The following is a 121,896-nucleotide window of genomic DNA, read 5'->3' as shown; positions in this document are numbered from 1 at the left end:
CTATCATTTTTTTCAACGAAGGTGGTGACTTACTTTCAAATCCTAGATTCAGAAGACTCATATGTTCTCAAACACCTTTGTTGGTTGTTGTCTCCTATGATGCCCCCATTTGCAAGATCAATATCCTGGTTTCTTTAACTCTCATGATATAACTTCATCTATTGTTCAAAAATTTCTCCTCTGAGAATGGCACATTGAGTGGGACTTTTGTTCACCTCCTTATTCAGCAACCATATTTGTGACTATTTCATTCTTATAGGGGTAAAAACTCTTTTTAGCTCAGTTCCACTACATGTATTGTTTCGAGCTCATGATTTCTTTCTGAAACACTAAGTTAAGGCTAATGTATTGCATATCCCTTGATGTATTAGACCTATTTGATCGTTCTAAAGAGTTCCTTTCACCTTGGTTGCCTCTAACCAAACTTACAAACCCATTGACTTGATTCCACAATATCATATTATGATGTCGTTGAGCCATGATCAACATTGATTCGTGGCAATTGCCTATATTCCAAAACTCTCCCATGACTGATAAACTCAAGTCTTGACATGCTGAAACCATCATCCTTGATGTCCGGATCTAGTCAAGTTGAGCGGACAATTGAACTATCTTGTTTGACAACCTACTATGGAAATTGAGAGTTAATAAAGTATCATCTTGTTCTCATGACCTATGTTCTTTCAAGCTCCTTTCAGAAGTGAGTTTTCAAATTCGATGGGTTTATCTGAAACCATTGGGACCGCCTAGTTCTTTGAATTGACAAGATGAGTTCATTTGAACCTAGTTCTTTCTTTCAAAAATCAATTGTTGCAAATTGGTGATGAAAATTCACAACAGTCAAGTAAGAGACGTTATTCTTGTCCCTTTGGATGTTCTATAGTCCTTTCAATAAAAGAAATTTGCAGTCATGCTTCTTTTAAGTGACATCAGCACCTATCCAAGTTAAGACTGTTTGATTAATCATTGAGTTCTTAGTACAAGGCAATCACGAAGGGCATGAATGTTTGGACTTTTCGCACTTGTGTGCCGACGGTCACGAGCTGCTAAGGGATGGATCGTTACGCTATATACACAGAATATAGGCCAAAAAAAAAAGAGAAATGTAAAGGAATCTTATATATGTATAGACCTAATGACTTTTCATTTCACAAGACATATTTATCTAAGCGATTAATCGTTGGGGCACAAATAACAAGGTGAACTAGGAGAGCCACGAGGAAATGGAGATCAAGATCATTGTTAGGTAACGAAATCTAGTGAAAATATGAACACTCTCATAGATTACGTTTTAATGAACGGATGTCTTCGACAAGAGGAAAATCGTCTGAAATGAGGCGCAATAAAACCAACGAATGAAGGAACGATCGGGAAAATGAAAATGTACTTCAAATGAGAATAAGAAGCAACAACTTGCCCCAAAACCATCGCAGAATGGCGGTAGAGAAACCGACCTCAATAAGAAGGTTGAGTACCGACCTAAGGCCCATCCCTGCGCTAAGTGGTCAAGAAACCACCGTGGAAAGTGCATAGTTAGGACACATAGGTGCCTTAATTGTGGAAGAAGCGGACATTTCTCCAGGGAATGCTGTACAAGAATACTAGGACAGGAGGGAGGCAGGACTATTAGGGGCAGCGTCCGTAGTTGCGGGCACTTCGAGCTGAGCCGAGAAGAAAGATAGTCCTAATCACCATATCACCAGCGGCAGCTACGCCAGAGGTTTCCCACTCAGACTATAGTTACCGCACCGAGGCAGAAGCAGCCTAAGATTGAGCAGGGAACCAAGAGCAAGACAATTTAGCAAGTATGAGAACTCTCCTCAACATACCTATTGTCATTCTTTCATGTCAGCACCTTGCGTGGATACTTTAGAATTGCCTACTGATGAAATCAAACATAAGATGAGGGTGTTCTCACCCGTAGGAGGCCTTATAGACATCTCACGAACTTGCTCAAATGTAGAATTCACTATGGGAAACCTTAAGTTAGTGGCTCACAATTTACATGTAATGTTGATGTGGAACGTCGACATCATATTGGGAATGGATTAGTTAGCCGAGAACTACGCTACCATTCTTTGTAAGGAAAGGCGGATCTCTCTGCAATACCCAGGGAAAGAACCCACAATCTTTCACGGAATATCCGTGAGGCAACGGAAGTCCATAGTTTCTGCGCTACAAGCGGCCACTATGATAAGGAAAGGATGCCCTGCATACCTCGTTTATCTGAATGGAGAAGAGAAAGAGGACCGAAAGATTGAGGATGTAGCAGTGGTACGAAAAATTCTAGATGTCTTTCCTGACGCACTACCAGGATTGCCGCCAGACAGGCAATTAGAATTCACAATCGATCTCGAACCAGGATCGGCTCCAGTATCGAAGGCACCATAGAAAATGGTGCCTAAAGAGTTAGAAGAACTCAAAATATAGCTACAGGAATTACTAGACCTTGGCTTCATCCGACCCAGTGTGTCACCATGGGGCGCACCAGTGCTCTTCGTGAAGAAGAAGGACGGAACACTGAGAATGGGTACCAACTACCGAGAGTTGAACAAGCTGACGCTCAAGAACAAGTATCCTCTACCAAGGATTGATGACCTTTTTGACCAACTTCGAGGGGATGGTGTATTCTCGAAAATGGACCTGAGATCAGGCTATCACCAACTGAAATTCCGACATGACGATGTACCCAAGACAGCGTTCCGCACCAGATACGGCCATTACGAATTCACTGTAATGCCTTTCGGGCTCACAAATGCCCCGGCAGTGTTCATGGACTTAATGAACCGCGTGTTCCACCCATACTTGGACAAATTCGTCCTAGTCTTTATAGATGATGTACTCATCTACTCGAAGAACGAGCAGGAACACGAGGAACATCTGAGGACCACCTTAGAGACATTGAGAGCCGAGAAGCTCTATGCTAAGTTTAGCAAATGCAAGTTCTGGCTCAACGAGGTGAACCCTGCAAAAGTGGAAGCAGTACAACGTTGGCAGTCACTGACAACACCTAGTGAAATTCGAAGTTTCTTAGGTGTGGCTGGGTATTATCGACGGTTTATTGAAGGATTTTCTAAAATAGCCAGGCCACTGACTCAACAGCTCAAGAAAGGAGCTAAGGTCAATTGGGCGCCGGAGTGCGAAGCAAGCTTCCAACTATTAAAAGAAAAAGTTGACCACCGCACCAGTCCTAGCCGTGCCAGCACCAGGGGCAGGCTATGTAGTGTACACCGATGCATCAAAAATTGGACTCGGATGCGTATTGATGCAGGATGGCAAGGTGATTGCGTACGCGTCACGCCAACTCAGGCCGCACGAGCTAAACTACCCCACTCATGATCTAGAACTAGCAGCAGTGGTACATGCCTTGAATATTTGGAGACATCACCTCTACGGAGTTCGATGTGAGATCTTCACGGACCACAAGAGCCTTAAGTACTTCTTCGAGCATAAGGATTTGAATATGCGACAACGCAGATGGCTCGAATTAGTCAAAGATTATGACTGTGGCATAAATTACCACCCAGGCAAGGCAAATGTTGTGGCAGATGCTTTGAGCAGGAAGACTACACCCCAAGGGGCCACCTTCCTCACACAGAACGAGGAGCTTATACGGGAATTTGCTAAGATGCGACTGGAGGTAGTGAGAGCACCAGAGACGGTGGAAATAAGGATCGCCACTTTAGTGATTGAACCAGACTTAAGGGCCAGAATTGTTGAGGCTCAAAGGAGTGATGAAACATTAGAGAAAATTCGTCTTAAAGTGAGGACGGGAAAAGAGGTGAGCTACCGCGAAGAAGCGGATAACGCCCTCACTTTTGAAGGGAGATTATGTGTGCCCAATGACGAGGCTCTCAGAAATGAGATGATTTAGCTTGTATGAATCGTTATTGGTTTGATACCAATAATGGCAGTCGTTTCAGTATGTTAAGGATACATCTGTATCCGCGATTGAAATTTTGTGAATAATACATTTTTCTATATATCCTAGATCCTATTTCTATATACCCTAGAATAGAAAATAGAATTTCTAGGGTATATCAAAGTAAACACATATACACCCTATACTGCCCACCCAGGAGGTACGAAAATGTATCAAGATATGAAGAAGCAGTTTTGGTGGGATGGCATGAAGAGGAGCATAGCGTCGTTTGTAGAAAGGTGCTTAGCATGCCAACAAGTGAAGGCTCTACATCAACGACCCTATGGGAAATTGCAACCCCTAGAAATACCCAGAGTGGAAATGGGAGCACATTGCGATGGATTTCGTGACAGGATTGCCAAAGTCGCAACGAGGAAACACTGCTATTTGGGTGATTATAGATCGCCTCACCAAAAGTGTTCACTTTATACCAATTCGTATTACTTCCGAATCGGACAAGTTAGCTCAGATCTATGTACAAGAGATCATACGCTTACATGAAATACCGGTAACAATCACATCAAACCGTGATTCAAAATTTACTTCTAGATTTTGGATAAGCTTGCAACAAGAGCTGGGCACTAGATTGAATTTCAGTACTACATTCCATCCACAGACTGATGGGCAGTCTGAAAGAATGATCCAGACTTTGGAAGATATGCTGAGAGCCATAATGCTCGACCGTGGAGGAAACTGGGAACCAGTACTACCACTTATAGAGTTTGCTTACAGCAACAGACAACTACAAACATGACCCCATATGAAGCATTGTATGGGAAAGAAATGTATCAGTGAGAGAAAGATGCTCGAACCGGATTCTGTAGAGGAGATGATAGAGATCGTCCGTCAGATCCGAGAAAGAATCAAAGAAGCTCAAGATAAGCAAAAGTCTTACGCAAATGTTCGCAGAACCGACCTGCAGTCCAAGGCTAGAGAGAAAGTTTTCCTGAAAGTATCCCATAAAAAGGGATAACAAGGTTCGGTGTCAAAGGCAAACTAAGGCCGCGTTTCATCGGACCCTACGAAATTCTGTAAGAAGTAGGTCTCCTAGCATATGTTTTGGCGCTACCACCAAAATTCGAGAATGTGCTCAATACCTAACACGTAAGTTATCAAGAAGAAATGGTTTTATATCCATTTGAGAGTAAAAAGAAAAAAAAAATGAATACAAAAAAAAAAAAAAAAACAAAAAAAAAACAAAAAAAAAAACAAAAAAAATAAATAAAAATGAAATGAGGTTACTATAGATCTGAAAGTGCAAGAGCTGGGAAATAAATATTAGCAAAAGAAATGCCATGGTCATGAGGAATCTATTCGGGTTTTGAAGGACAAGACGAAGGAGCATAATTTTTAAAATGACATAAGCAAATTTCGGGACGAAATTTTTGTTAAGGAGGGTAGAATGTGACGCCCCGCAATCCTTTACTCGTTATATAAATTATTATCAAAAGAACGTCAATCATTTAATAAAAAGTTATTGGAGAACCCACGTTTTCAAATTTACTAGTTTGATTGGAGTTTTTTCTTTTCTTTTCAAAGTGGCAAAAGATGTGGCGTTTCACACGATGTACAAAGAAAAAAAAAAGAATATATATAGTTATTGAAATTGTATGAGATGGAATGTCATGTATTATTACATGGTTACACCAATGAACCGAGGCCTTAGAACTTTTACAAATGAAAGAATAAATATTTCTACACCTACTAAACAAGGAGGTAAACATACATAGAATATATTGTTGAATACATATGGGCATAGCAACTAAGTTACATGCCACTTCTAGCTGCATCTTCTGCAAAAGAAATCAGCGCTCCTCTCACTGAGCAGCAGCTGTATTCCTCACAAATGGATAACCTGCTATGTGAATACAATACAAATTAATTCTAGTCCTATGTTTTGCCAAGTAGGGGGGGATAGGCAATACTACTTTATAAACAAAAGACCTATGTCTTGCTAAATGAGCAAAGTCAGCTCTGCACTCCCTTCCACACCCCAACAGCTCCTGCATTACTCTATGTATACCTAGCACAATCAAACAAAAGGGAGTTATTACCCAAGTACTCGTACTCCAAATGCCACCAAAACAAATTAAGTTCAAAGCACACTAAGAAGCTGCAAATAGGGGATTCGCTGCACAATAGGATCAGCCCATTAATAATTCACGAGTACAACTGGTGTACTGCCCCACAAATAGCCAATCATTGTGAACAAAGAGCCAAAAATGCTGATTTGATTTCTGCTATATCTCAACAAATTGTAGCAACAACTTATATATATGTTTTCCCCTTCAATATTTGTTTCCCTTCACCACTCACCACTTCAAAATTTCTTTCTTTCTCCCCATAATTCACAACCGAGAGTAAGCGAGTGAGTAGAGGTCGTTATGCCTCTCAAAGACCATTAGATGCGGGTGTTTTTCCCAATCCACTAGCCACAAGGAATCAGGTAGCACATACTCACCTATATACCTCATTTTTTTCATCCACTTAGAACATCATAACATGATCATATGGGAAATAACCTTATCATGTATAGAACATAAAGCACAAGCATAACTTGTTCGCATAAAACTCAAAGCATAGTATGAAAATTTCCGAAAAGAACCATAATCTGTTCAACTCTAATACCATGAACCTTCAAAAAAAATCCAACTTTAAGCTAACTGTAAAAGGACTAAGAGAGAGAGGGTAGGAACTTAGCTATTGGGCGGCGAATCGGCGTGGCTCACAGGCAGAACCGCAGCTCGACGGAGGGAGCCGAACTAATCGACTCCTTTCTAGAGAACAGAGGAAGTCACGGAGGCAGTCGGAGCTCTGTGCGGAGGGAAGCGATGCCTTCTTCTCCCTTCCGACGGTGCAACACCAGCAACGGCTGGGCGTAGAGCCGGCTGCGCGGCAGCAGCGACATCGGCTCGTCGTCGGGCGGCTGGCGGCGGTGCTGTGTAGTAGCCGAGAGAATCGAGCGGACTCTCAGAAAACAGGGACGATCAGGCCGTCGGTGGCGCCTGCTGCGCTGACTTCAGGCCACTGGAGCCGTCGGTGGTGGAGGCGGCGCAAGGGAGGCGCCGACCGGAGCAGTGAACGGTGGACGGCGAGAGATGGGGTGTCGCGCCGCTGCTCCTCCTCCGAGCTAGGGTTTTTCTTCAATTTGGGGATTGAGTAGAGAGGAGAGACCGATGGGTTATGGGGTGTAATTGGGCCCCTCTTCCTTTAATTGTGTTGGGCCTCTTCCTTTAATTGTGTTGGGCCATTATCTCTTAACTTAATGTTTGGGCCACCAACAAATTAAAGTATGGACTAAGAATTTAATTAAATCATGGCTCTCCTACGTATGGACTTAAATAATAGTCTGCTAATTGTTTTTCCGAGGATAAGTCTAATTTTCCGGAATGTAGTATAAGTGCTCGAAGGATTAATTCTTTTAGAAATTTGATACGCTAACAAGGGATAGACCTCGAGCCCTTTTTTTTGTGCTTAAATAATGGCATAGGAGGTAACATCCTCTAGTTAAGCGAATGAATTTTTCTAAATTAATTAAATCTACTGATTTAATTAATATTCACGAAATCTAGAACTCTTCTAGAAAATTTAGAGAAAGAATAAATGATCACGCACTTAGGATGCATCCACATTTAAGCTTAATTAATTTATCAAAGTCTAATTAAATATTATGTCATTTACTAAAGGGGCGTCTACGAACGTCGTCTAAGGCCAAGTTAAGGAAATTACGGAAGGAGCTTTAGCTTTTGAGGTGGGCATTTCTTTCAAAATGTGAACTTGCCTTTTTCATGATTATGTGAAAATTATGCTACTTAAGTTTTGTCATGCCACTTTATGTTTTTATGGATTACCTATCTGCTTGGCTATGCCAATATATGTTAAATCGAATTCGGGTCCCAGTAGGGCCGCAAACCCTACTCGGACTAGTGTACACATAAGGGGACCGTGAGCTAACAAAAGGGGTTGGCCGGTCCAGTGACCGTCGTGGAATGTGGCCACATTCCCGGTTCACACATTGTTCAGATATGGTAGATCTATGTCATATGATTGCGCAATCAACTTTATGAAATGAAAAGGATTTTAGTGACACGGGCCTTTCAAGTTAAAACCCCGTGTTCACTCAACGGGCTGACAAAACTCTTTATGAAAATTATTTTGACAATGTGCCCACTGAGTATATCAAATACTCAGCCCTGCATGTTTCTTTTCTAATGTGCAGGTTGAACGTGGACGGGCAGACGACGGTGTTGGGAGTAAAATTTTAAATAAGTCTTTAGGTAGCCCAGAGTAGTGTGTCCTCATACATGCTACCCTGTCTTGGACATTTCCGCTGATATAAGATTTTGAAATAAGAATTTATGAACCCAGGAAGCACTCTGATGTTATGTTGACCTATTTCACCTTCGTCTGTGAGACTGTTATCCCAGTTTCATCTTACAAATCATGCTTACTCTATCCCTTTGATTCTGATATGTTATTTAAAGCAAGTATAGAGGCAGTCACTCCCACGTAGGAAGTTGTGGTCGTGACAGGAGTTTTAAGAAATGTAAGAAAAGTTAGTAGAATAATTTAGTGGATATAGGTCGCACTTATATTAGTTTTATAACAAAATATGAGTGGAATAAGTTGGTGAAATATGAGGTCTAAAATTGAAATAGGACTCTTATTGTGGAACAGATCGAAATGACAAAACATGACTCTTATTGTTGGACAGATGGAGTACATAAAAGTAAGACTCACATACTATCAACTTTTCAACTCATTTTTTTATTACAATTTTTAAAACTCGTGTCAGGTTAAATGATGACAAATTATTAGGACCGAAGAGAGTAATATTATGACTAAATTCCTTTTTTGGTCCTTAACATATGGCAAATTTTTTTATTTTGGTCCACTACATTATCTTTTGAATTATTTGGTCCTTAACAAATAAAAATCGGTCACATTTGGTCCGAAATTGACGGAGCTGTTAAAAATTAACGGTTAACGAATTTTAAATCAATTTTGACCGGATTAAGAGTTTTAATTATGTTTAATTAATGTCTAATAACTAATTAACCAAAATCTGAAAAATTACAAAATTTTAAGTAAGTAATAATAATAACTATTACAAAATTAAATTAAACATAAAATGATATAACAAAAGAAAATGAAATAGCGAAATCTCTCAATCTCTCTCAATCGCGAAATCGCGTTCATCTCCTAATCTCTCTCACTTTACACACCGACGAAATCTCCCAAACAACACCACAACAAAGAAACAAAATCCATACATCAAAACACTACGTAATTTCTCTATTGCCCTATTATTCTCCTCGATTGATGACAAAATCAAACTATAACTCTCACATTCGGTCTCCGGCAGCGGCATTGAAGAAGTCACGTCGTCTTCGTTGATTGGCTCACACCACTTGAAAAATTGACAATCTTTTCTCTCACAAACAAAGTATAGCTTCCCCCTTGTTGGTTTTCCATAGGTTTTGACGATTCGGAGTGAAGCCTGATTCTTGCAATGGCAAAATTCGTACTGAAATCGGAGGTCACGTCCACCGCCACTCCCACCGGTCTCTCTGTTGTAGTTCGAACGGTTCATGGTTGGCGAGTTTGGGTTACTTGATGTTCTTCCAAGAACTAGGGTTTTGTCTCCAAAAGAAACGATGAAGAAGATGAAAAAAGAACAATAAGAATGTAAACTTATTCTAGGGTTTTTAAATGATACATGCAATTCCTTTTAATAAAAATAATTTAAAAAAAAATTACTCTCTCCGTCCCCCATAATTTGTCACCATTTGACCCGGCACGGGTTTTAAGAAATGTAATAGAAAGTGGGTTGAAAAAGTTGGTGACATGTGGGTCCTATTTTTATATATTAGTTTTATAATAAAATGTGAGTGAGAATGAGTTAGTGGAATATGGGGTCCACTGCCAAAAATGGTAAAAGTGAAAGATGACAAATTTTTAGGGACAGACGAAAAAAGAAATAGGTGACAAATTTTCAGGGAGGGGGGAGTAGAATTTATTTGAAAAAGAAAAAAAATTCTAATTTTTAAAACTCTTAATCCGGTCAAAATTGATTTAAAATTCGTTGACCGTTAATTTTTAACAGCTCCATCCATTTTGGACCAAAAATGACCGATTTGTATTTGTTAAGAACCAAATAATTCAAAAGATAATATGATAGACCAAAATTAAAAAATCGTCCTATGTTATTGAAAAAAAAAAGACATTTACTCTGATATTATAGGTAGTCTCTATCATAAGTATTTTATAATTATTTAGTCTAAAATTGATCCTGGACCTAATTCCAGTGTTATGTATGGACTAGAATGAGTGATTCCTACTTTAAATAAAGATGGTTTAAATTAGACCAAAAATTGTTAATTAATACATTTGATTAAATTGTGTATTATAAATGAATTTTCTTCAGATTAACTAAAGATATTGAATCAAGCTAGCATAAATTTACTCTTAGCTTGTGCATATTAGGTTATAAATATTACTTCGTACTACTCCCTCCGTCTCCAATTAGGAGTCACACTTTGACTGGACACGGGTTTTAAGAAATGTAAAGAAAAGTTGGTTGGAAAAGTTAGTGGAATGCGAGATCCATTTTTTATATTGGTTTTATAATAAAATGTGAGTGAATTGAGTTAGTGGAATGTGAGACCTACTTACTATTTATGGTAAAAATGAAGTGTCACACTTAATTGGGGACGGACCGAAATGGAAAAGTGTGACTCTTAATCGGGGACGGATGGAGTATAATTTTGTCATTGCAATCATTTTTTCTACAAATGACTATTTTTCACCCAAATTAAGTAGGTGATGCAACAGATTATTTTAATATTTAATTAATATATCAAAATTACTAATATAATTTTGTTTTGGTTGTACAAAATTTGGTTATTTATTATTACTCTAATTGCAATTAGTGAACAATTGTAGTAACCAATGAAATTGTGACAAGCATCCGTGTGCCACTGTCATGTAGGTTATGCTTTCAACGTTTATACTTTAGCATGAAAGATGTGACAAGTCGAGTAATAATAATACACCCTCCGTGCTCAAAGGATGTGCGTTTTGCGTTCAACGTCAATTTTAATGTAAAATTAGTAAAATAAAAAAAAATTATAGAGAAAAAATAATTAAAGTATTATTATTTGTTGAGAATGAGTCTTGCCCTCAATAGTAATTTTATGAATATTATACCTTATATTAAATTTAAAAAGTGCATATTCTTGTAGGACGATGAAAAAGGAAAAAGTGTATATTTTTGTGGGACGGAGAGAGTAATGAAAAACTCAATCCCAAAAAATTAACCCTTTTATGCTGAATAGAAAATAAAGTAATTGGGGCATATTTATTGGAACATATGGTGTATATTTTTCATGAATATTGGAGCAATCAGATGTTAAACATTTCCTGTATGCAATCGATTTGAAACCAAAGAGAAAGTAATTAATTAAAGATTAAATTGCATCAGCGAGTAATAAAACTGTCGGACATCCTAATTTAAGACGATCAAAGGGAAGATTATGTAAAGGTTTAGGTGTAGTTGCCTTTTATTGTATATATACCCTTCGTCCCATTTGAGAAAAAATTCTATTGTCAAGGAAAACTAAGTTGTCAATCCCACTTGGTATGTCCTACCAATAAATTTTTAATAAATGAAAATACTATATATCTCCAATTCCAACTAGATATATAAATTATGGAAACAATCTATACATATATAAAAGGCGAGTTTTGGCCTTAATATTGAATATTTATTAGTTTTTGGGTTTAAATTTAAATATTTAAAATTTTTGGGCAAATCTAGATATTTGTAGTAAGTATAATGAATATAATGTGTAATGAATGTCATGAAATAATTTAGCCATACCAGTTACACATATTTAATTGGGTCACTGATTAAATCATAATGTGATACCTTTTGAAACGTTTTTCTTCTATAAACTATTTACACATTTTTAAAAAACTATAGCCAATTTCACTAAATAATGATTAATGATATGATTAATGATTTATGCGTTTTTTACAAAACCACTTAGCGTTTCCTAATTGATACTATTTGTATTAATTGTTAGGAGTATTGATTAACTATATAAATGAGGGATTTTTTTTTTTGAGGTATGATGGAATTTGAAAGGTTTAAAATATTGATGTTGTCTTTGGTTTGTATCTATAAATACATGTTCTTTAGTTGTGAAATTATCTTCTCAGTGTGGTTTTGTATTTTTTTTTTGTTTGCGTTTCTCGACGGCATATTGTATTAGGGAATGGAGTGGAGGGGTCGTAGACGAGGGACGGTTGACGATGTGGTGGCCTTTATATGTAGCATCATTTTTATGTCGGCGGACGCGTGCCCAATTTGCATTTTTTAGTTTAATCTTTTTCGATATTTTTATGATTATTAGTTTGGTTAATTGTATATTATATTTATTCTATGTTTGAGATTAAATGTGTAATATGTAAATAGTCGTAACCTACAAATGTTAATCTTATCTGCTAGAAGAATATTGATATTGACAACATTTACATGCATTGTTTTCTCTGCAGGTGTTTAGTCGAAAATAATACCAAGAGCAACACATTGGCAACCCGTAATGCTTCGCATATTTTCTAAGAAACATCATTGTTCCTGGTTTTCCAAGCAACAATTTACATGCTTATTTTTTTTCCAATTAATTATGTTTTCGTTCCGTTTCATTTTATTAATTACTATATTGTTTGTTTCTTAACATTTTTTAATTATATTTTTTTGTTTTTTCCATTCATTTTTATATATCAATTTTGATAAAACGTTTTTAATATTATATGAACTTATTGGTTTTTTTTTTCTTTTTAGTTATATTTTTCATTTCTTTCCATCCACTTTCATTCATTACTATATTTTTCTTTTTCAGATTGATGTTACCACCGTTTTCTTTATTTTTGTATTTTAATAATTATAATTATAATTTAGCAATAATTAGATTTTTAGTCTATCTATGTTACTTTATAGTTGATCCATATTAAAAAATTTATGTTGAAATTATAATTGCCTAATTTTTTTATACATATCTATAAGTAGGTTGAGCCATATGAAAGTATTGTTCCTAACTTCCTATTGGTAAATAGAATGTATAATTTAATTTTTCTTTAATTTTATTGAAAACTATACAAATTGTAGGACGAAACTAGCTATACATATTGATTATTGATTTTATGTATTGCAAATTGATTTTGTTACTTTTTAAAGTTATGGTATTTTATGGTAGTTTTAGGTGAGGCGGGGGACTTTGGAGATGAAAAACGAGTTATTTTACCTATGGGTTCTGTTGGAGAGTGACGAGTTGTGAAGAATTGAAGGTTTTACTTTATAATGATGAGGTTGTTTTTAATTTTAAAGTTAATGTAGTGTATAAAGAAGTTTTTAAAAATTATGAGTAATTATCCATTGTTTAAATTTTTATTGTGACAGCTTTTTATCTTCTTACTCCATGATTTAATGTTTAAAACATTATATTATGTGATTTGTTTCACTTTATTATGCTTCAATATAGATTTGTATAGATTTTTAATTCTCATATAACTAAAATTGTAACTCATATTGTTCATTGTTAATATTGATTCTAATTTTGTTTAATTAATTTAAAATTGAAAATTAATATTTTAAAATATTGTTCATTGTTAATATTGATTCTAATTTTGTTCAATTAATTTAAAATTGAAAATTAATATTTTAAAATATACTCCCTCTGTCCCGCTTTAGCAGTCCCATTGACTCTTCTCTATATTATTCTCTCTCTTAACTTACCATTTCTTCTCTTTAACTATTTTTTATCATTTTTACAAAAAGATGACAGAAAAGTCAATGGGACTGCTAAAGCGGGACGGAGGGAGTAATAATCTGTGCGTAGCACAGGTGCGACACTAGTTTAAATATAACCACACACTATTTCTAACTCATAGTAAAATTGCTAACTACAACTAAATGATATGCATTAGATCTTAAAATCAAAGGCTAAAATCATTCAACTCCGAATATCAATACAACGAACAAAAAATATCAATTAAGTTATTTATGTCAATTAACAACAAACAAAATAGTTATAACTAAATTTTAAAAAATATCTCAAAAATTTAAATATATATAACTATTTCATTTAAATTATTTGTTCACACAACATATATTAAAGTAAAGATAATTTTATAAGGATTCCAACGAGATCCTACATGCATATGTTTCAAAGTCAAAATTTGATTTTTTTTTTCGTATTTTTGGTGAAACAGGTTTATATCAATCCAACTTACATAATATGTCAACATAATGTTTGTACAATGTCAATATGAAATTGTATTGACATTTTAATGTCTTCGTGTTGATGTATTTCATACACAATATTGATATTGTCTTTTTAAACCCTAAAATGGATAATTGCTATTATCTTTTTAATATTAAAAAATAAAAAATAAAAATACACGTACAATTTTAGACCAAAGATTTTTAAAAACTCATAATCTTAAATTAGTTGTAGTTAGCAATTAAATGATGAATTAGCAATTAAATGATGAATTAGCAATGGATCATATGTCTTTAATGTATGATTGTCGATCACAATCACTTTTATTATACCAATAGTTTTACTTTTTAAAATTTTTAATTTAATGCTTTAGCAATCAACAACCATCTGTCGTATTTTTGTTTATAAAATTAATTTTTGGATCATCTTAATCTTATTAATTCTTTTTATAATTTAATATAATATATAATATTCATAAAATTACTTTGCAATGATAACATAAAACAAGAGCTACACTATATAATTATTAATATACTTAGTTTAATTTATAGTACATATATAATCATTCATATTATTATTTTAGTTTATAGATTTCACTACAAAACTGAAGTTATAATTACACTTTTATTTGTCTATATTATTTTTTATATATACTTATATATATTTGAGAAAAACAATAAATTCCTAAAATCTTAAAATAATTAATCATTTCTCTATATTTACGTGTAAGATGGTTAAAAATAATTGCTAAAGATGATTAATATTAAAATATAAAAATATTAAATATTTTTCCACTACTATACATGGAATGTACATAAACTTTTCATATAGTTTAATTGCGTGCGGTTATATTTAGATTGTTTCTATAGTTTATATATGTAACGGTCCGCCCTCCTAGGGTACAATAAATGCGGCTGCTGCTACTCAATCGGACTCTAAAAAAGTAAACATAGGCTAGGGTTTCATTTAAAGAGAGTTGATCAAGGTAATTAAAGGAAACATCAGAACATTTAAATCAACAACTTAACCTAGAAACTTAAATGAGAAAGAGAAAAGGGTATCTTAAATAACGATCAAAATCTCAAGAGTACGACATAATATCCAAGATGGAAATCACAAGAAAAGGGCTAAGGCCTCAAATCGAAGGCAAGATGCAAATATCCCAAAAACAAATCCTAAAGTGTATCAAAATTCAGCGGAAGACGACCAAGAGAAAGAATAGCTATGTATGAAGACACAACTACGCTTGAAGTTCATAACCACCATCTTAATTTATTTATCATGCTCAACACCTGCCACCGCTCGTCATCGTTCAACCTGCACATAAGGAAAACACATGCATGGCTGAGTATTTTGAAATACTCAGTGAGCTCATTGCCAAAACATTTTTAAGTTATGCCACCCTTACCAAGTGAACTCGAGTTTTAAGCAGTTATAAGAGAATATCACGAGTATCACAAAATATATTTTCCATAGACTGGCCAGTCAAAATAACTCCCCATTTTCTCATAAATTTCCACAATCACAATCATTCCATGGTGCGACGAAAGTGTGGCCACACTTTACGCCCACGAGACCGGCCGACTAGCAAGGACGGCTCCCGATCCCCTCTTGTACACAGCCTGGTAGGGTTTGCGGCACATACTCAGACCCGAATTCGTATAATCACATTCATAGCCCTATAGCCCAATGGAGCGAACTCACAAACTAGGCATCAGGCACACAACATCACAATAAAGCAAACATAGGCATGGCATAACAGTTAAACCACCCTTATAACACCAAACAATATTTTTGCAAGAAGTAAAAGAGTTTAAGAATAAAGCCCACCTCGACTGCTTAGATTTCAAGTAGTTTCGCTTTTCCGTTATCCGGCTTCGCAACCAAAGTTTCACCTTTGAATCACATAGGCACATATCACAAATTAGGTTCAACACTACTCTTACTCATGCATGTTTCAACACTTTTCCCTTTTCCCATCGATTTATCTTATCATTACTAATCAATCAAGATCATGTTTATCACACAAGAATATTTAGCCATCAAACACACACTACACAACACAACACACACACACATACACGACACACGCACACACGCCACACACACACGCCACACACACGCATGTAACATATTCCCACATCCCTTTTATCCCACTTTCACTCAACCAAGATGCATGAGGGTTCAAGAAGACCGATTAATCGGTTAGAAAGAAGAGGAATTGAGTAGAATCAAGAAGATGGATTTAAAAATACCTTAAGAGAAAAACGAACGGTAGAAATTAAGTATTAGACTTGGTTCTTCAAAATCCTCGGATCAAACTTCAATTCTTCACAAGGGATGGAGGATTATTGGAGTAAAGTAGAAGAAAATTGAGAGAGTAAGGAGAAGAGGGAGGAGGACGAAAATAAGGGGTGGGGCGAAAATTTGTGATGGCTAGGGTTAGGTTTTTGGCTCCTTATTTATAGAGTTCAATAAAATCTTTAGGTAAATAATAGAATATTTGGTAAGATCTTATTCTCCACAATCAAATAAATAAATATTGTGAAGTAGGGAAGAAGAATTAACAAAAATAGATTCTAGGGCAAAATCCTCTAGGTTTCGAAGATTAGGCTTCTAAAATAGCCAAGACTTTGTTTTGGTATATTTTACGGAGTAGAATAAAATATCACGGAGCAAAATAAAAATAATAATTCTCCCAATTTGGAGTAAAAAGTGGCGTCTCCTATGTCCTTTAAATAAGGCATGGATTTTTAAATATTGACTAAAATAAGATAAGGCAAGATCTCTTGAGGTATGGAAAGATTTGGTAGAATATTTAAATTCTAGGTATGGAAGGAAATCAAATAAGGGATTAACTAAAATAAAATAAATTCCTTCCTTCCCACAATAGGTGATTTTTTAAAATCACCATGGCAACAAGGGGCTCGATTTTTCCTCTTTAAAATAAGGGAATAATTGGGTCTTGGATTTAATTTGGATAAATATCCCAAGAATTAAATTAAATCCGGAAAAATAGAATTCTTTCTCCAAAAATTAAGGGGGGTTCGAAAATCATGAGAATTAGGTGGCTAGTATTTATGAAAATTTTCTCTAATATTCTCACTCATCCTTAAACAAATAATTCATCTCATAAATTAATAAGTCACATGCCACATCATTAAATAAGCAAGTTTGACTTTTCAAACTCCCAACGCGAACCCTAGGCTCAACTCGACCATATCATCACATGAAATAAATGCATTCTCGACTCCACGTCATCAATAATAAATCTTAGGGCTCTAAAATTAGGGTTCTAAATTCCGAGATGTTACAATATATCTAGTAGGAATTAGGGATATATATATATATATATATTTTTCTATTGGAATGTGATCAAATGAAAACTCTAAATATTGTACAAACTTAAAACTATAATTTGGATCATTGAAAAATGTCAACAGATATAAAAAAAACATTCAACGGTAGTCAATGATTGATGTTATGTTGATATTATGTTGATATCGTGCTGACATTAAAATCTTGAAATTTTAGACTGTGTTGTTACTGTTTTGAAACAGTGTTGAAGCTGTGTTGAGGAGTTTTGAGTTTGTACAATATAATAGTTTGCATTTTATCACTACCCTATTTCCATTTATCACATTTTTATTGATATGACATACCAAGTAGGATTGCCAATTTGGTATTCTTTGAATAGAGATTTTTTTTTTCCATTTTAAGTGGAGTACGTATTTCTATTCTAGCACAAGATTTTATGTAATATAATATTGTTTTGAGAGTTAAGTAGAGAGAATAAAGTATGAGAGAGAAAAAAATAGAGAGAGACTTTTTTATTTTTAGAAATGTGTCATTTAAAACAAGACGTTCCAAAAAAGTAAAATGATTCACTTATAAGAGCATCTCCAATGCTATATAGGCCAGCAATAGGCTAGCCATTCTCTCCCCTGCCACGTCAGCAGCACTAAAAAATCTACCTGCCACATCAGATTTAGGCCAGCCGCAATAAAAATAATTCAAAATATACTACATTTACATAATTAAAATTACGATTAAATTACGGAATTAAATTTACGACACATATACGGAAAAATTAATCCATTCCATTTTAAAAAAGTACAAAGATTTTTAAAAAAAGTACATGATTTTTTTTTTAAAAAAGGGGCTTCCACACACGAGCCCCGCCACTCTCTACTCCTCATCACCGTCGCCGTCGCCGCCGCCGCTGCCGTTGCCGCCACCCGTGGTATCTGAGCCCACGTCGGAACCCGCTAGCCGTGCCCTCGCGATTTCCAAATCAACCCGCATGTTCTCGAGCATCGAGTGAAGAAACATCTTCTCCGTGGGGTCAGTGGCGGTCCTCCAATCTTGGAAGACCTTGTACATCTGATCCCGCGTATGGTTACGCGAATGGAGAGTGTACTCGAGTGGGGTGGGTGGGAGGGCGGAGGACTGGACCTCGCGGGGCGATAGGGGGGATCCGCCCCTCGCAGCCCGTTGCGCCCGCTTCTGTCCAACCGGGCGGGGGCGACCAGCAAATGAAGGAGGGGATGGAAACTCCTCAGCATCCGGGGGGAGGTCGTGGGATCCGCCGCTGCTGCCGCTGTAGTCGCCGGTATAGTTCAACCTCTGCTTCTTCGGCCACCCAGCATCGCACCCCGCCCGGATCTTCTCGGAGTCCTTCAGCAACAAGAAGCACTCCCAGAAGGTGAACTCCTTATACTTCCCCGCCAAGGGGAACTGACTCTCGGCTATCCTCCGGGCGTCCTCCTCATTATGCCCACTACTGAGCTGACGGAGGGCGTTGGCGTACAAATTCGCAAAACGGCCCACCGCGGCCCTGATGCGCTCCCACCCCTTCCGGACCTCCTCCCCTCTGATGTCCTTCCCGTGCGGGCAGTGCCTCCTATAGGCAGCTCTGATCTTCGCCCACATGTTGACGACCCGCTGGTTGTTCGCAACCAGTGGATCGTCGCACACCTCCAACCACCCCCTGGCCACCCTGGCGTACTCATCCTCCGTCCACTTCCTCCGGCCAGGGGTGTCGTCAACAGCGGGCTGCGATGACTCGCCGACCGCCTTGGCCTTCCCCATCGTCTTCTTCTTCGGCGCGGCCCGCCTCGCTGGAACGGGAGTATCCGGATCCCCGAGATTGATCCCCATATCATGCAATGACAGAAGGTCATCGCCAGTGAACTGCGTCTCCACTGGGGTCGACGTGTGAGATGAAGCCGTAAAAAAATCAAGCGAGGGACGATATACCGTCCCCTCCCGGTGACCCCTGCATCCCCCCCTGCATCCCGGGATGCATACCGTGCTGCATCCCCCTGCATCCCTCCCTGCCACATCATCCCCATCATCTGCTGCAGCATCTAGGGCATACCCTCCCACCCGGGCGCTGACTGCCCGCCGCTACCCTGCCCCCCGCCCGGCATCCCCCACGGCATACCCCCCTGCATCCCCCCCGGCGCACCGGCCATCATCCCCATCAACTGCCCCCAAGGGACGTTAAACCCCGGGCCCATCTGCCCCCATCCAGATCCCACAGGTACCGTGGGAGTCTGAGATCCACTCGTCGCTGGACTGGACTCATTGATAATATGTTGTTTAACTATTCCAAAATTACAAAGTTCATATTTTCTAGGGACGAACTAATTAGGAAATACTCCCTCCGTGCACGAAAAATAGAGTATATTTGTCATTTTTTGTTATCCACGAAAAATAGAGCACATTTAAAAAAGAAAAGTTTTCAACAACTTCTCTCTTACTTTTTGTCCCTACTCTCTTACTAATAATATGAACTTCACATTTCGCTAACGCTGCTGCTCTCTTACTTTATCAATTCCATATTAAAATCTGTGTCATTCACAATGTGTTCTATTTTTGTGGATGGAGGGAATAGTTCATAATTTTTTTGAGATGGAAAAAGGATTTTTACTAATTCTAAATTCAATTTTTTTCTTTAATAGGTGTAGGTCCTGACGAGAACTCGAATATTACGTGTGGGAATCGTCGAGTCATCAATAGTTAGATGCATTCATGACATTGGGTAGACAAGAACCAACACATGAAGACAAGGACTTTGTTGGTTGAGGAGTCATTCCAAATGAAGGCGTGTTATTTGAATTGATTCGCTGTGATATGTTAACTTTGTCTTTAAAAAATTACTCTCTTCGTCCTATCTCAAGTGATTGACTATTTTTCGGCACGTATTTGAGGAAAATGATACTCCTCCCTTTCAGTGGCGAAGCCAAAATTTTATGTTAGGGGGCGACTCAATTTTATTTTACCCAAATAATACCCGTAAGTGTACGGGGTTATCGTAGCAAATAGTAAGCAAGAGTATATCGAATCCCACAGAAACAATTAAGTGTGAACCTAAGTACCACGAACAAATTTCAACTACTATCCAGACGATCAAGAATTTTGGGTTTGTGAAACTAACAACTACGCAAAGCATATAAATTCAGAGATTAAAATAAGCAATTAAACATGAGAACAAAGAAGCAAGTTGTACAAATTGATAAAGAAAGATGCAGAATTCAAGGATCCGATGCACAACTCATAGCCTAACCCAATTGAAACCGCTTTACCATTTAAAGTCTCCAGAATTGTTGAATCAATCACAATTCTAGATTAAACCCCCTCCCGATGTGAGAAATCCGTAGATTAGGTGTAATAATTGAAGTCCCCTTCTAATTCTTAGACCTAACTCCCAACACATTGGTTAGATAAAAGATTTCACTCGAAACATCAACTCTCCCGAGTTTTATTGAATTAAGGTGTGAATTATTCTTCTTTCAAGGTTAAATATTTCATCTCCCGCTTACTATAAGAAACCCTACACTTCCAATTGGTGATAAAGCAATTGTTAGGAAAAAGCACAAGAATAATTCAAACAATTGCAAGAGCAAGATAAAAACGAAGTCAATTGGTTTAAAACTATGAATCAATGCATCTTCACCAAGAATTCTACATAAAAGGTTTAGCTACTCATGTTCATGGTAGAAAACAAAAAGAAACTAAGAAAACAATGGAAATCATGATACGGAGTACAATTGGCGGAGGAATTGAAGCTTGAATCTTCAATCTTCTTCCAAGAGTGCTTCGGAGAGAGAGAGATAATGTGTGTTTTGGCGGCAGTAGAGAATGTGTCGAGATGCCCTAGCTCTTCCTTCTTATTCTCTCTTCTAAAAATTGCGTTTACATTTCAGAAAAACGCCAGATTGATGAACCCAGCCAAGTGGAATTAATCCACCGCAAAATCACCCGGTCGGGTGAAACTTACTGGAGATTACAATGCTTTAAAAGACTACCCGGTCGGGTGGAACTATTGAACTGGAAATTCACCCGGCCGGGTGTGATCTCTTCGATCCTTTCTGACCTCTCCGCGGCTTCTGAATGCCACCTAGCCGGGTGGCATTATTGCACTGAAAACTCACCCGGTCGGGTAGTGCTCTTTTTACCCCAATTTCGCCTACTTTTGCCTAAAACACTCAACGAACACGTGAACTCCAAAACATATAGTAATTGGCTGGAAATAACCATTTTGAGCACAAAAACTCAACAATAAAGCACATCAACATACCAATCACGACACTAAAATACGAGTTTGTCAGGGGTCCAACTTACTCTTCTTGGTTGTGAGATATTTTTTTCTTTCTTCGTCGCCAAAATTGATGCAACCTAAGTGGGGACTTCGAGAAAGATGGATAATATGTGTGAAATAACTTTAAAATTGAAATTACTAATACTCCCTCTGTCCATAGTCTTCTCTAAATTATTCTCTCTCTTACTTTATCATTTCTCCACTTTAACTATTCACTATCATTTTTACAAAACGAGTGCACAAAAGTAACCGGGACTGCTGAAGCGGGACGGAGGGAGTAATATATATAAGATACATTTATAGATCTCTTAGAATTCTATGGAGCAAAAACTAAGGATAAAACTAAATAAAAGGTACTTTGTGAGCTAAAACAAACAAAATATATAAAAAAAAAGCTGAACACTGTGGTTTATGGGATCCGAACACTGAATTTGATAGGAAAAAGGGCAAAGCAAAATCAACCATATGCACTAGGCATCGACATTTGTCATATTGATATAAGTATATAGTACTCCCTCCGTTTCTTCCTAGTTGAAGCAAAAGTTTTTGGCACAGAGTTTTAGAAGGGAATGTTGGGTATGTTAAATAAATAGATAAAAAAGTAAGAGAAAGGAAAAGGTAGAGATAATAAAGTATAAAGTGAATAAAGTAGATAGAATAAAGTAAGAGATAGTAAAGTAAGAAAGAGAAAAAAGTTATCATATATGGAAATGACTCAACTATGAAGGAACTTCCCGAAATGGAAAAATGACTCAACTATGAAGGAACGGATGGAGTATAATATAGTAAATACTGAAATTGGTGGGGGGACTATGGGCCCCCCAGCCCTCATGTTGCTTCGTCACTGCCTCCATTCTATTGTGGTGAAGTCATTTTGCTATTTTGGTACATTCCATAGTAGTGGAGTCAATTCTATTTGTAGTAAAAATCAACGCATTTCTTCACAATTATTTTTCTCTCTTACTTTGTTCTCTCTTTATCTTTCTACCTTTTAAATTTTCTACTTTTTAAATTTTCTACTTTATTCTTTCTTTACTTAATTCACTTAACATAATTTTACTTAAATCGTGTGTTAAAAAAATTTCTCCACTACTATGGAATGAAGGGAATAATAAATAGCTAAAGTGGAGAGAAAGTAAAGTAGAAGAGAGAATAATGTAGAAGAGAGCAATAGACTAATAATGGAAAATAAAAAGAAATCAATCACTTGAGCTGGGACGGGGAGAGCAAACTAAAAATGAACTTAAAATTATTCCAGTTTGTATCGTAATATCATTTCATTATTAGATGTACACTAATGAGTTAGTATTTCACTATGTTGTATCGTGATTAACTTTATCAAGCTAGAAAAAGGATCTATATATGACTGCATTACTTTTAGAACAACATAAAGAAAATACAGTCCAATTCTATCAATGCATTTAGGAAAAGAGCAAACTAAAAATGAACTTAAAATGTTTCAGTTTTTCTCAGTGTTTATGTGCCGAAAGGAATCGAGCACTCGGCTTAATTTGTGCTAGGAAAAAACTCGGTAATTGTGACAATAACTGATTATTAATGTGTTCGGTAACCTCTCGGTATCTTTTCCACGTTTTTGTGCCAAAAAGACCAAGCACTTTGACGATTGGTGCTAACAAATGCTAGCTAAGAATTCTAGTTTGAGTAGGTGCACGTTTAATCCGTATGAACACAACACATTGTCATATTATATTTATTTAGGCCTAATAGAAAGGCAACGTATTAAAACAGAATTTCCCAATGGGTCAAACATGTGATATGGGTTGCAAGTAAAGTGGGTTTTTCTTATGCAGTACGAATCCTGCGGATGCCTTAGTGTCAATTTCTTGTTGTGGTGGAGTTTCCCAATCAAAAAAGTAGAGAAGGTTGGCCAGCGCCACTTCCATGTTGGCCACTGCTAGAGACGCTCCCAAGCACACTCTTCTTCCCGATCCAAATGGAATGAATCCGAACTCTTGCCCTTTAAAATCAATGCTTTTGTTCAAGAACCGCTCAGGCATGAACTCATCTGCATTTTCCCAGTACTCGGGATCTCTACCAATGGCCCATATGTTTACCCACACAAACGTTTTTTCTCGAATCTCGTAGCCATCTATGACGCATGCCTTTATCGTCTCCTTTGGTACCAATGGTGCGGGTGGGTACAATCTCAGAGTCTCTTTCACCACTGCCTTTAGATATGGCATGTTTCCAATATCATCTTCATCTACTAACCTTTTGTCTCTCACTACGCTTCTAATCTCTTCTTGCACTTTTTTCATTGCATTCGGATTCTTTATTAGAGCTGTCATTGCCCAGGTTAGTGATGCTCCAGTTGTCTCCGTTCCACCAATTAATACATTCTACAAAATAGCATAATGTTAAGTACGAAATACTCTCTACGTCCTCAAAAATAGCCTTATTTTTATCATTTTAGTTTGTTTTATAAAATTAGTCAACTTTCTATTTTTGAAAATCTTTTAATCAATCATTACATTACTAACAAGGTGGGTTCCACTATCTATTAACACTATTTTGATACCTTTATTATTTCTCTCATGCTTTACCAGTTTCACATTAAAACTTGTGTCGTCCCAAAAAGACCTAGAGAACGGTAACGAAATAATAAAGAAATGAAAAGTTGTTACCATGAGTATTGCCTTGACATGATTCCAATCAATCTGAACCTCGGCGGAATGGTTTTCCCTGAGCTGAATGAGGCGATGAAGAATGTCATTGGTCATCGAATCCGGTCTATTTGGATGAAGATGCTCATCGATGAGTTGTTGATAAAACGAATCCATTTCCTCGAAAATCTTGTCCACTCTTTTTGCCGAGCCGAGGAGTTTATTAATGAAACCAAACATCACACAATCAGCCAAAAACGTTTCAGCTACGACCCTCCAAAACCGACTAAAAAGCCTCTCCAATTTTGTCCACGACCACGAATCCAATTTCTTCCCGAACGCAACGCGACAGAGAACGTTACAATTGAAGGACGACATAATCTCGCCTAGATTGATAGCCTCGCTCGAATAGGCCTTGCTTGAAACCTTAGAAATCATAGTAGAAACTTCATCTTGACGAATGGGGCGATAGGAGCGTAGTTTCTGGGGAGTGAAGAGGTGGTGAACCACCGTTTTCCTCATCTTCCTCCAATAATCGGAGTAGAATGAGGTGGCTATGTCGCTGTGGTCGTACGTTAGTCTCAGCGAAGCAGAGGTGTGCGGGCGCCCTGCGAAGGTCACGTCATTGTGTTTGAGAGCCTTCTTTGCTGCATCGGCCGACGAGATCACGACGACTGGCAATCGGCATAATTTCAGGTAGATGAGAGGGCCGTATTTGTATGATAGTTCTGTTAGCCAGATATGGGGCTTTATGATGTTGATTTGATGAATGTTACCAATGAAGGGAAGCCCTTTTGGGCCCGGGGGCCGACGAGGGGTTCGTCGGAGGTGTTTGTGGAGGAAAATGACGAGAACAGCAAGAGATGAGACGAGAAGAAGCATATCCATATTGGAAAATAGAATGAGAGGGTTAAGGTTACTTGACGGTTTTGAAATCCCTATATATATATAGACTAGGCATTGCTTCTTGTGTCTCAATAAATATAATAGAAAGTGTAATAGAAAGTGAGTTGAAAAAGTTGGTGTGATGTGGGTCCTACTTTTAAAGTATTAGTTTTATAATAAAATGTGTGTAGGAATGAGTTAATCGAATATGGGGTCCATTACAAAAATGGTAAAATGTGAAGTGTGTCAAATTTTCAGGGATAGACCAAAATAGTAAATTTTGTCAAAATTTGGGGGACGGAGGTAGTAACTAACAATTCCTTTTTAAACATATAATATCATGAAGATATAAAATTCACTTTTATAAATAAAAATACTGATATTATTTTTATAGTTACAACTATGACTCCAGACTCATTCTCCACGCTATCAATACTTCAATCACTTTTTCTTTCTACATCTCTCCTAATTTATCAATTTCGTATTAAAATTTGTGTCTTCTTCAAAGTCTTTAACTTTATGGGACGGAGAGTATTATATAAATAAAAATTTAATAATTATTAATATTGAATATAAATTTGAAGGTTATTTTTTTGTTTATTTATACTCCTTCCGTCTGAAAAGTGTGCAGACTATTTCCTTTTTAGTTCATCCTTGAAAAGTACTTCATCTGTCCCATTCGAAATGAAACGTTTTTCTTTTTGGTTTGTCCTATTAAAAATGAAACGTTTCTAAAAAAATGGAAACAACACTCTCTCTACCTTTTCTTCTTTCTTACTCTACTCTTTCTTCGTTAACCATACAAAACAATATTGCATAAAATCTCGTGCCAAAAATAAATGTTTTATATTTAATGAGACGGAGGAGCATCGACTTTCTAATTTTGGAAACTCCTTTATCTCTAATGGGATGGAACCAATTCTCCACTAACAATACTTTAATTACTTTTTCTTTCTATCTCTCTCGTAATTTACAAATTATGCAATAAAACTTGTGTTGAACCAAATGTTCATACTTTTCAGAGTATTTGTTACTCCAAATACTCTCTCCGTCCCATTGAGGATGATTCACTTTCCTTTTCTATTTGTCCCAACCAAAATATTGATCTATAACTAAAAATGGAAACACCTCTCTCTCTTACTTTACTCTCTCCACTCCACACACAAAATAAAGTTATATAAATTCTTGTGTCATCATTTTCCTTGGGACGGTGAGAGTAAAAAATAATCAATGTTATGTCAAATTAGATGTTATACAGACAAATCAATACACAATAGCTATATCTAGGTTCAATCCATCCATTGAGTTCTGGATCAGCCCTATTCAGATTTTAAGTTAATATAATTGTAATTTTTTCAGGATAGAAATATCAAACTCTAATCTTCCAAATTTAAGAAGTTATTCAGATCAGCCAGCATGTTACTGATTGCACTAACATTTAAACCAAAACTGATCGCAAACAATAACTCTACAGTGTGACCAAAGAATTCACGTTCTGTATAGTGTCGTTGAAATAAATTGAACTCCATATACAAAATTCAGTCTATGCTAGTAGGTCGGCTCAAGTTAGTATCACGAACAACCCAAGTTACGTTGTCATTAAAGAAGTGGTCTCACCGGTTGCGGAGCCAAGACTTTAATAATGGGGGCCCCAAATTTCGAATTGATAATTTTTCAGTTTTTTTGTGTTAATATTATTTAGAGGCAATGAGTCATAGCTGCATAGCAATAGGAGAGATCGTTGAAAGGAACATATAAATAGTAAAAATAACTAAAAGACAATAAAAACTATAAACACATGTGCAATGCAAATAAAGTCAATGTGAATTTATTTATTTTCTTAAATTGTGAAGATAATAAATATTAGTGTGTGAAATTCATTACATAAAACTACTATTTGCTAGAAATAAACAAAATTTATAAATGAAAATTAAAGATGGTAGTATTATAGTAGTATTTACATATTTATGGGATAATAAAATATTTGTTTTTACAGATATGTATAGATTAAAATTTCAAAATAAAATAAAAGATATTACTCCCTATACGTTATTTAACATATGTATGAAGTTCAAGAATAATTTTTAGTACTACTTAAATATATATGTATAATTTTAAATTTTGAAATGAAAGGAATAAATATAAATTTATGGAGTAATATATAACATAATAGGGGATTAGATGTAAAAAAAAATTTCAAAATAAAATAAAAGATATTACTCCCTATACGTTATTTAACGTATGTATGAAGTTCAAGAATAATTTTTAGTACTACTTAAATATATATGTATAATTTTAAATTTTGAAATGAAAGGAATAAATATAAATTTATGGAGTAATATATAACATAATAGGGGATTAGATGTAAAAAAAACGCATCAAAGCTGGCCCTAAAGAAGATCGAACACTACATCTCTCGGGTGGCAGACACACACATAAACCAACTAAGCTGCAGGCATATTTTATTATCTTTGTATACATATATTATATATAGGTAAAATCAAAATGGGTGAGGGGCCCATGGCCCCCCCTGGGCCCAGTGTGGCTCCGCCCCTGGGTCTCACTGAGATGGGTGCACTTTTTTATAGTCTTGTCATTTGTTGGCATAGAAAAAGAGCAAAATGAAAACATAGGAAGTTAGGAACTAAATTCATCCCAAATTATCCATACTAAATTTAAAATCATTTTCCAATAAATATATCAAATAATAATTCTACTCTAATAAATTACATCAAAGTATAAACCTAAAGAATATTCCCTCTTTACTTATTGTATACACATTTTCAAATATAATTATATATTTATCTAAATTGCATATTAATATTACAATACTTTATACCAATAATTTCTTATAAAAAATATAATAAGATTTTACTGTAAAAATATTTACACATAAAATATTTTATTTTAGGTGGTTGCAATTAGATAAATGGGATGGTCGTGGGCTGATCGACCATACCCATGTAGTTAAATTAGGCTACTTGACCAAACCAATATAATTACAATGAATAATAATTAGATTGTTGAATACTACTAGTATTTATTGATGGTGAGAGATTTAGAAGGGGCCGGCCGGGGAAATATAAACAAAGATGGTGTTTAAATAGACTTATTAATTTTTCTGGTGGATCACATGTGTTGGGATGGGGGTGCATCATCATTCATCAATATGCAGATATGCTTATATTTGAAACCAAATAAAGAGGAAAACTAAAACATACTACTATGTAAAATAATGTGAAAAAGAGAAGCCATCTGGATTGATAAATCCATTTAGAGCCCATTTAGAATGTCCAATTAAGTAAAAAAAATTGCTAGGGTTATTTTACCCTATTTTTCAGATGCTCGGCTTCAAAGAACTTCAACCCTTTTCCCATTTTTGTTTTGTTTTGTTCTGTTCAAAATCAATTGGCAGGATTGGGGACGAATAATACTACTTATGTCATGATGGTAGATATACTTATTCATGATGTGAGATACAAAAAAAATTAAGAACCCACTTATATAATAGAGTTCATCCACTAAAGTCTTGAGTAATGGTGTATGATCAGTAAGCTTATACTTTTTTAGAAAGAAAGTCTTTAAGAGACTCTATATAAATTTATATACAAAACCGATCTAGTTACGTTTCAGAAATTCTTCTTCGGGATCTCGGGCAAATGTTATCTTGCACACTTGCACTCCCTTCTTATGCTCATCTTCAAAGCACAACAAAAAGGGCTTGAATTCAATTTTTAAAAAAAATTTATGTTTGTGAATAATATAAATGCAAAATTATATTCCTTCCGTTCCACCTTAATAGACGTTTATTTTTTTACTTTACTCTCTCTTACTATACTCTTTTTCTTCTTTAACTATTCTCTATTAATGTGGAACGTACTACAAAAAAACGCGCGTTTACCTAGCACCGAAGTGCTAGGAATAACCCCAAAGTGCTAGGAAAAATAGAGGTTTCCGAGCACATTTTCGAGCACATAGGGTGCTAGTAATTTGCTCGCTCGGAATTATTTCCGAGCGCCTCTCCGAGCAAAACTCAAATTTTTCCGAGCACTCGAAACGTGCTAGGAAACTTGGTCAACTCCTCTGCTCTTCCTAGCACCAGTGTGTGCTCGAAATAATGCTCTCCTAGCACCAATGTGTGCTCGGAATAATGCTCTTCCTAGCACCAGTGTGTGCTCGAATAATGCGTCTCAGAATCCTACCATAGTTTAGTGCTCGGAGTAATGTGATTCAAGAAACAAAACCTAGCACAATTTGGTGCTTGGAATACTGCATTTCAAAACTCCTAGCACAATTTGGTGCTAGAATTGTACATTTCATTCATATTCACGAATTTCATTATTTTTTCATATTTTTTTTATTATTTCAGCTTCATTTTAATAGTTAATTCAATGAAATTAAAATGACATTAAACCAAAACTAGAAATAAAATAAACTAATTGAAAAGCCCAATGGATTACAAGAATTCAATTGTTTCACAAAGTTGATCAATTCAAAATGCAAGTCTAAATCTATATTTCACCAAAATTCTCAAAGTTGATCAATTCAAAATGCAAGTCTAAATCTATATTTAACCAAATTTTTCACTGAACAAGCTCCTCATCTCTTCTTTCATCTGCTCTTTCATCTGCTCCTTCATCATTTCCATATTCATATCATTCGCTTCCTTAATTTTTCTCTCTCTCTCATTCACCTCGGCATGCATTTTCTCCCGCTCTTCTTTAAGTCGTTCTTCAAGTCGTTGCTCGATCAGCTCGTCCATCTTGCTAGGATCGATGTCGGTCGAGCGTACAGATGCATATGCTGATGTAGCTGATGGGAAGTATAATTTTGTTGCACTTCCTGCCCCAGGAATCTGCTTTCTCTTCTTCACCTTCCCATGACGCTCCAAGAAAATGGCATCTAAATCCAGATTCTCAACCCCTTCGGCTCTTAATTCTTCTGCCCTTGTCCTAACATCATCCTTCCAACAAGCAAACACAAATTAGATACTACTATAAGCGCAGGTGAGCAAACAAACAGTTTCACAACAAACTAACAAGTTTCACAACAAACTGACAAGTTTCACTGCAAAACAGTTTCACAACAAACTGACAAGTTTCACAGCAAGTTCCACAAACATTCTGTACACTTATGTATAATGTTCAACAAGACAAGATAATTCAAGGATGCTACGCAAATGGTAATTCTACGGCATAACCAAGTCCAAGGTAATCTTCAGTATTCGTGTTTGCTACGCAGATGGTAATTCTACATCCTAACCAAGTCCAAGATCATCTTCAGTATTAGTGTTTGCTACGCAAATGGTAATTCTATGTCATAACAAGTCCAAGGTAATTTTCTGAGTCCTACATCATAACCAAATCTGAGGTTGTAGCGTCTAAAGGAATTAGTTACCGGAGAGCCTAATATAATCATAACCATATTGGATTGCTGAATTACCCACATTCAAGGCAGAATTCTATGTGTCATGAATAAGTCTTATGATTCTGGCATGAGAATCACACGATGAATAAGTCTTATGATTCTGCCATTTTCAAGGATGCTTTCCCTAAAGCTACTACTAAACAATAGGATAAATGCTAACTCAGAATACCTATTATCATGTAGTTCTAAGAAATTAATCCAAGTCAGAATGTACTGATTATATCTTTCCCTTTCTTTATCATATACTTTTACTCTTTACTCTTTGTAGCTTGATAATTGTGAGATCATACATCTTCTAATGCAGTGGGGTTTTGACGGTATGAACTAACCAAAACAATCCACTAAAAAGTTGGAAAAACAATGAGGAAAGCAGAACATTGCCATGGAATGGAGGCCATCTAAGGTTATTAATACCACTAGCATGCATATAAAAGGAAGAGAAGCTAAAACCTGCATTTATACACTAAGTAGGCTGGTTTCAAGCATATGCACATTACTGAATCATCTGATCTTTTACTGTCAAATTAGTCAAATTAAGATTAAACTTACACAAATCTGTGTTGCGCGTTCAGAAACCAGGCCTTGTGAATCTTTTGTTTTGAATGTGTGAGTCCTACCAAAGATATCTACAAATGGAGGCATTATCCCGTCATTTTTCTCTGTCTGCAAAACTTTAAAAAGGATTAAAAATATAATCAAAAAAGGAAAGAAATCAAACTAGAACAATATAAATTTTACCATTATTTCAACTGTCTCTTCAAATGGAATACAACCATTACAATGTGTTCCAAAGGCCTTCGCACGCCCTTGTCTACGATTTCTCGAGCACCTCTCAGAAACCTTAATATTCTCAGGAAGCTGCCAGGCATCGGTGTATGTCGTCCACTGGGCATCCGTGAAATAGGCCGGTTTCTTCATTGTCTTTCTTTTATAACCAATGTAATCACCGTACCTAGCTTTGCACTGACTGTGAAAAGCTTTCTTGCATTCCACTTGATCATAAGCTTCGCAGTTGGCATCTTTCTGCAAAATAATAAAGTATTAAATAATTTATGATAACTGAGTTATAAATATAAAATGCACAATTTGACCTCAAATTCTTTCCAATAATGGTTAATATATTCCTCCGAAAGCTTTGCCTGGCTGTATCCTCCCGGATCAACTATGTGCTTGAAAGCCTTATTGCATATGTTGGCTACTACACCAGTCGGACGCAATCTGTATATTAATATACAATTAGTAACTTAAAAAATAATATAATGAATGCATAAAATTAAATGAGCACGTACGTTCCATCCCTAAGTTGTACATATATCCGGCCTCTTGCGTCCCTCTTATATCCATCTTTTTTTGACTTTTTAGCATTTTTAGTGGCTGCATCTCTACCTTCTACTTCAACGTTAGCAGCGGTTGAATACTCCTCGTCACTATTCTCGTCCACCAACTCTAAAGAACCAAGTGGCCGTGAGTCATCGGAGTATGTAGTTGAGCGTCCCAATGATGACCCTCTCATTTCTACAATTATATAACTACCACAAACAAGGCAGAAAGGAGCATGTGATTAGTACTTTTCAGTAGGCATGAAGAAAGAAAAACAATATTGTAATATTGGAAAAGGAATTGACACATCAGACAATGCAGCAAAATCCCACCAAAAACACACAACCTCAATACCTCATGACATAGATCAAAAACCACAGCAATAACTACATTTCACACGGAATCGACCAAATTCACAAAAACCACAGCAATAACTACAGTTTCACACAAGCTAATAAATGTAACATAGAAAAAATTCACAAAGACAGTAAAGTGATGTGTCAAGTGAAGCTACATTACATCAAGCTTCAAAAAAATCATGATGACAATGCAGAAAGGAGCATGTATCTCATTGTCTTTCAGAAGAAATAACTATGCTTTTTGACATTTATGTAAGTTATTAGACTTGTGCTTATATATATGAAGTGGGAAAATTAGTACATTAAGTCTAAGAGATTTCCAGAATACCAGTGAATAATCTGAAAACACCGGATTTCTTTGGCCCTGAAAACACCAGATTTCTTTGAGAGATGCAGTCCATGATCAATAATTATGGGCCTAGCTCTTTGTTGTCTGCAAACAAGACATAAAACTGAATTATATAAGGAGAAATGAACAGTCAAGGAAAATGATATCAGAAAATGAAACTCAGTTAGCTCTTTGGAATGGCAACGGTATGAACAGTAGAGCAATTTCATCACATAAAGCAATAATCTGAAAAGTAAATATATCACAAAATCCCTCTAGAATATTATCACACAGACATCAAACAGACAAACACTGAGAAAGAGATCAAAGCAAAAACACTATGAATGCCATTATAATCCACAATATTATCACAAAATCCCTCTAGAATCCATAATGAAGAGCACACCAAATATGAAAATTGATTTTTTATCCTTTGCAGAAATCATATTTTAATTTTCAGCAGAAATTTTAAATCTCTGCAGAGACGGTATAGAATTTACTTAATTAGCATCCGTGTTTATATCCTTGAGAACTCACATTATGTGGAGCAGCAGAGAGATATGAGAGGCCAAGTTCTCCAAGGAAGAGATCTTTGTCGTCTCCAACTACTGTTCTAGCACAAGCAATGGCAACCCTCTCAGCAACAGCCCCAACTGCACCTCCATGCATTCCACCATATGCATTCTATGCGTCCAACCAGAATAGTTCAGTCAAGTGGGACAAAATCACAAAAATTAACTCAAAACAATCCACATTCATGAAAAGAAAACAAGCTAGAATGATGAATTTCAAGAAATTAGCTTACAGATAACCAACAAATTACTTACAGAAGCCAGGCTGCCTAATTTATTAGCTGAGAATTCCATATTACATGAGCTGGGCGATGATCATTTCTAAATTCTAAGTAACCATATCTAGCCCATAGTAGCTCTTAACTAGTCAATCACAATCGTGTTAAATACTAGCAACCATCTCGTTTAGCAGATGCGTTAATTACCCAGCCCTTTACTGATGAGGTTAGAAAAACTAATTTATCAACAAAAATGATGGTAAAATTTACAAGATCAAGTAAATTCATTCCCTCTCCAAAAGCATCAGAGGAAAACTAAAACCTAATATGTACCTAACATTTCATCCGAATTACTAGTTTTTCCCCAATTTCCCAATTAACCTAGAATTTGGAGACCCGCAGAGATAAAGATACAGAAAATCCGAGAATCGATCAATAAACTATACCAATAGAGTATGTTCATTGCACGGAGGATTTGACACAAACTTAGCATCAAAATCAGAAAAAAATTCATGCAGAAGATGGCATCAATCAGCAGCAATAGCAAGTTTTGATTGCAGAAAGGTTCACCAGTGAAGATTCACTTATGTTTAACCAAAATGCATAACTCATGCATGAACTAGCTAGATCTGCAAAAATGAAGTACGCATGCAGCTCATTATCCATAAACAAACACATAAACACAATAAAACAACAAATCAACAACACAAATCTCCAAATTCAACCAAATCGCAGCAAGTAGCAGTACAGAATAAACGAAATCCAATGCGGTTTCTACTAGTTTCTCAGTGATGCAAAATCATTCAAATTGAACCTCGAGTCAATGCCAACGCAACAACCAACGCAGATTGATAGCCACAAACAGCGAGAAGACAGCGTAAATCCAACTGAAAGCGAGGGGGAGAGAGAGAGTACCAAATAATTACAAAGAGTGATGAGTCAATTGAAGCTACATTACAACAAGCTCGTGAATAAAATTGAACTCTATGCTTCAACATCGAAACTCTATGCTTTGAAAGGAATCGACCAAATAATTATAGTTTCACACACGGAATCGACCAAATTCACAAAAACCACAGCAATAATTACAGTTTAACATGGAATCGGCCAAATTCACTAACCTGCAGGTGTGAGAATGGAAGATGTGTGCGAGCGGTGAGGGAGAGCGGCGAGACCGGCGAGATCGGTGAGAGAGAGCGGCGAGATCGGTGAGAGAGAGCGGCGAGACCGGCGAGATCAGTGAGAGAGAGCGGCGTCGGCGAGACCGGTGAGATCGGTGAGAGAGAGCGGCGAGATCATTGTAAGTGTGAAGTGTTTTGGTTTAGTAGCCCTAATTAATAAATGAGGATCACCATCTCATCTGCTAATTAAGCAATAATTTAGTCAAACAATAATTTAGTCAATAATTATCACATAATTTAGTCAATCATAATTTTAGTCAATAATTATTACCACATTTGGTTATAAATGAATTAATTATGACTAACGAGTTTGTAAATAACACTTAAGTCATTCTACACTTAAATCATTGTTTACCGTTTCATCAATGTCTTCATTTTCTTCCTCATCCTCATCTTCTTCGTCTCTGTCATCTTCATCTTCATCTTCATCTTCATATTCTTCTTCATCTTCTTCTTCATCTTCTTCTTGATCATTGTCGGCAATTTCTCTCAAAATTGAAATCATTGCACCACTGGGATCACATCGTGGAGGGTCTATGAGTTGAACATCATCAGAAATTTCATGAACTTCTACTTCATCTTGTTGAAAAGCAGCATCTTCATTTTTCTCTTTTGTGGTGGCATAACTAGCATAAAATTTCTTTGCTCGAACTTTGAATACTGCCCACCAGTTCGCCTTGTCTCTTTTCTTGCTCGGAAAAGGTACAAAATAAACTTGTGATGCTTGTTTGGCTAAGACGAAGGGATCGTATTTTGGGTACTCCTTCTGAATATCCACTTCAACAATTTTGTACTTTGGATGAACAATTGTACCACCGCGTGGAGCTGGAGCCGGATTATACCATACACAATTGAACAATACAACTTTCTTTATTGGTAATGCCCGATATTCCACTTCCACAATTTCTTTCAAAATGCCGTAGAAGTCATCCTCATCATAGCTGTAATTCGACCCTCTGATGCATACCCCACTATTGACTGTAGATTTACTCTTTCCATAGGAATCTGTGTGAAATTTATATCCATTGACTAAACAAACATTGTAACTTGTAACCTCAGTTAATGGTCCTTGCGACAGATAGTATAGATGACTATCACGAGGCAAGTTATTACGGCCCTGTTTGCCAAACACAATTAGTGAATAAGTATATTTTTCGACAAATAATGTACAAAGAAAAAATATAGAAAACTTACATATTCTTTGAACCATGATGCATAATGATCTTCTAATTGTTGCTCTATCTGAGGAGGTGTTATTCCCGGATGCCACCCACGCAATTGTGCAATGAACATACTGTTTTATAAAAAAAACAATTGTTAAATAACATTTAGTTAGTTAAATAAATGAGTATTGAGGAAATCAAACTTACAGCTCGAATTCCTTTGCTTCCTGAGTATTAACTAATATGTAAGTTTGTGCCGCTTTGTATTCCACTTCTGACAAGAATCGTGTTCGTCCATTCCCAACACATCTCGTATCATATGTGAAAATTGGAAGCATATCTTTGGGGTGGATAGAACCTCCGCCATCATCATTACGAGGAACATCTCTACCTCGGCAACGGACATGTGACTCGAAGTAATAAGTGCAGAAATGTGATGCTTCCTCAGTCAAATAGGCATTACATATAGATGCTTCAACTGCAGCTTTGTTCTTGACATTTAACTTCAACTTGCGCATGTACCGCTCAAATGGATACATCCATCGAAAATGCACCGGACCTGCGATTAACGCCTCATATGGTAAGTGGATTGGAAGATGCTCCATGGAGTCAAAGAAAGACGGGGGAAATATCATCTCAAGCTTGCACAAAGTAACTGCAATCGACTCATTATACTTTGTCATATCAATTTCCCTTATCACCGTAGCCGTAAGATCTCTGAAGAAATTGCTCAACTCGGTCAAAGGTTCCCATACTCTGTGTGGAAGTAACTCACGGAGTCCGATTGGTAATAATCGTTGCATAAACACATGACAGTCGTGGCTTTTCATGCCGAACAACTTATGTTTCTTCATATCAATGCACCTTGATAGATTGGAAACATAACCATCCGGAAATTTCAAACTGTGTAGCCACTTGAGCAATAATTCCATACTTTCTTTGTCAAGCGTGTAATCAGCCTTATGATATTTTCCGCCACGTGGCCAAAGCTCGGGTCGTATACCAAGCAATTCCAAATCCCTTCTTGCATTAGCATTGTCTTTTGTCTTGCCTTCTACATTCATAATGGTATTGAAAATATTATCAAAAATATTCTTCTCTATGTGCATGACATCCAAATTGTGGCGAATCACATTTGTTTTCCAATACGGAAGATCCCAAAATATGCTTCGTTTATTCCACCCAAAAATCTTGCTCAACTCAGAGTTTATTTCCGCATCTTCATCAAATACTCTCTTGAATTCAAATTGTTCCAGATGATCAAGTATTTGTTCTCCATTTAAGAATGGAGGAGGACCAGAATGCTCGATTATGTTCTTTCTAAAGTTCTTTCTGTCTCTGCGGAATCGATGATTTCTGTTGAGAAACCTCCTGTGGCAATCAAACCAAGTGGTTTTCCGTCCATGCTTCAAGGAGAAAGCTTGCGAGTCCTCCATACAATATGGACACGCACGGTGTCCAGATGTGCTCCACCCTGACAACATTGAATACGCAGGGAAGTCACTGATAGTCCACATCAACGCTGCGCGTAGCTGAAAGTTCTGTTTTCTTGATATATCATATGCAGGGATTCCTTCTGTCCATAAATCGTTGAGCTCTGCGATCAGGGGTTGTAGAAACACATCAATATTCTGCTTGGGATTCTTCGGACCGGGCACAATCACTGTGAGAAACATGTATGGATCTTTCATGCACATCAATGGAGGCAAGTTGTATGGAGTTAAAATCACTGGCCATAATGAGTACTGCGAACCGGTCTGACCAAATGGTTGAAATCCATCAGTACTAAGTGCTAACCTGACATTTCTTGATTCAGAAGCAAAGAAAGGATGTATCTTGTCGAAGGTTTTCCAGGCTACAGAATCTGCCGGATGAGACATCTCTCCTGGAGTCTGGATGTGCTCTGCATGCCATCGCATGGATTGAGCGGTAATTTCGGATGCATACAAACGCCTCAACCTTGGGCCTAAAGGGAAATAGTACATCCGTTTGAGTGGACTTGTGCCATTACCCTTAAATCTGGCTTGACCACAAACTTTGCATTCAGTTCGGTTCTCGTCTTCCCTCCAGTAGATCATGCACCCTCTCTTGCAACAATCTATCTTGAGAACCGGCATATCTAAGGTCTGCATTTGTTTCTTGCACTTATAAAAGCTACTAGGCATACGATTTGGTTTCGGCAAGCGTTCCTCCATAAATTGGCACAATTCGTCAATAGCTCGCTGAGACATTCGATGTTCAGACTTCATAGTCATCAGTCGAGCATTTGTTGACAACTCAGAATAATCACAACCCGCCCACAAATCAGCCTGAGACGCTTCTAATAAATTATAGAACTGCTGCGACTCGTTAGTGGGTGATTCCGGCATGTAAGCAGGCAGGACATATTGTTCGGAATGTTGCGCCTGGAAATGATGAGGCTCGTGACTGGCTGTCTGTCCCCACGCATTGTATACCATATGCTGGTATGGATCCGATGATGGATCGAAATGCATAGATTCAGCCGGTGTTGAACTGGACGACGCTTCTACATCGCAATGAAATCTCCAATCATAGTAATCTGGGGTAAACCCCCTTCTCACAAGGTGCTCTTTCACCGTATCAGGAGAAAAAAATTTGTTATTATCACATTTTGCACATGGACATCTAATTTTTGAACCATCCATTTTAGAGGGAAATGACACAGCAAAATTTATAAACGCATCTAACCCATCGATAAAATCACAATTGAATTCTCCGGTGGGATACTTTCGCTCATACATCCACTGTCGTCCCAGAATTTTATCCATTTCACTATCCTGTAGTATGAAATCAAAACAAATAAAATGATACTTTCAATAAATTAACAAAGAGTTTAAAAAATATTAGCAAATAAAAATTATAATATTGATCATCAAAATATTACTTGAACAAAAATATTATTTCAAATTATTAAAATTCTCAAGTTTCTTGTCTAGAGAAGTTTGATATAGAATAGTTAGCTAATCTATCATTTTCATGGGTAAGTCCACTATATATTAGTCACTAAATTCAAAAATAAATTAAAGTAACCTATCCATTTTACTATCCCTATAGCATAAAATTAATATAAATTAAAACAGATATAATAATATTCTAATTATTTAACATGAAGTTAGAGAGAATAACTAAAAAATATAAATTATACCTTTAGATAAAAGATAACGAGGCGAGGTGGCAACGGGCAAAGAGACAACTTTGGTTTGAAGAAATAACAAGGTAAGATTGAAACAATGTAGGAAAAGATTGAAGAAATCGAGTTGGAGAGAAAATGGAAGAAGTTAAATGATAGGAGTTAGATCCAGATCTGTGTGGAAATAATATCCTAATTCCGAGCACCTTGCAAGTGCTAGAAAATATTCCGAGCACAATCAATTTGTGCTAGGAATGTTTCGAGCACAGTCATTGTGCTAGGAATGTTCCGAGCACAGTGATAGTGCTAGGCATTTTTTGCCGAGCACGGTCATTATGCTAGCAATTCTACGAGCATAGTCATTGTGCTAGAAAATTTTTCCGAGCACAGTCATTGTGCTAGGGATTTGTCCGAGCAAAGTTAATTTGTGCTCGTAAGTTGCAATAGTCATTCCTAGTACGTTGACCATGCTCGAAATGTGGTCTTAGGGTGCATAATTTCTTCAACATTCCGAGCACTATCAGAAAGTGCTCGGAAAATGCTAGGTAAATTCCGAGCACATATTGGTGCTCGAAAATAAGTGCTAGGTAAATGCGCGCTTTTTTGTAGTTAACGGATAGAGCTACTATATAGTCCAAAATTGCAAAAATGTACAGGTATATTGCATTTGAATTTGGCACGTGATTGGAGCTACTATATAGTCCAACAAAAATATTTGCTTTCTCCACAGAGTCATAGACTATAATATAAAAATTGCGATAGCGCGTAAGATCAATTCCACGGGAACTGTCAGCTAGAGTCATAGACTATAACAAATTATTTGTTATAATTTGAAGCAAACAAATTAAATTAAAATTAATGCTGCATTATTTTATTAAATTCTATATGTAAATTAGTTTTCAATGAATTTATCAATTTTGCACTGGATGAAATATTTTGGCTCTTATTTAATTTATACTACTTCTTTTTCTCATTAAAGATCATTTTTTGGAGAAAATATTAGAAGTAACAATAAGGAATTAAAGTATACACTGATTCAGTCATTATGTGTGTTTGGAGAGAGAAATATGATAAGAGAACTAATTATTAATTGGGCCGAAATTTCATGTATTGAAGCCCAAATACAATTTTCAGCAGTACCAAAGTTAAGATGTTCAAAGATTTCCAAACGAGTAAAGCCAAAATTGGTACCGTCCATTTTATTTTTTTGATCCTAAACTTTATCTTTTAAATTTTTTGGTCCTGTATATTTTGAATCGGATCACAATTGGTCCTCCGTTAATAATTCCATTAATATTTAACGGTCAACGATTTTAATCACAATTTTGACCGACTTAAGCAATTTTTAATTATTTAATCATCAAAATTATTATTATTTTTCAAATAAAATCATAAATTATTTATTCCAAATCACTTTCATCTTCTTCCTCCACTTTCATTAATGGGGGAGGGAGCGGAAGATTTTCACCGTGAACCCGTCACGCCGTCACTACCTCTCCGGCACGACGCCGCTCTGCCGCTGGGCCTCCTCTTTTATCTTATCCCCCACCGGCGCAAAAATCTGCGATGGCAGCCCAATCCGAATTGGGCGAACTGCTGGCCCGGAGCGGGGATGTCGTCGTTGGGACCCTGCGCTATGGCGGAGGAGGAGGATTCGACGGAGGAATCGGCGGCGGAGCGGAGGCCGAAGCCGAGCTTGTTGAGCCAGCTCATTCTGAGAGGAGAGGGTTTGAAGGTGTGGAATTTGTGAGGGGAAATGAAGGGTTTGAGATTGGGGAAGGAGAAAGGGGGTTTGAAGAGGGAGGAGAGTGGGGGTGTGGCTATGCTCATGGTGGCTGTAGCTGTCGTTTTTTTGAGCAGCATATTTTTGTGAAAATCTTCCACGGCCATTGATGAAAGTGGAGGAAGAAGATGAATGTGATTTGGAATAGATAATTTATGATTTTATTTAAAAAATAATTTTGATAATTAAATAATTAAAAATTGCTTAAGTTGGTCAAAATCGTGATTAAAATCGTTGACCGTTAAATATTAACGGAATTATTAACGGAGGACCAATTGTGATCCGATTTGAAATGTATAGGACCAAAAAATTCAAAAGATAAAGTTCAGGACCAAAATGATAAAGTGAACATATGTTCAGGACCAATTTTGGCCTTCACTCTTTTCAAATTGAAGATCATTCAGTTTTTAAATTAAGTGACATTATTCTTTGGGAGACAAGAATTTGTAAAATGATTTTTAATAAGTTAAACGGAAGAAATAAAATAATTAAAACAGAATAAATTAACTACTGCATTGAAAATGTTAATTTTGATAAAACATAAAATATACTGCACTTATGTAGGGGTGTTGAAATAAAGAATACTCCTACTATAAATCACTTATAAAGACAGGGAGTATTTTGCTCCAAAAATAATGCGTTAAATCACTTCATTTGGTTCAATATATCGGAATCAGTCGTATTCTAGCTATAGACAGAAAAGTCAATAAAGACAGCTAAAGCTAATATATTTTACCTTGCTCCTTCCATTTTCCAGAATAGTGAAAAGTCTGTTATGACCAAAAGTCAAACCAAAGACTAGAAAGACATGTCTGAATTTCGATGTCCAGAAACCACAATTCTTACAAAAATGTGTGTCACATGGGCTTCGTGTGAGAGAGGAATAGAGAGAGAGAGAGAGGTATATAGACAATACACCTAGATTTGTTAGACCAACTAATTGGGCCTGTTATAATAGTAGGCCGAGAAATTTTATGTATTGAAGCCCATATACAATGCTTAATGCTTTATGTTACTATCTCGTCCCAAGTTCAATGTCACATTTAGTGTGAGCACGAGTTTTAAAATTTATAAAAAAAAATTAATTGAATAAGTTAATTGATTATAGGTCCCACTTATATATATTAGTTTTATAATAAATGTGAGTAGAATTAGTTGGTGGAATATAGTGTCAACTTACTATTTATAATAAAAATAAAATGTGACTCTTATTATAGGACGGACTGAAATTGTAAAACGTGACACTTATTGTGGACGAAGGTATTAGTAAAGATGATCATATTTCTAGGGGTATTCAAAACAATATAAATCAACCAGAGAAACGGGAGTATATTACTCCAAAAATATTTAGTTAAATCACTAAATTGGGTTCAATATATTGGATCCAGTCTTAATCTATACTCCCTCCGTCCCAATAAATATGAAACGTTTGTTTTTCGGCACAAGATTTTATGTAGTGTTGTTTTGTGAGTTAAAGAAGAAATTGTTTTGTGAGTTAAAGAAAAGAGAGTAAAATAAGCGAGAGGAAAAAATAAAGATATAATTACTTTTATTTTAAGAAACATTTCATTTTAATGAGATGATAAAAAAAGGAAAATGTTTCATTCTAAAAAGGGAGTATTTATTAGCGATTGAGTTTGACAGGCAGATTTTCTTATGATAATTAAAGACGGAATAGTCAATTAAGACAGCCAAGACTTTTCCTGCTATCTTCATAATCATACCTAAAAGCAAGATAGTTGAAAAGTCTTTTTAAGAATTAAAATCAATATCTTTCCATTTTCTAAGTCAACCAAAGACTTGAAAGACTTATCACTTATCTATCTGCATCTCTCTGTCAAGAAACCACAATTGCAACAAAAATTTGCTCTAATTGGAAAAAAGAAAACAAGAAAAAATGGTAGAATCAGTTGCAAATGTGTTTCTCCAAAGCCTCGACGATTTGCTCGTCGAAGAAATCGAGCATTTGGTGGGCGCGAGCGATGAAGCAGAGCAAGCAAAGAAAGATCTTCGAAACATCCATTCATTGTTGATGAAAGCCGACAGCAGCAGACACGATTCTCCCACTCTAAAGGATCACATCACCCAACTAAAAAATCTTGCTTCCAAAGCTGAGAATGTTCTAGAAACATCCTATGCCGTGAAAGCCGCATTCAACCAAGAAGCCGATCATATGGAAAAGCTCCAAAGATACATTTGCGTATTGCGCGAGCTCTACAGCGTCGACAAGGTCAGGAGAGACACCCGGGACATAATATCCGGCCTCTCCTATCTCACCAACAGCCTAGTCATGGAGTTGGGACGTGAAACCGAAGCCTCATCGCTTTCGACTGCAATGTCTCTTGATCATCCTTTTGTGGGGATGGAGAAGGACATAGAGCTTTTACTCTCCATGATCAAGGATGAATCCACGAGGCAACGAGTGGTGAAGATATCCGGGATGAGCGGTCTTGGAAAGACGAGCCTTGCTAGAAGGATTTACAACCATGCTGACCTCCACTCTTATGTTCGAGCATGGGTGTGCATCCACCGAGACTTTCAGCCTAGGGCCGTCTTGGCCGAGATTTTGAAGCAACTTGATCCCAACTCGTATGGACACGATAGCAAGGAGGTTGATTATTTGGTACGACAAATTTACAAATTTGTGGAGAAGAGGAAGAGTCTGGTTGTGATCGATGATATTTGGAAAAACGATGGTTGGGAGATCATGAGGGAGGCTTTTCCGATTAATTGTAACGTGTTCCTCATCACTTGCTCTGAGAGTGTTGGTAGTGAAGAATGTGATCATCTTTACAAGCTGGGAGTTATGACAGAAGATGAAGGGTGGGAACTACTGAAGAGAATAGCACTTCCCCAAGATTTTGGTTCAGGTGAGTTTGTTTTTATGTCTCTTCTTTTGTGATTTCTTCTGTTTAGATCAAGTATGTGCATTTGCAGTTATATGTGATGACAACTCTAGACATAATTTATTAAGACTAGTGTATTTTCTCAGTTGACTAGTGTGTTTGCTGTATGATTATATAGTGGAAGAATGGGACTAATAGTAACAAATACATTAATCCAATTCTTTTTCACTGTGGCAGCTGAAACATTGGAAAATATTGGAAGAGAAATTGTGGTAAAATGTGGCCTGTTACCACTAGCAATTTCTGTCATTGGAGGAATTTTGCTCCACAAAAAAGGAGACATTTTGGCAGAATGGAAGAAGGTGAATATGAATTTGAATCGTGTAGAAGGTGTTGAAGAATACAAAAGAGTAAAACATGTGTTGGAGTTGAGCTATGATGCCTTGCCTTATTACTTGAAACCATGCTTCCTCTATTTAGCATGCTTCCCTGAGCATGAAGAGATTAAAACAGATAGATTGTATTTAATGTGGATGGCTGAAGGCTTCATTTCACACCACGATAAAGGCCCTAACGAGACTCTAAGAGACGTGGCCGAGAGATATCTAGCTGAACTTGCTACAAGGCATATGGTTCAAGTGCAGAAAGGAGATTCTCCACTTCACAAGTTTGATTCGTGCCAACTACATGAGTTGATGCTAGAGCTCTGCTCATCAAAGGTTGAAGAAGAAAAGCTCTTCAAACACATTGACACAACTTCAACAATTTTCAATCTGATAAGCAGAGTTAGATCCTTTATGCCTCTCAGTAAGGGTGGCCTTTCTTTCCAAAGAATTGGCTCCGAAGATAGGACGATTGGTTCTGAACAGACATTGCATAGTTCAAGGATACTTAAGTTTACGGGAGATAAGTTACCAAGCAAGGTGGGTAAACTAATCCTTTTGAGATACTTGAGTTTGATGGATTCCGGTGTGAGAGAGCTACCAAAGTTCGTATGCAACATGCCATACCTGCAGACTTTAGAACTGCGAGCATGGGGTGCTGTTCTTAGATTGCCAAATGTGTTATGGAAGATGAAAAGACTAAAGCATTTGTTTCTCCCAAGGGATATACAAGTGATTAAAGTAGAGAAACCAAGGCTAGGCTGGCTAGAAGTGACTGAAAGGGAGAAACTAAGACTAGATGGTCTAGACGAGCTGGAGACATTGCAACAAATCGACAGCAAGACTGTTCGGGTGAAAGACATCCTCAAACTGAACAGCCTAAAGGAAGTATTTGCTACAGTTCATGATATGGATAGCTTGTCAGCAATCATCCAGCAGAAGAGCATATCATCGTTGCATCTCGTTGTTAACCACTGTGATCTCAGCTCGGATGTTTTAAAGAACACGTTGATGTGTCCTTCATTAGTAAGCTTGGAATTGTACACGTGCAAAGTCGTTGGCGCTGGCTTCCCATGCTACGAGGAAGGGATGGCTGAGAATGTAGTCGATTTGAATATCCGGTATTGCAAGGTTGAGGGAGACTTGATGTTGGAGTTGGGCAAGTTTCCGCGGCTGCAGAGTCTGTGGCTGCAAGGGAGGGAGGTGGGGAGGATGATGGAGGTGTCGGTTTGCGGCGCAAACTCATTTCCAGAGCTGAAGAGGTTGGAGCTTCATAGATGGCCAAATTTGAAGAAATGGGAAGTGGAAGAAGGTGGAATGCCAAAACTTAGCAAGTTGTACATCCGGACTTGCTGGAATCTGGAGAAGATTCTAGACGGGTTGAGGTTCATTTCCGGTCTTCGACGACTGAATATCTTCAAGATGTCGCAAGCATTCACCAATAGAATAAGAGAAGGAGGACAAGATTATGACATTGTCTCTCACATACCATCATTTTATATCTATGGTGACCCAAGGTGATTTATGTTTATGTGCTAGTATTATTTTCTTCTGATGAATCCATGTACTATAATTGTATTTGAATGGGCCTCATCTTTTTGAGCCATTACTACTTCTTATCTAGCAGATAGCCACTGTTGAGCGAGCAGGCTATGTGCAAAGCTTGTATTGAAACCGGTAAAGATTGAGTTTGCTATTCGATTTGCACCATTTTGTACTATTTATATAAGTAAAACGCAACCTTTTCGGTTTGGCGTAACTACTTCACTTTTTGTAATTGCAATTGCAAACAACGCTACGAAAATACCAAATTAGCTTGGAAGAGACATTTTAGTGAAATTTGTACTCCCTCCAACCCATATTAAACAAGTTGTATTCCAGTTTGAGTCGTCACAAGTTACTCGAAATTTTTAATCATTTCTCTTTGTAATTGGACATAAAGCATTCAGTCGCATTTATTTTATTTTCAATTATACTCTTTATCTCTCCTATTTTTATTATCTCTATGTAACTCCCTATAAACATAAATTTCTTAAATTTTTATATTGGAAACCCTTAAGAAATGTGGAAAGGATGGAGTGGTATATTCACACCCAATCAACTTTTCCGCTCCAAACCGAATCACCAATTCGTTAAAAATTTGGAATGTCTGCACTCTGCGGTACACAGTGTACCACACAAAAAGAAATAAATAATGAAGGATACAATATTAATTACTTAAAAAATGAACGGCAACGAATTTCGCAGGCAACAATAAAATAAATTGAATAAAATAAAAATGGGCGGGCTGTGATTCCTCCACGTATTTTCCTGCTTGCTGATTTAACTACTCACACTTTCAGCAATTCACCTAAAAAACGCACAGCACACACTCAAATTTGCGCTTCATCACCTCTCCAATTCTCAATTTTCTTCCTCCTCGATTTGAGTTGCAGCTGTGAAAGGTTTCCGCCATGGACGCGGCTGCACAGCTCGCCCACTGCGGAATCGATCATCTCCATCGAGCCTCGCCGTATTCCTCCGCTGCCGCCTGGAATTGCAGGTCCAGAAATCACCGATTTTTCCCGAGGATTAGGCGGAATGCCGTCGTGAGAGCCGTCGCCACCGAGCCTAAGCCGTCGGATACCAAGCCGCCCAGTTCTGTTAATGGGACTGCTAAGCCGGCGCCCTTCAAGATGGTCAACGGCACATCAACTGTAGGTTTTTTATTTGGTAAAATTTGACCTTGCTGAGTGTTGAAAAAAAAATTGTTTTTTTTTTGGGTTTTAGTTTTTTTATTCTTGGTAAGAAGCTGTTTTGTGAAAAAAGTTATTGAATTATTGTTTAAATTTTGGTTCATGGAAAGGGCAGCGGCAGAATTGTGGTCGCCACATAAAATTCAAGAATGACAAGTTTTTGTGAGACTAAAATTTTGAAACTTATAAGTGAAGATTTTACTTTTCAAAATCTCAATATTCAAACAAATAGTTAGTGGGACAATTGATAGAGATTGAACTTGTTTATAAGTTCTTTCCTCTATTTCATATGCATTAGTCACTTAGAAACCAAAAAAAATGCTAAAATGGATGTGATTGATGCAATTCCTGCGACCTCTAGAGAAGTTATATGCAGATAATGCATTGAGGTGGTGATTAAAGCCATTGTTTGATTTGGAAATGGCAGCGGATGCAAGATGTTTCGCAGGAGATCAAAAGGGTGAGGGCGCAGATGGAGGAAAACGAGCAGTTGGCCAGTCTCATGAGAGGTCTTCGCGGCCAGAATCTGAAGGACTCTTTGTTTGCTGAGGATGATGTCAATCTCCGTCTAGTTGAGGTCTGTCGGATGAATTTCAAGTTTATTTTCATTGCCATGCTACGTCAGAATTATTCTCATAATTCTAAGTTGCTAAAATGAATGTTCAAATAAATAGATAAAAATATGAGAGATTAATTTCATGTAACTTGTTACTGATATTTCACAGAATGTTCTAAATTTTCACTGAAGCTATTCAAAATATATTCAAGGATTAATTTTGACCATATTGCTGGCAAAACTACTAGGTATAAACATTTATTTGTTGAAACTACTGGGTTAGAAGGCTTCATTTAGCATGTATATTGTACAGGGCTGCCGTTTTAATCAAGTGATTGAGCTTTTCAACTTCTTCAGGTTGACGAGAGTAGTGAATTTTTACCAATGGTGTATAATCCTGATACGATCGCTGCTTATTGGGGAAAAAGGCCACGAGCTGTTGCGACTCGTATTGTTCAGTTAACGTCTGTTGCTGGAGGCTTTCTCTCCCGTCTCCTCTGGGATCTAATAAACAATAAAATAAAGGAGGTAAGAAGACCCAGCCCCGTTTCTCATTTTCAGATTACGAAGAAAGTGCATTCTTTTCTTCTTCAAGAATACATGGAAAGATATTCATAACTTGATTGTCCTTCACAATATTCAAATGTGCTACACCAGAAACTATTTAAACTATTCTGATTTGCTTTCTCTTTCCACGCAGAATGAAGTCACCCGAGCTATTGAATTGAGGGAAATTGTTACATCTTTGGGTCCAGCATACATAAAACTTGGACAAGCATTGAGCATCCGACCTGATATATTATCACCTACTGCTATGACTGAACTACAGAAACTTTGTGATAAGGTGACATTTTATACTTGAGTTTCATTAAATATAGCCCCATCTGTTCTAATTGTGATACAGCTAGTTTATTTGGAAAGTTGTGCAAAGGTTGGATTCTCAGTTCACTAATTCAGAAATTTCATCCTCTGTTCTTATACCAGTAACAAATATATATTGCTGTGTTTTATATTTACTAGTTTACAGGGTTCTGATATTTTTTAGCTGTGATTTGAGTTTAACTTCTCCTTTGCATCAATTATTTGAAAGATGCGTGTTCGTCAAGTTAAAGTGTATTTCAAATGCTCAAAACTCTACCTTAGCTTGCTTTATGAAAGTGACTGATATTCAAGAGAGAATATTTAGCTAGTGTTATTTCTTTTTTTCCATTCTTCAGTAACCAACCAACCAACCAACCAACCAACTAATCCATTGTGTTTATAGGTCCCATCCTTTCCAGATGACATGGCAATGGCTCTTATTGAAGAAGAGCTCGGAGAGCCGTGGTATAATATCTACTCCGAGCTTTCTCCTTCTCCTATTGCTGCTGGTAATCTCAAAGGATTTGAGCCGTTATTACTGATTTAGGTTCTGATTGTCTTGCTATGTTTGAATAACTGATAGTCTTATGATTTCTCTTCTTCTGGAAATCATTTGCAGCCTCTCTTGGCCAAGTCTACAAGGGCCGGCTAAAAGAAAATGGGGATCTTGTTGCTGTTAAGGTGCAGAGGCCTTTTGTTCTGGAGACTGTAACAATTGATCTGTTCATCATAAGAAACTTGGGTCTTTTTCTTCGAAAATTCCCTCAGGTACTAATTATACTTTTTGCTGTTCTTATATTACCTTGAAATGGATAGTTGAGTCATACCACAATTTCTTTCAGGTCTCCGTGGATGTCGTGGGATTAGTTGACGAGTGGGCTGCTCGTTTCTTTGAAGAGCTGGATTACATTAACGAGGGGGAGAATGGAACTATATTTGCTGAAATGATGAGGAAGGACCTTCCTCAGGTGATTTTTCTGCAATAGTTCAATTTTTTGGTGTAGCAAATGACATGACTATCCAACAATAGAGGAATTTGCTTGGTGATTTCCACTTCTCTAATGGCGTTATGCTTTATAGGTAGTTGTGCCAAAAACATACACTAAATACACAGCAAGGAAGGTTCTTACAACCCAGTGGATAGATGGGGAGAAGCTGTCACAAAGTACTGAAAGTGATGTCGGAGAGCTGGTAAATGTTGGAGTTATATGCTACCTCAAGCAGGTAATTTTTGTTTTAACTGTTCATAGTCTACCTTCACATGCATCTAGAAATGGGCAGAAATTATGTTATATACTCCATCTATTAGCGATTTCCATAGATGTACAACTATAAACTCATCTAGAAATATCTCCTCGTGTTAGTATCTACTGATGAAGAGTTGAATACAATATACATGGTCTGTTCAATTAACTCTCTTATGAGGATCTAATAAGGATGTATCAAATTGGCTATTTAACCTTTCTCATTTTAATTTGGATCTGCAGTTGCTTGACACCGGTTTTTTCCATGCTGATCCACATCCGGGAAATCTAATCCGAACTCCTGATGGGAAGCTGGCAATACTGGATTTTGGTATGTGCATGCTTTATGTAGGAGGAAATATACATTTCATAGGATAGCTTCTAACAACGTGCATAAACATAGACAATTTAACTTATACATTGCAGACTCTTTTAGTTCTTCTGATATCATATCTTTCTGATTAAAATATTCTTCAACAGCTCGACACTTTGTAGTCTATTCACCAAGATATTATCTCATATCCTATGTGTAAAAATTTATTTTTATGCACTTTATGGACTGGCATCAAAAATTGCAGGCTTGGTCACTAAATTAACAGATGATCAGAAATTTGGGATGATTGAAGCTATTGCCCATCTAATCCATCGAGATTATGGCGCTATTGTAAAAGATTTTGTCAAACTTGGCTTTATTCCAGATGGGGTTAATTTAGATCCCATTCTGCCTGTGCTGGCCAAAGTTTTCGATCAGGCACTTGAGGGTGGGGGAGCCAAAAATATCAACTTCCAAGAATTAGCATCAGATTTAGCACAGATAACATTTGATTACCCTTTTAGAATACCACCTTACTTTGCACTTATAATTAGAGCAATCGGGGTGCTGGAGGGAATAGCTTTGGTGGGCAATCCCGAGTTTGCCATCGTTGATGAAGCTTATCCATATATTGCACAGGTACAGATCTTCAACAGCCTGAAATATGCTATTACTATGATGCACTGTCCATAATTAACTTGGACTATTAGACTGGTAAATAGTTTGTGAAGCTGTCAACTCTTACAAACATTTGCAATTTTATGCTACATATATTGTTCTGAACTAAAATAGATTAACAGATTTTACTTCGTCCTGTGAATTTTTAGAGGCTACTGACTGATGAATCCCCAAGATTGAGATCGGCTCTACGCTACACAATATATGGAAAATCTGGAGTCTTTGATGCCGAAAGATTTATAGATGTGATGCAAGCTTTTGAGAATTTCATAGATGCTGCAAAGAGCGGAGGTGGGGAAGATTTGAATGGAGGAATGGCAGAACTTGGATTTCTACAACCTCAAACAAGTAGTTTGTTTCCTGCTTTTAGGGGCAGTGCTTCTCAAACACAGCCGATCCAAACAAGAGCAGCCTTGGGATTTTTACTATCTGATAAAGGGAACTTTTTCCGAGAGTTTTTGCTAGACGAGGTAACATTTAGTTTTAAGGCACAAGACATTAGTAACCTGGTTCTTACGATTTAATTCTTCAACCTCAGAAATTTATAGATTAATATTTATAAATAGATTTATGCTTATTCCAGTAATGTTAATGGTATCTTCTAATAACAGATTGTGAAGGGTATTGATGCAATTTCAAGGGAACAGCTGGTGCAGATAATGGCTTTTCTTGGCATTAGAAATGTAACCCCGGTTTTTAGCTTGGTTCCTTCTCTGGGGCCTTTCCGGACTGCTGCACTTCTTCCCACAATAACCGAGGAAGACAAAGTGATACTGAACAACGTTCAGAAAGTTGTTGAATTCTTAGCTGCCGGAACTGCAGCCTCATCCACGCAGGTAAACGTTATCTAACGACATATCCTCCTTGACTGCTGCTTTCCAGAGCTAGTGATACTAATATTTAAAGAATTACATGATCAAACGAGCTAAATTGTCCAATCCATCAATAATGAAGTTATATTAATTCAAAAGTACAACACCCTCTATCCGTGTCTAAATCTATGGCAAAACTACTCACTCAACATTATTATGTGTCTTCTGTAGGGTATAAATGTTCCGCAAGTGGTCCAAGAGCTACTCCCGGTATTGCCAGGACTCTCCGCAAAAGTGTTACCTGAGTTGCTCAGCAGGCTGTCGTCACGGATACTAGCTCGTGTAGTCCGTGACACACTCTTGTAATCGCAAAACAATGTATTCACATTCAATTGCAGACAGATATAATACACACAGTAGTATCCCTTTCCAACGGCTCATAGATTATTCAGATTCATAAGGAATGTAGATTTCTGTATGTATAGTCAACTTCAAAGAAGAAGAAAAAATGTATATTTACTCACCAGAATATAATACAAAAGCTCACATTATTTCCTCACTTCTCTGTTGATTCTATCTTGTACTCTCTCTTGAAGCAATGAGCTTGTTTAGTAAAAATGTCCGACATGTACCCGTTGCTGCTGCTCGTTTTTATCAGTCTGCGATGAACTGCAGCGAACAACGACGTGATGCCAAGGTATTTTCCTCGACCTCGTCGTCTAAATAATCATATGTATTCGCGCATTTTGAACAAGTCACGAACTAGGACGATCAGAGGGCTCTAGATTCAGCTTTGCCAAATACATCTCAAAGAGGCAAACATAATGCTCGAAGCTCGGCTCTATGCCATATCGTTCCACCATGTAGTATAAGTATGTACGGACCGTGTCAACTTCGCCTGTCTGCACGGAGGCACTGAGAACTCCAGCAAACGTTATGGCATCTGGTTGAACATTCCTCCTCTCCATCTCTTCGAAAACGGCAATGGCTTCTTCAACCTGCCCGTGAACCCCTAGGCTCGAGATCATTGTGTTCCATGTTGCCACGCTCTTACTCTCCATCTCCATGAACACGCGCTTGGCATACTCCAAACTTCCGCATTTACTATACATGTCGATGAGAGCCGTCCCTAGAAACACCCCAATCTCGAACCCGTTCTTGATAGCGTATTCGTGCACCCAACGACCCAGTTTGAGGTTCTCCAGCTCGGCCGAGGCCGTCAGAAGGGCAACCAACGTGTACTCGTTGGGGCTGACGTTATCACGCTGCATCTCCGTGTAGAGCTTGAACGCCATCTCCGGTTCGTCACTCTTGGCGTAGCCGTTGATCATCGCCGTCCAAGAAACCACATTTCTCGTCGGCATTTTGTCAAACACCTTCTGAGCAATATCCATTCTCGCGTTGAGGACAAGCCCTGCGATTACAGTTGTCCAGGAAACAACGCTTCTGTGCCGCATTTTGTCGAACACCTTGAGCGCATCATCGACAGCCCCACATTTCATATACAAATCTATCAAAACGTTATCCAAATATACATCTCCAAGAAACCCAGATTTAACAGCAACCGCATAAACCTCCCTCGCCTTGTCGACGGAGGAAATCGCGAGGCACGCTTTCATAACAAACGGGAACGTGAATTTATCCACAGCAACGCCTCGGAAAATCATCAAATTATAAAATTGAATAGCTCGATGCGGGCAATCGTTGAGGGTGTACGTTCTGATGAGCATATTCCAAACGAAAGTGGAGGGATTATCGACGTGTTGGAACACTAGAGCTGCGTAATCCAGCTCCCGGTAGGAAGAGCAGAGGCGAATCAATCTGGCGACGATTACTTGGTTGTGGTGGAGGGTGGTGCGGATGATTTTGGCGTGGATTTGCTTCATCTGCTTGAAATTGGCGCATTTTTGGAGCAATAGGAGGGCTACTTGAGGAGAGAAAATTGACCTCGGCGTTGGCTGGAAGGTTCTTGCCGGTAAAACATCAAGAGTTCTCAGTGAATAGCATGGGTTCATTGAATCAATGTGGTTTTAGGAACGAAGAAGCCGTGACAAATGGGTGGGAGAATAGAATTCTCATATAAATATGCTGCAATTAAATGCGAAGAATTCTCACAAAATAATGAATTTTAACTGTAAAATGAAATAATGATGGTTGGAGTAGTACTACAAAATATGAGTATAAGAATGACATTTGCTAAATATTTCTTATTGGAATATTGATACATGATATCATAGAATTTTTCAAAATGTTCGTTTTCTATGTGAACTTTGAAATTGACAAATAATATCACAAAATTTATCCTGAGTTTGGTACTCCACTAATGAAAAAATTCTGGCTATATCAATAAAAACTATCTTCAAAGAATGAAAAACTTGAAACTCTCGAAGTTGTTGTCAAGAAATTACGATAAAAAATTCGTAAAATAAAATTATTTGCCTTAATTTTTTTATTGGTGGGAAATAACAAACTCAGGATAGAGTTCGTGATATTATTTGTCAATTTCAAAGTTCGTGGGAAAACCCCGACTTTTTGAAAATTCCATGATGTATTAGGTGTCAATATCCCTTTCTTATTTGATTCAAATCTGATGTGCAAAACCAATTTTAAAATTTGTAAAGTTAAAATAAAATATAAATGCATTTTGATAAATTTTAATTGTATAATTTATAATTTATTATACTCCAACCGTCCCTGAAAATTTGTCAATTATTTTTATTTTCGTCCGTCCCTAAAATTAGTCATTTTTCACTTTTACCATTTTTTGTAGTGGACTTCATATTCCACATGTCACTAATTTTTTCAATCCACTTTCTATTATATTTTTTAAAACCCGTGCCGGGTCAAATGGTAATAAAATTATAAGGGACGGAGGGAGTATTTATTTATAATAAATTTGATTTTTATACTATTAGTAGTACTAATAAAAATCTAATGCATATATTACTAAAGAATTTACACTAGGCCTATAGGGGCCAGTGTATTAAATTTGGGGCGGAACGGGTGTGGATTATTCGGATCAACCCGCAAATGAGATGATGGCTATGGCATCCACATCGTCCATCTGTATACACATATAGCAACCTTCATTGACGCACTCTTCGTATAATTCCTTCCTTTCTGCACAATAAATTACACAAATCACACCGGATTGTCAGCTATCTTTCCTTCGTAACATCAATTAATTGATTTGCCCCATGTCATTTTACATAATCTACTCCATTTTCTTTGTTAAATCCTCATTTCTCAACTACTCTCGTCGTCCGATCTGACCCAAATTTGGTGCTTCCTTATAATTCTTACACGGAACCTGATTTCGTGAGCTTTAACACAACCCCTTGAATCAAGGTAATGCGATTTTTATGTAGTTTACTGTGGATTTTCAGTTTTTTTTTTTTTTTTACTTAAATTGTTCTGATCCGTGCTTGCTTTCCTTATAGTAATTGGATATCTATTAATCCATGTTACTGTAATGATTATATACTGTTTTTATGCGATTTGTGAATGGTTCTGATTTTTGTTGATTAAATTCATTGAAGTACTGCGGAATATTGGGATTATGAAAAACATGCTAAAAATTGGGGCTTTCTGGGAATGCCGTATTGTATTGCATCGTTGAACTTGGGTTAGGCTTGGGCTGGTATTCGATTCCTTCTTTCTGGTGCTGATTTGATATGGGGGGATTTGGGCTGCTCTAGAAGAAATAGCAGATGTAATTGATGTTAGGGAGATTTATAGTAGTAATTGTTAAAATCTCTGTGGACATGATACGATGAAGTTATATGCATTTTCAAGTCGAATCTCTCATAGTTGATGCTGCATTGGAGTCTTGAATAATGAATAAACTAGATATTATACTGGTTATAGGATCTGAATTGAAGCTACCTCCTACATGGATGATTCTCCACTTCTGTGGGCTTAAATGTTCTTTTGTGCAGTAATGAGTTTATGCAGACCTTTTCAACTCGATAATATATGTTGCTAGGTTTAAAAATGATTTATAGTTTCGATGTTTGTTATGTATTTTCTTCTAGACATTTGAAAACGAGGGCAGACTGATATACTTTTTAGAAGCAGATGCAAGTTTATACAAGACAAACAATTTAAGGGAGACGAGCTTTTATTCTTCCTAAATGGTCAATTGAACAATGAAAAGGCATCTCTGGAGTTGCTTGGCTTAAGTCGTTGCCACTTCCTTCCTTTATCAAACATTCTTTATTTTTTCTTGACTCTTCCCATGAAACAAATGAGTGATGAATTTGGAGAGTAATGATGTTTGTGAAGACTAAATTCTGGAAGAAGTATCTTCAGCCTCCTCTGCTAATAACATTTCAAAAAAGCATTGCTTGGTTTAGTGGACTAGGTTTTGGTACCTTTCCTTTATTCACCTTACTAGAAATAATTCCTTTCTTGGTGATCAGGTAACTAAAGCCCCAACCTTCTTCAGATTCTGGTTTCACTGCCTATTCCTTCCTTTCTTTCATGGATGCACTAGGTTTTCTTTGATTCAAAGGAATTTCTTCTTCTTTGTTCTTTATTTATATATATGGAGCAGATGTCTGAATTTGGTTCATCTCTATGTGCATGTCTGTTGATATGATAAAAGTTAGTAAAATCAATAAACCACGCGACTTAGTAGTGGGTCACTATAGCTGAGAAACCTTTAAGTGGATCGATTTTGCAGCTAGCCAAAGCACAAAAGAGTAAATGAAAAGGTGATCATAGATCCATTCGAAGTCTTCAAGCTGGCTAGATTTTGTGATTAAATAATGGTGACGTAGTTCTAGCTCCTTGTATTTCATCTAGCTATATTTGAGGTTTTGGTTTTTGGAAAATTCTTGCAGGAATCTATAAATTTTGACTAATGAAATATTGAAATATGTGCTGTGTTTGTTTTGTTTAGAATTAGAGGTTCAAGAGTTATTTAGTTTCATGTTTTATTCTTCGACAGGCAGTGGTGCATTTGGTTTTATTGGAATAGTGGAACTTTGGATGATTGAGTTGGCTTTGCTAGTACCATAGCATACTTAGTTCCAGAACTTCCAGTACACCCTTAGACATGTCGGCTGTTGATATATCCAAATATGAACATAGTCCTGTCCATAAGGCCATCATTTTGAAGGATTATGCTGGTCTCAGGAGAATTATTGCAGGCCTTCCCAAACTTGCTGAACCATCTGAGATACATACAGAATCAGTTTCAATAGCAGAAGAAGCTAAGGCTGAGGCCATAGCTGCTGTGATTGATCGACGTGATGTCCCTAGCCGAGAAACTCCACTTCATTTGGCTGTTAAATATCGTGATGAGATTGCGACGGAGATGCTTATGCTTGCTGGTGCAGATTGGAGCTTGCAGAATGATCAGGGTTGGAGTGCATTACAGGAAGCAGTCTGTAATAGAGAAGAAGGGATTGCGAGAATCATAGTCAGGCATTACCAGCCACTGGCCTGGGCGAAATGGTGCAGAAGGCTGCCTCGGTTGATTGGGACAATGCGAAGGATGAGAGATTTTTATATGGAAATCACATTTCATTTTGAGAGCTCAGTTATCCCTTTCATATCAAGAATTGCCCCTTCTGATACTTACAAAATTTGGAAGAGGGGTGCAAATTTAAGGGCTGATATGACTTTGGCTGGCTTTGATGGTTTCAGAATACAACGATCTGATCAGAGTATTCTTTTCCTTGGTGATGGCTCTGAGGATGGTCAAGTTCCTCCAGGTTCACTATGCATGATTTCACACAAAGACAAAGAGGTAATGAATGCTTTGGATGGTGCTGGTGCTCCAGCAACCGATGCAGAAGTGCAGCAAGAAGTTACTGCAATGTCTCAGACCAATATATTCAGGCCTGGAATTGATGTGACTCAAGCAGTTCTTTTACCTCAAACAACATGGAGGAGAGTAGAGAAAACAGAAATGGTGGGACCCTGGAAAGCTAAAGTTTATGATATGCACAATGTGGTTGTTAGTATCAAATCAAGAAAGGTGCCTGGGGCCATGACAGATGACGAGTTATTTAGTTCTTCTGGCAATGAGAATGAAACAGAGAATGAGCTTGATGATGTCTTGACAGAGGAAGAAAGAAGGCAACTTGAGGTTGCTCTTAAGATGGACTCATCAGATTTGGGCAACGAAAATGGTGATGACATCATACCACACCGTCATAGTTGTTATGACCACAGGGATATATCCATCGAGGACATAGACAGTTGTAGGAATGGAGAAGTTAAGCAAGAAAAGAAAGGATGGTTCAATGGATGGAGGAGAAGGGAAAATAAGCCGGTCGATGAGAAAAAAGTTGCTCCCCCTAGAAGCTCTTTGTCTGTGGAAGATAAAGTTAGTGATTTTCTAGAGGACTCTCCTAGAAGTCAAAATAGGACAGGTAGGCACTCTGTCGAAGTGGTCGTGAAACGGGATGATCATCGGAGAGGAAAAGACTCTAAAGCTTCTTCATCTACAAGTACTGACAGTGGAACTCGAAGAAAGGATGCAACTCGGGAAAATGAGTATAAAAAAGGTTTAAGGCCCGTTCTTTGGCTTTCTCCAGATTTTCCATTACGAACTGAAGAACTCTTGCCACTGCTCGACATTTTAGCTAACAAGGTCAAAGCTATAAGACGATTAAGGGAGTTATTCACTACAAAACTACCAAAGGGGACCTTTCCTGTGAAGGTATGGTTCTTCCACAAGATCTTCCTTGAAATGATAGATATGCTTTATTGCATTCCCATTCATTTTTAACTAATATTATTTAGTATGATCCTTTTTGCTTATCTGTGTCATCTCTAATCTTCTACATTGAGGTTCTGTAAATGAATAAGTGAAGATGGCTGGTTTAGAAGAGTGTTGTTAGCATATTAGCCTTCTGTCTATTATGTGTTTGTTGCACGATCAATCTTTTTTTAACATTACCAAACAGCTTTTGGTTTTGGCTTTGCTATTATTCATGGCTTGGGATTTCAGCCTTACGATTTACCCAAAGCATGGTCGACTATATGATTACAGCAAGACACTGTTGATTTCCGGTATGATGGGAACTAAAGTCCCTCACGACATGCAAATGCTGACATGTACTATAAATTCTTAAAAAAATTAGATTCACTTGAGAAACCTAATTAGGCTTTGAGAGCTTTACTTTAGATGAATTTTGTGAAGCTCATCTTATATTATTTTGCTGTGGTACACATATGAGAACATGAACTTCTACACTTGAATTCTTTACTCTTCGGTTCAGATCTACAGGACAGCTTAATGAGGCATTTAGTAACTGTTGATTCTCTATCATGTCCTCTTCACTTTTTCTCTTTTTAACTAATTGCTGCTTATTTTCAGGTTGCTATTCCAGTAGTTCCTACTGTAAGAGTCATAGTTACATTTACAAAGTTTGAAGAGTTGCAGCCACTAGATGAGTTTTCAACTCCCCCTTCAAGTCCAACTGGTGTTGGCAAGGAGAGCCCTATGGCGCAATCTTCAAGTTCGTCTTGGTTCCAGTGGATAAAATCTCCATATCAACGGCCCAGTTCTTCTGCTGGTGGGTCTAGCAGCAGGATTGATAATCTTCAAGATCCATTTGCAATTCCTTCCGAGTATTCATGGATCACCGCTGAAGCAAAGAAGAAAAAGATGCAGGAAAGGAGCAAATCTAAGAAATCAAAAATTCCAAAGTAGTCTTCTTGACAATATCGCTCTGGGATAGATCATCTTGCTGAAAGTCCAGTTCAGTTACTTAGACGAACAACAGATTGCATTGCATCGGGGTAAGAATATCATCGTTGGTTGTTTTAATAGTTTGACTCTGTTATATCATTGTGGGGGGTTTATAGAAGTATGAATCTGTGATTCTTGTAACCATAAAGACCGATGTTTCATGTTTGGGCGGACAGTCTACCATTCTCATTTGGCACGACTTTTCGATCCATGAACATTTCAGTTGAGCATCTTTACTAACAGATTGAAGGATATTGTATATTCGTTGAGTCTATCACTATCATTTCTTAATTGTTTCCTTGCAGTTTGAGAAATCAGTGCTGTAATTGCTCTGTTTTTATTTAAAGAAAGTGAACAGCAGATTGTCGTTATTTGTTTCAGTGGGATTTCTGTTTTCTATTTTAGTTGGTAGTTGATAATTAAGATCGGTAACACAATTTTTTAAGCTTCAAATTTTAGTGAGAAATGAATTAGAGTATGATTTTGTAAACATATTAGTTTTGTGGTAAATAGTATCAAATTTATAAATATATTCGACGGTACAAAACATTGTTAGGACAGAATATCTGAACTGAATTTTACATTTTGGTGGAATTAATTTAGAAATTCAGGACTTGAGAATTTTATACCTTCATTGGATGGAACATTTACATGATTTTCCTACTCCTGCTAGCTCTCCTTCTTCGCTGTTAAATATGCATTATAAAAATGTTAGTGATCATAATGCTTATATTCTATTAACGAAAACAAAATTATCCAACAAGATCGAGTACTCAAATCTATATTTTTTTTCGTAGCAATAATAATTTATCAATTACAAGATCGGTGTTTTGAAGTTGTCAATCATAAATCTTGACATAAGTGACGATTGATGCTAATAATTGCTACTACTTTATGGGAGATTTTCACTGTAGTTTATACGTGTTGGTAATTAATTGAATATCCCTTTAATTCGTAAAAGTTATTGTGATAATGTAAAATATGTTGCTATTGTATATTCATAAATATGTAATGATTTTTTATGAGGTAAACATAAATATGTAATGATAAATGATAATATTGGCGAATTCTCACTTCATATTTTGACCTCATTATAATATCTTAAATTCCAAAAAATAATACTACTACTCATTTGAGAAATGTAAATATGAATCCTTACATGAAATTACATTGTTGGCAAAATCTATATATTAAAACTAATGAAAATTCAAACATCTAAAACAACTCGAAAATATCATTCTAATTAATATACCAATCACATATATCGAATCAAAAAAGAAAACTCGAAAGATCCTACTATATAGTTTGCTAATTAAAATTCCAAATAGTTATATTTTTACCCAATGTTCCATCTTTACACACCCCGATATTTTCAAATAAAATCGAGCTAAATGTACAAAATCATAATATTGTAATCTGATTCGTTTTGATTATTGAAATTATTAAATCATATAAGTAAACTGAAGTCTCAATTTTTTTTTTAAAAAAAATACCTTGGTTCAAATTCTTGAACATGAGCAATGTCTTTGCCATGTGCATCAGACCAGCTAACTTTCCTGAATTCCACCATTGATGCAGATTTCTTGAGATTGCTCTTAAGAGGATGAGCTTCAACTTCAACACCTTTCGATGACTCCATGAATCCTTTCTCTCTACTTCTTCTTCTTCCTCCTCCTCTTCCTCCACCAACATTATAAGCCTCTTTTCGACCGGTCTCGTCTTCCTTGCTGTCGGAGTTTCTTGATGGCACATAACATGAGCACACTAGAGAGCTGCACCTATTATGCGCCGGCGCCGCCAGGATCCAAGATTCTTCTTTTTTTAGACTAAAATTTTATGTGGCCTTGGTCATGGTTTTGATGAAGAGGGATATGTGAATTGAAGTTTTAAAGGGCTCTTGATGCATCTTCTATGTATATAACATGCATGGTTTTGCTTCATAATAAAGATATATAGTGGGTTTGGTTGTTTATTTACCTAGACTTTGTGGTGGATGAATCCATTCATCATTGGAGTGAAGTATATTTGCAAGGGAATGTGAAAGTTAGCTTAGATAGATAATAATACCACATGCTAGCTATTTCTTATTGCTTGAAATGAAAATTTCGAACATCCAATATTCTTGATAATTTGTTACATTTTTGTTTGATTTATATCACAACTCACAAGTGTGAGATTTGACAAATGTCAATAATAAGAATAAATATAGTTAATCACACAGATATTTATCAAGGAAGTTTGGATCATTTGATTATGAGTTTATTTAATTACATGATGGACAGTGTATTAAAATCAATCATCTGCTTTCCAATTTATATTCTTGGTGAACTTGGCGGGTATATAAAGTCTACTTAATGTGTTAAAGGGCTCATCTAATTATATCCAAATAAAACCTATGGCTCTTTTAATAATTTTATCATAACAAAATCCATATAAAGTTACTTTCCCATTCAACTATATCTTAACTGATATTTTAAGATTATTCTTGAATGACTTGTTCGAAATTCTTAGTTTACATGCTACTTTAATAGATATACATATATATATATTGTTTGGTTATATTTCTTCAAAAAATCGAGATCATATTAATACTACTAAAATAACAAGTCATTAATCTATTTAAGTATATGCATATATAGTGCGATAATTGAACTATATAGAAAACAGAATATGAACCGCGAAGAAAATCATGGTATAGTGGAAAATAAAAATAGATGGGACTTTTAAAGTGAAAGGATATCTGATTTTAGATTGAGTAATAACACACACTCATGCACCTAAGTACTCATGCCTTGCGTCCACTATCATTTGTTTTCTCTTCCTTTTTGCTATTCACTCATTAATGAGGTGAATTTGGTAAAAGCAACCGATTATATATAAAATAACAGATAACACACATAAAATATAGAGGATATATTTTAGCATGCAATAAAGGTCATACTGTTATTACTTTATCTTTTCAAAGAGGAGCAATTTCTAAATTCACATGCCCTACCGACTAGTCCAAGAAAATATACATCAAAGTTCCTTTAATTTGTTATTACGAGTAATGAGTTTCTCAAAGCATAAACTCGGTTTGCTTGTTTTTGATTGGATGAAATTTTGTTTAATTCGCAAAAAATAAGTACTACTACTAATTTGGGGAGCTGCCGACAGAATATCTAAAACACAAACAAATAAATGAAGATGAATGAATTAAATTATAGGCCTCAAAATGTTTCTAGTAAAGTTGGACTTTCAAGAGTTTAAACAGTTGTTTATATATTGTTGTATTATACTCTCTCCTGACCCCCATTTTTAGTCTTTTTTATTGGACACAAATTTTAGTAAATATAATGAAAAGTGAATTAAAAAAGTTAGTGGAATATGAGTTCACTTTTATATGGTATTTTTTTCACACTTTTATATGGTAGTTGTACAATAAAATGTTAGTGAAATAAGTTAGTAGTATCTGTATCCCACTTATCATTTATAGTAAAAAGTGAAAGTGGAAAATAAATGAGGGACGGAGAAAATTTACAAAAGTGAACAAGAAATGGAGGTTGGAAGAAGTATTTGTTACAATGGCTGGAACATTTTCTTATGTTTGCCAATAGATGCAGTCATATTTTCTCTCTTGGTTTCATACATGATTAAAATGTCTACATTGTTTAGATATCGTTGTGTTGGTCATCTTGTTATTCATTTCTAGTTCTTTTGGATAGGTTAAACTTTTTACTTTTAATGTTCACCATTTTTTATTGTTTGTTCCTTTTATCCAATAAAAAATACCCATTTTTCTAAATTTTGATCAGATTTGGACTTCTTATATGTATCCATTTGGTAGCTTAAAAATAACGTGATTTTCAAAGATTGAACCAAATTGGGAAGTATAGTAGTATTCTTTAGAGGTTGGGAATGTAGGATTCTAGGTTAAAGCTTAGCGACCAGATTTTTCGTTTCATGTACTACTTGCACACACTATTTAATGGTTGTTGCTAAGGTGACTCTTCTTTATACTTTTGTCTTCGGGTTTTCTGCTTTTACTTCACCCGTGAGCATTGGTCGTTGGGTGTTTAGGTGTTGCGTTTGTTTTTTCTTATAGTCCGATCTTCTTGATTTAAGTGTCTGTTTTGCTTTTGTCAAGATTTTGTATTTTTTTTATTGGTTTTTGCTTCATAAGCTGAATTATCTATTGATTTGCACATCCATTTTATATTTGGTTTGCGTCTTTATATCATCGAAAAAACTATGTAGCTCGACAAATAATTGATGTTGTAGGCTTGCAGCCCAAAAAATTGAGTTGCCTTACAGGTATGTGGCGCTAATTAGTATAGACGATAGAATATAATTTGGCGTTTGAGGTGATTAGCACAATATCATCTTTGGGCGAATAAACACAAATTTCACAATGAAAAATAATTAGGTTAAAACTGTAATAAATCATATTATCTGCTTAAAATCGTATGCACCTCATACATGTAAGACCATTATATTCTTTGGTCTTTTTTTTTCTTTTCTGATTTTCATATTTCTTTTACATTTATAAATGATTTTACTTTTATAAAGTGAAACTTAAAAGGTTAGAAAAAGTACCACGCGCGCGTGTGCAATATTGATATAAAGTTTTGTATTCATAATAGTGTGCCATAATAATGTTGTCTCTATATCATCTCAACATTAATATTTGCATGATGAGTAGAATAACATTGACAACTTAATTATATGTGCCAGTTATTAAATTTGATTCGCACACATGCTACTAAGTCTAATGTCATAATAATCGAATCTAGGCTATATATTTATAATTTAGGTTATTTTACTATACATTAACTAAAATTTAACAATTTATAAGAAACTCATTTTATATGTAATTTTATGAGCTATCGATGATAACAATCAAGTGATCAATTACATTAAAAATTAATTAAAAATAAGTACGACTCATAATTAAAATCTAAACAAAAATATATTCTCCACTCTTATGCTTTGATTTATTTACCAAGCACAAATTTGTATGATGGTGGACAATATGTCTACATTGGTTGAAAACCAATTGGGCCGGCCCAGTAAACCACCTCAATACAATTCGGCCCAGTCATATGAGATGCTAAATGTCCATTTCATACTTCAATTTTGCAAAACAAACGGTTCCTCTCGCAAAGGGGCCAAGCTGAATCAATCGTTTTCGCCGCCGTGGCTCCACCGCCGACCGTCTCCCACCTAATTCCAAGCGTTTCCGTTCTACAGTCTCCGCGTCGCTCACTATCGCCACTCTCCTCTCATTCATTCTTCACAGGAAGCAGACAATTCAAAACCTGCTTTTGCCTATTTACCATTTTAAGCGGCCACAACCTCTCACAAAACCCTACTAATCTCCCTACAACTTTGCATTTTCATTTTCCTTCCTTACGCACACATATTCATCTCTGATTCAGCCAAATCAAACTTTCAACAAAAATGATACGGTATGGGGTTTTCTTTCGTTTTCAGTAAAATCATAAAAATGAAGTCCTTACAATTACTCATTTTTGATTGATGCTTTTGGATTTTGTTGTCTTGTGTTGTGTGAATTAAGCTGTAATTGGATGAAAATTAATTGCAGTAGTATATATATTTGCAGTATTTTGCATTATTACTTTATGTATGAAAATCGTTTTTCCAATTTGCTTGATTGTAAAACGGACTAAATATGGTGCGGATTCGCACTTTTCAGGATGGAGCTTCATTGATTATGCTTTGATGCTTGTGTCTATATCTATTTAATATACACGTTTAAATGCTTTGAATAGGTGGAATCGAAATGATTTGTAGTGAGGTGTGGTAGGTTTATTTGATTTGTTATGAACCCATTCAAATGATAATATTTATGGCTCTTTGTCAAATTTAATCTGTGATATTGATGAATGATAATGCATTTCGTACTGAGTATAAAGAAAATAGAGGAGAAACGAGAGAACTCTCTGATGCTAAAATATTTTTAGAGAGAAGAGAGAAACGGTAGTAAGAAACCAGAGCAGGATTAAAGTTACACTATTTGTCAATTGCTTAAATAGCCGGCTTATTCAATTAACATTTGCACCTAATTGCTGATAACTTGCCTAAATTCCTATGTTCTTTCTTTGGAGCTGCTTCTCCTTAAAACTATTTTTGATAAAAAATGTGGACAGTGACAGACTGCATGTTTCGATAATGAAGTATTGGCCTGATAAAAGTATCTGAAGAATCTTTTTTTTTTTGTTTGCTCATGCTTATGGCTTTACATGGTGGGGTGTATATTGAGATTGAGCTTGTTGGTATGCTGGACTTTCATTACTTCTTATTATATGATCGTAAACATGAAGTATACTTTTTGTTAATTTTGAAGCAGGACATGTACAAGACAATGGGCTTTCCACAGGCATGTCTGGAAATCGGCAAATAGAACGTTATCCAGTGGCGCAGAAGCCAAGTTCCCTGGTGCACCCATTGAACAAGTTAGTGGCATAGTGAATCTACTATATAAGTTTATGTTCTGTCTTTTTTAATTTGCTATCGTTACTTTGGTATTTTCTTGATATTTAGTGTTTGCTTCCTTTTGGTGATTTAGAAGCCTTGTCTATCATCATATCTGCCTTTTCTTGTCAGGAGCTATGGGATATCTTTATAATATGACTCTCTGACTTTCTTTTTATACCCCTTGAGACTGATATATTGGTTGCGTGGTAGAGATAAGATATTTGTTTGCTCCACATAAAGAAAAAGAGTGCAGTTCTAGAGATATCAGATACAGTACTTCCTGATTTTATGCAACAATATAAGAGAATCAGTACTTATTTTTGGAATATAATGCATTTGAGTTTGCCATGAGTGAAAATGGAAGAATTATGACCAGTAAGATACTTAACTAGGGGGAAGAATTTGCAATGTTTAGCTCTTTAGTCCATACTGAACTCTCCAACATAACCAGAGAAATAGAATCAGAGAAGTGACTCCTTGTAGCAGGGTGATTAATGCAGGATAATTCTGATGTTCTTTTTGTATCTATCAGGTCCTGATTATTCAGTAACCACACTTTATTTTTCCTGATGTTCTGCATGATTATTTGGCTCATAATTTTTTTTATTTTTATACCTAGGGATCAGCAGACAAGCAAAGATGCGAAAGCAATCTTCCTGTGCATGATGTTGCTATTGTTGGAGGTGGCATGGTTGGCATGGCTCTGGCTTGCTCTTTGGGTAAGTGTTTTTTCTTATAACCTTGTGGAACAAAATTATACGGAGTATGTTACTAAGTTCAACTTATTTTCGAAACCTTGTCTATAACAATTTCTCTGATGATATATCTGTATTCTAAATTTCTAAGTCAAATTGTTGAATATATTATTCTAAATCAGTGATTTGGACACTGTGAACTTAACTGGGTGCGTGCAAAGTCATGTATGGGTTTTGTTACTTATCACCTATCGCCAAATGCGTACACTACTAGCCGTACATGAGGAGAGATAGAACTACAGAACCTGTGTACACGTAGGATGACGCATAAAGATATTCTGCCTTAAATTTCTTAATCCGCTCTGCATGGTGATGCAATGTAGTAAAACATAAATTGCTGAAAATCCTTTCTTGCCTAATCTTGACAGGAAATTCATCTTTATACTTATCGCGTAGTGGAATTTGAAAGTGGGTAACACAAGATTAATGTAATATGTTTGCAGCAAAGCTACCATTGACAAACCATCTGAACGTTGCCATCATTGATAGCAATCCAGCATTACAAAGTGGTCAATCTATCAAGAAAGAGGCTCCCCCAGATCCGAGAGTTAGTACCGTCACCCCAGCAACTAAAGCTCTCTTTCAAGGTATTTGATATCAATCCCATGAAGATCTTTAAATTAAGAAAAAATCCTTGGCTGATTTGGGGTCATGATTCGAATTAATTAGAAATAAACTAGGAATTGATTGTTACAATTAGGGCAAGTTTTGTGGGATTCTTGTCAAGTAAACTCCTATATATTCTATGAGAGAATTTGAGTCATATTGAAGAGGGATCATTTGTAATTGGTGCAAACCGTAGTCCTCTTTGAAGGATTGTTTTAGGCCTCTTCATACATATACAAATTTCCATTAAAGCCCATTAACCAAATGGGGTGCATTACTGGTTGAAATGAGTTGAAAAGCTTAATTTCAAGGATTATGCAAGCATGATAACTGTTCATCTGTTCCTTTTAGATGTTGGTGCGTGGAAATATGTGGAAGAGCATAGGCATGCTTACTTTGATAAGATGCAGGTAACAATACTTGAAAGCTTGTGATTTTGGGGGTATTATTCGCTTTTACCTCTCATACTTTATTAGTTAGGTTGTAAGTAACTATTTTCATTTTGTTTTTTATTGGACGTGGACAATCCTAATGTCCATAAACTACTCGTAGCTATAAATAGGTCCCACACTTGGTTTTAAAACAACTTAAATTTACATTTTTCGTATCCTTGCAGGTTTGGGATTATACTGGTTTTGGCTATACAAAGTACCATGCAAGAGATGTGAATAAAGAAGTACTAGGGTAAGAGTGAAACTGCACTTTGATTCCTTTCATAATCCTACAGTAATATTTTGCTTATTTGGATTTTATGTAGGTGCGTGGTGGAGAATAAAGTGCTTCATAAATCTCTGTTATCATGCCTCCAGGTACTTAGATGCTAGAATATTGCATTTCAGTTTCTGGAAGGAAGCTTACTCTAACAAATCTTCTATCAATTTTTTCCCAACTGGTTATGTTTTCTTTAATGTTTGCGAGAAAAAAATAGGTTGAAATTAATGAATCAAATTAAACTAACCCATTGTGTCATCATTGTTTGATATTTAGCTAACAGAGCTCAATTCCTGAAATATATTTCTATCTTCAACATTCTCTTTGTTACATCTCTGTGTAATCTCCCTTTCTGCATTTCATATTCTGTATGTTTGAAGTTTGAACATTCTCAATGTTTTTAATTATCTTATTATCTGTCCTCACTAATCGAAATTTTTCTCCACCAGCGATTTCCTTTTATTGATTTGTGTTCACTCCCCATGGATTATATTAGAATCCAATAATGATCTGTTTGATTGGTGGTCATTTTAGTTTCACTAGTTGACACGATATTTAGCTTGGAGTGGATGGCAGTCACGGTTTTGCTCACTCTGTACACTTTTTGACTGATAAGTTATAATGTATTTTCATATCACCCCCTCCCCCCCCAAACAAAAAGATAAAGTAGAAATAGGAAAGGTTTTGTAGCTTTTTCAATATATACTGGATTGAATTGATAATACTAGTAAGTGTTTGTTTTCTATTTTTCATACATGTGTTTTTTTTATTATGGTTCCGTTCCAATCACTTTTCTGCTTACATGTATCCTCTTACCAATCACTTTTTCTTGTACTGTTTTGATGAAGCCTTATTATTTGCTGTCGCGTAATGCAGATTGTATTTAATGATGTCATCATTCTCGGTTGATGTTATGCTTGTGACAGGATTCAGGTTCCCAGCATAAACTATACCCTCTCAGATTAAGCTCAATGCACTTGGAACCAGCTTCTGCATCAAGCCATCATGGATCTTTAGCAAAACTGGAACTTAGTGATGGGAATAGTTTGTATGCAAAACTAGTGGTAAATGTTGTAAAACTGCTTGCTTGCATTAAAAAAAATATTTCTATTCCTGTTATGCTCAAAAGCAGTTAAATTAGATTTGTGTTGTTGTGCTTCATATAGCTGTTCTCCATTGTGCTTACTTCAGGTCGGAGCGGATGGGTCCAAATCACGTGTCAAGGAGTTGGCTGGAATAAGCTCAACTGGATGGAAGTATTCTCAAAATGCAGTTATATGTACCGTGGAGCACATGGAGGAAAATCGATGTGCTTGGCAAAGATTTCTCCCTAATGGTCCAATTGCCCTTCTCCCAGTAGGAGACAAGTTCAGCAATATCGTTTGGACAATGGACCCTGAAGAGTCGTTAAATCGCAAATCAATGTCTGAGGTTGATTTTGTGAAAGAAGTAAACCGAGCTCTGGACAGTGGCTATGGTCCTCGTCCAAAATCTCAATCGTTGGGGGGTGTATCTCCATTCTCTTGGTTAACTGCCAAAAAAGCAGTATCAGCCTATGATTATTTTGAAATCCCACCAAAAATCACCAAACTAGCCTCTGAAAGAATGGTGTTCCCCTTGTCTCTTAAGCATGCCAACTCTTATGCCACGAAACGCGTTGCTCTTATTGGTGATGCTGCACACACTGTTCATCCTTTAGCCGGTCAAGGAGTTAATATGGGATTTGGAGATGCGTTCTCTCTCTCAAACGTTATTGCTGAAGGCATTGCAGTTGGATCTGATATCGGTGAGGTAAGCCCGTATTCTTACTCAGTTCCAACGTCTGTGATGAGACTTTTTCTTATGAGTTGTTTGTGGTTTGCCTGTTGGAGAGCATATTTTGATCAGTGGGGATGCTACCTAACCAAAATGGTTGTTGATTCTGAAATTGATTGCTTGATATCCAGTTTAGGGGATACCGGGATAGAAATCCGTCATAAGTGCTTAGAATGATTCAACTCATTTTCTCGTTGCGTTCATGAGGCTTGGTTTCCTAATGCCCGTATACGTCCCTTAGGTTTCGTTGCTGAGAAGATATGAATCGGATAGGAAACCTGCGAACCTAACAATGATGGCGATCCTAGACGGCTTTCAAAAGGCGTACTCTGTTGATTTCGGACCATTAAACGTGTTGCGTGCCGCAGCATTCCAAGGAGTACAGAATCTTTCACCGCTAAAGAGAAACATCATATCTTACGCCTCAGGTGAGCAGAGATTTCCACTTTTTTCATGACCTTTCAAGTGCCAAATAAATCTTAGATTGTTTTTATTTTTGGGTAGTGCATAATGTGAAGTTCTAATAAAAAACCTCTCTACTTTCACTTTGTTGGGGTTATGTCCATCCGTTAGAAAAATATTTAAAGTTTGACCTATTTATATCAAATCCTATATTTCGAGCTTTTACCTATTAACTGTGATATGGAGTAATTGATAAATTTTGTAGGTTGTTAGATTTGATTAAATTGCTAACAATTCGATCACTAAATTGTTTTTTCATTGCATCTTTATTATTAACACGAGAGCAGATGTTTCAATACTAGCGTACATATCATGTAATGGTATGAATACTAACCAAATACTCTTTCGTCCAGCAAAAGTATATTCCTTTTTTTTTTTTTTAGTTTGTCCCATACGTGTATGCAATTTCTAATTATAGAATGTATTTTCTCTTTACTCATTCTTTATTAATAATACTTAACTATTTTTTTTACCTACCTTTCTCTGCGTAATTGTACATTAAAATTCACGTCCAACAAACCAACAATTATGGGACAAGGGAAGTATATTAAATCATACAAATATCAATCACATTCCAGATTTCGAAAATGCCAAGTGTTAAAATCAAATTTACACGGTGAACTTCGGAACTCCGCTATTGATAGTACATCGACCGACGACGTCAATGATTTCGGATGGAGTCTCTCAAAATAATCAAAGAAAGTGAAGAGAAAAATAAGTTGACAAAAGATAAAAATAAAAACAAAGTGAAATATATTGAAGGTTTTTTTTTTGAAAAAATTACCTATTCACTTCGTCCCATTGAAGATGATCAATTTTTGTTTTATTCCAACTAAGATGATCCATTACTAAAAATGGAAATACTTATTTTTACTTTATTCTCTTCACTTAACACACAAAATAAAGTTGCATAAAATCTCGTACCACCCTCTAAATTAAGTGGTGGCTATATACTCTCCCAGTCCCATTAAATATGGAACATTTATTTTTCAGCAATGTAATGTTATTTTGTGAGTTAAAGAAGAGAGTGAAAAGGAGAGATGATGGTATTTATTTTAAATGAGATAATCTAAAGAGGAAAACATTTCATTTTTTATTGAAGCAGAGTGAGTATTAGTTTTAACTTTTAACTATCTATTTTGTTCATCTCATATTTTTTCATCATATACTAGTACTCCTTCCATCTCAACTAAGTTGAGGCATTTGGACATAAAGATTAAGAAATTGTGTTAAAAGAGCTAAATGAAGATAAACTAAAAATAGAAGATAAAATAAGATAAGAGAGATAAAAGAGAGTAAAGTAGGAGAATAAAAGTAAGAGCGATTTGATATTTTATTTTTTAAGTAAGAAAAGGATATGACTCAACTTAATTGGATTTTTTAAAAAGAATTATCGTTCAATTAATTGATACAGAGGAATAAGTATTATTTTACAGACTTATAAATTTAATGACTTAGAATAACTTAGTACAACATTGATTAAAATAGGGGTACGTGACTAGTAGATGAGTGAAGTTAAAAATGATCATATGTCCTTCTTTGACTGAATGTCTCACATACTAGTCAAATTTAATATCTGGAAAATAGATATATTATAATTTAGTCATACATTATCCCGTCCTTAAAAAAAGCTCCCTCCGTCTTGAATAACTTGTCATTATTTGATTCGACAATAGTTTTAAAAAATATAATAGAAATTGATTTGAAAAAATTAGTTGAACGTGAATCTTATTTTTATATATTAATTTAATAGTAAAATATAAGTGAGAATGAGTTAGTGGAATATGGGGTCTACTACTAAAAATGATAAAAGTGAAATGTGACAAGTTTTTGTGGACGGATGAAAATGAAAATAAGTGACAAATTTTCAGGGACAGATGAAGTAAAAACTTTGAAACAACACGAGATTTAATGACTGATTGAAAAATTAAGAGAGAATAATTGGTAAGTATGAGAGAATATAATGAGAGAAAAATGAGTAAAGTAAGAGAAAAGAAAATAGTGGAAGTAATGTTAATGGATTAAATGTCCACTTTCTAAAATAGAAAATTTTAAAAAAAATATTTTTAAAGAACAAATAAAAATAAAAATAAAAATAGTACTCTATTTTAAGGAGATTAAAGGAATCCTATTTCTAGTGTATGTCACACCAATTACCATCGTGCACACTAAATAAATCCACCTGGTGCTCCTCTAATTTCAAAGTGAGTTTGATTGACTTTTCGCACAATTCAAACAACAACAGTTGTAAACAAGTGAGATCTGCTATAATTTATCATGCAGTCCAAATTGAACATAAGAAACATTTGCTTTAGTTTATTATGCAGTCAAAATAGAATTTAAGAAACATAGTACATTTAGTTTATGTACATGCCTCAATACTTTATGGAGGGTTTCAGTGACTTATTAGACTAGATACATTGTGCACCTAAAGTAATACTCTTTCACAGTATAATTATTATCTTATTAATACCACTAGTCGATAGGATGTAAACATGTATACATGTAAATGTAATAAGTATATAGTTACGGTGTATAACAATTGAAGTGTGTTATTGAAAAATTAAATCGACTTTATTAAAAATAGAAACTTACTATAAATAAATAGTGATTAATTTTGGTGGATAATAAAAAATGAAAAACATGATTTGTACAACGTAAACCACCTAGGAGGCAATACATATAAATCACAAAAATATGGAGTAGTATACTATATTCAGATTTTAATTTATAAAAGCGGTGTGTTCTGTGGTTAGTGCCGAATATGATTATTATGTAATGAATATAAACCATAATAATCTATACCAAATTATGCAACCCACCGAAAAAAAAACTACAAAAACCAACAACTTAAGGCATTAATATTTTTTCCTAGTTGCGATAAAAAAAATGATACCGAGAAAATATCTATATAATATACTATCACAATTTTTTCTGAAAAAGTTTTAATTGAACGTAAATATACTGTCTCTCATTGTATGAGGTTCTAGATATAAAATCCAAATTATTCTAAATCAAATCATTAAGAAACCGCATAAGCTGTAACTTTTTCTTGGTCATGCTTCAAAATTTCATACATTTAGTCGAACACGTTTCTATAGAGAATTTGAGTATAATTGAATTTGCAGCGTTCAAATCAGTACTAATTATTCCTCTTTTACTAATATCTTGAGAAGCTAGCTTGTGTTCTTGAATTGAATGAAATTACCTCAACACAAAGTCATCTTATCATCTCAATGTTCTTGAATTGAATGAAATTACCTCAACACAAAGTCATCTTATCATCTCAACTTTCTTATTAATCTCATTTCTCTCATCCAAACCAACATTAATTAGTTCATCCACATTTGTAATAAGTCATTTTAAGTTGTATCTACATAATAAACGAGCCTACACATATACGCATATATGATCCATGGTTTACAAGTAAACATGTTAAGGTAACTGCCTAAGTTTGAATGGAAATTGAAATTTCAGAGAAGAATATTGACGAAATACTTATCAACTTGCGCTCAAAGATAAAATAAGAGTGCAATTTTTGTCTTCACAGTCACATTAATTTACTCTTTAGTCAAATATAGGTACTTATAAAGTCAAAGAAGGTCTAAACTACTGAACATCATCCATGGCTTGAACCAAGTGATGTAAACTAACCATATAGATTTAAGATAAACTTGAATTAACCATAGTAAAATTTATTCTGTCATAGTAATTAACTAGTACGATCGCTCCCCCTAAAAAATGTTTTCTAGATCAAAAAATGTATTTAGTGTTTATTCTATAATAAAGTTTAGCAACCCATAACTAAAGGTTTATTAAAAAATATTTTTATGAAGTTATAATTACGGATTAGAAATAAAGAATCATATTTAATTAATTTGTGCACCTGAATATAGTTAACAAATTAAAATTAAAAGATAAGAAATGTAGAAATATGGCTTGTTTTCTAGAGCTCCAACAAATAACTAATTATCAGTCTCCAAAATATAGTTTTAATGCAGTAACTATTTGAGAGAGAAACACTAAAGTCCAGACAAAGAAAATTCAAATTTCAAAGTTGGTTGCCATGCACACTTGAATTGAAAAATCAAGCCGATCTTAATTTCCACTATAAATAGAGTTGTGCAGCCACTTTTATTTCTCACTACACTCATCATCTTCTGCTTAATTTAAGCTCTTTGCAATACTTAGCATACAAAATCCATAAAATGACTGCACCACAAGCTCAAATTCAGCGCCCCGTCGCCAACTTCTCTCCAAGTTTATGGGGCGATCAGTTCATCACCAATGATTCTGGTGCTAAGGTACATTCATCATTAATTCAATTCTTCATCCATAATTTTCACTATTTACTTCTAACTTTATCAATGTATACGTACTAAAATATGTCTTCTTCTATTATTATTTAGGCTGCTGAGCAACATTCAAAGGCAGTTCAAGTGCTGAAGAATCAAGTGTTGGATATGATCTCAGCTGCTGAAAACAATCTGGTTGAAGCAATGAACCTTATTGACACGCTCGAACGTCTCGGCATTTCTTATCACTTTGAAAAGGAGATTGAAGAAAAACTGCACCATTTCTTCAATGTAAATACGGATTATAGTGATGATAAGTCGTATGATTTGTACACTGTTGCACTTCATTTCCGTCTATTCAGGCAGCATGGCCACCGTTTATCTTCTGGTCTGTTATCACTTATACTCCAAATTTCACAGCTCTGCAAATATCAAAATACTAATATAAATACTACTATTGGTGAAGCAGACATTTTTGCAAGATGGGTCGATGTGAATGGCAAATTCCAAGAAGGCCTTAAGAATGACGGCAAGGGTTTGTTAAGTCTGTATGAAGCCTCGTACCTGAGAACACGTGGAGAAACTATACTGGATGATGCGCTTGAATTTGCTACTGCCACTCTCAAGTCCATAGCGCCACACCTTGAATCTCCTCTTAGCAAACAGGTTGTGCATGCTCTAATTCAACCCTTGCACTACGGAAATCCAAGAATTGAAGCTCGTTACTTTATCTCCATCTATGAAGAATACCAAGACAAGAATGAATCTCTCTTGAGGTTTGCTAAATTGGACTATAATCTATTGCAAATGCTACACAAGGAGGAGCTACATGAAGTCTCAAGGTAATATATATGATGACCGAGGCCTTTTATTTGTTATCAATACTTCTTAATATATAGTAAAAACTAATTAATATTGATGTTGTACATGTATATGTGTAGGTGGTGGAAAGAACTGGACCTTGTCTCGAAACTTCCATATGCAAGAGATAGAGTGGTGGAGTGCTTCTTTTGGGCTATGGGAGTATACCATGAGCCACAGTTCTCTCGTGCTCGTGTCATGCTCACTAAAACTATCGCCATGACCTCAATCATAGATGACACTTATGATGCTTACGGTGTCATTGAAGAGCTCAACGTTTTTACTGAGGCAATAGAGAGGTAAATTAACTTAGACCTACACTTTGTTTCCAGCAGCTCTTTTTGACATGGATGGTGTAATACTTGATCAATTGCTTTATTATTCAGGTGGAATATTGAAGAGATGGATAAACTACCCGAGTATGTGAAGCCATTCTATAAAGCTCTTTTAGAACTCTATGAGCAATTTGAAGAAGAATTGGCTAAAGAAGGAAGATCCTACGCCGCACATTATGCCATAGAATCTGTATGAGTTCAATCATTAATCATTACTTTATACATGCACTTAAGAAATATCATATGATTTTATATAATCTGATAATATTATTTATATTTCTAAAATAGCTCAAAGAATTGGTGAGAAGCTACCATGTTGAGGCCAAGTGGTTCATACAAGGTTATTTACCACCATTTGAGGAGTATCTAAAGAATGCCCTCATCACCTGCACTTACTGTTACCACACAACAACGGCGTTGCTGGGGGACGAATCTGCCACCAAGGAAGACTTCGAATGGCTAAGCGAGAAGCCTAAAATGCTTGTGGCAGGGCTACTCATATGCCGAGTCATTGACGACATAGCTACTTATGAGGTGGAAAAGGAAAGAGGTCAGAGTGCTACAGGCATAGAGTCATACATGAGAGACAATGGAGCCACAATAGAAGAAGCGGTGGCTAAATTCTTTGAAATAGCAACAGACGCATGGAAGGATATAAATGAAGAGTGTATGAGGCCATCTCCATATTCGAGAGATGTTTTGATGCGCATTCTGAATCTTGAACGCATCATTGATGTTACATACAAAGGAAATGAAGATGGCTACACTCAACCTGAAAAGGTTCTGAAACCACACATCATTGCTTTGTTCGTAGATCCTGTTGAAATGTAGACGTTTACTTTCATCTTGGCCTCCATTAGGCCTTTTTTCTCTTCGTTTATCTTTAATGTTGTCATGAGAATAAACTAATACAAATAAAATGTTTTATTTTACATATGTTGGAATGTAAAATCCCTATAAAAGCTGGTGATTCTTGACCGGACTGGAGTTGATCAGTTTATAAAAGCTGTAAATGAGAATTTCTACATATTACTATCTTTTATAGGAATGTTCAAGTTTAACGAAAATTGGTAGCATCATTTTTCAACATTAACTTTTTTGGAATTATATATGCACGCAGACGTGCTTTGACGGCGTAACATTCCTTATTATTTATATTTTGAAGTTTATCCTAGCAAATACGGAGTAGATAGTCCAAGGTTTGTTGCTAAGATATTTTATAATTTAAAAATATTGTTTAATTAATAATTTATTTTAATAAAATGATATTGATAATTTGACTAAACCATAATTTCTTCCCGTGCTGAATTAGGTCCAGTATGTCAAATGCATAATTAAAATCCTAGAAAGATGAGAGAATAGATGAGAGAATTTATATGATAGAATAAATGAGAACTGTGTAGTGTGGTGGAATTATTTTTGTGTTGAAGTGGGGGTATTTATAGATGAAAATATGAATTTTGGGGAAAAATAAATTAAAAGTGTGTAGAAAACGGATATAATTTATTGGGAAGTGGAAAAATATATATTTTTGTTTAAAATCATTTTTTAATTAATTTCAATTTTTTTTAAAAAAAAAGAAAAAATCAATTTGTCAACGGCTATGCCGTTGGCCAATCAGGAACTGCGACGTAAGGCTGCTCAGCGGCACGGGCGTGCTCTTATTTAAGAGCAGCGCCGTGCCGCTGGCATGGACGGACGGGCTGCATTGGCAAACGGCGGGGGTCCGTGCCAGCGGCACGGACGGACAAACATCTGCTGCGGATGCTCTAAGCCCGGCCTTTCACATGGGCTTGATACTAGGTCACTTTTTATATGGGCTATTATCACATATAGAATTAGAGACTGTTGGGCTTATCAGTCTTGTTCGTGCCCGTTTGATTTACAATTTTTTGCGTAAACATATTTGCTGTTTAGATTCCTTAACGCTAGCACTGAAATACTACAATCGAACAATATATGTAGTGAAATTAATTCATTGGAGTATAAAACATTCAAAAGTATACTCCCTCTGTTCCTTCTTAATAGATGCATTTCTTTTCAGCACGGAGTTTAAGAATAGTGTGTTAAGTGGGTAGTGAATAAAGTAAGAGAGAATAAAGTAAGAGAGATGAAGAGAGAATAATGTAAGAGAGAATGTTATTTTTTGCCAAAAATAGAAATAACTCAATTAACTCCGAACTTCTTAAAATCGTAAAATGACTCTATTAACGTGGAACGGAGGGAGTACTTCTTAAAAATTAAAAATCATTCTAAAATATAAAAATTAAAAATCATCGCGGCTCTCTCTCTCTCTCTCTCCCGCCATGCCCATCCAACGCCCTCAACCACTCCCGCCCTTTAATAACCCACATCCAAATAGCCCGATAACCCGAATGGATTGACCTGAAACCGAGAAGGGTTGCCCAATTGATATTGTAGGGATCAGATCACTTAAGATTCACTAATTACCGAGACCTCTTTTATTGATTGAATTCTGAGATGGCTAATCTCAGAGAATACAAGCCAGTACAACGTGGTATCAGAATGCACACTAACTAAGTACAACGGTTACAAATCAGAAACCCTAGCTACAAGTCAGTCTTCCACCTGACTGCACTCCTTAGCTAGCTTCAATTATATATGTGCACACTTAGTAGAAGTGTTAGCAACAAAGACAAGATCCCTAAGGATCTAAACCTCCCCAGAGCCACAGTGATACGCTCGAATTTTGCACTATTTTAAGGCCATTATTTGGTCCGTTTTTATTGTCAAAGTCACTCTACACGTCCATTATTTGCATATTTTGTCTATTTTGTTATTTTGACGTGTTTTGTGAGAAATGTGCATAATTAAGCCGAAAAAGGGAGCCAAAACGCAAAGTCTGGAAATCTGGAGTCAGACGGCGACCGGTGACCGCGGCGGAGGTGTGCGGTGACCGCGGCGGAGGTGTGCGGTGACCGCCGGCGCCCGGCGGGCAGAGCAATGCTGCGGTCCGCCTCGGAAAAATACTCTTGGAAGAGAAGTCTCGCCCGGCGACCGCCGGAAGCCATGCGGGGGTCCGCCGCCGGAAGAACAGACTCTCTGGACTCCAACGCGGCGACCGCCGGAGAAAGGCGGCGAATCCGAGATACCCTAGATTTGCTCCAAGATTTACCATATTTTGGAGATCTTTTCCTTCTACAACAAGGAATGACCTTCCCCTATAAATAAGACCTCAAGCTTCAACAAATTAGAGAGCTTCTACTTGCAAAATAATTCATAGAGATCAAAAGCTAGAGTACTTCACTTGTGCAAGAAGTTGGAGAAGGATTTCAAGAACATCAAGAACGACAAGGATTCAACCTACGAGTTTTATTAGCTTTAGTTTTATGTTCAAATTGTCTTCCCTTCAATCTATGTGTTTAACTTATTCCATTATGTGTAACTAAACTCATAGGATTCTAGGGATGTGTTAGTAACGACTTTGGTTATACAATTCCTTCTTCTATTTAATATCCGTTTTGTTTTTACCTTGTTTCTTCCCTAAGTAATTCTGATGCTTCATGATTGAGTGACACAATCGTGTATGATTTAATATAACTTGCTTCATAACTGTGAGAGAGTTCTAGCGAGTTAGATCCACTTAGTAGACGCTACATTTAGCTTCCCTTAAAACGACACTGTTAATTGAGAGTGAGGACTTTTCAAGGGTCTTAGGAGCTTTATGGAGTTACGTGTTATGATTGACAACCCTAATTTTGTAATCAACGTTTGCATCGCATGAGCATAAGCTAGGTGACTCGTCCTATCAAAGTAATAACTATGCTAGGGTATTGTAGTTTGGAATTTGTATAACCATAACTGTGAACGCACATCCCTGGGATTCCCTTATCTCTATCGATCGTCTTTGTGTTTTGTTTGCATTTAGTTGTTAATTGTTTTCAAATACTTTCTGTTTTTAAAAGTTTTCAAAACCTTCTGTTCTTCCAGATAGTAATTGAGTTCTAGTAGAGGATAGACACTTTGTGTTTGCCTTCCCCGTGTTCGATATCTCGGTACTGACCTTTAGCTATATACTATATATATTCTGTATAATTGCAGGTTTATTTAGTGCTAATAAAAAGTGCATCACACAGCTTCAACCAACCGTCACAAGATGAGAACCACTGAACACCATGACCAGAAACCTCAGTTTCACCGATTACTAGCCAAAGTATCCCCCACAACACATGGATGAACACCGCTTCACACCTCAAGATACCTCAAAGAAATCTCCAATCAAAACTAAATCCAACACGATAGTTGGATTAAACCCTAGATCTGAGAAGGAACGCTTACAGACTTACTTCACTCAAGATCTAAACCGATGAACCTCTCGGGAACTGAGAATCATCGGTGGCAACACAAGATCGGAGGAGATTGCCGGCAAAGGAGGCCGGAAACAAGAGAAATGGTCTAGAGAGAAGCCAGGGAAGGACGCAAAAGAGAGAGAGAGAGAGAGAGTCTGGGTTGAATAATGAGGAATGAGAGGAGTCACCAGACTCATAACAAACACACACATTAATGATGCTTGATCTAACTATTTTTGTGATGCTATTTTCAATTTCTCAACACAAAACAAAAGATAATAAAAGATCTAACCAACAAAAATTGAATCTAAACAAGAATTGATGGAAGATTAGGAATGGAAAGCATGTGTATAATGATGAGATAAAAGAGTTATGACCATAGGACCTTAACCAAAAGGATGGAAACAACCCTAGGCAACTTTCAATAGCTCGATCACCCCTTGGCTCCACTACTCAATGGATACACTCAATTGATGCATACCTCTACTTGAATCAATCTATGAAATTGAGACAAGCAACCTTCAAGGAAGGAATTGGATACGTTCCTCAAAGAGGAAAAACTCAATAGGGAGATAACTTCAATCACAATCTTTATCTAGAATGAAAAATGACACCAAAAGTTATTTATACTAAGGGCCCAAAATGTGGAAAAAGGCCCTCAAAAACTACGTCTCTGGTGATTCACCCGGTCGGGTGAATTGCAGGGTGCAAAACACCCGCCCGGGTGTTCTCTCTGGACTCCCTCACCAGTTCTGCGCGACTTCTGTAAAACCGCCATAACTCTCTCATTCGGACTCCGATTGAGATGTGCAAGATACCCACGCGAAGATGTTTCCAAGACGAAGACGATGGTGGTAGTTTCATAGCTTTCGGATATCATCTCGATAGGACGGTTTCTGGTTGAATCCAGCTGTAGTTGAAATCCTTGACGCACGGCTTCCATGATCACGCTCTTGACTTTTGCACCACACACTCTTGTCTTTTATCACGCTCTCTTAGCTTTTTAGACTCACTTTCACTCTCAAGCCTTTTCTCTCTCTCTCTCGTTCTTTTTCTCTACTAATTTGGTTTAAGCTCATCGAAGAGGAGACATTTCCATATACATCATGAGGCTTATGTGAGAAATGGAAAGAAGAGGATGCAGTCAAATGACTTGATGAGTTACCTCTTTGGTTCGTGTCAACACCACCATGTAGGTAGGTAGGCCTCAATCGAGCTCTATATGAGACTTCTTCTTCCATTGGCCTCTCAAACCCCTTATGGCTAACATGATCTCTCACCCTCCTAGAATGCCACTCTCCATGAGACTTTGGAACTCGTTCCCCACGACTTCCCCTATCAAGTCCATCTTCATGGTACCTTGATTCATAGTCACCTCTATCATCACCATAGAGCCCAACTCTCCCTTGTTGATTGGCCATCCCAAATCTACCATAGCCTCCATTCTCATCCCGATTTGCCATATTCCCTCCTTCAACTTCCCCACAAGACTCCACCCCTCCATGTTGGTTTCCTACCCCAAAACGACCATACTCCTTATTTCCTCCTCCAAACCGCCTATTGGCTCCATTACCCCTCGACACTACATGTTCTATGCCGGAAGCTTTGAGATGTAGATGGTCACTTTTAGGAGTGACGAATCTTGATGCACGAACCTCCTTTAAGGCTCCAACCAATGTGTTTTGATTGGATTTCCATCGGGTCTCGAACTCCTTCCTCCGGGCATCCATCCGGGCATCCCATTCTCTCATCTCTTGTTTGAGATCACGACTAAAATCTTCCATCATTTGGGACATCATGCTCACTAGATCCCCTTCGGGTTTGGAACTACTTGAGTCCGCGCCCTTCTCGACTTCCTCCTTGTGGATGTCCCCCATTTTGTTGGATCGAGTCATAAGAGGCATCAAAGTTTCCTAAAAACACAAAAACAAAGACAAGGGACTAGTCTTAGAGATTAGTAAAATTAAGAAAGAGACATTTAAGAAGCTAACTCACCCCAATGTAGTATCCCAACACCCCCCAAGTCACTCACCAACGTCACTCGGTAGGTTTAGAATATAGTGGGGCTAGTATCACACACTCTCGATCCAATTCCCACTCGTTGGCGCCCGGACAACTCAATTAAGGTATACACCTCAAGAACATATGGACACCAAGTAGTAAATACCAAAGTAATAATGATTAAACATATGAAAGCAAGGAAAACTAGGCCTAGAGCAAACACACACACTAAAGAACACAAGACATGGGATGAAGCTTTTTGCTGAAATCTGGCTGATCTTTATGAATTTTTTGGGTATTGATCCCCGCGCCCAATTCGGATGAATTTTGGTGGATAGATTCACAAACAAGTCTAGATCAAGGGAAAAATATCCATATATAGTCAGATTTAATAATTGGATAGGTTTTGTATGGTTTTCCCCAACTATGCCAAAACAGGGCAATGATGTTAATCTCCACAGTTAACTAGGCAAACGAAGGAATTTTTTGATGAAAGTTTGCAGGTAGCTAGGAAACCTATCATAGATCATACACACAAACCCAACAAAAGTTTGCAGGTAGCTTAATCTAAGCACAATTGATCAATCCGATCATCCCAACAAAAACAGAGCAAAACAAAGAACAAAAGGAAAAAATAACCCAACCCAAAGCAACAATAGATCAAACACCTAGTGGGTACTAGGCTCTAGATACCAAATGATAAGGATCTATGTATTTTATGATCCATTTCCCAAGGATTACCTATTTATGATGCTTGATCTAACTATTTTTGTGATGCTATTTTCAATTTCTCAACACAAAACAAAAGATAATAAAAGATCCAACCAACAAAAATTGAATCTAAACAAGAATTGATGGAAGATTAGGAATGGAAAGCATGTGTATAATGATGAGATAAAAGAGTTATGACCATAGGACCTTGACCAAAAGGATGGAAACAACCCTAGGCAACTTTCAATAGCTCGATCACCCCTTGGTTCCACTACTCAATGGATACACTCCATTGATGCATACCTCTACTTGAATCAATCTATGAAATTGAGACAAGCAACCTTCAAGGAAGGAATTGGATACGTTTCTCAAAGAGGAAAAACTCACTAAGGAGATAACTTCAATCACAATCTTAATCTAGAATGAAAAATGACACCAAAAGGTATTTATACTAAGGGCCCAAAATGTGGAAAAAGGCCCTCAAAAACTACGTCTCGGGTGATTCACCCGGTCGGGTGAATTGCAGGGTGCAAAACACCCGCCCGGGTGTTCTCTCTGGACTCCCTCGCCAGTTCTGCGCGACTTCTGTAAAATCGCCATAACTCTCTCATTCGGACTCCGATTGAGATGTGCAAGATACCCATGCGAAGCTGTTTCCAAGACGAAGACGATGGTGGTAGTTTCATAGCTTTCAGATATCATCTCGATAGGACGGTTTCTGGTTGAATCCAGCTATAGTTGAAATCCTTAACGCACGACTTCCATGATCGTATCAACTGTGCTAGAATGTTGTAGTTGGAATTTGTATAACCATAACTGTGAAAGCACATCCCCGGAATTCCCTTATCTCATCTGTTTTCCATGTGTGATTTATCTGCATTAGTTGTTTATTTACGTTTTTACTTTCAAAAACCAAAAATCTTTCGTTTCTCCAAATAATAGAAGGTAGACAATTTGTGTCTGTTTTCCCTGTGTTCGATATCCAGTACTGACCATTAGCTATACTATATATACTCTGTATATTTGCAGGTTTATTTAGTGTTAATAAACAGTTCATCAATACGATGACATAATATTGAGTTGAGGTGGAACTTAGAAGTTGGAAGTGTGGAACCATGTAGAAAGGTTTCGAATAAAGATTGGAGAAGACTAGTGAAATGTGGCACTTGAAATCCAAAAAAGAAAAAAGAAATTACTCTAAAATTTAGTATTTTTAATTAAAAATTACAACATGTTGGGCCAACCCGCTTAATCCACCAACCCTAATAGGTTGGCTAACCCGTTTAGCCCATTTTGTATTCGAGTTATGAAATTAGAGCTTTAACCCACTAATTTTATCATGTTATTCAGGCCGACCCATGGATTTTGAGTTAGATTGACATCCCTACAGTTAGCCAATTGCTAACTAGAAGAATTTGATAATTGCTAATTAATACCCATACCCATTCCTAACCATTAGATCTAAAGGATTTAGTGGTGCTGCATGAAAATTAATTTTGTATTAGTTATTTTAAAAATGATCTTTTAGTTGTTTCTTATGGAGCACAAGTTTTTGTGATTCTCGTGATATCAACACAATATAGTAAAAATGCCAACTAAATTTGGTTGACATTGTACGTGTATTACTATAGTTAATATTAATATGTTTATAAAATATATTAACAATTCAAACAAAGTTATCAAGTTTTGTCATTCGAACATATGCAATTAGGATCTCGTAGAATCCTTATAAAATTACATTTAATTTGATACTCCGCTCGTCCTACAAGATTATGCACATTTGGTTGAGCACGGATTTTAATGCATAATTGACAAAGTAAGAGTGAAGTAGCAAGAAAGAAAAAATTAATTGAAGTATTATTAGTGGAGAATGAGTCACATCTCATTATAGAGAAAAAAAGTGTCTAAATTTAGAATGTGCATATTCTTGTGGGGCGGGCTACGAAAGAAAGAGTTCATATTCTTGTGGGATGAGAGAGTATGTCTTTTGTGGAAAAATTATTTAAATCTAGATAATGTTCAAAGTTTTGAGAATTTTTTCAATAGTTAATTATAAACAACAAAATTTATTTTTAATGAATTAATAACCCTTATTGACATTGAAAGTAATACACTTGCATTGAAAGTAATACACTAGCTATTTATTAAATTCGGTAGAACTAGAAACCTAATTTGAAGGGATGACTTAGGTACCAAAAATGCCCTTAGTCGTTCCCACTCAACAAGGCGTTACTCCTACACGAATGTTATAAAATGCTACCCACTTAACCCATAATCAAATTAACAATGCACTCTCTCCCACTCCTAAACTAGAATGGTGACCGTGCAAGAGATCCGCCGTGCCCAGCGCGCCGAGGGGCCTGCTACTGTGCTCGCCATCGGCACCGCCAACCCTTCCAATTGCGTCGACCAGAGCACCTTTCCGGATTACTACTTCCGCATCACCAACAGCGAGCATATGACCGACCTCAAAGAGAAGTTCAAGCGCATATGTATGTTTACTTTTTTCTTTCTATCCTTTTATTTTTGCATTACTTTTTATCTTTATAGGAATTGAAAATCAGTTATCCGGACATATTGCACGTAGTGTGTCAAACCAATCATAATTATAGAAACCACTTCCTCTTTTCCTGTAATTGTGATTGCTTGGACACACAACTTATCAATACGTCCGCACCACTGATTTATTTTCCATAATTTTCCAGTTGTAGCTGTTTCTCTTCCAAGAAAAAGATGACGAAATTGCATGAAGTATAGTCATCTTACAACATGCAATGTGTCTTAACCTAAAAACACTCTGATAATAAAAAATAATTTAGGTCAAACTATTTTTGTTAATTATGATCAGGCGAGAAGTCGACGATCAAGACGCGGTACATGCACCTGACGGAGGAGTACCTGAAAGAGAATCCGAACGTGACGGCGTACATGGCGCTGTCACTGAACGCGCGTCAGGACATCGTGGTGGTCGAGGTCCCGAAGCTAGGCAAGGAAGCCGCCCAGAAAGCGATCAAGGAGTGGGGCCAGCCCAAATCCAAGATCACCCACCTGGTGTTCTGCACCACCAGCGGCGTCGACATGCCCGGCGCCGACTACCAGCTCACCAAGCTCCTCGGCCTCCGCCCCTCCGTGAAACGCTTCATGATGTACCAACAAGGCTGCTTCGCCGGCGGCACCGTCCTCCGCATGGCCAAGGACCTCGCCGAGAACAACGCCGGCGCCAGAGTCCTCGTCGTCTGCTCCGAACTCACCGCCGTCACCTTCCGCGGCCCCAGCGACACCCACATCGACAGCCTCATCGGCCAGGCCATCTTCGGCGACGGCGCCGCCGCGGTCATCGTCGGCTCCGACCCCATCCTCGGCGTCGAGCGCCCCTTATTCGAGATGGTCTCCACCGCCCAGACTATCCTCCCCAACAGCGAGGGAGCAATAGACGGCCACCTCCGCGAAGCAGGCCTCACATTCCACCTACTCAAAGACGTCCCAGGGCTCATCTCGAAAAACATCGAGACGAGCCTCAAGGAGGCCTTTGAGCCGATAGGGATATCGGACTGGAATTCGATTTTCTGGATAGCGCATCCCGGTGGGCCCCTGATTCTGGATCAGGTGGAGGAGAAGCTGGAGCTGAAGCCGGAGAAGTTGAGGGCGACGAGGAGCGTGCTGAGTGACTACGGGAATATGTCAAGCGCGTGCGTGCTTTTCATAATGGATGAGATGAGGAAGGCCTCCGCGAAGGAGGGGCTGAGCACGACCGGAGAAGGGCTCGAATGGGGGGTGCTCTTCGGGTTCGGGCCGGGCCTCACGGTGGAGACGGTTGTGCTGCACAGCGTCAATAATAATTAATTGAAGTGTGGGGATATATATGCTAATCTATTCCTAATAAGTCTACAACTATATACTGTGCTAGTGTGCTTTTCATTTTATTTAAATAATGGCCTGTTATCAAAGATAAAGTTGTACTCCTACTTACTTAATTATGGGGTTTCTCCTAATAGCATCCACAATGGTCATAGGCCAGCCATAGGCCAGCCATTCTCTCCTCTGCCACGTCAGCAACACTAAAAAAACCACCTGCCACGTCAGATTTAGGCCAGCCATAGGCCAGCCGCAATAAAAACAATTCAAAATATACTACATTTACGGAATTAAAATTACGATTAAAATACGGAATTAAATTTAGACACGTGTACGGGAAAATTCATTAATCGCATTTAAAAAAGTTACATAGATTAAAAAAAAGTACATGCATAATAAAGAAAAAAAACTATCGTCGTGCAGTCCTCCGTGCCCACAACTCTTCAATTATATCCTTTTGGAGTTGAATATGAGCATCCACTTGGCGCATGCTGGCAAATTCCTTGAGTCGGCCGGCTTCATCGAGGGGTACCCCCTGTCGTACACTAGGGGTGGCCGTTCCGTGGCTTGGACCGGCTTCATCGTCACTGACCCAACTAGTCAGTTGTACGCCTTCATCTTCGACGATCATGTTGTGCAGGATAATGCAGGCGTACATTATCTCGGAAACGCATCCGATATCCCACAAACGCGTTGGGCCCTTGATTGCCGCCCATCGAGACTGGAGCACACCAAATGCGCGCTCCACGTCCTTGCGCGCCGACTCCTGTCGTTGCGCAAAGTAGGCCTTCTTTTCATCACTTGTTTGTCGGATCGTCTTCACAAAGACCGGCCACCGAGGGTATATCCCATCCGCCAAGTAGTAGCCCATATCATGCCGGTTGCCGTTGGCCACGAATGAGACGGCTGGACCGACGCCCTGGCACTTCTCGTTGAAGAGGGGAGACGAGTTCAGGACGTTGAGGTCGTTGTTCGACCCGGCTACCCCAAAATACGCATGCCAGATCCACAGCCGGTAATCAGCTACGGCCTCGAGGATTATCGTGGGGTTCTTTGACTTGTAGCCGGTCGTGTAGGCCCCCTTCCAGGCAGTCGGACAGTTCTTCCACTCCCAATGCATACAGTCTATGCTGCCTAACATCCCGGGGAACCCATGCTTCTCCCCGTGCATCTGCATCAAATTCTGACAATCTTCGGGAGTAGGGCTTCGAAGGTACTGCTCACCGAAAATGCTGATCACGCCCCCACAGAACTCCTTCAGACATTTCAGGGCTGACGACTCACCGATGTGGAGGTACTCATCCCACATGTCTGTCGCGCCTCCGTAGGCCAACTGCCTGATTGCCGCCGTGCACTTTTGGATAGGGGTGTGGCCGGGTCTGCCAGCCGCATCGTGCCTGAAGCGGAAACACATATATTGACGCTCCAATGCCCTAACGATGCGCATAAACAACTCCCTGCGCATTCTGAAACGCCGCCGGAACATGTTGGCGGGAAACCGCGGGTACTCTGCAAAGTAGTCCTCGTACAACCGCTGATGTGCAGCTACGTGATCCCGATCAATCACTGCTCGGTGGTGGACAACTCGTGGAGGGCGAGGTATCGCCTGCTGTTCCACCATACGCATGTACCGCTCCATCCCGCGGTTCATGTAGGCCTCCATAGCCTCGTTCATCCTCCGTTCGTACTCCTCAGGATCCCCACCACTACCGCTACCGCTACCACCCGCGTGATCCATCGCTCGATGATGCTCTTGAACAGAAAGTTAGAGAGAGAGAAAACTCGTTAAAACAAGTGGTGCAAATGAAAATGAAACGAAAATCGCATTTATATATGATTTAAAAAAAAAAATCTGAAAATCGGCGCTGGCCGATCGGGCCTCCACAATGGCGGCTAGCCGATCGGCTAGCGTTTCGGCCAGCGACGAGCGATCGGCGAGCCCACGCCGATCCGCTCGCCGATTTTGCGCTGGCCGGCTGCAATGGTTTGGCTAGCCGATCGGCCAGCGCGACGAATCGGCTAGCCGGTCGCTAGCCGACCATTGCGGATGCGTTCAGTTTGGACGAAATGTATTGCTCCAGTTTTAAAACTGACCCAGAATTGGATATGGGGTGGCCCACCATACGTGAATTTAATAGGGTGTTCGGTCTATAAGATTTGGGTGTGTTTTCTACTGCTCCCTCCGTTCCACGGTAGTTGAGTCATTTCATTTTCTGCACTCGTTTTATAAAAATGGTAGTAATAAATAGTTAAAGAAGAGAGAGTAAAGTAAGAAAGAGAGAGAATAACTTAAATAAGACTCTTCTCTACATTATTCTCTCTTACTTTCTCATTATTCACTTTAACTATTTATTATTATTTTTCTAAAACTAGTGCAGTAGTAACAAAATTACCCCTAATCAATTCCCATTCCCAGTTTGAGGCTGAAACTCAACCTGCCGCCGCAATCCCCAATTCCACCAATGGCGTAGGAGCAGCTGATCCTCCGCGACACCATGCGTGCCCACACCGACTGGGTCACCGCCATCGCCATCCCGATCGACAACTCCGACATGATTGTCACTGCCTTCCGTGACAAATCCATCATCGTAGGAGGACGGCACCTACGGCGTCACCCTCCGTCGCCCACCGGCCACTCTCACTTCGTCCAAGACATCGTCCTCTCCTCCGACGGCCAGTTCGCCCTCGCCGCCAAAACATCCTCGCGTCCAAAAAGACAGATGAATGCGTTGATTTTGGGTGTGCAATTCAATTTTTCGAGGGCTCCCCAGAAATAAAAACCACTCATTTGTCAAGTTTTAAATATTGCCTATTTAGGATAAACAGTGCGGGCTGCAGCCCCATTTCTTGGGCTTGGTGAAAATTTATCTTAGATGAATATATCTATGTAGGTTTGTGTTAAAATGACAGCACCTCTTAAAGTGACACCGTGATACCATATATACAACAATATTATAGATGCTACACAACAATGTTATAAACGCTACACAACAATCTATAGATTGCTGTATAGTGTGTCGGATATTGCTGGCTAAGAAAAAATTGTTGTATAGTGTATACCATATTGCTGACCGTCTTTTTTAGGGGTTTTTTTTTGCCACGTGGCAGCTTATTATTCGTACACATGTATAAATGATTGGCTAGAAATGGTGGTATGATGTTATTTTAAGAGGTGGTGGCACCCTAACACTCCCCTATCTATGTATAATATTTTCATTATAAGCTAGCCTAAGTAGCTACTCTAGGACTTGTCTAGCTAATTTGATGGCTCACTGATCAACAGTTAACCAATTTACTCACAACCGATAACTTATACTGCCTCCGTTCACCAAAATTTGTCACACTTTGATCCGACACGGGTTTTAAGAAACTTAATGAAAAGTTAATTGAAAAAGTTAGTGATTGTGGGTCCTACTTTTATATATTAGTTTTATAATAAAATGTGAGTAGGAATGAGTTAGTGGAAGATGTGGTCCACTATAAAAAATGGTAAATGTGAAATGGGACAAATTTTGGGGAACAGACGGAAATAGAAAAATGGGACAAATTTTGATGGACGGAGGTAGTAATTATTTGTATGGAATGTGGTGGCTTAACTACTCGATTGTTATGAAAAACTTAGGTAATCGATTAGAACTTAGTCAATATTAGTTCAAGCTAGATGTATGACACAAGTAGTACTGTAGTAGTATGAGGTGCAATGCTTACCAATATGTGATGACGCTTGAATCGCACTTAACGAAGATATATTTCTAGTACTATTATTCAGCATTTTTTTTCTTCTAATGGAATCAATTCATCCTATGATCCTATCATAAAATTGGATATTAATTAGTTTGGCGGAATGTCAGTAATCATAACGTTAGTACAGTACAATATTTTTTTTAATGGCGTTAATTAATCCTATATATTTACTATTCCTAAATTGTAACGGTCAACTAGAATTGGTATTTCAAGCATTAATGGTTAAGTAATGGTAGGTATGTCTGTTGAATATCACATGGACCAATTTAGTGTTGGACCGATATATTAATTGAATTGGGCTTGTCTAATTAAAATTAATGTATGAGGTCCATAACTTATACTCGTTAATTTAGTGAAGTATGAACTGTGCTAAGATATTGTAGTTGGAATTTATATAACCATAACTGTGAAACCACATCCCCGGAATTTCCTTATCTCATCTATTTTCCATGTGTGATTTATCTGCATTAGTTGTTTATTTACGTTTTTACTTTCAAAAACCAAAAATCTTTCGTTTCTCCAAATAATAGAAGGTAGACAATTTGTGTCCATGCGGCACAAACGTAGATTACAGACACTAGGGGCGTTGATAAGGCTACTTTCATGCATTGGTTATGGGGTTAAATTCACTAAATTTATGAGTCTAACAAAGCTTTTAAGCCAGGTGTGTAGAGGAAATCGCCAGATTCAGGAAGGAAGAAAGAAATCACTTGGTGAAGGAGTTTGGCGACAAAATGAGGAGAAAATGAAGAAATTCCCAGACGGAGGTGATTAGGAGATTACCTTTATGGGGAGGTGTAAAGACAAAAAAAAAAAAAAAAATTTCTTTCCAAATTCATAACTTAACCGATTTTCTCTCTGTATTCTATTCTCTCACAAATATTCTCTCTCACAATACCCACACCCAAATTCTTTCCAATCCTAACCCAAATTTTCCCTAGTTCTCGTAATTTTGCAGAATAAACCATGAAGAAGGCATCGGCAGCCGCCACAAAGAAGGGGAACCCTACCCCGAAACCATCAGCCGACGATTCATCCAAAGCACCGGCAGAACTAGTCACGAAATTGCCGGTTGTTGCACAAGCAACCGCTCCCGTTCAGGACGTACAGGCCGGAAGGCGACCGGATTCTGTTCCGGAGTGTTCGACAGAGAAGCCAACCACCACTGCAAATCCCGAAGAGGCAGCGTTCTTGGAGGAACTGACACAGAAATTTGGCAGTAAAGAAGAGACAAGGAGAGTTTTCTCCCTCTTATCGGCAATGCAACAAGGGCAATCTTCCGAAGCCGCAACCACAACACCACCGCCACTAACAGTTCCTGTAGGAACGACGGTCCAACCCTCGATCGCACATACCGAAGAGCCTCCAGTCTCGATCGGAGCGCCCGCTCGTGATCAATCACATGTAGAGACCGGGCCGAGCCTAAACACTGAAGAATGAGATGTGGAGGGAGCCAGTGGACAGGAGGATGGTGGTGATCTGGCAGAGGAGATAGACAGGAAGGAGGTGGATGATTTGGGGAACGAGGATGCGAATGAAAGGGGAACCCTTGTTGGAAAAAGTGTGGAGGGGGAAACCCCTGTGTTCAAGTCTGTTGAGGGGGAAACCCCGTTTGTGTATGTTGAGGGGAGAACCCAGTTTACGTCTGTAGCCGGGGAAACCCCGGGTCTAGTTACTGAGGGGGAAACTCCGAAAAATTATGAGGGGGAAACCCCGTTTGTGTTTGCTGAGGGGGAACCACAGGAAAGTCTGTGGGGGAAGAAATCCCCGTGATTACTGAAGTTCAGGAGCGCGAGAAGGAAGGGCTAAAGGGAATTGTTGATCTGGTGGATGAGCCAGAAGGAGAGGACTCGCCGATAAATCCGAGGGAATCTAGGCGAAGGACGCGACGAAGCTTGCTGGACGAGGTGGATGACCTCGACCAACCCATGAGACCGGAACTCCTTGCCCCGAGGGCAGGAGGTGAGCAGGAGGAGGATTTGTGTTTTTCCGGTGATTTGTGTTTTTTCGACATTCGACTTGTCATGTTCTGTTTTAATCTGTGTTGTTGCTCAGTTCTATGTGTGTTTATGCTTGAATCGGTTAAAGATATGAAGATGGATGTAAGTTAAATTCGTAGTTAGTTATTTGCAGCTTTTCATTCGTACCTTTGTTGTTTTTGGAAATGGTCCCCACGGTCTGTTCTTCATCTGTCTAGGCAGTTTAGGAAAGTTATTCACTAGCAATTGAAATGCCTTCTTGCAATCTTCATCGAAGACGAAATCATCATCATTGTGCAGAAGATGAGTAAGTGGCTTAGCAATATTTGCGAAGTCTCTTATGAACCTTCTATAAAAACCTGCATGCCCTAGTAATCCTCAGACTTCTTTCTGATTCGTAGGGTAAGGCAACTTCGAAATCACATCAACTTTTGTTTTGTCCACCTGTATACCCCTTTCTGAGACTACATGGCCTAGGACGATTCCCTCTGGCACCATGAAGTGACACTTCTCAAAATTCAGAACCAGATTCTTTTCCTGACATCTTCTTAGTGCAAGGTCTAGGTTGGCTAAGCAGGAATCAAAAGAATTCCTATATACATTGAAATCATCCATAAAAATCTCGATACACACCTCCAACAGATCTGAAAAAATACTCATCATGCAACCCTATAAGGTGCCAGGTAGACGTCACCAAACCGAACCGGCCCGTCCGAACCAGCCCGGAACCGTGAACCGGAACCGCGGTGGGGGTTTGGAACTGGATAGGCGTCGGCGGTTTAGGCGGGCCGGTTCAGGTTCGCGATAAAACAAGAACCGTAACCGCCGGTTCGTAACCGGCGGTTCCAAACCGCCGGTTAGGCGGTTCCGGCAGCTTTTCAGGGTTTAGGGTATAGGGCGCAGAAACCACCGGTTTCTGTCAGAAACCGTTTACCAAACCGCCGGTTTCCGGCCGAACCGCCGGTTCCGACGGCTTTAACCGGCGGTTCCGGCAGCTTTTCAGGCGTACAGGCTAGGGTTGCAGGCGTAGGTGTGCAGAATGGTAGCGAAACCGACGGTTTTTGTCAGTGGAACCGGCGGTTTACCGCCCAAACCTCCGGTTTTCGGCGAGAAACCGGCGGTTAAACCGGCCGATTCAAAAATTCAAATTTTTTTTTTTTTTTTATTAATTCTGATTTTTTCTCCTATAAATACCCCCCTTTCCCTTTATTTCTACTCACCCCATTCTTGTGTTAACAAGGATTTCCTCTTCTCAATCTCACAATCTCTAATCTCTATCTCCATTCTATTTAATTTGCTCAAGTTGTTGTTCTTATAATTTACTTCAATTGTCTATCATAATATTATCTATTCATCCCTCACTACTATCATAATATCATACTCTCGTCTCTCTCTTTATTTTTCAATTTCCAAAATGTCTTCATCTCGTCGTGGTGGTGATTGGGGCAAGGGAATTTCCCAAGACCAAGATGAAAGTGGTCGTCGGAAATCAAGGCGCCCTAGTCGTCGTGAGGTTATGGATGAGGTTTCCCGACAAACCGCTATGCGTTTGCAAGTAAGTTGTTGGAAATTAATTTTACAAATTCTATTTAAATTCACAACTATATATAATATATAAATATATTCTTGTTTTTGGTACTACACATTTATTTATATAGTTACACCGTTTCCGTTTGTATATAATATTTGTAGGCCGAAGAAGATCATAGGGCTGCCATGGTACTTAGCCATATGGGTGCCGGTGGCGGCGAAGGTTACGAGTCTTATCACTCTTATGGGGACGTGCATTTATCATCCTCCGACGACGATGGTAATGGTGGAACTGGAGATGGAGGATCGGAACAATATCCTCCGACGAGCGCTGGACTAGTTGGTGAAAATGATGAAGCGGTTCCTCCTCCTCAAACTCAAACCGGGCGAGGTAAAACTAAGAAGGCGTTGAAATCGGATATTCTTGTTAAACATTATAAAAAAGTCCCGGTACTAGATGGAACCACTCAACAAGAGACCGGTGAATTTGTGGCATATTGTAACTATTGCGATAAATTCTACCCATTTTCGGCCGGTGGGGGCTATGGTACTCTCCATCGTCATTTAAAGACAAAGCATCCGATCGAATATGGGACCGCTAAATCCCAAACCCAACTAAACTTCCCGACCGGTGCGTCTGAAACAACAGGTACGCCTCTTTTTAAATATGATCATAAAGTCGCTCAAGATGCCATGGTTAGATGGGCTGCAATAAAGCATTTGCCTTTCAATTTTTTTGATGACAAAAAATATGAAGTCACTATGCAAACCGCTTTTAATGTGGGTGCTAAAAGAATACCCGCAACTTCACACCAAAGATCTAACAACAGAATTTTTTTTGATAAACAAAGAGAAGTAATACGTCTTTTGTCCACCCTGGGTCACAAAGTAAATATTTGCTCTGATGTGTGGACTGATTCTTTTAAAAGAAATTCTTATATGGGCATTACATGTCATTTTTTGGACAATAGTTGGACGCTGCACAAGCGTTTGATTGGTTTTAGACAATTTCCTACACCACACACCGCACCCGCAATTGCTGCTTTAATTATTCAAGTTTTGAATGAATATAGATTGTGCAATAAGGTTTTTTCTGTTGGTTTTGATAATGCAACCGCTAACACTGCAAGTATTGCCGACTTAATTGCGGCTTGTGCCCCGGTTATAAATGGTAAGTATTTTCATCAAAGATGCATTTGTCATATTTTAAATTTATGTGTACAAGATGCTCTATCTTTGTGGAAAAAGCATGTTGATCCTATTAGAACTGCCGTAAGCTTGATCCATTGGAAGATTCCTATTGGTAAGGCTTGGAAAAAGTATTGTCGTCAAAACAAAATAAGGTACACAAATTTTTCTCTTGATGTGTCTACTAGATGGAACTCCACATATGATTGTTTGAAATCTACTTTGGAGCATATAGATTATTTGATTGATTTTTTTAGGACCAATCCCGTTGATGATTTATATCTAACGCATGCATGTTGGCAGCAAAGCATGAGTTTGTTTAAATTGTTCAAAGGTTTCAAAAATGCAACTGTTGAGTTATCCGGTGTTTATTATTGCACATCTGTTCATGTTTTAGAGCATTGCATGTACATATCACTTGGTTTTAAGAAGTCTATGAAAAATTCCGTCTCAAATCCCGAGTTGATGTGTGTTTTATATTACATGATTGACAAATGACTTAAGTATTTCCGTGAGATTCCATCAGTGTTTTTGATTGCAAAGGTTTTGGATCCAAAATGGAAATTAGCCGGTACGTTGAAGAGTTTAGAATTTTATTACACGAATTTTGGTTCTATTGATCTTCAACCACTTCGGTCTTTGCAAGACGACACCAATGAGAGCTACAATGTACGTTTGTCCGAAACATTCCAAATAAACCTCCCCAATCTCTCCGTCATCAAACATGCATTTGAGTTTGAGTTACGAGCTCTCTTTGCCGAATACGAAGCCAAGTACAACAGTACCCACCAATTGTGACAACGACCCACCCCTCAACAACAACACAATTTTGGGTTCTTTCAAGTTGATGACCCCGACGCACAATTCCAATTGGCCGACCTATACGGTTACACCACCGGCGGCAGTTCGTCGGCGAGGACGGTAAGTGAGTTAGATTTATATTTTGACTCACGTTTTTCTTTGAATGAAGATGAAGGTCCCGTTCCCAACCAAATCGACGTCCTCGATTGGTGGGGAACACATGAGAAAGATTTTCCCATACTTGCATCAATGGCCAAGGAGATTTTTTCAATTCCGGCTTCCACTGTCGCCGTCGAGTCCGCTTTTAGTGTTGGAGGCAACGTCTTGGACGATAGAAAACTGGCCAGTTGGAGTTTTATCGCTCTTTGAATAATAAATAAATGTTTCTTGCTAAGTCTACTCTTGGAATTAATAAGATGTTAATTAATTAAGTTCGTAGCAGACATTAATTAATTAATGGACATTTATATCTTAAGCGCGGGAAATAAATAATAAACAAAGTGGAAACCCGGATTACTTGTAATTTCGGATTTGGATGGGGAGAGTTCAATATTACTTCTGTAGTGGTTGCTCGTAATATTCCAATATAAGCTTGTTGATAAGGCTAATTTCATGCATCGGTAATGTGCGAAAAATGTTATAATTTGCTGGGTCTAACACACTTCCTAAGCCAGGTGTGTGAAGAAAATCGCTAGATCAAGGAAGTAATGAAGGAGATGGTCTAGCGAGAGAAAGGAACGAAATGAGCAGGAATTACAAGGAAAGTTGGCGTGACAGAGGAGTCTACAGCTGAGGGCAACAAAGTCATTATCTATACCTCGCTGGGCCCACTCAAACGCCTATAAATAGAGAAGAGCATGCAACGCAAAAAAAGGAGTCTTCTACACAGTTTTTTTCATTCTTCTTAGGTCACACACTTTACACACACACTTGGGAATGGATCTGGGGTAGTCGTGATCGGAGGGGTACTTTCTAGCAAATTTCGTGTTTGGCAACACCGTCCTAGTGAGGGCGAAGATACAATCACCTTTAATTTCAGTTGTTTTGCTTGTTTTCACCGTCGAACTTCACTTTTGGGAGTCGACCTTGATGTTGATGATGTTTAATTGTTTTATCGTTCGTGGATCTGCGTTTAGCTGTTTAATTTCAAGTCATTTTGCATAGATCTCTCTGCTGTTAGTTATTTCTTCAATTATTATGTCGATCTCTGTTTATTTTTTATGTTGAGGAGTTTGATGTGGAATTTGGTGACAGATCTGTGGTTGTTTGAGTATTCGGAGTTCTTATTTTAAAAATCTGACATGATGGAGAGTTTCTGCTGTTTGGAGTTCATGTCAGACGCTTGGATCCGAAGTGGATTTAGCGTCTGAGGTTGGATTTGGCGTGTGGGAAGATAGTAGTTCAATAGATTTGTTTATTTCTTCTTGGTTTCTATGTTACTTCGTCTAGGGTATGCAGATCTGTTAAGTTTTTCGTTTATTATACATAAATTTGATTCCAAGTCAGTAGCTCTGTTTTTATTTTGCTCATGCTGTTTTTCTTTAGAAGTTTTACGCAAATTTGGCTGTAGAAGACGATGTCACTGTCTGTTAGTACGAGAGTTAGTTATTCTGCCACTTTTCAGTCGTACCTTGCTTTTTTTTAGACATGGTCCCCACAGCAGGTTTATTTCCTAGATCTAGCTGTTAGTTTAAGAATTTTTAAAGGTTCCCAAGTCAAGTTAATTTTGATTTTCCTCAACCCAAGAAAATGCGTGGCAGCAGCCAACACCAAAAACACTCCCAAATCCTTGAATATGAGTATTACGCATCCTTCTCTGTGGGATCGATCCCTACTTCCCTATACTAGGTTTAGTAAAGTGGTTGAGGGTTTTTGAAAGGAAAAGTGCTTTGTGTGTCCGACGACCGAGATTCCTCGCGACCCACGAGTTCCTAGACCGAGTGATCTGGTGGACTTGCTGGATCTAGGGAACCTGCTATTTCCTATTTGAACACGTAGAACACGACACACATAAACCCTTTCAAGTGGCGCCGTTGCCGGGGATGGATGGCGTTTGTTGTTATTTCATTTAAGGATTTGGTGTAAATATTTTAATTTCTGTTATTTTCTTTCTCCCTGACAGTTTATGAAAGCAGGCTTCCAATCTGGAAGTTGGGCAAGCTCATCTGGATCTGGGAGCGGCCAATACAAGTGGCGAGTCAAGGAATCTACATCTACCATCACCACCAGATCAGGATTGAGGACGGAAGATCCATTTCCGTTCGAGTCAGAGAGTGAAAAGGAGTGGAATTCATCGACAGAGGAGAACCCATGGACATCAACCGAACCAGAGCATTCCGAGACCGAGGAGGAGAAGTACCCAGATATGGCTCATCTACTAGACCCCGATCCAGAAATAGGGTCGCTCACCGCACATCTTGATGGTGAACCCGCTCATGCTATAGTCTCGAACCCACGACGGAGGTCGATCGACATCAAGACGAATGTACTTGGAGTTCTACCTACTTTCTCTGGGCGTAGGAACGAATGCCCCTATGAATTTTTGAACGAGTTCAGCAAACTATGCAGCATTCAGAAGCGACCCAACGAGGCAACAGAAGAGGACTACTGTCTTCGAGCAATTCCGTTTGCTCTCAAAGGGGAGGCGAACACTTGGCTGCTGAGGCTTCCACCGGACTCGATCAACACGTGGAAAGATTTTAAACTGGAATTTCTGGATTACTTTTTTCCATCCAACAAGACGAATGCCTTGAAGAAGGAGATTCAGGAGTGCAAACAAGAATACGATGAGTCTCTGAGTTCTTATTGGTCCCGTTTCAAAGGATTGCTGGATGCTTGTCCAAACCACAGGATGATAGAAGCGGAGACGTACTATCTGTTCTACGAAGGTGCAAACCCTGAATCGAAGGACTTGATGAACTTCTCGAGCGGGGGAAAGTTTACCAAGAATAAGGCAAGCGAAGCTCGGGAAACCTTGGGGAGGCTGATCGAGGCAAAGAAGGCCTATGATAACCCGCGAAGCATATTGAGGAGAGGATCAGCTAATGCAGTAATGGATCAAGAAGACAAGAAGGTGGAAGATAGGATCGATAAACTGGAAAAGGCCTTGCTGAATGCAATCGAGAAATACAATCCGCATGCTCCAGTGGAAATTAAGAAATCCCCTGGTCAAGAGGAAAGGCAACTACAACCATACTACAGTCAGCCCTGCGAAGGGGAGTGCCAAGCTCAAGCAAATTCGATGGGAAGTTGGAATCCCGATGGAAGTTGGAATCAAGGAAGACAGAGGGACGCTTCATGGAGGACTCACCCAAACTTTAGATGGACTGACCATGATCAAAGCCAGCCATCTCCTTTGCAGCTCACGAATTTTACACACCCTCCGGAGAGGCAGTCCAACTGGTCAGGGAAAGGTCAAGAAGGACAATTACAGCTGGGGTATAGGAATCAGGACCAAGCTAATTGGGGAAACAAAAATCAGAACAATCCAGGAAGCTCCTATGTGCCACCTCATCAGAGAAACAATCAAGGAAACTACCAGAACTCCCAACCGAATCATCAAGGGAATCAAGGGTCGGGTGGCCAGTACAATAACCATCAGGGAAATCAGGGGCCGAATAACCAATACAACAATCATCTAGGCAACTATCGACAGAACCAAGGTCAAGGAAAAAATTCTGGTCAATTTCATTTCCGACCACAGCGGAGTTTGGATGACATGGTCCATGATCTGGTAAATTCACAGCAGTTCATGAAAGGTAACCTACACTCCAACAATGACATGGTGCACAAGTTACAAGATGCTCAGTCTGAACATAAAGCCGCCATGGACATGATGGCAAAACAACTTTCCCAGATCGCAGTTTCTTTGAATGAGATGCGAGGGAATGAAGGCTAACTTCCTGCTACCGTCAAACCGCCAGACCGAGCAACCATTAGTCAAATCACCTTGAGATCTGGGCGGGGTTACGAAGGGCCGACGTTGGAAATTGATGAGGAAGTGCCTATGCAAGCTAAAGAAGGGAAACAGAGTCAGAAACAGCAAGAGGAAGGCGCTGGACCGAGGGAGATCATTGTTCAGAGAGACCTCCAGAAGGAAGATTTAGGGGGATCTCTACCTCGATCAAGGGACCCGTTCTTCCTAGACCCCGAACCTGAGGAAGTAAGTAAGGAAGGAAACAAGGGAGCTGATGAAACCCAGGCTAGGACTTCCACAAATGCAGTAAAGCGAGCAAAACCATTTCCATATCGAGGGGAGGCGAAGAAGAAAAAGGATGATACAGAGGATCTCATGGAGATTTTCAGCAAGTTGGAAATCAACTTGCCATTCTTGCAAGCTTTGAAAATGCCCGCCTTCAGTAAGTTCATCAAGGAGTTTATTGCAGGGAAAACCAAGCTAGATGGGAAGATTGTGATTGGAGAAACTGTGTCTGCTGTGATACAGAAAAGAAGGATGCCCTCGAAATGTACCGACCCAGGTATGTTCACATTACCCATTTCTTTAGGGGATATCAAAGTTGAGCATGCCATGTGTGATCTAGGGGCGTCAATAAATGTTTTGCCACTTTCGATCTATAAGAAGTTAACTGGGGTAAGAATGGTTGCTACCAAGGTAGTGATCCAGCTAGCAGATAGAACTTGCATTTGCCCTGAAGGAGTGTTGGAAAATATTATAGTCAAAGTGCATGAATTTCTATATCCTGCTGATTTTTACGTGATCAAGATGAATGATAATGAGTCTGCTGAGTCTAGTGGGGTACTTTTGGGGAGGCCATTTCTGCGTACGGCTAAGACCATTATCGATGTGTTTGATGGAACAATTTGCTTGGACTATAATGGGGAAAAATATACCTTTAGCATAGATGAGGGGATGAAAAGGCCTTTAGATGTTGAGAATCTCTACGCTATTGATGTTATTAACCCTCTAGTCCAAGAATATCTTGAGACAGAATTGATACAGGAACAAATCGACAACTCGGAGTTGAGCCATTCGATTGACAAAGAAGTTGTGGGATGGTGTGCAGCAGTGAACACAGAAGAATTGACAGATGAAGAGCTCACAGAGGCCATTATGGAATTCTGCAGAAACCCGGAATCAGCTAGGTCAAAGGGATCAGCTTATGTGGCCAGCTTGGAAAAATCTCCTGGGTCGGGGAAAGAGACTTTACCGGAAATTTCAGACAAAAATCCCTTGCCCCAGGAGGCGAATGGAACGAAAAAAGAGCTGAAAACACTTCCACCAGGCCTTAAGTACGCTTACTTGGAGGAGGACGAGACATTTCCAGTAATAGTCAACAGCAACTTGACCAAGGAACAAGAGAAGGAGTTGTTGGAGGTCATCAAAAGGAACAAAAAGGCAATAGGATGGACTCTCTCAGATTTGGTGGGAATAAGTCTGGATCTTTGCATGCACCACATTCGTTTAGAAGAAAGTGCAAAGGCTCATCGAGATGCACAACGGAAGCTGAACCCAAACATGCGAGAGGAAGTCCTAAAGGAGGTATTGAAGTTGCTTGCTCTAGGAATCATTTACTCCATTCCTGACAGTGAGTGGGCCAGCCCTGTCCATATGGTGCCAAAGAAGTCTGGGATACAAGTTGTCAAAAATGAGAAGAATGAATTGGTACCCACCAGATTAGTGACAGGATGGAGGATGTGCATCGACTACAGGAAGTTGAACGAAGCCACAAAGAAGGATAATTTTCCTTTACCTTTCATTGATCAGATGCTGGAGAGATTGGCAGGCAAACGTATTTTTGTTTCCTTGATGGATACAACGGCTATTTCCAAATCTACGTTAATCCAGAGGATCAAGAGAAGACCACATTCACGTGCCATTTTGGTACATATGCATACCGAAGAATGCCATTTGGACTGTGTAATGCACCGGGGACTTTTCAACGATGTATGATGAGCATTTTTTCGGATCTGCTGGAAGTATGCATTGAGATATTCATGGACGATTTCACCGTTTATGGGAACTCATTTGATACTTGTTTAGCCAGCCTTGATCTAGTGTTGCAGAGATGCCAGGAAAAGCATTTAGTGTTGAACTTCGAGAAGTGTCACTTCATGGTGACTGAAGGTATTGTCCTGGGTCACGTGGTTTCTGAGAGGGGTATCCAGGTAGACAAGGCAAAGGTGGATGTGATATCAAAATTACCATACCCCACGAACCAAAAAGAGGTAAGAGGATTCTTAGGCCATGCAGGGTTCTATAGGAGGTTCATAAAGGATTTTGCAAAAATCGCTCAACCACTCACTCGGTTGTTACAAAATGATGTGGAATTCGTCTTTGACGAAGGATGCGAGAGGGCGTTCCAGCTGCTGAAGGACAAATTAGTATCAGCACCAATAATTAGGGCACCAGACTGGAACCATCCTTTCGAGATAATGTGTGATGCAAGAGATTTCGCTGTGGGAGCCGTTTTGGGACAAAAAATTGATGGAAAAAGCTATGTGATTTTCTATGCTTCCAAAACACTAAATCAAGCTCAGAAGAATTATGACACCACAGAGCAGGAAATGTTAGCCATCGTGTATTCCTTTGAAAAATTCCGACCCTACCTTCTCGGGTCAAGGGTTATAGTCTTCACAGATCACGCAGCAATAAAGTACTTACTGGCTAAGAGGGAGTCGAAGCCAAGGTTGATCCGTTGGGTGTTACTTTTACAGGAGTTTGATTGGGAAGTACGAGATAAAAGAGGAACGGAGAACAGGGTAGCAGATCATTTGAGCAGAATCTTCCAAGGAGAAACAGAAGAGGCCATACTCGATGCCTTTCCCGAGGAACATTTGTACCTTTTGGAGAAATTTCCTAGACCACCTGACTAGGAAGCAGTTTTGGCCTTGACCGATCTAGGGGAATTGGACAAGGGGAAGCGCACGCTGAATGCAGAACAGTGGTTTGCTGATCTAGCCAACTACTTGGTCACGGGAGAGATGCCAATGTCAGAAGAAGTTTCCCGGGCCCAGAGGATGAAGATTAGGAGCGAATCCAAATTCTATTTTTGGGATGATCCTTACCTGTGGAAAATGTGCTCAGATCAAGTGATTAGGCGCTGCATTCCCGAGTGGGAACAAAGAGATGTGTTAAATCATTGCCACACGTTAGCATGTGGAGGCCACTTTGGGCCAAGGAAAACAGCGAGGAAGGTTTTAGACAGCGGATTTTACTGGCCAACATTGAATAAGGATGCTTTTGAGTTCTGCCAGTGTTGAGAGAGATGCCAGCAGACAGGGGGGATTTCAAGGAGAGATGAGATGCCTCTGATCCCAATGATCGTGTGCGAAATTTTTGATGTGTGGTGAATGGACTTTATGGGACCGTTTCCGTCATCCTGTGGGAATACTTACATATTGGTTGCAGTGGATTATGTATCTAAGTGGATAGAAGCTAAGGCCACCACAACTTGCGAATCGAAGGAGGTGGCGAAATTTCTCAATGATAATATTTTCAATAGATACGGAGTTCCTAGAGCCATCATCTCAGACCAAGGAACACATTTCTGTAATCGCACCATCGAGGCTTTGATGAAGAAATATGATGTACACCATCGAGTGTCAACTCCTTACCATCCTCAGTCTAATGGCCAGGCAGAGATTTCTAATCGCGAGATCAAGGCGATATTGGAGAAAACAGTTAATCCGTCAAGGAAGGACTGGAGCAAAAGACTCGGGGACGCATTGTGGGCCTACAGAACTGCATTTAAAACGCCTATTGGAATGTCACCTTACAGACTTGTGTTTGGTAAGATGTGTCACTTACCTGTGGGTATTGAACACAAGGCGTACTGGGCAGTGAAAGAAATGAACATGAAGCCGATAACTTGCGAAGAAGAGAGGAAGTTACAATTGCAAGAGTTGGAGGAACTTCGGTTAAAGTCGTTTGAGTCTGCCATGTGGTACAAAGAAAGAACGAAGTTATGGCATGATAAAAACCTCCGGGTCAAGGAACTTCATGTGGGACAGAAAGTGCTCCTTTTTCAGTCTCGGCTTAAGCTAATGCCAGGGAAACTGAAGTCTAAGTGGATCGGCCCATACACCATCGTTGGCATCCGAGCAAATGGAGCAGTGGAGATCCAAGGAAGTACTCCAAACTCTGTTCCTTTCCTTGTAAACGGTCATAGAGTGAAAGTCTATAGGGATAATTCCGAGTTGTGTGTTGTGGACGAGATTCCACTACGCACACTCCCTATTATTGCCTAAAGAGACGGGGGTAATTTCCGATGAATTCCTGGATCAAGGAGTAAGTTAATGATTTTGAAATTCAAAACTGAACCAGGGAATCTCGGAAATACAACACGGATGTAAATAGTTTAATTGTTTTCCTTTAAAAAAAATAAAAAAAAATATTTTCGAAGCACCAGACTCCAAGGGGAATCGATATTTTATGCCCTCACCTCGACCTAGGGGTCTGGAACCTTCATTTTTTTTATTTTGTAGGGCATGGTCGAGGGAATTAGCCAGGAGGAGAATCTGAAGGAAGGAGTCAAGGAGGGAAAAGATATTTCGAATTTCAAATTCTGGCCGATAATTATGGGAGATGTACGGTTGCTTACATCACGCCTGCAACCGCACCATCTTTTCACCAGAAAAAGCAACCGTCGTCCTTCTCTCTCCAGTCATTCCTAATTAGACGAAATTTGTGTTTGCTCTTCCTTCTCTCTTCATTCATTCTCTCTCTCTAATAACGGACGAAACCCTAACCAAAAATCGCCCAGTTCTTTTCATTTTTTTTTCCAGATCTACACCGATGGATCCTACCAAGGGCACTGAGTATGACCCAACCTTGTTGGCCGAGTTGACGCAGAATGTGGGAAATATAGAGAAAGCAAAGGAGGTGTATGCCCTATTCGCCGCCAGTCTAATGCCGTCTGCGCCGACTGCACTGTCACTGACAATTCCTGCAGATTCGGCTGCGAAATCGGCGAGTCTCTCTGAAGAAGGATCGCGAATCGCTGCACCACCGCATGCAGAAACCGTTTCGCAAGAGGCGGAAGAAGAGGAGGCATTACACAAACAGTCGGAGGATGGTGAACCGACACATGACGAGACCTTGGTGGAGACAGAAGGGAAAGAAACTGAGAGCCCTAATCTTGAGGGTAGGGATATTCGTGAGGGGGAAACCCCTATTTCTGTTGAAGTTCGTGAGGGGGTAACCCCTATTTCTGTTGAAGTTCGTGAGGGGGAAACCCCTATTTCAGATGAAGTTGCTGAGGGGGAAACCCCTGTGTTTGAGAAGACTACTGAGGGAGAAACCCCTACTGTGGAGAGAATCACTGAGGGAGAAGCCCCTATTCTGGAGACGGGGGATGGGACCCCGGTTGATTTCAGGGGAGCAACCCCTGAGTTCGTGGAGGAGGGGGCAACCCCAGGAGATGTCAGGGGGGATAACCCCATTTATATCGAGGGGGAAACCCCAATGTTGGTTGGAGAGGAGGAAACCCCAGAAAAGCTTTTGGCGGAGTCAGATCTACATTCAACGGAAGTACCGGAGTCCGAGGAAGGGCTGAAATTGATCGTGGACCTGGTTGATGACCAGGAAGAAAGTGAGCCCAAGGTTGATGAGAGGGAAGAAAGGAGGCGCACTAGGAGAAGCCTCCTTGATGAAGTCGATGACTTTATACCTGACACAACAGAGGCAGAGGTGCGCTTGGCCAAGGAAAAGGCAAGGAAAGGAAATGCGCTGGCGACTACATCCACCCGGTCAAGGAAAGCTCCCTCCGTCCAGGAGGTCGAGGAGACCCTTTCCCCTGTGACCGAGGAAACCTCTGTCGAGGAGCACGACAAGCCCATCCCTGAGCCCAGCTATAACTCTGAGGAAATGGAAGAAGAGCCTGTTCCGGGACGACCGGTAGTTTGGCTAACTAAAGACTTGTTGGAGGAGATGAGGCAGTTTGACGATCAGAAAAGGATCGCAGTGTACAAGGAACGATGTAGCGCCGAGAAGATGGCTAAGTCAGGAAAGCAGTACAGCTCAAGGGAGCTCAAAATGATCGCTTGTGACAAAGAATTCCGCACCTATATCCGAGCAATAGGATTTGAGTGGCTGTTGCAGCACAGCCAGGAGAGGGTACCAGTGGATTTAGCAAGGGAGTTCTTCTCTACTTTTCGGTTGAAGAATACCACTGACCTGGACGCAGATTCTATCACACTCAGACTTTTTAATCAGGAGCACGAGTTGAGCATTAGAGAGTGGTCTTTGCGGATGGGGTTGTTCACCCAGGCAGAAGATGAAGAGGGGGCATGGAACGACAGGATGGTCGGGATGCCAAAGAACACGCCTGGTTTCAAAGTACAGACAGCATGGGAACTGATCACGCACTCTAAATCAGGGGCGTTTAAATCCAGCTACTCCAAAGCCTCCCACATCGAAGACCGGATCCTCCGTTTTGCTCAAACATTTGTCAGCTACAATTTGATGGGCAGTGCGAATTCAGCTCTCACTACTACTGATCTCTACTTCACATGGTGCATGGCGAAGGGTGTTAAGGTGCACCTCGGATATTGGCTGGCGCAGGCGTGCCATCAGATGACGAGCAACCCAGGGCGTCATATGTACACCTGCCACCTCATCGGCGCTTACATCCAAAGGAATATAGACATGAGAATTGCCAAGGCCGCTCCGCTAGTGGTCATGTGCGAATCCCCAGAGGTGTTTAGTGTTGATTATTTCTTCAACAAGGGGTTGCTGCAGACTCAAGGCACCAAAACTCTCTTCTATTCGTTGGGAGACAAGGTGAAGGCAGAGCCGGAGGAAGCCATGCCGAGTGAAGAGGTTGAAGAGCTGCGCAAGGAAGTTCAGGACGTGAAAAAGGAGATGCAGATGATGAGGAGAGAAATGATAAAGGAGCTCGGTGGGATAAGGAAGGAATTGATGGGAAATCGGGAGGAAGTACAGACCCTGAGGGGAAATATTGCTGATTTGGCGGTGAAGTGTGCCAAACAGAATGATAGGATGACGGAAGCGGTGGAGCTCTCAATGAAAATGTTGAAGTGGATGCAGCAGACGCTCCCCTTGACCCAGTCGAGGACAACTCCTGGGTCCAGCAGTGAAGTCAGGCAGCCCACACAGAGCAGTCCCTCCGTCAAGCGACCACAGCAGTCGCTCCAGTTGATCTCCCCGACCATTCCCGTGCAAGTTCCTGCCCCACCAAAATCAAAGTCTATCGTGAAAAAGCCAGTACCTAAACAAACAACACAGGAGGAAGAAGAGCTGGAGCAGCCAGCTAAGAAGAAAGTGAAAGTGACCCGACCCAGAATCCCACCCCAGTCTGGATCTCGAGGGAGCCAGCCCCAGAAGTGATCAATCATCTCTTGATCAAGTAACTTTTATTTGTCGTTCTTTTCGTTTTTTTTATTTATTTACCTGTTATATATGTGTTTAATATTTGTTATATCTTCTCCCACTTAGCCCACTGCGTGGTCTAAGTGTGAGAAGTTTGTGTTTTCTGTTGTTATGTTTTTTTTCCTTTGTTTTCTGTGTTTCTTCTCCCACTTAGCCCATTGCTTGGTCTAAGTGTGAGAAGTTTTATTATTTTGTTTTATTATTTTGCATTGATCTCTCTGTTCCCCCCTTCACGACGATGGCTTAGGGACAAGCTTGAGTGAAGTGGGAGGGGGAGAGGAGTCAATGCATTACCCGTGTTGCATATTAAGAGTCTGTTAGTCTTAAGTGTTGTCACATGAGCCAGTGGATATAATACGACATGATCCCCTTAGTGAAAGTAACTGAAGATAGGAGGCATTTCAACTTAGAAGCTTTTTCCTTAAATAAGCCTAGTTAATTTGAATGAAGCAAGAACGACGGAGAATGCCTCTACTTACTTAGTTGTGAAGCCCCACTATATAGTGAGTTATAAACCTCAGATAACTTTGAGCTAACACATGTTTAAGGGCCACCACTGAATGCTTAGGGAGAAGAGCTATGAAGGAGAAAAATTAGGAATTGGGTTATGAAGGTATAAGCTGGACGAAGTCCAGGGAAAGGCGTTATAAGCTGGACGAAGTCCAGAAGAAAGGAGAAATGGAGGAATAAGCTGGACAAAGCCCAGAGGAAATTTTTTTTTTTAAAAAAAAAAAAAAAAAAAGAAAAAGAAAAGAGGAGGAATAAGCTGGACGAAGTCCGGGGGGGGGGAAATGGTCTTAAAACAGGAATGATAATAGCCTGACCCAGGAAGGAGAAACTCTCATAACCCAACGCTTCAGTTTCACGATAGGTAGTCTAAGCCTATCTGGGTTTTGAAATTCTTCTTTGTCTTTTGCAAAGCATTGCATAGAACCGACTGTGTTACCTTAAAGTGGACGACGCCCACAACCAGTCTACTAAGCAAAAGACTTAGACTTTGTTTGCTTCTTATACATTCAAATGTTTATAAAACATCTTCTAAATGCACAAGCAAACACAATGTAATAATATACTGATTATATTCGTGCGAAACTGCTCGAATAATACTGAATCGGGTTAAAAGTGGATTATAGAGTTTTACGTATACAAGCAAGATTCTATTCGAGCGAAACATGCTCGAAACATGCTTTTCAGTATACCAAACCTAACAATCTCCCACTTATACTCAAAACATGCTTTCGAGTATACCCACTGCCAAAAACTCTCCCACTTATACACAAAGCAGGTCTTGGTACTAGATATATCGAACCACCATTCATTTCACATCATGTTTGAACATGTTTCCACAAAGGCATTTTATGTGAAAAATCTGCTTGGTTGTTCTCTGATCATATCTTTTCCACCATAATGTCTTTGCTGCGTACTTGATCTTTAATTAATTTCATCTCTCTATGTGATTGCTTAGCTTTATTAGCTCGTGTGTCCCTTGAGTTAGCCTTCACTAGAGTCATACTCCAAATGTAATACTCATAGGCATACTCAAACTTACGATTAAAGCTATTAGGAAGATACTCCTAAGTTAAACACATATTCAGAGGATGACTTACTCGATCACTGATTAGTCATAAAACTAAGTCAGTGTAACCCCAAGGACATTACATGAATGACTGGTAAACTAGAATATAACAATTAGTCTTTTTCAAGCACTATGGTATATTCTTTACCTCAATCAAAGTCCTTTGCCATGGTTAATATGATATATGCTTGTCATGCATACACACAACTAATATCAAACTTAGTACACATTGTAGCATACATGAGACAACTATCTCCGAAACTAGTCTCATAATTCTTGATCTCACTAAGCGTCAAACGACACTTGACTAGAAACAAGACAATTCCATCTTGTAAGTTATAAACCTTTTCATGGAATATCTAATGCTAAAATGTTCTAAGCAATGTGTAGATATAGGATTCCTAAGAGAATCTCAACATTCTTTCTAGCAATCTTAAAAGGACTTAGATGCTAAGAATGTAATTAGTTTCTCTTAAATCCTTTATCTTAAACTGGGCAGACAACCAGTTTCCTACGCCAGATGTCAATCTTAGTTGTTTGCAACTTTTGTAGATTTCATCATCGTAGAGTACCAATAATACCATATGTAATGCACTTTCAACTTCCTTGTGCTTACAGCACTGTTAAGGACACAAGTCAAATTCTAAATATTTGACAATTTCGATAAAACACATATACTCTGATTTAGATGCTTGCCCAAGACCACGAGGTCTATATTAGCTTCCAATCATGCGTTTCTTTCCCTTAATTACATATCCATTAGAATGTTCTAGTAGATGATTTTCTCAAGACTTCTATTTATAGAAGGCTGTCTTGACAATCATAATACATACATTCTAATTTATGTAAGTTCTAATAGACAATATGATCGAATAAATTCTGGCACAACGATAGCGAGAAGATAATTCTCCTTGGGCATAATCCATTGTCATTGTCTTGCCATTTGAGATCCACATTTACTTGCAAAGATACTCGCTCCCACTGACTGACACAGCCTGTAGGTAGTATTGCAAGTCTTGTAAAATATGTTGTCTATCTTAGATTGTAATATGGAATCTATCACCTTTTCAAAGATGATTATCCAAATTAACCAATACTACATTGTAGTTAAAGGGATTATGTTCAAGTTAATCTAAGACTGAGTCTTACGACACTCTTAGACCCATGAACTTGTTGTGTTCCAGTGGAACGCTCCCACTACGATATGGTTCTTACAATCTTAGGTACTGAAGTTGATTTTATTAGTGCAAAAGTTTCTAATGATATGACTTCTTGGTAATGGAAAATCCGATATCTCTCTCTTTATCTTTGAGAGTTATCATGTTGTTAGACTTGTAGTTCCTCTCTTGATCTTCATACAAGAATTCTATCTTTGAAGATTACAGAACTAATAACCTTACATCATTTGGGACAAACCTTAAAACATGCCTCAGTACACAACTCCAATTTCTTGGACACTTTTCCAACACGTGTTGGAACAACATTACACCTTGAGATGTGCTGGACTAGAGACACTCTAGTCGACAACTCGTGTTTTGTAGAAGGTACTGATGTTGGTAGTTTCTTTAATGTTTATCCCATCAATGATAAGATTTTAATGAGTACAACTCATCACTTAATCAAACTTGTCTTACAAAGACTTCGATTCCTTCTTACATAACTATCTCATTCATTAGATGAATGCTTGGATTCGTTAATGGAGATTAGACTCCAACTACTGATCATAACCCTTTGCTCGTCTCCTTATGGCGTAAACCATTGAGACTTGCTAGTCTATCTTTGTTGCACTTCTATAAGTATTATGAATCTCTTGAAATATCAAATGATTCTAACTCATAGTGCATCAAACAGACTTTCTCAACTCTCAAGCTATTTAACGAAATGTTAAAATCTTGATAGTCTAGATCAGTTCGAACAATTGCTAAGTATTTTCTTGGCCTTAAGACTAAGAGCCATAAATACTTTATCATTCAATGATTAAGAAGTTGATGTGTTGTTGAATACTTAACCTTGTCGCACTTATATTATTTTAATACTATGATGCCTTAAGCATCAACCATAAAACAATAGTTGAGCATTAATAGCTCCCACTGCAACAAAAACCTAACTGGATCAAGATCTCTTACTTAGAAGTTGCATTGTCATGTAAGTCATTGTCCTTCTATAAAATAGGTCAATCCAACTCACAAAACATCTTTTCTCGCTTTAAACAAACTTTGATGACAATTCAGGCTGTCCCATTTCCATATCTAGTCTTTTGTTCAAATGAACTAGGACTTAAGAAAAATGCAGCCTTTATGAATTCGCCATCTATCATGTTACTTTCCTCTAACAGTAATATAACGACTATTAGTCTGAAGATTTTCTACTTTTCAGTTAAATCTTCTTGTAGTCATTTCTTATTACTTTAGGCGATGACTAGTGTGTCAGAAACTATTTGAGTGATCAAAAGATCCTCAAAACATTCTGTCACTCTAGGATATTCCAATCGAATCATCTTGACAGATTCTATTGATATCCATCTTTCATCGTCATTAACCAAGACTTGTCGTGCTACTTAAAAGAAAATAGCTTGACATTATTCCTCAAAGAACTTGTCAAGTACATGCATAATGCATTCTCGAACATTCTTCGTGGAATTATGTCAAGGAATTGGAGGACATGAATCATTGAGTATAAACTCGAAGCTTTCAGCGATGAGAATCTTATCCATTTTTGTTTCCGGTCTACATAATTTAGGTATTCGAGTTTACTTTCTTTAAGGATCGCAGACAAATATTGAATGACATAATGAAGATTTGGCAAATAAACTTATTATCACATACTCATGCTCAATACATAATCGCAAATAACCAAAAAACAATTATGTATCTTGCAACTGTAAAATTAAAATTTTGTACCCTCAAGCAGAGGTCAATACGCATTAAAATTTTAGCATTTTTACTGGTCACAACACCGACGAATAGTCCAGAGACCGCAGCACGGCATGGCCGCCAAATGTTGCCTAAGCACGACCATCAGATTTAGCATTACAGAATCTTGTTTTTACAACACACTCCCATAACAATGCTCATGTGTTGATAACAAAACCAAGCTATCTCATAAATTCTGTTTGAACTTCTGAAACTTGTAATTTCTTAGGATTATTGTCCCCACAGCATGGGTGGCGATAATATTAGAAACTACTTTCTAGTTCATACTATTTATTTTTGAGAAGTCTTCCCTTATGAACTTGCTATTTCTTAGGATTATTGTCCCCACAACATGGGTGGCGATAATATTAGAAACTAGCTTCACAAATTCGCAAACCAACCGATGGAGACCGTATACAACGCACTTGTTGTAATCATCACTTAGATATTTTTATATGGTTTTTGCATAATTATCACATAAGCAGATAAAGCAGATAATCCACTTAAAATAGATAAACACCAAATAAACAGATAAATCCATTTAATGCATGGCATTTACACGCACATGATAATTATCGAAAATTATTTAATCTAGTCAAGGGAGAATCAATTAAATAATTAAGTTTTATCTTGGATAATAATTATCCAAAATTATTTAGGATTTATCAAGATAGAGTCAACTATCTAAATCCACTTAGGATTATTCTAGATTTTATTTCGATAAAATCAAATCCTACAATTCAAGATAACGTTGATTTAGTATTATCATTATTTAAATAGTACTAGGATATTACTAGATAGAAATAAATCCATCATAATCCATAAGATAAAAGTAAAATCCTATCAATCAAGATTTATACAAATCTTAATTCTATTTAGAATAGACATATAAAATATATCAAATATTACTTAGAATTTCTTAGATAAATGAATTTATCTAAATCCAATTAAATAAGGATTTTCTTATATATCATTAACATCCGAATCTATCTAGGACATAAATCCAAAAGATAAGGATAACTTGGATTAATACTTATTTTAATCCATCTAAGATTTGTCTAAATAGAATTAAATCTATTCAAATCCATAGGATAAAATAAATTAATATAAATATTTATCCTAATTCATCTAGGATTTATCTTGGAATAAATCCATATAAATCCATAAAATACGATAATATTATATTATAATTATTCAAATCTATCCAAGATTTATCTAGGAATGAATCCATATAAATCTATAAGATAAGAATAAAATTCTATATTATTACTCTCCAAATCCATCTAGAGTTTATCTATGAATAAATCCATATAAATTCATAGGATAAGAATAATAATATTATCATTATTTAAATCCAACTAAGAATAAATTCACATAAATCTATAGGATATAGATAAAAACATAGATTATTATTTTCCAAATATAACTAGGATTCATCTAGGAATAAAATCCATATAAATCCATTTAAATAAGGAAAGAATCTAATTAATCCGTGATTTAATTCATAATTAATATAATATATAAAATCCACAAAAGATATATTCAAATCTTATTTCCAAATTCATCTTGAATACTTTCCAAAATTGAATCCAAGGATTTGGAAACCCTAATCAAATTTGGAAACCGAAGTCACGGGACAAGACATCGCGACGTCGCGCGGCTGCTCACGGAGGGACGTTGCTGCTTCGTTTCCGACGCTGCTCCTGCGTCATCTCCGACAGCCTGCTGGGCATCGTAGCCGCTGCTTCCCGGAACTCTGGCGCTGCTGCATCCCCTCCGCCGGCGCCTGCTGCTGCTGCGTCGACTTCGCTACTGCGAAGTCGCCTTCGCAGCGCTGCAACTCGCTGCGCGCGGAGCTCCCACTCAACGCTGCTGCGTCGCTGCAACTCCTCTGGCGCTGCTGCTGCGTCGTCGCTTGTGTGACGTCGTCTCTGCAGCCGCCAGCGCTGCTGCCCGGTTTTGGACCGCCCGCATCAGCGCAAACCGTGAATTGCCGACTTGCGAATTGATGGTGATGATTTTAGTCGCAAACATAAACTAATATTGTGGCATGACGACAAAATCTCGTGCAAGCAATTAATTGATTGCAACAAACATACATCAATACTCTCATAACATCATGCAATTGAATTAATTAATTTGGATAATCAATTCACTATAAACAATTGTCACGAGAACAAGCAGCAAAAGGATTTTCGAAGATCTCATATTATAAAACAAATAATAACCAACGAAAACACAAACGTTCATGCAATTCACATAACATGAAATTAATCCACATAATCAGAGCTAAAAATTGGCTCTAATACCAATTGCTGGGGTTTGGTGCCCCTTGCACAGCGGAAGACTTGTACAAAACAAATAAATCAGATACGGATCTATTTGACCGATTATGCGATTAATCAATTCACATGTTAAACAGATAATTGCATGCTAGAACACAAATAATTCATACTTATAGAAAGTAAATCCTAAAACATGAATTCTACGGTTTAGAGTTACCGATTTGATTCTCCAAAGAATCGTCGATTGCTCGCGCCTTCTCCACGTGATGATCTTCAATACTAGACCACGGATCTTCTGACTGGTTCCCGAACTCTATCTCGATATCAGGGTGGGCTGATCTTATCAAAATACTAGGACTCGAATAAAGAAGACAGAAGAAATCCTTTTGGGAAAAAGGAGTGGAATTCGAAAATTCCTACAGCTGGGGAAGCTGAAATTTTCGAAAATTACAAATAATGAAATTGTGATTCTTCTGTCTCCTTTATTCTCCTATTTATATTAAGTTCCTTATGGGCCCAGACAGGGATCTATGGAAGGTTTTGGATATGGGCTCGCCCAATTAGCTTTTTACTAATTAAATTGAACCCACAATTTAATACAAGATTATATCGGAATATTACGAGCAACCACTACAGAAGTAATATTGAACTCTCCCCATCCAAATCCGAAATTACAAGTAATCCGGGTTTCCACTTTTATTATTTATTTCCCGCGCTTAAGATATAAATGTCCATTAATTAATTAATGTCTGCTATGGACTTAATTAATTAATATCTTATTAATTCCAAGAGTGGACTTAGCAAGAAACACTTATTTATTACTCATAGAGTAATAAAACTCCAATTGGCCAGTTTTCCGAATAATAAAACCTTGTTCAAGCTCCTCTTGAGGACATTATCAAACGAGACCCACCTCGTGCGCGATTCAACATAATAGCAATCCTAGCACCGCTAGATATTAATCACCACTACCCAATATATCAGGATTATTGGGTTGCGAAAAATCCGCACCATTTGATAAGTCAAAGTAGTGCATAATCAATACCGTATGCTCAATGCTAACGTATGTAGATTAAGAAATAGTTATTTATCAAGGCCTAGTCTTTCAGTAGATAGCATAAAGACACGTCTTGCTGTTAGATCCATTCAGTACTATACCACACCAACGTCATCTTATTTCAGAAAGGCTTAGAAATAATCGGACTGACATTGCAACCTTTCACGATAGGTAGTCTAAGCCTATCTGGGTTGTGAAATTCTTCTTTGTCTTTTGCAAAGCATTGCATAGAAACGACTGTGTTACCTTAAAGTGGACGACGCCCACAACCAGTCTACTAAGCAAAAGACTTAGACTTTGTTTGCTTCTTATACATTCAAATGTTTATAAAACATCTTCTAAATGCACAAGCAAACACAATGTAATAATATACTAATTCTATTCGTGCGAAACTGCTCGAATAATACTGAATCGGGTTAAAAGTGGATTATAGAGTTTTACGTATACAAGCAAGATTCTATTCGAGCGAAACATGCTCGAAACATGCTTTTCAGTATACCAAACCTAACAAGGTATGCAAACTAGTGAGATCTCTATATGGATCAAAACAAGCGCCTTTGCAGTGGCACTTGAAGTTTGACAATGTAATGTTGTCCAATGGGTTCACTATCATGAGTGTGATAAGTGTGTTTACATTAAGAACACAGATAACGGTTTTGTTATTGTGTGTCTCTATGTAGATGATATGTTGATTATGGGCAGTAACAGTGCCATTATCAACGAAACCAAAAATATGTTGTAGAGAAATTTCGACATGAAAGATATGGGTCTAGCTGATGTGATTCTCGGAATCAAGATTAAAAGGAATCATGAGGGAATTGCATTGACACAATCTCATTACATTGAGAAAGTGCTCAAGAAATTTCACTCCTTTAATTGTGAGCCAGCTAAGACTCCATTGGAACCCAATGTGCATTTGAGTAAGCACACGGGAGAGCCTGTAGCTCAAGAAGAATACGCAAGGATCATAGGGAGTTTGATGTTTATCACAAACTGCACCCGACCAGATCTTGCGTGTACGGTGAATAAGCTGAGCCGATATGCGAGCAACCCAAGCAAGGAACATTGGAAAGCTCTGCGTAGGGTTTTGAGATACATGAAGTATACTCTTAACTTTGAGCTGCAATACACAAGATATCCCCAAGTACTTGAAGGGTACTGTGATGCAAATTGGATATCTGATTCAAAAGACTCGTTTTCGACGAGTGGATATGTGTTCACTGTGGGGGGTGGAGCTGTTTCGTGGAAGTCAACGAAACAGACGTGTATAGCTCGATCCACCATGGAATCTGAGTTTATCGCTTTAGACAAAGCAGGGGAAGAAGCTGAGTGACTTAGAAACTTCCTAGAAGATATTCCATGTTGGAAGAAGCCAGTACCGACAGAAGTGATACACTGTGATAGCCAAGCGGCTATAGGGAGAGCACATAGTGGCCTATACAATGGTAAGTCTCGACATATTCGTCGGCGACATAATACCGTGAGGCAGTTGATCACAAGTGGTGTTATCGCAGTTGACTATGTAAGGTCAGTGGATAACTTAGCGGATCCGTTAACGAAAAGTTTAAACCGTGATCAAATGCATAAATTGCTAAAAGGAATGGGACTGAAAACCACATTTTAAAAGATGATTATAGTGGTAACCCAACCATACGATTGGAGATCCCATGGGCTTGGTTCAATGGGAAAACAAAGCTATATGACTCTAGTTGTAACACTCGGAAGATATTTTATCTTCGCCCATTTTTTTGAAAGCATTGAGTGTTGTAACCTGCATGTGGTAAGAGGCTAAGTTTTGACTTTTAATGATTCTTAGAAGCCTCGAGGAGGTGGGTATTGCAGGATACCTGGAAAAGAATCACCTATGTAAGTGAGGAAGTGTGGGCCGCTTCAACATGTGAATCACTTATGAATCCAAAGTGGTGTTCCATGGCCAGTAAAGGACACAAACGTGAACTGATGAGTTTGTAAATAACATTGCGTCAATATTATTGTCTCGGTATACACCAAGGAGGAATGGTTCAAGGCATCACGTCCACCAGGCCGCCGGTATGCCCGATAGTGTTGACTATGGAAAGTTCAAAGCCCCAAGCTACTATTCCAAATGCAATATTGTTTCTCGAGGATTGAGCGAAGAGTCTGCATGCACGCATACACGTCTTGTGTTGGTTTGAGCTGGCAGTGCTCTAACCAATGTGGGGGATTGTTGGAAATGTGAGAATTTGGAAGGATTTCAAACCTTTCATTTTCTAAAGTCTTTTGGCTTTTCAAATTAAGGTAACCCCCAAGTGGTTCATGAGGATCCTTAATGCCGAGACTTTTGGAGTGGTCTCTCATATCCTATAAATAGGTGGGTTTGAGAGATGAGAAACACACCAACAAAAGCATTACATCTTCTCTCAATCTCTGCATCATAGTGTGCATCTTAGGAGCATTGCATAGCTCGATTCTCGGAACTCCATCAAGTTCGTCGGTGCCTAGCGGGTTTGAGGTGCTTCTACACGCTAGGAGGAAGTCGTTTTATCTTTGGGGGCAATACGCCATTCCGTGAGCACTAGCCGGTGCGTAATTTGTCTTGCGGAAAGAGGGCTTCCCTCGACTCGACTTATAGTTCGGTTTATTTTATTATTTCCGTTGTAATTTTCATTCCATTTATTGTTATTATCTTCCTCGATTGTAATAGTTAGAGTACCGCCTGTAACGGCTTGGGAATTTTATCCCATTGGTTCTAACAATCGGTACATAAGGAAGAGCTCCATGAAGTCTCAAGGTAATAATATATATATATATATATATATATATGTGTGTGTGTGTGTGTGTGTGTGTGTGTGTGTGTGTGTGTGTGTGTGTGTGTGTGTGTGTGTGTGTGTGTGTGTGTGTGTGTGTGTGTGTGTGTGTGTGTGTGTGTGTGTGTGTGTGTGTGTGTGTGTGTGTGTGTGTGTGTTGACTGAGGCCTTTTATTTATTATCAATACTATAGTAAAAACTATTAATATTGACGTTGTACATTTATATATATATATATATATGTGTAGGTGGTGGAAAGAATTGGACCTAGTCTCCAAACTCCCATATGCGAGAGATAGAGTGGTGGAGTGCTTCTTTTGGGCTATGGGAGTATACCATGAGCCACAGTTTTCTCGTGCTCGTGTCATGCTCACTAAAACTATCGCCATGACCTCAATCATAGATGACACTTATGATGCTTACGGTGTCATTGAAGAGCTCGACGTCTTTACTGAGGCAATAGAGAGGTAAATTAACTTAGACATGCACTGTGTTTCCAGCTCTTCTTGACTTGGATTGTGCACAACTTGATCAATTACTTTATTATTCAGGTGGAATATTGAAGAGATGGATAAACTACCTGAGTATGTGAAGCCATTCTACAAAGCTCTTTTGGAACTCTATGAGCAATTTGAAGAAGAATTGGCTAAAGAAGGAAGATCATACGCCACACACTATGCCATAGAATCTGTACGAGTTCAAACATTAATTATAAAATATCGTATGAATTTATATAAACTGATATTATTATTTATATTTCTAAAATAGCTCAAGGAATTGGTGAGAAGCTACCATGTGGAGGCCAAGTGGTTCATACAAGGATATTTACCACCTTTTGAGGAGTATCTAAAGAATGCCCTCATCACTTGCACTTACTGTTACCACACAACAACGGCTTGCTGGGGGACAAATCTGCCACCAAAGAAGACTTCGAATGGCTAAGCGAGAAGCCTAAAATGCTTGTGGCAGGGCTCCTCATATGTCGAGTCATTGACGACATAGCTACTTATGAGGTGGAAAAGGAAAGAGGTCAGAGTGCAACAGGCATAGAGTCATACATGAGGGACAATGGTGCCACAATAGAAGAAGCAGTCGCTAATTTCTACGAAATAGCAACGGACGCATGGAAGGATATAAATGAGGAATGTATGAGGCCATCTCCATATTCGAGAGATGTTTTGATGCGGATTCTCAATCTTGAACGCATAATTGATGTTTCTTACAAAGGAAACGAAGATGGATACACTCAATCTGAGAAGGTTCTCAAGCCTCACATCATTGCTTTGTTTGTCGACCCTATTGAGATGTAGACGACTACACCATATTCATGATTTTCTCTGTCTTTGTTTAATGTTGTCTCGAGAATTTTAATAATAATGATAATAATAAATTGATTTCTATAAATTTTAATTTGTGCATATTTTTGGCTTCGTTGATGCTTTCACTTCGCTTATAAATTTACAAGTTTCAGCATTTTATACGGTCTTTTTGATTGGTAGGTAATGCTTATTAAAAAGCTTTTTTCTTTGGTTTTTTTCATGTTTGAGGCATCACATTTACTGAATTGAGGCCCATTAATTTCTTTTCGGCTTTTTGTAACCACATAAGCTTACTAAGGTCGTGCATATTCTTCAAATATCTTCCACAACATGATATTCTCACAATTATTATAAGGGTTCGTTTGACAGCTTAAAACAAGTCAAGACCTTTTATCTAACTTTAACCATACATTTGATACGCTTGTAATCTGAAGGCAGTGGTTTATGAGACGATGATAGAATCACTTTTTTTGCTACGCTAGTGAGATCAAATTAATATGTATTCATTAATGAACTCTAATATTTTTATACTCTTTCCATCTATAAAAAATAGTTTCATTTATTGACCACACGAGTTTTAATAAGAAGTTAATAAATAAGAAAGATGAAAAAATTACTCCCTCCGTCCTAAATAATTTGAGACACTTTGACCTGACACGGGTTTTAAGAAATCTAATGGAAAGTGAGTTGAAAAAGTTGGTGGGATGTGGGTCTTACTTTTAAAGTATTAGTTTTATAATAATATGTGAGTAGGAATGAGTTAGTAGAATATGGGGTCCACTACAAAAAATGGTAAAAGTGAAGTGGGACAAATTATGTGGGACGGCCCGAAAAGAAATACTGGGTCGAATTATCTGGGACGGAGGGAGTAGTAGATAATGTAGGATAGGTGGAAAAAAAAAGTAGAGGAGAAAAAGGAAAGGTGGATAAAGTATGAAGAGTTTCATTTTTAAATAAGAGTACTTTATACAAACATCTTATAATAACAAAATGAAACTATTTTTTATGAACGGAATCCATATATGGAATGAGATACAATACAGTTGGTCTATGTCTCTAGATATTTATATGTACAGAATATACTCATATCTCTATTTTTAATATATTATTGATTTAGCATATGTTTCTTAATTCTTGTTCGATAAGCTAGGGTTATTTTCTTGTTGATTAAGTTAGAATACTCCTATTATAAATGAAAGACATTGTTATTCTATTCAATCAATCAATATATCAGAATCATCTTAATTTTATCGTCTCTTTCATTCCTGCAATTTATTTTCTTGCTCAAAATCCTAGTTGAACGATAATTGGCTGCTCGACGGGATTCTTCCCGCGAACGAACCAATATCTTCTCCGCGATCTCGGGGATAACTACGAGTTTACTCGTATCAGTGGGACAGACCGAAATGGCAAAATGTGACACTTATTGTGGGACGGAGGTAGTACCTATAATCCCAATAATAAAACTAATAAAATCAAATTATTAAATGGGGTTTCGATATATTGAATTTTGTCTTCCATTCTGACTGGTTTTTCTAAATAAAAAAAATGCAAATGATATTTAATTTAAAAATCTATTTAATTATTATCTTTTATGTAAAATATATTATTCAAATTATATTTTATTTAACTATAATGCTAACCTCATACATATAAAAACTTTTTTATTTCAGATTTTTGGATTAATTTGGATCTCTTGGAATATTTAGGATTTTATTTTTGATTTAGTTATAAATTTTCTAGATTCTCGGATATTTCTAGATTAGCAATGGAAATTTTGGTAAGATGGTAATTATCAAATTAAATAAGTGTGGATTCGAGTTATTTCAGAGGGATAGTGTACGTACGAGTCATTAATTGTAATTATAAAATTCTAATAAAAGTGTGAGCTAGAGCATTTTTATATTTCTTCTAATAATATTATTAAAGAAAAAGGAATAGTGATGAAAGACAATAGTAAATCTTATACAGCTGTTTTCTAGAGGAAGTTTTAGAGTATAAGTTACATGGGAGTGTTATATTGCTAACTCATAACTTAATTGCTAACTATAATTAAATAATAGTCATTAGATATTCAAATTAAGGGCTTAGATTATTAATTTCCAAATGTCAATACGATTAACGAAAAACGTCAATAAGACCATAGGATTAATTCCAAAAAATATCAATAGGGGTATTAATGTCAATTAACTACATGTTTAGTTATAACTAACTTTTAAAAGAAATCTCAAAACTTAAAATTCATATAACATATACTACCTCCGTCCCTCAAAATTTGCTACACTTTGACCCGACACGGATTTTAAGAAATGTAATGGAAAGTGAGTTGAAAAAGTTGGTGGGATGTGGGTCCTACTTTTAAAGTATTAGTTTTATAATAAAATATGAGTAGAAATGAGTTAGTGGAATATGAGGTCCACTACCAAAAATGGTAAAAGTGAAGTGTATCAAATTTTAAGGGACGGACCAAAATAGTAAACTGTATCAAATTTTCAGGGTCGGAGGTAGTATCAAATTAAAGAATATTTCATAAGGATTCCAACGATATCATGTATGCATATGTTCCGATGTCAAAATTTGAAAAAAAAATTAAAAATTTTAATTTTACGTGCAAGCAGAAATGTCAACATACTATATAAAATATATACACATAATACATGTAGAATGTCAATATAAGCAATGGGTTAACATTCTTAAAGTATTGTGTTCACATTCTCAAAGCATTGTGTTGATATTTTCGGAACACTATATTGACATTTTCATCCAAAACCCTAATTTGGAGTTTTTTTTTAATCTTTTCGATTTAATTAATAAAAACGAAAATTACACATGGCAAATTGTAGACCACACATTTTTTAAAATCATATGGCTTTAAATTAGTTGTAGTTAGCAATTAAATGATGAGTTAGCAATTGATCACTCCCCATAAGTTATAATTATAATTAATAAAATATGAAGATGTAAAATATAGATATATACGTTTAAAAAGTTGTACTCACATGTTCCTTTGTAGCTGAGTCGTATTCCTTTTTGGGTTGTCCAATTATAGTTGTAGCAAAAAGTATTATACTCTCTCTTACTTTATTTTTTCTTCATCTCTCTATTTTTTTTTCTACGTTATTCTTTTTTTATTTAACTCATTTAAAATAATATTTTTTAAATTTCGTGCAGAAAAGAAATGCAGTATAGGAACGAAGGTTTTCTTATTATCCTA

The 121,896-nt window shown here is 37.8% G+C and overlaps 10 protein-coding genes and 2 pseudogenes across 13 annotated transcripts; 7 read left to right on the top strand and 5 right to left on the bottom strand.

The window, feature by feature from the left end:
- Positions 1–23,486: 23,486 nt before the first annotated feature.
- Positions 23,487–25,326, bottom strand: LOC125194557 (5-OH-xanthotoxin synthase pseudogene; annotated as a pseudogene). The gene is made up of 2 exons (XR_016128880.1): positions 24,460–25,326; positions 23,487–24,174 (listed from the first exon to the last, which is right to left on the bottom strand). The product of XR_016128880.1 is annotated as a 5-OH-xanthotoxin synthase pseudogene (transcript).
- A 4,456-nt stretch (positions 25,327–29,782) lies between these two features.
- On the bottom strand, positions 29,783–32,263 carry LOC125185324 (uncharacterized). The gene is made up of 5 exons (XM_089056510.1): positions 32,040–32,263; positions 31,890–31,968; positions 31,489–31,773; positions 31,300–31,413; positions 29,783–30,286 (listed from the first exon to the last, which is right to left on the bottom strand). Exons 1-5 carry the CDS (start codon positions 32,261–32,263, stop codon positions 29,894–29,896), a joined length of 1,095 nt encoding a protein of 364 aa, XP_088912636.1. The 3' UTR covers positions 29,783–29,893.
- Positions 32,264–34,078: 1,815 nt separating this feature from the next.
- On the bottom strand, positions 34,079–36,955 carry LOC148927164 (uncharacterized). Its single transcript, XM_089056509.1, has 4 exons — positions 36,099–36,955; positions 35,923–36,022; positions 35,239–35,845; positions 34,079–34,176 (listed from the first exon to the last, which is right to left on the bottom strand). Exons 1-4 carry the CDS (start codon positions 36,953–36,955, stop codon positions 34,079–34,081), a joined length of 1,662 nt encoding a protein of 553 aa, XP_088912635.1.
- A 19-nt stretch (positions 36,956–36,974) lies between these two features.
- On the bottom strand, positions 36,975–38,557 carry LOC148927163 (uncharacterized). The gene is made up of 2 exons (XM_089056508.1): positions 37,074–38,557; positions 36,975–36,990 (listed from the first exon to the last, which is right to left on the bottom strand). The coding sequence occupies exons 1-2, from the start codon at positions 38,555–38,557 to the stop codon at positions 36,975–36,977; spliced, it is 1,500 nt and encodes a 499-aa protein (XP_088912634.1).
- A 4,091-nt stretch (positions 38,558–42,648) lies between these two features.
- LOC125194556 (putative disease resistance protein RF45) lies at positions 42,649–45,893 on the top strand. The gene is made up of 2 exons (XM_048092814.2): positions 42,649–43,695; positions 43,909–45,893. Exons 1-2 carry the CDS (start codon positions 42,723–42,725, stop codon positions 45,573–45,575), a joined length of 2,640 nt encoding a protein of 879 aa, XP_047948771.2. The 5' UTR covers positions 42,649–42,722; the 3' UTR covers positions 45,576–45,893.
- Positions 45,894–46,384: 491 nt separating this feature from the next.
- Positions 46,385–51,812, top strand: LOC125193960 (Protein kinase superfamily protein). The gene is made up of 13 exons (XM_048091931.2): positions 46,385–46,750; positions 47,217–47,366; positions 47,703–47,873; positions 48,046–48,189; positions 48,610–48,715; positions 48,826–48,974; positions 49,049–49,174; positions 49,287–49,430; positions 49,694–49,781; positions 50,029–50,402; positions 50,591–50,911; positions 51,053–51,277; positions 51,485–51,812. Exons 1-13 carry the CDS (start codon positions 46,508–46,510, stop codon positions 51,617–51,619), a joined length of 2,376 nt encoding a protein of 791 aa, XP_047947888.1. The 5' UTR covers positions 46,385–46,507; the 3' UTR covers positions 51,620–51,812.
- Positions 51,734–53,365, bottom strand: LOC125193961 (Tetratricopeptide repeat (TPR)-like superfamily protein). The gene has a single exon (XM_048091932.2). It carries the CDS (start codon positions 53,266–53,268, stop codon positions 52,009–52,011), a length of 1,260 nt encoding a protein of 419 aa, XP_047947889.1. The 5' UTR covers positions 53,269–53,365; the 3' UTR covers positions 51,734–52,008.
- Positions 53,366–54,277: 912 nt separating this feature from the next.
- Positions 54,278–59,252, top strand: LOC125194474 (uncharacterized). Its single transcript, XM_048092712.2, has 3 exons — positions 54,278–54,601; positions 56,205–57,926; positions 58,587–59,252. Exons 2-3 carry the CDS (start codon positions 56,313–56,315, stop codon positions 58,920–58,922), a joined length of 1,950 nt encoding a protein of 649 aa, XP_047948669.1. The 5' UTR covers positions 54,278–54,601; positions 56,205–56,312; the 3' UTR covers positions 58,923–59,252.
- A 4,826-nt stretch (positions 59,253–64,078) lies between these two features.
- Positions 64,079–69,952, top strand: LOC125196111 (FAD/NAD(P)-binding oxidoreductase family protein). Of its 3 annotated transcripts, none has more exons than XM_048094490.2 (10): positions 64,079–64,408; positions 65,311–65,416; positions 66,058–66,157; positions 66,637–66,780; positions 67,151–67,209; positions 67,416–67,483; positions 67,557–67,608; positions 68,437–68,574; positions 68,702–69,301; positions 69,567–69,952. In XM_048094490.2, the coding sequence occupies exons 1-10, from the start codon at positions 64,401–64,403 to the stop codon at positions 69,780–69,782; spliced, it is 1,491 nt and encodes a 496-aa protein (XP_047950447.1). In that variant the 5' UTR covers positions 64,079–64,400; the 3' UTR covers positions 69,783–69,952. The 3 variants fall into 3 exon arrangements, with proteins under 3 accessions (XP_047950447.1, XP_047950446.1, XP_047950448.1); XM_048094489.2 differs by having other exon boundaries at positions 65,308–65,416; XM_048094491.2 differs by lacking the exon at positions 64,079–64,408 and having other exon boundaries at positions 65,399–65,416; positions 66,562–66,780.
- Positions 69,953–73,950: 3,998 nt separating this feature from the next.
- On the top strand, positions 73,951–76,264 carry LOC148927162 ((-)-5-epieremophilene synthase STPS3-like). The gene is made up of 6 exons (XM_089057637.1): positions 73,951–74,091; positions 74,197–74,470; positions 74,552–74,924; positions 75,024–75,242; positions 75,330–75,468; positions 75,567–76,264. Exons 1-6 carry the CDS (start codon positions 73,996–73,998, stop codon positions 76,107–76,109), a joined length of 1,644 nt encoding a protein of 547 aa, XP_088913763.1. The 5' UTR covers positions 73,951–73,995; the 3' UTR covers positions 76,110–76,264.
- An 8,327-nt stretch (positions 76,265–84,591) lies between these two features.
- LOC125199775 (chalcone synthase-like) lies at positions 84,592–86,292 on the top strand. Its single transcript, XM_048097676.2, has 2 exons — positions 84,592–84,792; positions 85,149–86,292. Exons 1-2 carry the CDS (start codon positions 84,615–84,617, stop codon positions 86,141–86,143), a joined length of 1,173 nt encoding a protein of 390 aa, XP_047953633.1. The 5' UTR covers positions 84,592–84,614; the 3' UTR covers positions 86,144–86,292.
- A 31,395-nt stretch (positions 86,293–117,687) lies between these two features.
- Positions 117,688–118,781, top strand: LOC148927161 ((-)-5-epieremophilene synthase STPS3 pseudogene; annotated as a pseudogene).
- The last annotated feature ends 3,115 nt before the right edge of the window (positions 118,782–121,896 follow it).

This window comes from Salvia hispanica, chromosome 4 (genome assembly GCF_029641045.1).
Source record: "Salvia hispanica isolate PSC_SH4W2 chromosome 4, Shi_PSC_v1, whole genome shotgun sequence".
In the NCBI taxonomy this organism is placed as follows: domain Eukaryota; kingdom Viridiplantae; phylum Streptophyta; class Magnoliopsida; order Lamiales; family Lamiaceae; genus Salvia; species Salvia hispanica.
The sequence above is the reverse complement of the archived record's forward strand: the minus strand, read 5'-3'. Positions and strand labels throughout refer to the sequence as shown.

Coding starts and splice junctions, on each gene's coding strand:
- LOC125185324 (XM_089056510.1), bottom strand. CDS start 32,263: ATGAGAGGGTCATCATTGGGACGCTCAACTACATACTCCGATGACTCA. Junction 31,774..31,889: donor ATCCGGGAGGATACAGCCAG/GCAAAGCTTTCG, acceptor ATTATTTTGCAG/AAAGATGCCAACTGCGAAGC. Junction 31,414..31,488: donor AAGAGACAGTTGAAATAATG/GTAAAATTTATA, acceptor AAAGTTTTGCAG/ACAGAGAAAAATGACGGGAT.
- LOC148927164 (XM_089056509.1), bottom strand. CDS start 36,955: ATGAATGTAGAAGGCAAGACAAAAGACAATGCTAATGCAAGAAGGGAT. Junction 36,023..36,098: donor GAAGCAAAGGAATTCGAGCT/GTAAGTTTGATT, acceptor TTTATAAAACAG/TATGTTCATTGCACAATTGC. Junction 35,846..35,922: donor CATCATGGTTCAAAGAATAT/GTAAGTTTTCTA, acceptor TTTGGCAAACAG/GGCCGTAATAACTTGCCTCG.
- LOC148927163 (XM_089056508.1), bottom strand. CDS start 38,557: ATGGATGGTTCAAAAATTAGATGTCCATGTGCAAAATGTGATAATAAC.
- LOC125194556 (XM_048092814.2), top strand. CDS start 42,723: ATGGTAGAATCAGTTGCAAATGTGTTTCTCCAAAGCCTCGACGATTTG. Junction 43,696..43,908: donor TCCCCAAGATTTTGGTTCAG/GTGAGTTTGTTT, acceptor TCACTGTGGCAG/CTGAAACATTGGAAAATATT.
- LOC125193960 (XM_048091931.2), top strand. CDS start 46,508: ATGGACGCGGCTGCACAGCTCGCCCACTGCGGAATCGATCATCTCCAT. Junction 46,751..47,216: donor TGGTCAACGGCACATCAACT/GTAGGTTTTTTA, acceptor TGGAAATGGCAG/CGGATGCAAGATGTTTCGCA. Junction 51,278..51,484: donor CTGCAGCCTCATCCACGCAG/GTAAACGTTATC, acceptor TGTCTTCTGTAG/GGTATAAATGTTCCGCAAGT.
- LOC125193961 (XM_048091932.2), bottom strand. CDS start 53,268: ATGAACCCATGCTATTCACTGAGAACTCTTGATGTTTTACCGGCAAGA.
- LOC125194474 (XM_048092712.2), top strand. CDS start 56,313: ATGTCGGCTGTTGATATATCCAAATATGAACATAGTCCTGTCCATAAG. Junction 57,927..58,586: donor AGGGGACCTTTCCTGTGAAG/GTATGGTTCTTC, acceptor GCTTATTTTCAG/GTTGCTATTCCAGTAGTTCC.
- LOC125196111 (XM_048094489.2), top strand. Junction 65,417..66,057: donor CTGGTGCACCCATTGAACAA/GTTAGTGGCATA, acceptor TTTTATACCTAG/GGATCAGCAGACAAGCAAAG. Junction 67,609..68,436: donor CTCTGTTATCATGCCTCCAG/GTACTTAGATGC, acceptor TGCTTGTGACAG/GATTCAGGTTCCCAGCATAA.
- LOC148927162 (XM_089057637.1), top strand. CDS start 73,996: ATGACTGCACCACAAGCTCAAATTCAGCGCCCCGTCGCCAACTTCTCT. Junction 74,925..75,023: donor GAGCTACATGAAGTCTCAAG/GTAATATATATG, acceptor GTATATGTGTAG/GTGGTGGAAAGAACTGGACC. Junction 75,243..75,329: donor TTTACTGAGGCAATAGAGAG/GTAAATTAACTT, acceptor TTTATTATTCAG/GTGGAATATTGAAGAGATGG.
- LOC125199775 (XM_048097676.2), top strand. CDS start 84,615: ATGGTGACCGTGCAAGAGATCCGCCGTGCCCAGCGCGCCGAGGGGCCT. Junction 84,793..85,148: donor AGAGAAGTTCAAGCGCATAT/GTATGTTTACTT, acceptor AATTATGATCAG/GCGAGAAGTCGACGATCAAG.